At 43.6% G+C, this 144,179-nt stretch overlaps 6 protein-coding genes across 13 annotated transcripts in view; all 6 read left to right on the top strand.

Annotated features, from left to right (window-relative positions):
- The window catches only part of LOC106563116 (breakpoint cluster region protein), a 135,035-nt gene extending 127,861 nt beyond the window's left edge, over positions 1 to 7,174 (top strand). Inside the window, exons 19-23 of the mRNA XM_045689934.2 lie at positions 420 to 559; positions 1,243 to 1,377; positions 1,489 to 1,594; positions 1,773 to 1,935; positions 2,040 to 7,174. Of these exons, the coding sequence (XP_045545890.2) occupies positions 420 to 559; positions 1,243 to 1,377; positions 1,489 to 1,594; positions 1,773 to 1,935; positions 2,040 to 2,129 (634 nt within the window). The 3' untranslated portion in view covers positions 2,130 to 7,174. The remainder of the gene's footprint in view (positions 1 to 419; positions 560 to 1,242; positions 1,378 to 1,488; positions 1,595 to 1,772; positions 1,936 to 2,039) is intronic.
- Positions 7,175 to 7,673: 499 nt separating this feature from the next.
- LOC106563144 (cytospin-A) lies at positions 7,674 to 38,130 on the top strand. Of its 2 annotated transcripts, none has more exons than XM_045689936.2 (15): positions 7,674 to 7,854; positions 14,015 to 14,207; positions 14,330 to 14,492; positions 14,607 to 16,309; positions 16,465 to 16,672; positions 18,409 to 18,482; positions 18,694 to 18,863; positions 18,946 to 19,231; positions 25,004 to 25,082; positions 28,204 to 28,293; positions 28,457 to 28,574; positions 29,246 to 29,348; positions 31,005 to 31,121; positions 31,361 to 31,420; positions 32,116 to 38,130. In XM_045689936.2, the coding sequence occupies exons 2-15, from the start codon at positions 14,052 to 14,054 to the stop codon at positions 32,203 to 32,205; spliced, it is 3,417 nt and encodes a 1,138-aa protein (XP_045545892.1). In that variant the 5' UTR covers positions 7,674 to 7,854; positions 14,015 to 14,051; the 3' UTR covers positions 32,206 to 38,130. The 2 variants fall into 2 exon arrangements, with proteins under 2 accessions (XP_045545892.1, XP_045545891.1); XM_045689935.2 differs by having other exon boundaries at positions 28,201 to 28,293.
- A 6,796-nt stretch (positions 38,131 to 44,926) lies between these two features.
- Positions 44,927 to 57,173, top strand: LOC106563117 (adenosine receptor A2b). Its single transcript, XM_014128343.3, is given in 5 exon segments — positions 44,927 to 45,165; positions 51,601 to 52,146; positions 52,148 to 52,261; positions 52,263 to 52,420; positions 55,446 to 57,173. Coding segments are annotated over 4 exon segments (1,413 nt in total). The 5' UTR covers positions 44,927 to 45,165; positions 51,601 to 52,080; the 3' UTR covers positions 56,521 to 57,173.
- Positions 57,174 to 65,047: 7,874 nt separating this feature from the next.
- LOC106563120 (small nuclear ribonucleoprotein Sm D3) lies at positions 65,048 to 70,441 on the top strand. The gene is made up of 4 exons (XM_014128352.3): positions 65,048 to 65,171; positions 69,560 to 69,698; positions 69,837 to 70,029; positions 70,168 to 70,441. Exons 2-4 carry the CDS (start codon positions 69,573 to 69,575, stop codon positions 70,233 to 70,235), a joined length of 387 nt encoding a protein of 128 aa, XP_013983827.1. The 5' UTR covers positions 65,048 to 65,171; positions 69,560 to 69,572; the 3' UTR covers positions 70,236 to 70,441.
- An 823-nt stretch (positions 70,442 to 71,264) lies between these two features.
- Positions 71,265 to 93,614, top strand: LOC106563118 (calcium/calmodulin-dependent protein kinase kinase 2). 3 transcript variants are annotated; one of them, XM_014128344.3, is made up of 18 exons: positions 71,266 to 71,519; positions 72,381 to 72,472; positions 77,711 to 78,297; positions 79,749 to 79,796; positions 80,414 to 80,467; positions 81,305 to 81,356; positions 82,513 to 82,646; positions 82,960 to 82,996; positions 83,241 to 83,262; positions 83,383 to 83,474; positions 84,647 to 84,846; positions 84,983 to 85,036; positions 85,173 to 85,246; positions 85,330 to 85,417; positions 85,509 to 85,640; positions 86,221 to 86,333; positions 86,770 to 86,823; positions 91,377 to 93,614. In XM_014128344.3, the coding sequence occupies exons 3-18, from the start codon at positions 77,779 to 77,781 to the stop codon at positions 91,447 to 91,449; spliced, it is 1,746 nt and encodes a 581-aa protein (XP_013983819.2). In that variant the 5' UTR covers positions 71,266 to 71,519; positions 72,381 to 72,472; positions 77,711 to 77,778; the 3' UTR covers positions 91,450 to 93,614. The 3 variants fall into 3 exon arrangements, with proteins under 3 accessions (XP_013983820.2, XP_013983819.2, XP_013983822.2); XM_014128345.3 differs by lacking the exon at positions 72,381 to 72,472 and having other exon boundaries at positions 71,265 to 71,519; XM_014128347.3 differs by lacking the exon at positions 86,770 to 86,823 and having other exon boundaries at positions 71,278 to 71,519.
- Positions 93,615 to 93,720: 106 nt separating this feature from the next.
- Positions 93,721 to 127,178, top strand: LOC106563119 (dual specificity testis-specific protein kinase 2). 5 transcript variants are annotated; one of them, XM_014128349.3, is made up of 10 exons: positions 93,721 to 94,486; positions 94,939 to 95,063; positions 114,075 to 114,271; positions 119,284 to 119,405; positions 121,120 to 121,168; positions 121,490 to 121,639; positions 124,269 to 124,445; positions 124,592 to 124,675; positions 125,580 to 125,666; positions 126,392 to 127,178. In XM_014128349.3, exons 1-10 carry the CDS (start codon positions 94,365 to 94,367, stop codon positions 126,491 to 126,493), a joined length of 1,215 nt encoding a protein of 404 aa, XP_013983824.1. In that variant the 5' UTR covers positions 93,721 to 94,364; the 3' UTR covers positions 126,494 to 127,178. The 5 variants fall into 5 exon arrangements, with proteins under 5 accessions (XP_013983824.1, XP_013983823.1, XP_013983825.1 ...); XM_014128348.3 differs by having other exon boundaries at positions 124,269 to 124,475; XM_045689942.2 differs by having other exon boundaries at positions 94,387 to 94,521; positions 124,269 to 124,475.
- The last annotated feature ends 17,001 nt before the right edge of the window (positions 127,179 to 144,179 follow it).

The raw sequence follows: 144,179 nt of genomic DNA, 5'->3' as shown, positions 1-144,179 counted from the left end.
GTGTTATTTCATTGTTTTTATGTCTTCACTATTATTCTACAATGTAGAAAATAGTCCAAATAAATAAAAACCCTGGAATGAGTAGGTGTGTCCAAACTTTTGACTGGTGCTGTATGTTGTTATTGTTTTAATAACTGCACACACATTTTTGGATACTAACACAGTTAAAGATGCAATTTGTGTGCAACCTATGCATCCAACAGAAAAACTCTTTGTGTGTGTGTGTGTGTGTGTGTGTGTGTGTGTGTGTGTGTGTGTGTGTGTGTGTGTGTGTGTGTGTGTGTGTGTGTGTGTGTGTGTGTGTGTGTGTGTGTGTGTGTGTGTGTGTGTGTGTGTGTGTGTGTGTGGGTGTGTCATTGTGTATGTATCCCCATGCCCTCTGGTATGCCATTCCTTAATTGTGTGTTTCCCCATGCCAGACGGGAGCACTCCAAGGTTCCCTACATCGTCAGACAGTGTCTGGAGGAGATTGAGCGGAGGGGGATGGAGGAAGTGGGCATCTACCGGGTCTCAGGGGTGGCTACAGACATCCAGGCCCTGAAGGCTGCCTTCGACACCAGTGAGTACCAACACCTTTCTTTCCCCTGACGCTCCCTCTCAGTGGAGCCCTGGATGTGAGAATAGGCTACAGTATAGCATACAGCATACTCTCTGTGGACGTTCTGTAGCTTGGTGGAACCAACCTTGATACGTGAAGCGAGATAGAACAATGAATGTAGCCATAAGTCTGGTTCCAGACTAGCCTCTCTGTGCACTCCCTTGTAAATTAAAGTCTGTTGGACTGACTACTATACAATCCATGTGTCCTACCCTGCTGTTTCCCCTAGGTGAACTTCTGATTATGCTGCTCCGTTTTTGGGAATCATGGGTACATTTTCTGGTTTTGCAACAACAACAAAAAAGACTAAAAGAGTTTGTGCTTAACCCCGTTTTCTTTCTTCATTTAGGCTTACTAATTCCCATGTGTGGGTGTGCTAGTGTGAGCATTTTGTGCGCGTGAGCTTGTGTGTCGGTGCATTTGCGTGAGTACGTATGTGTGTGGTGATTTCTCTGATTACGACGTATACAGCTTGCTTTGGGGAGCATGCTGTGTCCTCGGCCAGTGTCTATCTGCCAACGAACTGAGGTGCCGTGTGATTTTAGTGAATGGCAGAAAAGACAGCGGCTATCCGTCTCCCGCTCCGCTGTTGCCATGGCTACACGTTCTGTCTGTCTTCCTGAGCTCTGCCGTCTTGCCCACAGACAACAAAGACGTGTCTGTGATGATGAGTGAGATGGATGTGAACGCCATCGCCGGGACTCTGAAGCTGTACTTCAGAGAGCTGCCAGAACCCCTCTTCACCGATGACCTGTACCCCAACTTCGCAGGAGGCATTGGTTAGTCACGTGCCTTTGACCGGGCCAACAGCCACTTCTACCATTATCATATTATCATGGTATAACTCAGCACTCAGGTTAATGTGTGAATGTCGGTCTCTCTTTCTGCAGCCCTGTCTGACAGCGTTGCCAAAGAGAGCTGCATGCTGAATCTACTGTTGTCGCTGCCAGAACCCAACCTGGTTACATTCCTCTTCCTGCTGGATCACTTGAAGAGGTACACACAGACAGACACACAGACAGACACACAGACATAGAGCTACACTTAGACAAACACAGGCATTTAGAGACATGCCGATCCCAAGCAAACAAGCAGATGCTAAACTCCTTATTTGTTTGAGTAACAGAGGGATTGTTATGTCCTTTCACGTGGTGTGTCTCTCCCCGCTCCCCAGGGTGGCTGACAAGGAGAGCATCAACAAGATGTCCCTCCACAACCTGGCCACAGTGTTTGGCCCCACCCTGCTGCGGCCTGCAGAGAAGGACAGCAAGATCCCCACCAATCCCACGCAGCCTATCAGCATGGGAGACAGCTGGTCCCTGGAGGTCATGTCACAGGTAGGTGATATAGTCTCTCTCTCTCGCTCTCTCTCTCTCTCCCTCTCTCCGTCTCCCTCTTCTTTGGTATTATCGTCCCTCTCACTGTCGGTCTGTCCCCTCAGGTCCAGGTGTTGCTGTACTTCCTCCAGCTGGAGACCATCCCTACGCCGGACAGTAAGCGTCAGAGCATCCTCTTCTCCACCGAAGTGTAGAGGGTTCCACAGGGAGAGAGAGGGTGAGATAGAGACTCAAACCGAGTCTACAGTACAGTATGTCCATTTGGGAAGGCTACTGAGAGTGAGAATGGCCCTAGCTGGACTGGACTGCAGCAGGAGATTTCTTCGCCGCTGATTCTGGCCATATCCTGCAGAGGGCGCCACCACCCCCTCCGAGAACAAGCGGTCGACACCAATCCTCCTGTTGTACCGCACATCGGATGATGATAATGCATTATTACATCACACCCAATAGCCAGTGTGACTCTCTGTGCCTCTCTGACGCAACATATTCTCCTCTGTCTCTTCGCTCTCATGTCGAAGCTCCACAGCTTGTGTACGGTGTCTGGAATGAATGCCACTGCTGGACATGCCTGCTGTAAGCACCAATTAATTAAACACTTCAATTTGATACTGATAAGCATGTAGGGGAAAAGGGTGTCCCGGGTTATTTCATTTGTTTTGGTATCGCTCCTGCTTGGTAAGCAGAGAAAGAGCTATTGTGTAACTTCTGACAGATTCTGTGATTTCTCATCACACTTTTGGGCTTCTCCACTTTAAGTTATTGTTGTGGAAGGTCATTCTCAGTTCTTCTCGATTTAGTTTGAAGACTTATACAGGCAAAGCAGAAATTCAATGTTTTTATTGTTTTCGTCGTGTACTGTATGCCTCTTCAGAAATGGCCAGATTGTGATGGACATCACATACACAGTATATTTGTTTTGGACAATTATGAAGGTAAGAGCCTGCACGGCGTTTTGTTTAGCCATCTCAAACGTTGAGTTATTTCTTAATCTACTGCAGAAGAGATTCAATCCGTATGTTTTACACATGATACATTAGGACCACAATGCTTAATAGGGCTATGTTGAAAAGGAAACATCTGGGTTCTCTGAAGAGGTTCTGATAGGAACATCCAGAGCTGCCAGGATCACCACACAGTTGTCCCAGGAATCCAAAACTCACACACACACAGATAGTGTATACAAGGTAAACAAGCCTTGGACAAACACAGAGAGACTGCAAGAAAGGGAACAGTTGACAGAAACAGATGATCTTTCTATAGATTATAATAGGACTGCCAACAGTTTGGACCATAAAGCAATTCTATCTAGTTGTGTTGTTTGTGTCTCAAGTAGTCCTTATTTTAAATATCCAGGAAGCAATATATTTTCTAACATAGGATTTTGTCTGCGTTCATATCGTTGGTCTGGAGATGTCATAGGAGATCTAGCAAAAAAGAATCTGTTGTTTGGCATTTTTTTTTAAACACAATTGTATTTACAGATACATTATTTACATAATCGTAAAGCTGTAATTTTTGTATTTGACTTATTTTAACAGTGTAATAATCATTGATATGAGCATAATTTATTTTGGGGGTGGGGGGTAGATACGACATCTGTTTCTTCTGATTTGATGAAAAAAGTGGTACAGGTTTCAGCCTTGAGTCCTGGGGTGATGGGAGATCATATCCTGCCTATGTAATCAGGATGTAGCCTTGTTGTGGGAATAACTGCAGTTTTGTCCAGCCTATTGTTAGCCATTTTTCCATCATGAAGGTAACACTCCCTCTATGATTTTGAATGCTGCTGTGGAAATGTCACAGCCTCTCTTCGTCCGTTGGGTAACCTTCCCAAGGAGTGTCCCAGTCCACCACCACCGACCCTGAAATCTCGCTGTGTTACTGAAGTAGTAAACAAAACAATACATTTAGTAGTATACAGTACATACAATAACGTGTTTCCTCTCGTCAACTGTCTCTGTGGTCTTGTAAAAGTAATTCTCATGTAAATGAAGGTATTTCGCCTATTTCAAATTGGTTGTTTTGATTTGCAGGCGCTCTACATTTTGGTCTAAAGTGGACCATTCTGTTGCTTTTATGAAAGAATACTTGTTTATCCTCTTTTCAATGAAGGTGACCTATCCTATTTTCACCAATATTTTTGTGGGTGTTTGGACAGCTGTCTTAAACCGTCCCGTCCCCCATGGTCTGCCTGCTAGTAACCCACAAAAGGGAAAAGAAAATGCTCTTACAATATTTTGTTCAGAAAGAAAAAAGAGAAGATTATATTAGTATGGTTTTAATTTCAGTACCTTGATTTAACATGCAGGCATGTTTGACTACATTTATTGTCTTCACTGTGTTGTCATCTATAGTGAGTTCCGAAAGTTTTGGGACAGCGACACATTTGTTTTTGTTATGGATCTGTACTCCAGCACTTTAGATTTGAAATGATACAATGAGCATGAGGTTAAAGTACAGACTGTCAGCATTGATTTGAGGGTATTTTTATCCATATAAGGTGAACCTTATAGAAATGATTGCACTGTTTGTATATAGTCCACCCATTTTAGGGGACAAAAATATTGGGACAAATTCACTTATGTGTATTAAAGTAGTCAAAAGTTAAGTATATATTTAGTTCCATATTCATTGCACACAAACTACATCAAGCGTGTGACTCAAAACGTGTTGGATCCATTTGCTGTTTGCTTTGGTTGTTTCAGATTATTTTGTGACCAATAGAAATTAATGGTAAATAATGTATTGTGTCATTTTGGAGTCACTTTTATTGTAAATAAGAATAGAATATGTTTCTAAACACTTCTACATTAATGTGGATGCTACCATGATTACGGATAGTTCTGAATTAAAAGCATCCACATTAATTTAGAAGTGTTTAGAAACATATTCTATTCTTATTTACAATAAAGGTGACTCCAAAATGACACAATACACAATACATTATATACCATTCATTTCTACAAAATGTCCTGTAATTACTAAACGGTTCAGCCGATATGGATGAAAATATCCTCAAATTAAAGCTGACAGTCTGCACTTTAACTTCATAGTAATTGTATCATTACAAATCCAAAGTGCTGGATTACAGAGCCAAAACAACAACAAAAATTGCCACTGTCCCAATACTTTGAGCTCACTGTACTTGTTGTTGTCATTTTGGGCCGCAGGATGTGTTTTGGTTCTGATAAAGAAGCTTAAAATAGGTTATAATGTTTCATGCTGGCTGACAAATTGTTAACAAGAAACGTGTTTAGTTTACTAACTCAGAGACTGTACTACTCTCTACGCTACCGAGATTTCATGAAGGACTCCTACATTTTGACGTTAGCGGAGACATTTCTGGCAGTTTTGACTGTAGTCAGTACAGTAGGTAGTGTAAAATCTGCCATTTGTGAGTGTGTGGTTGTGTATGCAAGAATTCATGCCCACACATGCGTGCGTGAGTGAATGAATTTATGGGATAATTATTTACTGTATAAAAAAGGGAATTAAGACATGTTTCAAATCCTGACTTAACCATATGTTAACATATCAAGTAACTCAGTTCCGGTTAATAGCCATAGTCATCATTTTTAACAACACATTTCTGGCCTAATGTATCCTCACATATCCCACACACGTGTAACTACATGGAGGAAGCCATTAGCTACGAGAGAGAAAGGCAGTGCATTGACCGTTCATTTGGATCGCTTTGATCTACATAATTAGTGCTGAATGTGCACTGTTCTGCTCCATTGTGCCTCCACGCTATAGCTTTTATTCAGGATGTATGCCGTGGGTTTCAATATGTCATTGGAATTGCTGTTAGGAGACTTACTGGGTGCTTTAGTCTCCCTTGCCTTTTGAGAAAACCGATATGTCATTCTGGCACATATTTTGAGACCAATACATGACCGTAGAGTTTGGTATCTCCATTCATGGTACTAGCCTGTGTTGGAGATCTCGTCTGAATATTATGATACCAAACTGAGTCCAATTCATTTTTGGAATAAATACGATACTGACAATAGACAAATGCTTAGTCAATAACCCTCACTCTGCCTTAGCTCTGTCTACAATAACAAAATATCTCATTTTCAGCTTTTCTGTTCCAGTTCTGTGTAAAATGAAGTCTACTGTATTTACAGAGTCATCTGATGGAAATGATATTAGTAGTAACTAAGTGGTATCTATACTTGTAGGAGGACACTTTCAAAAATCACTGTCAGTTATATGACTTATGTCTAGATCATATCGCTCAAGGCTCTATGCTGTGTATCGTTCATTTGTAAGATGTCCTTTGTTTGTTTTCCAATAACAGCCAAACAGTCTGTAACCACCTGTTGTCCTAACTGTTGCTACTGTATGTGTATGTATGTATGTATGTATCAACATGTCACTAATCCAGAACATAACCTACTTTGGATGGGCTTGCACTTTCAGTTACTTTTGTTTTTAACTCCAGACTGCCCACTGTGATGCGTTAGGACATTTTCTGTTTGTAGAAAACCTTTGCAAAGAAAAGATGAAGGTTCTTTGAGTGTCTATGGGTTAGTTGTCTCTCTAACCTCGTCTTATGGTTGTACAATACATACTGCATCATGCTAGAGACAGTGCTTACATTGGATTCTTAGGTTTATTTATTGTGGTGTTCATCAAAGTGTGGCCAATACATTTAGGATGAAACAGTTGAACAACTGGGCTTCAACTGAAAGAGAACTTGGTTATTGATTGTCAGTGTGATACATCATTTTCTTCATAGGGCTAGTCGCTTCCCTTCTTTCATGAAAAAGTAATATATGGCAACATAAGATACATTGTTATTCTAAATATGTGGAATGGATTTTAAAGTCTAAAAATATGGAATATATTACTCTATGTATGACTTTAGCATTTCAGTGTATGCATACTGTATGTAGAATGAGTATTATTTCAGTACTTGTAAGGTGACATGAGCCTGGCAATAGTTTATCATAATTCATGTATTACTCTTTCTTCTTGGGAATATGTTAGATTTATTCCATGTTTTCTAGTTAACTGTATGCTAAAATGGGACTTGCTGGCCATCCACTGAAACAATTGACATTTTTCTCTTTTTCAAATTAGATTTATTTTCTTCTGGTAAACATACGTTTTGTTTTGGAGCTGTAAAAGGGATACTGTATTCTGAGGACAATACATGTTTGGAAGGCATTTGCAGCCTCTGTTTGTACAAAAAAAATGCTAAATAAAATCTCCAGTATCTATGTAAAAATGTGTCAATGCCTTATATCTTCAAGACCTAACTGTTGATCCATATGACTAGATTTGAAAGATTGTAGACATATTACCAGTGTCACCACATCACAGATTCACTACATGTCAGTATTTTATAAAATGATAAATGTTTCTCAACATCAGCAGCAGAGAAAGCCTGTATTTAGATAATATATGGCTCTGGCTGGCACCCACTTTGTATAATTTCAGCGACCAACCAAAAAGGACAGGGAGGAATCTGTCAGGCGACATCTCACAATTAGAAGCCGTAATCAGTCTACTACGGTGCTCTAGGGACCAGGGTTTATTCATTACGGTCCCTAGGAAGAGTAACGTTAGCTGCTGCTTCTGCAAAAGCGAATGGGGATCCAAATAAACAAAACAGTGTACAGTTTTAAGAACCAAACGGAAGCAAACAGAGCTAATGGAAGGAAGCGAGGCGGGACCTACCTTCATTTGTCCAATAGAAACTCTCGTTTGCGTCTTCAGTTTGAAGTAAACGCCTTCGTTTGACAACACAATCCGCGTAATGATTACCTCGGTGCTGTGTCGGCGTCCTGTCAAAGAGAAGAGAAAGAGGCTAGGGTGGGACGCCGGGGATGGAGTGCATGAAATTACCAATATTTGGACATTGTAACTTCAAACCGATTATCGCTGGTGTGAACGAACGAATTCCAGGTAAAATGGGTTGGACGTTTTTTAATTTTTTATTCTAATGTAGCTAGGTTATTAGCTAGCTAGTTAACTTAATCGAGCCAGCAGCGTCTCTGATAATTAGCTAGCTACAATGTAACAGTATCGAAACGATACACCACAAGTATCTAGCTAACTAACGTTAATTAACTAACTAACCTAATAGAAAACAAATTACCTTTTGTCTTTGCTCTCTTTGATTTCGTCAACTAGCTAACGTTAGCTAAGTCAGCTAGTTAACTAACGTTGCTTGAGGAGCTAACGTTAGCTGTCATAATTTCCAGTTGGGACGCTTAACAAATTACTCAGTGTTTTATAGCTATAACGTCGTTGGCTCTGTCAGCTCCAGTAGTTTCGAATGGCATAACGTTATAATGACAGATGTTTTTTTGTTTTCTTTATTCAGTTGTATTTTATGACAACTTCATCTCAGTTTTACCCAATATATCTTGTCCGTGAGTGCACTGCCAGTGACTTGTGTGTTGCGGTCCATTATACGCCAACCAACCTTCGTTTTTGCCTTAAGTAACGTAACCATATGTCTAATGTAACCATACTAAACATAATATATCATACTCATTTGTGACCGACCGCCTCGATTCGGTGTTATTTTGCAAAATTTGACTTTATTTTTTTATCTATTTTTTACATTGGATAAAAGTAGACTCCGAACTAGAAGATGCTGAATCATACACAGCAGTTGAGGAACAATGGGGAAAATAATTTTGCTTTGAAAGTTGATAAACTTGTAACCCCACTTTTGATGAAATGGCCCAGCACACCTACTGGAGAGCTCTTCTTTGTCCACACCCATTCAGCATCATTCACACCCTCTTAAACCTTAGTCCCACCTATCTCTTTAAGGATACACATGAGGCCATGTGCTAAACAGAGTGAGTAGTTTAGTAAACAACCAAATATTTCAAGACTAAAAGTAGTAGCCTAGAATAAGGATAAAGTAAAAAATACACTTTATCTAGTCCTTGGTGTATATCCTAATCTGATGTTGGTGCAGGTCATGTTGTTCTTCACATTACTGTTACTGTAAACACACACTATATCAAATAAGATGTTTATTTGTCACATGCACAGGAAACAGAAGGTGTAAACAGTACAGTGAAATGGTTACTTGCATATTTCCATAGTAACAATATCAAAAACAGAAAGTGTCCAGATAAATATTTTAATTATTAGATGCATACCTGACACACTTATCTAAATTAATAGGTCATGTGGACGAAATGCTATAACCATCTAGCTAAGTGGACGGGTCACTATTGTCTAGACATGTACACATGTTCATGAAATACAATAGATAGCTGTAATCACCCCCAGACACACCTGGCTAATTTGATGGGTCATGTAATCATCTGACAAAGTGGAGTCTTTTGTTTAGACATGTAGCTAGCTAGCTAAGCAATGAACTGGTGTCATCCAAACTCCTCCTACTATCAATACAAACATTGTCATAGCTGTAGTATGAATCTGCAGGTAGCTAAAGAGCTAACCAACTAGGTTCATTGTCAGCTAGCTAACATTAGGCTGTAACTAGCAATACAAATTAATTTCTGACTCAAATAATATCACTGCACAGATCATGCACGTAATGTTTGCTAACAAGCTAACATTCGCTAACTAGCGAACAGTATGCATTAAACTTGAAAAGAAAATGACTTTTTGACAAAATTAGAAATGTATATTATCTGAAAATGTAGCTAGACTCCTACCCGAATACATGGATGGCAGACTGGAACCATTTGTTTTGTTTGTAGCTACATGTTTGGCCAGTGTTGTCAAGTCACTCCGGTTCACACTGACCGTGGTGTGTGCAGAAAGTTTTTCCAACTGATCTGTCGATAGTGCCTGCTAAATTCAGGGCATCAATGTTGTTGAGAAAGGTAGCAAAACTTTTTTTGTAGTTCTCAATGGCTAACGTTGTATATTTCAAAAACAGTGCAGTAGATAGGACTATTAACACATACTGAGCAGCTCTCGCTATAGACAGAAGCATCCTACATGGTAGACCAATCCAAACTCATCTCCCGGCAGGTCCAGCCCATCCATTATCTCAGCCAATCATGGCTAGCGGGAAAGTTCCTGTCTTTTTCCATGGCTAAACCAACTAGGCTCATAATTGAACAACTTTATTTGTATTTATGGATGGAGTACAAGTTTGTTATTAAAGCACATGCAAGTTCACATGTTCAAGAAGGCATTTCTGCCAAAAACAAATGCTATTTGATTAAAAAAATACATGTTTACACGCAAATGCCTCTCCTGTGAAGTAATGACGTGCGCCATATGCCTAGTTTCCTGAAACGTGTCACATATTTACATTTACAATGTTACGTCTAGTCTGAGTCCAGGCTGGCCAGGCAGCACTCTTATAGGGCATGGTTTTAGGAGCAAGATGAGGAATTTGAGGCTAGTCTCTCTATTGCCTATCTAATGTATGATTTTATTCTCTCTCAGTTTATACATTGAAAGAGTGCAGCTTAAATATATTGTGGAGGAGCAAATGTAGGCCTATTCTCTATATAAGCATGGACAGTGAATCATGTTCTGGGTTTTGTGACAGCATTCCTTATGCATTCCTCTTCTGTGATGCTCAACTCGGGTGTTCTTGATATGATAGGGTACCTGTCAGGAGCCGTCTGGTGCTGTAAATAATGGTGCAGATGGCCTCTTAGAAGACGGCAGTGTTTTGAAAACATGGCACATATTGATTTGAGGTTCATTTGTGGGATTCAGCAGTGTTACCAGCAGTTGTTACTGTCCTGTGTGAGAGTCCCGAGTCGTACTCAAACAATGCTCACTTTAGTCTAACTGGTAGTCATCAACCAACATGATTGTACCATTCAGCTGATCTCCAATTTCCTTCCTGCTCCACAGATCAACAATTTCCCCCCATACAACCCTTTGTCCTCTACACCTCTATATCTACTCTCTAGTTATCAGCATTGTTTCCTGGTGATTGTGTCGAAAGTCTGTCCGTTCTCCAGCCTCAGCAGCACCAATCTATATAGGCCTAGTACAAACCATACTATGCATAGTCCTTGCTCACTTCCTCCAGTATCTATCTGGTCTGATTTAGTATTGTCTTTAATTAGGTCAATAGGAAATTACAGTAGTCACTTTAACCATACCTACATGTACAAATGACCTCGACTAACCTGTACTCCCGAACATTGACTCGGTACCAGTACTGTATATAGCCTCATTGTTATGTCATTTTATTGTTACTTTATTTTTTACTTTAGTTTATTTTGTAAATATTTCCTTATTTCTTGGAACTGCATTGCTTGTAAGTAAGCATTTCACGGTAAGGTCTACACCTGTTGTATTCGGCGCATGTGACAAATACAATTTGAGTTGAGTAAGCCATGCTCAGTGGGGTTCCAAAGACTCAAGACTAAGCTCAGCTGACTTTTACCCAGTCAGTGGCTGGCTCACTCAAGGTTAGACTCTATCATTAGACTGGCTCGCCCTTGGCCTGTCCACTGATTGCATTAGCATCAAATTAGATTTTAATCATAGGCAACTGATTTGAGTTGTAGGCTAAGAGTGCATTATGAAAGCTTTAAATTATAGGCTATTTCAGATCGGTCACATTTTTATGTTTCTCCTTTAAATAGCTTCGCCCATTTTTTATTTTTTTTTAACATGTGGACTTGAAACAACAGAAATACATCTGCTGACTGACTGCCCTACCATTTGAAATTCCGTGTGTGTGTGTGTGTGTGTGTGTGTGTGTGTGGGTGTGTGTGTGTGTGTGTGTGTGTGTGTGTGTGTGTGTGTGTGTGTGTGTGTGTGTGTGTGTGTGTGTGAGAGAGACTAAATGAGGGAGTATATCCTATTCTCACACACCGCTGAGTTAAGAGTTGGTGGAAAACCTCTAGCTGCTAGTGGCTATTACCATGTCGTCCCATCCCCCTCTCCTCTTGAAGTCCAGAATTCCAGCTAGGTTATGTTAGGATTTCGTAGTCTGCTATTGTCCGGTCCATGTTCAGGGAAGAATGTCTACCCTGACCCCCTGGTACTAATATCATAAAGCTCACCATGGCCAGACTATGTTTATTTACTGTATTTTAGGCTAGGCCTATGTATTTGTTATTCATTTTATTTATTTTTTAAATGGCAAAATTCTTCTGGTAGTGGTTGTAAATAATTGAGCATAATGCTTCACTCTACAGAAGGATCTAGATTAGGTCATTTGTTCACCACTGCCACTCATTCTGTGTCTGACTGGTGTTGTTGGGTAAGTAAGCCTTTCTAGAAACTGTCTGACTCAGGGTGGTGTTGACATCTACTAGCCTCTTGTTTCAACATGATGCGCTATAAGGATTTTCCCTGTTACTGGATGCCCCATCACAGCCAGTGATCCATGTTGGTGGGCTGCTGTCTCAGGTGTGTCTCCAGACGTCCTTGTTTTGTCTGTCCGGTGTGTCTCCAGACGTCCGGTGTGTCTCCAGACGTCCTTGTTTTGTCTGTCCGGTGTGTCTCCAGACGTCCTTGTTTTGTCTGTCCGGTGTGTCTCCAGACGTCCGGTGTGTCTCCAGTCTGTCCGGTGTGTCTCCAGACGTCCGGTGTGTCTCCAGACGTCCGGTGTGTCTCCAGACGTCCGGTGTGTCTCCAGACGTCCGGTGTGTCTCCAGACGTCCTTGTTTTGTCTGTCCGGTGTGTCTCCAGACGTCCGGTGTGTCTCCAGACGTCCGGTGTGTCTCCAGACGTCCGGTGTGTCTCCAGACGTCCGGTGTGTCTCCAGTCTGTCCGGTGTGTCTCCAGACGTCCGGTGTGTCTCCAGACGTCCGGTGTGTCTCCAGACTGTCCGGTGTGTCTCCAGACGTCCGGTGTGTCTCCAGACGTCCGGTGTGTCTCCAGACGTCCTTGTTTTGTCTGTCCGGTGTGTCTCCAGACGTCCGGTGTGTCTCCAGACGTCCTTGTTTTGTCTGTCCGGTGTGTCTCCAGACGTCCTTGTTTTGTCTGTCCGGTGTGTCTCCAGACGTCCGGTGTGTCTCCAGACGTCCTTGTTTTGTCTGTCCGGTGTGTCTCCAGACGTCCGGTGTGTCTCCAGACGTCCGGTGTGTCTCCAGACGTCCTTGTTTTGTCTGCAGTACAAACGGGTCAAGTTCAAAGACAAGGGGGCTGGGGAGAGGAAATGTTTAGTAGTGTTCATAATGGTCAAGATTTATCTTGTTATATAAATCGACTGACCTGTGAATGGGGGACTTAGACTTCATCAGGCAGGCAGTATGTGATTCATTCTAGGTGATGGTGAGTAGCCTGTTCAATTTGAATAATCAGTCTTCAAGAAGAAGAGGGTCGCCATCTCAGACGTAGGTCAACATGTAGTAGAATACTTGCAAAGGCCAGCTACTGTACTGAAAGTGAAATGTTATGACTAAAGTGAGTGATTTTTCTCATTGTCTGGGCACCGTTATAGGCCTGCACACACAAGCTCCTCATGCCTTTTTAAGGCAAGGCCCAGTCGGCCTGCCCAGACCACAGTTACTGCTGCCGCAGTTCAACCGCCTCATGATGATGTGATGAGAGAGGCAGCTAGCTACACGCTTGAGACGTCCAATCACACGCTTTGCTTTGTGTGCTTTCAAACCTGCATCCAATGACCGTTCTCACCATGTGGTCTGTGTTTGTGTCTGAGAAGGAGGTAGTGCTGGCTGGCGTTTGAACATAAATAGACCGCAGCACGGGAGAATTGTAGTCATTTATTCTCTACTCCAGATTAGACAGCAACTCCTTAGCTAATACCTAGCCTCTAGATCACAGACCATGACTTCTCCCAAGAAAACTACTACCACAGGCATCAGGTAATTTACTGGATTTTTAAAAGGCAATCTAGGCTAATTGAGTGTTCTTGCAATAGATTTAAAACTAAGGATTTACAAACTAGTATTTAGAGGGGCTGCATCCTGTAACACTTGTAGTTTTTAGGCTAAGCGTTTGTCAGTCTTGTTCTTTAGTATTTATATTAGCTGTAAGAGGTTGTTGACTGAGGTTAATTATGGTGCAAAAATATGACATCGTTTTTCCTCTGAGAAACAAGAAACCCTCTGATACATGCATGTTACCACATCGTCCTGTTATTAACTCATCCTGCATGCTTGTGTGTTTTTGTTCCACACAGACTGCGCTGTAAATGTCCGAGAAACCGAGAGCCAAGTATGAGGAAAGCAACCAGGCCAGTGGCAGGCGTCTCCAAAGCCACAGTCACCAAGGCCCAGACCGTTGAGAAAGTCAAGCCTGAGGGCGCCACCACCACCATGGGCACAGCCGGCAAGAATACAGCCAAGACCTCTGCCACCGCGCCACTATCTAAGGTACAAATGCAGAAGGCAAAAGTGAGCACTGGCTTCATACTGCAACGACAACCATGGAAGCCCCTTTTATCTTTATAGGTCCAATAGCTGGTATGATAACTGTCATGTTTCTCTTTGGCCAGGCGAAGAGCAATGATGACCTGCCATCAGTAACAACAGTAGGCAGTGGAGCCTCTGCTGGGAGCAGCACTATTCCCAAGACGAAGAAGACTAGCTCTGCCCACTCTTCAAACTCCTCCACTACAGGTACCAGCAACCCAGAGGGCAAGACAAAGACCAACTCAGGTACATCATCAACACATAGAGCTACTTAGACTATGCTCTGTTTGTGATTAGCTCTGACCCATATAAAAATGCCAACTACTTGACCTTCAAAATGTACTGTATTGTACTCCTCAGGCAAGCGTGGGACCTCCTCCATGGTGAAGGAGCTTGGTTCATCCCGGGAGGGCCTGCGGGAACGCTCCAGAACTTGCACCACCAGCAGGAAGCTCTCCGGACCCTCCGATGCCTTGTCACCGCCCAAGAGAGTCCGCTGCCGGACTGTGACTGAGTCTGAGTCCCGAATGAGCAAGTCCAAGTCGAACGGGCAGCTCAGCAACAAGACGGTCCTGGAGTGCAGGGTGAAGGACCTGCTGGGCCTGGCCAAGAGCAAAGACGTGGAGATCCTCCACCTGCGCACAGAGCTCCGGGGCATCCGTGTCCAGCTAGGCCTGCCCGAGGAGGAGGAAGAGGGTGGGGGGAGCAGAGCCAGAGAAGAAGGCGAGGGAGAGGAGACTGCTGAGGCTAAGCCTCCACAGGACCAGGAGAAGGAAGCCCCTACTCCGCTCATCTCTGCAGATGTGGAATCCACTCTGCTCTTGCTACAGGACCAGAACCAGGGGATCCGCGGAGAGCTGAACATGCTGAAGAGTGAGAACCGCATGCTGAAGGACCGGCTCAACGCCCTGGGTTTCTCCCTGGAGCAGAGGCTGGACAGCCCTCTAAAGACCCTGCAAGCCCACTGCTTTAACTCAGAACTTCCCCCAGCCCGCGATGGCAGTGATGGAGATGGAGGGTGCCCACGGGCCTCTTTTTTACAGGAGGTCTCCCCACACTGCTCTGCCCGCGGCTCTACTGAAGACCTTCTTGACCCCCGGCGAGCCATTTCCCCTGAGGCGGCTGACAGCGAATGCAGCGAAGCCTACCAGCCAATCACCTCCAGCGATGATGCCCTGGATGCCCCCTCAGGTTCTGCCTCTGCCTGTGGCTCCTCCTCCGAGTCAGAGGGCGGGCCACCGAGTCACGGCGAGTGCTCCCGTAGAGGAAGCAGTGGCAACACCAGCGAGGTGTCGGTGGCCTGTCTAACGGAGCGTATTCATCAGATGGAGGAGAACCAGCACTGCACCTCTGAGGAGCTCCAGGCCACACTACAGGAGTTGGCTGACCTGCAGCAGATCACCCAGGAACTAAGCACAGAGAACGAGCGACTGGGTGAGGAGCGGACCATCCTGGTGGATTCCCTGTGCCAGCAGGGCGACCGGCTGGAGCTTTACTGCCGGCAGATGGACTACTTCCGGGGCCTGCTGGACGAGCACCGTGTGGCGTACGCCCCGGCCGACGAGGAGGACACTAAGAGCGGCCGCTACCTGGAACTGGAGCGCCGCTACGTGGACCTGACACAGGGTGCCCACTTCGAGAGGGAGCAGCTTCTGGGGGTGCAGCAGCACCTGAGCGGGGCGCTGAAAATGGCCGAGCAGGACAACGCCGAGGCCCAGGGCCTCATCTCAGCGCTGAAGGAGCGGGTGCACATGGCAGAGCGGCAGGCTGACATGGAGCGCAGGGAAAGAGCGATGGCGGCCGCAGAGCTGGAGGCCATGAGGGAGGCGGCTGGGGGGGAGCAGGCGGAGCTGGCTCGGTGCAGATTCCAGCTGGAGCAGGAGAGGCAGAGGGTGGCTGAGCTCTACTCCATCCACAACGCCGGGGACAAGACGGACATCCGCCACCTGCTAGAGAGCGAGAGGAGGGACAAGGAGAGGGCAGAGGCCGAGTCTGTTCAGCTGCAGGAGGACCTGGACCACACCCACAACGAGGCCGCCAAGCTACAGGACGACATCCGCAAGGTCACACATTCTCATAGTTAAAATGCTTTCCATTCAGATTCTCCATCAGTCCGGGATATTTTTTGAGTGTTAGTATTTCTCCCAGTTCATATCTTTGTATGTTTATGACACGTGTGCTCACACATACATCTATGTGTCTCCCATTCTCCCGTCAGCTGGAGGAGGACTTCCGTGCGTTCCGTGGCGAGGTGCAGAAGCAGTTGGCTGAGCAGAAGCGGGCCCTGGCCCAGCAGTGTTCTGAGCTGGAGGAGAGGGACACAGAGGTCTCGGACATGAAGGAGACCATCTTTGAGCTGGAGGACGAGGTGGAGCAACACCGAGCCCTCAAACTCCACGACAACCTCATGATCACAGACCTGGAGAGTGAGTGGTGGATGGATGCTAGGTTACATCCCCAAATGGCACCCTACCCTATTCCGTTTGTAGTGCACTACTTTTGACCAAGGCCAACAGGGTTCTGGTCAAAATTTGTGAACAATTTAGGGAATAGGGTGCTATTTGGGATGTGGTAGCTCTCAGGTAAATGGACTAGGGGGAAACCTGATGTGTGACCACAAGGTGGGGACGTGGGACCATTATAACACAGCCAAGTAAGCCAGTTTATCCCATCTCCATTCATTTAACCTCTCTAGGATAGGTGGCACCAAATCGTCCCACCTACGTAACAGCCAGTGTAATCCCGTGGCGCGTTATTCAAAAACCTTAGAAATGCAAAAACTTCCATTTTTCAAACATATGACTATTTTACAGCATTTTAAAGACAAGACTCTCATTAATCTAACCACACTGTCCGATTTCAAAAAGGCTTTACAACGAAAGCAAAACATTAGATTATGTCAGCAGAGTACCCAGCCAGAAATAATCAGACACCCATTTTTCAAGCTAGCATATAATGTCACATAAACCCAAACCACAGCTAAATGCAGCACTAACCTTTGATCTTCATCAGATGACAACCCTAGGACATTATGTTATACAATACATGCATGTTTTGTTCAATCAAGTTCATATTTATATCAAAAACCAGCTTTTTCCATTAGCATGTGACTAGCATGTGACTAGCATTCCCACCGAACACTGCCAGTGAATTTACTAAATTACTCACGATAAACGTTCACAAAAAGTATAACAATTATTTTAAGAATTATAGATACAGAACTCCTCTATGCACTCGATATGTCCGATTTTTAAAATAGCTTTTCGGTGAAAGCACATTTTGCAATATTCTCAGTAGATAGCCCGGCATCACAGGGCTAGCTATTTAGACACCCAGCAAGTTTAGCACTCAGAAAAGTCACATTTACTATAAGAAAAATGTTATTACCTTTGCTGTCTTCGTCAGAATGCACTCCCAGGACTTCTACTTCAATAACAAATGTTGGTTTGGTTCAAAATAATCCATAGTTATATCCAAACAGCGGCGTTTTGTTCGTGCGTTCAAGACACTATCCGAAAGGGTAAATAAGGGTGACGAGCATGGCGCAATTCGTGACAAAAAAATTCTAAATATTCCATTACCGTACTTCGAAGCATGTGAACCGCTGTTTAAAATCCATTTTTATGCCATTTTTCTCGTAAAAAGGCGATAATATTCCGACCGGGAATCTGCATTTAGGTAAACAGAGGAAAGAAAATAAAGCATTTGGTCGACTCGGGCACGCGCCTAAGCCCACAGTACTCTGAGCGGCCACTTGCCAAACGAGATAATGTGTTTCAGCCAGAGCCTGCCTCGATATCCTTCAGCTTTTTCCCGGGCTCTGAGAGCCTATGGGAGCCGTAGGAAGTGTCACGTTATTGCAAAGATCCTAAATCTTCAATAAAAAGAGCCCAGATGAAACACAACTTGTCAGACAGGCCACTTCCTGCATGGAATCTTCTCAGGTTTTGGCCTGCCATATGAGTTCTGTTATACTCACAGACACCATTCAAACAGTTTTAGAAACTTTAGGGTGTTTTCTATCCAAAGCCAATTATTATATGCATATTCTAGTTACTGGGCAGGAGTAGTAACCAGATTAAATCGGTTTTAAATAAGTTTTTTTATCCAGCCGTGTCAATACTGCCCCCTAGCCCTAACAGGTTAATCATTTTTCTTTCAGACTCCGTAAAAAAACTACAGGACCAAAAACATGACATGGAGCGTGAGATCAAGATTCTGCATCGAAAGCTACGGGTAATTTGGGGAAGCGGGAGTTAAATGTTGCTCTGGTATGGAACATAACATGAAGATATTTAACACAGTTGTAATAAACATGGGTGTGAAGGCCCTTAGTGTTAGCCCATGGCTGCATCACTACTCCCTATATAGTGCACTACTTTTGACCAGGGCCCATAGTGACCCATGTGATGTGTGTCCATTTCTGTGTTCACACCTCCCCTTGCAGGAGGAGTCTATAGAGTGGCGTCAGTTCCAGGCCGACCTTCAGACGGCGGTGGTCATCGCCAACGACATCAAGTCCGAGGCTCAGGAGGAGATCGGGGACCTGCGGCGCCGCCTACTGGACACACAGGAGAAGAACGAGAAGATGAGCAAAGAGCTGGAGGAGCTCAAGAAGTATGTGGTCTTTGTTGTTGCGTGTGTGTGTTCCAATCTCCCTGTGTCAAAGATATTGACCATCTGTTATCTGTCTCTGTAGGCAGGATGAAGAGAGGGGCAGAGTGTATAACTACATGAATGCTGTTGAGAGGGACCTAGCTGCCCTGAGGCAGGGCATGGGTCTCAGCCGACTCTCCTCTACCTCCTCTGAGCCCTCTCCAACCGTTAAGACCCTCATCAAAAACTTTGACAACGCCTCCACTGCAGGCCCTGTCCCAACCTCCCCCACAGCAGCCGTGCCAGCAGTTACCACGATGGTTGCCCGTACACCCCTCAGCCCCAGTCCTCTGAAAACCCCACCTGCTGCTGCTATCTCTCCCATACAGGTAAGAAAAACACCCGATGGTAGACCAGTAGCCCATAAACAGCATTCTGAACCAGGTCACCAGGCAGCACAGGTCACCTCTGAGAAGGAGGAAGCTGTAGGTCTCTAACCCCATCCTGATTGGTTTGTTAGATGTCAGCCCCTCTATCGTTCCTTTCATGTGGTTCCCCTGCCTCAGCCCTGTCTTTGTAGAACTACTGAGAATTCCAGACCTATGCAAGACCTGATGGGACTTCCTGAAGGTTTCTACCCTAATAGTCAAGATGTCCTCTTCAAGTTAACTTGGGATTTATGCTCTGAATAGGTGACACATGACCTTTATGTGACAAAACAGGTTGTTTGTGTGTCAAGTCGGGTTGGATGGAGAATGAGGAAGGGTGATTCTTGAACATTAACATTTTAACTTCTAATGGGTTCAGTTTAATGTCTTGGCCAACCTTTGGTTAGAACAGGCCCAGAGGCATTTTAACCATCACAAGACCAGTCAGTGAATTAAGGCAGGCTTTCAGTGCTACCACTGCAGCATGTTGTTTGAGTTAAGCTCCTGTGTTGGTTGCCAGTGCCAGCTATGTTAGCCTTGCTCATTCTAAGGCCCTGAGTGTCAAGTCCAGTCTAAGTCTGACTTTATGGGGAATAGAGCATCTGAAAGCTCTAGATATCATTGGCACCATAGATCTGTCTCCACAGAAATAGAGCCGCGTGTCTTGAGTTAGGCATACTCCTTTTACAGGCTAAGTTTGTTGCACAGCGAGAGACAGCTCCTCATAGCTGGTTGATGAATGGAATTAAAGAAGTGTTCCTATAAGCCCATGTTGCGCAACATTTCTATAGGCTATGCATTTGCGTGAGAACAGTTTTGATGGCCTCTATTAAAAAGAGGATTCCATCAGCTTAGGCTAGGCCTACTATATTTGTTTCTCAACTTTCCTAATATTAAGCACATTGCTTTGCTTTATGACAGGGTAACCTACCTGGCTGGCATGAAAATGAACAAAATATATATATATATATATTTTTTTTTTAATATATATATATATATTTTATATATATATATATATATATATATATATATATATTATATATATATCACACATACACTACGTGGACATAGATTTATGAATTAACAGGTGTATAAAATCGAGCATACAGCCATGCAATCTCAATAGACAAACATTGGCAGTAGAATGGCCCGTATTGAAGGGCTCAGTGACATTCAACGTGGCACCATCATAGATTGCCACCTTTCCAACAAGTCAGTTGGTCCAATTTCTGCCCTGCTAGAGCTGCCCCTGTCAACTGCAAGTGCTGATATTATGAAGTGGAAACGTCTAGGAGCAATAACGGCTCAGCCACGAAGTGGTAGGCTACACCAGCTCACAGAACGGGACTGCTGAAGCGTGTAGCGCATAACAACTGTCTGTCTTCGGTTGCAACACTCACCACCAAGATCCAAACTGCCTCTGGATGCAATGTCAGTGCAAGAACTGTTTGTCGGGAGTTTCATGAAATGGCCGAGCAGCCGCACACAAGCCTAAAATCACCATGCGTAATGCAAAGTGTCGGCTGGAGTGGTGTAAAGCTCGCCACCATTGGACTTTGGAGCTGTGGAAATGTGTTCTCTGGAGTGATGAATCATACTTCACCATCTGTCAGTCCGATGGCTGAATCTAGATTTGGTGGATGCCAGGAGAACGCTACCTGCCTGAATGCATAGTGCCGACTGTAAAGTTTGGTGCAGGAGGAATAATGGTCTGGGGCTGTTTTTCATGGTTTGGGCTAGGCTCCTTAGTTCCAGTGAAGGGAAATCTTAACGCTGCAGCATACACTGACATTCTAGACGATTCTTTGCCTCCAACTTTGTGGCAACAGTTTTGGAAAGGCCCTTTCCTGTTTCAGCATAACAATGGCCCAGTGCACAAAGCAAGGTTCATACAGAAATGGTTTGTCGATCGGTCTGGAAGAACTTGACTGGCCTGCAAAGAGCCCTGACCTCAACCCCAGGAAAAGTAGCTGCTGCTTTTACAACAGGCAACGGGGATCGTAATAAAATACCAAATACCCATCGAGCACCTTTGGAATGAATTGGAAAGCCGACTGTGAATGAGCCAGGCCTAATTGACCAACATCAGTGCCCGACCTCACTAATGCTTTTGTGGCTGAATGGAAGCAAGTCCCTGCAGCAATGTTCCAACATCTAGTGGAAAGCCTTCCCAAAAGAGTGGAGGCTGTTATAGCAGCAAAGGGGGGACCAACTCCATATTCATGCCCATGATTTTGGAATGAGATGTTTGACGAGCAGGTGTCCACATACCTTTGGCCATGTAGTGTATGTGAAGACAAGATTAAATTGAGAATTGTCTGATGGGTGAGAATATAATCACTTGTGAATAATGCCCAGAGTGTACAATCAGGCAAGAAACAGCGCATGCATTTTTTTGCGACCTTTTTTTAATCCTAGTTTCATGCATCATGTGGCATATATGTTTTGCTAAGGTTTGTATCGCAACTGAAGTGGCCAAATAACTCCAAACATTGCCTATAGGCCTAGGACCCCTGAAACATGGTTGGAGAGCCCATTGACTAAAGAGCCTAGTTAAGTGTTTATTTTTGTGGGCCGTTCTAAAATATTCTAAATGAGAGACTGATGAAGTGTGTGCAGCCTGCGCAAGAAACAGAGCAGAGTGCTTGCTTTGAGAGTAGTCTCATGTAACCTTAGAATGTGTTAGAGATCAAAACATATAGCCTAACGTTTGTATCACAACTGAAGTTGCATGAATAACTCAATGAATCATATAGGAGGACATGTTTCTTTTGTTAACCACTCAACACAGAATACCCGCATATGCGCACTTCCTCGGAAATCGTTTGGGGAGAAATATCCTTTCTATTTTATTCAGCTATGTTCAATTGTATTATTACTATAAAATAATGCACAGGAATTATAAGCAAATCTTACCTGCTTAAGTGAACTAGTGTAGCCCACTGACATATGGCATAGCCAGGTTAAGACCTAACATAAGGACGACTCTGAATATGCTATTCTGTTCTTTCTGAAATAGAAACATCAATGTTTCTTTAGACCTGCCTAAAATAATGGATTTATTTTGATTGTGTAGGCTATATTATACTGAACAAAAATATAAATGCAACATGAAACAATTTCAACAATCTTACTGAGTTACAGTTCATATAATGTAATGTAATGTAAATGTAATATAAGGAAATCAGTCAATTGAAATAAATTCATTAGGCATTAATCTATGGATTTCACATGACAGGCCCACTCACTGGGGAGCCAGGCCCAGCCAATCAGAATGAGTTTTTCCCCACAAAAGGGCTTTGTTACAGACAGAAATACTCCTCAGTTTCATCAGGCTCCCGAGTGGCGCAGCGGTCTAAGGCACTGCATCTGCAGTCCCAGGCTCCATCATATCCGGCCATGATTGGGAGTCCCGTAGGGCGGTGCACAATTGGCCCAGCATCGTCTGGGTTTGTCCGGGGTAGGCTGTCATTGTAAATAAGAATTTGTTCTTAACTGACTTGCCTAGTTAAATAAAGGTTACACATCAGCTGTCCTGTGGTATCGTCTAAGACCAGCCACCTGGTGAAGAAGCCGGATGTGGAGTTCCTGGGCTGGCGTGGTTACACATGGTCTGCCGATTGGAAGTACTGCCAAATTCTCTAAAACGACATTGAAGGCGGCTTATGGTAGAGAAATTAACATTAAATTCTCTGGCAGTCAGCATGCCAATTGCACGCTCCCTAAAAACTTCAGACATCTGTGGCATTGTGTTGTGTGACACAATGGGGTTTGTTAATTTATTGTCCCCTGCACAAGGTGCACCTGTGTAAGGATCATGCTGTTTAATGAGCTTCTTGATATGATTCTTGGCATAGGAGAAATGTTCACTAACAGGGATGTAAACACATTTGTGGGATCTTTTATTTCAGCTCATGAAACATGGGACCAACACTTGCTACGTTTATATTTTTGTTCAGTATAAATAGATTTATTATACTTTTTAAAAATGTAGATGTTCCAAAGGTCCACAGCAGTGGCTTGTCGGCTATGTGTGGTAGCCGGAGATGCTAAACATGTTTATGTTAATTGGCAGTCAATTACCCGGAAGTTATTTGCATGACAATCACCGGCTGTCATGACCCCCTCAGCCCTAGGAACAGTTGCTCTTTCCATGACATAGACTGACCAGGTGAAAGCTATGATCCCTTATTGATGTCACTTGTTAAGTCCACTTCAGTCAGTGTAGATGAAGGGGAGGAGACAGTTAAAGAAGGATTTTTATGCCTTGATGTATATGTGTGCCATTCAGATGGTGAATGGGCAAGACAAAAGATTTGTACCTTTTTGGATGGGGTATGGAAGTAGGTGACAGGCGCACCAGCTTGAGTGTGTCAAGAACTGCAACGCTGCTGAGTTTTACACGCTCAACAGTTTCCCGTGTGTATCAAGAATGATCCACCACCCAAAGGACATCCAGCCAACTTGACACCATTGTGGCAACATGGGCCAGCATCTTTGTGGAATGCTTTCGACACCTTGTAGAGTCCATGCCTTGATGAATTGAGGCTGTTCTGAGGGCAAAAGGGGGTGAAGCTCAATGTTAGGAAGGTGTTCCTAATGTTTTGTACACTCTGTGTATATTACACAGATATCCAAACTGCACGTTTGTGGAGTTCTTAGTAACTCATAGGAAAAATCTTAATAGACTCATGTCCCTCAGAATTATTTTCAGAAGTTATGTTAAAAATAATGAATGTTGATGTATTTAAGGTCAAACTTGGTAGTTATTAGGCTGATGTCTCCTTTTCTATATTTGTGTCGTGTTTCATCGTTGGTTTGATTATTTGTGCCAAGTCAGTAATTGCAGGCCTCCTGGAATAGAACGAGCAGTGTAGTGAGTCAGAGAGGACAAAGCAGTGCAGGGGGGTCAAACATCTGGCCCGCGGGTAGTTTTGGGTAATAAACCCTATAGTTTCTTGACTGTCCAGCTCGCTAATAATCACTGAAGTGAAAGCTAGACAGAGGGCATCGGAAATTCCAAAAACGATGGATAGAGGACTTTTTTTTTTTGTGTGCAAATTTTGACGGTGAGGAAATCTAACCTATTTTCAGTCCTGCCATCCGGACCTCGTTGAAGACCCAATGCGGCCCCCGGGGCAAAATGAGTTTAATGCCCCTGAAATAGAGGAAACGGGCTCAAGACACTGAAAGTGTAAGCACTCTGTGACCCACATCCTCTTCCACTACACCATGAGTTATCCTAGCCTAGTCCCATCTGTTTAGCCTTTGTCTTGCCAACTCCGTCTCTGTCATTGCAAAGCCAACAATGTTTGGCGTGACGAGGAGTTGGCATGACAGCACAAACAACATGGATGGCACTCAGGCTAGCGTTATTGCTCTGTGGCTCAAACTCAGCACCAACATCATTACATAATGATGGTACTCTTCACCTTAATTAACAAACCCCAAAGTTTACTGATCAATTAATTTATAATTAGTAGGTTTTGTTGACTTTTATTTAATTTTTTTTACACTTTGGTGTGGTTTTCATATAAGCCCGTGGGCTTTCAACAACTGCACTCTTTTTAAAAATTGTATTTTAATAATATTTTTTTTTAATCACTTTGGTGCGACTAAAATATTAGGAAGTTCATTACTTTGAGTAGTTTAGCTCTGCTGTCCTCATTAATGAAGTATATTGCTGTAAATGCTAGTGTGTGTGTGTCTAATTCTCCTCTGTTGCTGTGTTAGAGGCACACTGTGTCGACCCCCAAACCCCTGTCCTCCATGGTGGATAAAAGGTCCAGCTACACAGACCTCAATATGCCAGGTGGGTACAACAGTCTTCATTCATATTAACTATATTCTGTTGGACAACCGTTTATGACTCCAATTAGTCGACTGGTCGATTGTTTGGTCAGTAGGCTGTTGGTCGAGCAAGATTTATTTTTTTGTCGAGCAGTAGCAAATATATAGTACCCGTCAAAAGTTTGTTCACCTACTAATTTCAAGGGTTTTTCTTTATTTTTACTATTTTCTACATTGTAGAGTAACAGTGAAGACATCAAAACTATGAAATAACACTCATGGAATCATGTGGTAACCAAAAAAGTGTTAAACAAATCAAAATATGTTTGCGATTCTTCAAAGTAGCCACCCTTTGCCTTTTCCAACAGTCTTGAAGAAGTTCCTACATAGGCTGAGCACTTGTTGGCTGCTTTTCCTTCACTCTGCGGTCCAACTCATTCCAAACCATCTCAATTGGGATGAGGTTGGGTGATTGTGGAGGCCAGGTCATCTGATGCAGCAGTACCTCACTCTCCTTGGTCAAATACCCCTTACACAGCCTGGAGGTGTGTTGGGTCATTGTCCTGTTGAAAAACAAATGATAGTCCCACTCAGCGCAAACCAGATGGGATGGCGTATCACTGCAGAATGCTTTGGTAGCAATGCTGGTTAAGTGTGCCTTGAATTCTAAATAAGTCAGACAGTGTCACCAGCAACGCAGCCCCACATCACACCCCCTCCTCCATGCTTCACAGTGGGAACCACACATGCGGAGATCGTCTGTTCACCTACTCTGCGTCTCACAAAGACACGGCGGTTGGAACCAAAAATCTCAAATTTACCCTCATCAGACCAAAGGACAGATTTCCACCGGTCTAATGTCCATTGCTTGTGTTTCTTGGCCCAAGCAAGTCTCTTCTTATTATTGGTGTCCTTTAGTAGTGGTTTCTTTACAGTAATTCGACCATGAAGGCCTGATTCACTCTCTCGTCTCAACAGTTGATGTTGAGATGTGTCTGTTACTTGAACTCTGTGAAGCATTTATTTGGGCTGCAATCTGAGGCTGGTAACTCTAATAAACGTATCCTCTGCAGCAGAGGTAACTCTGGGTCTTCCTTTCCTGTGGTGGTCCTCATGAGAGCCAGTTTCATCCTAGCGCTTGATGGTTTTTGCGACTGCACTTGAAGAAACTTTCAAAGTTCTTGAAATGTTCCGTATTGACTGGCCTTCAGGTCTTAAAGTAATGATGGACTGTCGTTTCTCTTTGCTTATTTGAACTGTTCTTGCCATAATATGGACTTGGTCTTTTACCAAATAGGGCTATATTCTGTATACCACCCCTACCTTGTCACAACAAAACTGATTGGCTCAAACGCATTAAGAAGGAAAGAAATTACACAAATTAACTTTTAACAAGGCGCACCTGTTAATTGAAATGCATTCTAGGTGATTACCTCATGAATCTGGTTGAGAGAATTCCAAGAGTGTGCAAAGCTGTCTACATGATTCCATGTGTGTTATTTCATAGTTTTGATGTCTTCACTATTATTCTACAATGTAGAAAATAGTCAAAATAAAGAAAAACCCTTGAATGAATAGGTGTGTCAACTTTTGAAAATGTCTACCTGAATAGCCTACAGCACAAATAGCCTACAGCTGTGTCTGTCCCAAGCTCACTGGTGCAGGAAACTCTGAGGGCACATAATATTTTATACAATGTTGCAAGATTGCTGGAATCAGCTTCAGGGCCTGACCCAAGTTAATAGTTGATACAATGTTTTAAGTTGGTTGCAGACAGGCCATGCATAGCCAATGTGATTTGTAGGATGTTTATTTTTATCAGGATATTTTCTACCTGTGGCTGCAATGTTTTTATTTGTTGGCTTTATGTAGGCATGTTTTACATAGTTGGCAATAAAAGTTACTTTTTAGGTTTATCATTTTAATATAGATTTGGATAGAATTCTAATCAACCACATGACAATGATATTGCAATTTGAAGAGTTATTATAAATGGAACTGTTCCATGAAAATGTTCATATGAAAACCATAACTGGCACAGAGATCAGAAGAAATGGTAAGATAAATTGGCATTCCATATGAGAAAGGTTGCCGACTCCTCTAGCCTATTTCCGGCAACTTCAGGAGAGTAACGGCAGAATCTCCGAAAGCCAGCATGTGCGTTTTTAATTGTTTCTTCTGGTTATCTTTATCTCTGGCTCTCTTGAATCATTTGTGTTCTATTTCATCAAACAGTGTGCTTAAAGCATCAGACAAGCTCAATGCATATAGTTGATTTCATTAAAACACAGGGTATTTTTAATAAAAGATTCTAATTGTCATATTTTGACTAATTCGATTGGTCGAAAGAACATACGACTACGATTTCGGGCAATCACATGACATTAGTCATTTTAGTAGATGCTCTTCTCCACTTAGTCAGGGCATTCAACTAGTTTAGTAGGTTTCCTCACTGCGCCATGACATCTCAGACGAAGAACCCCGCAAGACAAGACTGCCGTCTAGGAGGTCCATGTATCGCTTGGACAGTGGTGGTTGTAACGGTAGGGCAGTGTGTAGCAGAATGGTAGGGGATTGGATAACTCCAACCCACCAGGACTGTGAGATTGACCTCAATCATGAGTGCCAGGTGTAATAATGGAAGAAGCCCCCCCCCCCCCATCAGACCCAGACCCTTTAATTTTAAAATGAGGTTCATATAGCAGGCAGCCCTCAGTGGGGAGGCCACAGGCCCAGACAACAGGGCTTGGTGAAAATGGCATCCTATTCCCTGTATAGTGCACCACTTTAATGACCAGAGCCCTATAGGCCCTGGTCAAAAGTAGTGCATTTAATAGGGTGCCATTTGTGCTGCGGACCAGGAGAAATGGGAGTGTGCCACGGTGGATTTAGCCCCCCGTTCACACGCTAATTTAGAGCCACCGTTGCTAGCTCAGCTCACACTGTTTTTCCACGAAGCCTGGCACAAAAGCAGCCCACTGCTTTTGTATTTCGGGAAAAAGTCTGCTTGCATTAACAGGTATTAATGAAGGTTTTAACTTGGGCTCTGTCGTTAGCTTATTTTACTGGTAGGGCTCTTAGTTCCCCTATGGGTTCATTTAGAGTAATAGGGACTGGTGTGTGTTCTCCATCCCCAACAGCAGATCACCTGTTCCGGGCCTCCTCTGGGACCCGCACCCCCTCTGCCCTTCAGAGGGTCCCCAACATGGACTCCTCCTCCAAGTCCCTCTCAGGTGTGTGTTTACGCCACCATATGTACCTGTGTCAGGCTGTAACATAAATCTGTGCCTGTGTGCTCCAAGTGACCTGATTGCGGCTTGATAGTTAAAGTAATGTGATTGTGGTACTGATGACACTGTGGTAAGCTACTACTAAAACAGTGACCTGTGTCCCCAGTGTCTCGCAGGAGCAGTGAGGAGCTGAAGAGAGACATGTCTTCCTTAGAGAACACCTCCTCCCCCGCAGCCTCCTCCCCCACCGCCTCAGTCCCTCCCTCCACAAGGGGGCGCTTACGGTATGCACCCTCTCTCTCCATCTGTGTGCGTCAGTATCTGTGTGGCGTGCGCGGCACTATCTGTTTGTGCGTCTGTGTCCCATGTCCCCATGGCTGAACAAATAAGTAGATGAGCAAAGTGACAGACTGATTGTCCAGTCTAACAGAGGGACGCAGGGGGCGAACTGGAAATGCCAGGTCATTTGGGAGGCGTTGACTGGAAATCTAATTGACTGTAACCTGATAACCATATATTGACCGCTGACAACACACACTGCTCTGAATGGCTGAGGGGCTCGACTGAAAGGACACATTTCGTTCCTGAGCTCCATCTCTGTATTCCCCTCGCACTCTCTCTTGTCCCTCTCTCTGAGTCATTCAATCTCATGGAAGGATTCTATTGTTCACCATCTTGACATGCTAGTTGGTGAATGCAGGGGTCTGGGAGAGTATAGTTACATAGGCTGAAAGACTGATAACACGTTGCATTTTTTAGTTTTTCAATGTCCCCCCGACGTGTTGTAGATCATCTTCTGAAAGAGACACGACGAGACTGTTTCCTGGACACACAAAATTAGGCTCAATGGAGAATCTCCATAGAAAATGTATTTTAGTCTGTCTGTAAAACGCCCCTTTGTGTAGGATCCTTCTTTCTGTCAGTGTGCTCTTTCATTCCTTCTGTGTGTCCATAGGGAGGGGAGAAAAGACGCCCTGTCTGCACTGGCCAGGGAGTACGGGGGATCCAAGAGGAACGCCCTGCTCAAGTGGTGCCAGAAGAAGACTGAAGGATACCAGGTACCAGGACAATGCTTTGGTTTCTCAACCGGTTTAGATGCAGGAAAGAATATAAGATCATTACCGTTACTCTGTTTTGATCAATAGGGCCATTGCCTTATGCGCTTTCTCCAATAGCTGCAAACACAGGCGGTAAACGCTGTGTTTCCTTCCTGTTCGTTTCCAATCAGAGCCCCTTCCTACTCCTTCCAGGCTTTTAAGATGTTTACCCACCAGGAAGCATTAAGGACTGCCCTGTGTAGTTACCATGGTAGCAGTTAGGCTTTACCCTCTCCAGGAAGTGTGCCAGACTTCACCGACGTCCCGGCCCTTCCTCTGCCCTCTCCCGTTCGCTGAATCTCTGCACGGCATGGGCTGGGGCACGTTGGCACAAATGGGCATTTTGTGCTACAACAGAGACTATAAACCTCTCTTTTTTTAGGGGGGGGGGGGGGCCCTATGGAGTTGCCCACGAGTTCTTAGCTGTTCAGTCTGGGAAATGGAACGACAAGGCCTTTGCTACAATGCTAAATAGCCTCTTTAGTTTGTTTTCTATTGGTCCCCTGGATCCCTTCTAAATCGTACATTTTCTCTCCACAAACAGTCTTCTCTCTTGTTCTCTTTTTTTATATACGGTATATAGGCCTATGTGGCATTGTTTTCATGAGGCCCATAGTTAATGTGCTCATTACCTGTGCTCTGTTGCTGCTCGGAGTGCTTTGTGCCAGTTGACTCACTCACTGCCATGCTCACTGTAAACACACTGCTACCAGCCAAGCCTGTCCTACCGTAGCTCAGCCCTGTTTTTCCACAGATTATACTTTAATGATCTCTGCTGGGATCCTCCTGTCGCTTGAACTCTGATGCATCGTTGATTCATATCCTCCTCTGGTAACGCACGGGGATGCATAGAGAATGCATTCCTTAAACATGCCTAATTTTTATGTTCCTTGTTTCTAAGTATGTCAGCGTTTTTAACAGTCCTTTCTCAATAGTAGTCCGGTTTTTGTGTGGGGAAGGTTTCCGAGGAAAAGACGAGTTGGCAAAGCTATGCAACCAGTGTGACTCACCATAGTTAGTGACTAGAGTGCCTTTGTCTGCAGCATGTGTAGTCCTGGTTAACACCAGTGAGACGGGTGTTGTGATCCCGGAGAGCCAGTGAATTGGGGTCCCACAGAGAGCAGTGACACCTCTTGGCAGAGTAAGCAGGCACCCCCTTCCTCTTCCATGCTCCACACTGCGGTGTCCCTTGTGTAATGGTGCCCTGGTATCTGTGCCATTTTCTTCTCCCCATGTCCCTTGACACGCAACATCTCTGATGACTGACACAGGTTCCCTGTGACCCTTAGAAGACATGTGAGGGCTGCCTTGCTGTAGGCAAGGCCTGCGTCCCAAATGGCACCCTATTCCCTATATCGTGCACTACTTTTGACCAGGGCTCATTGGGCAAGCAGAAGGGGGTGGCGAAGGTTGAAGTCAAACTCTCTCGCTCGAGTGCAAGGCAGTGTGAAGTGTAACTAGTGTGCTAAAACATGTTCCTTCTTCCACTTCCCTTGAAAGACCACAGCTTGCGTAATCTACGGTTGTTGCGGTGGTTTGGGATGACATGGTCAAACATAAGGATAGCCTATGGCTGGGGTTTTGTTGATCCCTTACTGTTATGCTCCTTCTCTGCAGAACATCGACATCACCAACTTCAGCAGTAGCTGGAATGACGGGCTGGCCTTCTGTGCTGTTCTCCACACCTACCTGCCTGCCCACATCCCCTACCTGGAGCTCTCCAGCCAGGACAAGGTGAGAGAGGCTCCCACTGTCAACTAAGGCAGTCATGGTGGAGTCCCTGGACACAGATTAAGTCTAATCGTGGACTTAGAAGCATTTTCATTGGAGATTCTCCATTGAGCTTGCTTTATAGTCCATAGCTAGGCTTAAGCTGTGTCCAGGAAGCCGCCCCTACAAGTGTTTGGAAATTTGTGTCATGTACGCACTTTGTTGTTCGTTCATCAAAAACGTTTATTTTCTCTTTCTTTCAGAAGCAGAATTTCACACTGGCTTTCCAGGCCGCGGAAAGTGTCGGGATCAAGTCCACGTTGGTAGGTGTCCGAGCTAAAAGGAACCCAAGACGGCTCCACCATTTGAACGAAAGGATATTTGACTACCACTAAAAGCGTAGCAGGAAATTAGTGAGATGCTTTATTTGAGGAGGGTGAGGGAGACATTCCATGTAACTCCCTCCCCTTTGTAAGGCTTGACTGGGCAACAGAAAGATGGGGCTGATATATAGTTGCACCTACAGCAGCAATGCACACCAACGTCACATAGTTTGGCCGGCTGTAGCCTGTGAGGCCTTAAAAGAAGTGTTCATGTCAATAGCGAGCAGCTCCAGTTTATTTAGGAGCGGTGTCACACCAAGGCCAGTTGACTTCATCTTAACAAGAGACAGGCTGGGTTGCCTCTGTGGGTGATCCTCTGTTTTCCCCAATACACACGCCAGAGAGACGACAGAGGGAGGAGATTTGCTATTAAAACAACAGAGACATGCTCTCTGTGTTGACAATTATATGACCATTTAGATATTAAGTAGAGGCAGGAACACCTCTCAATCTTTCTCTGGTGGAAAGTTTTGTGACTTCTTACTCTTAGGCCAAACGAGGGGTGCTTGCTTATTCCTCACCATCTCTTACTCAGAGAATATTCTGCACGTACAATTTGCAGCGAAATAAACTATGCAGTGTGTTACGCATTTGTATTGCAACCCATATTATCTCTCTCTGACTCACTCTCTCAGGACATTGGAGAGATGGTGTACACAGAGAGGCCTGACTGGCAGAGTGTGATGACCTACGTCACGGCCATCTACAAGTACTTTGAGACGTGACCCATCTTCAAGCCTGAACACCTCGCTGCCCCGCACACCCCAGACTACATTTCCAGCCAAGGCTGTCATCGCAACACTGGACAACCTTAGAGCAACATCAGCTAATGCTACCTGCAAGGACTTCTGGGACCCTGAGTTCTACATTTTAAGCGCTATCGCTTCACTCCATCCAATATTTTCCATGTGTACACTGCAATGTTCTACAAACTCTTGGCTTGGGACGCTCATGTGGCTTCTCAGTTAGACTGAAACCCTCGAAGACTATGCTATGGATAGACCGAGGCCCTGGGTATTGGACAATGTGTTGACCATCTGTCGCTCAACTTTCCTTGGATCAGTGACTTCCTGTATACTCAAGTCTTTTGACCTCTTGACCCCAGCCCTATGTGAACTCTGCGCTGTCAGCAGTAGCCTATAATAACGCCATGATCACCTCCAACACTACACTGCAAGTTAGGTAGTACATGTTTAGCGAGCTGAAAAATAATGTGGGTATGGATTTGGAATACTGCAGAGAACAGGACTGCGTTTTAAAAATTGCTTTGCCCAGTTTGTCCGAGCAATGACTTTAATGGTAAGTGTGCCTTACCTGATAGAGGGTCCAGCTTAACTGCAACGGTAGGTGTTGTGTACTGTTTTAGCCCGATGCTTTGCTGTGATGTACATTATCTCTTTGGAATATATATAAGTTTGGCAGATGAAGATATCTTGAACTTCACAATAGTCAGTGCCATGTTAGTCTCTTGTTTGTCATAATTGGCCAATACAATAAGCATTGACCATTAGTAACAGAAGTCAATCGCATTGAAGTCTTTTACACAATTTTACATTTTTTTTATTTTTCTCAGTCTAGCAGTCTGTTGTGTCCAAACTCTGCGAAACTGATGGTTGGCCATCATGGCCAGTCTCTGGGTGTATAGTGAGGTCAGTTGCCCTGTAGCACACCAATCCATAAATAGGCTGAACAACACAGGGAGCTAACCTGATAAGCTAACAGTTTTGTCATTACGGTAAAGGCACCGCTTACTGTTCCACAAATCCTCACTGGTTTCAAAGCACAACAACGGGAGGGGAGGCTCTTTACGCAAATGGAATGTGTTTAAACCTTCATCAATGCCATAAAAAAAAACACTTTGAAGGTTTCAAAGGGTGATTCCTCATGAAACCAGGACAAAAAAAATAGACTATGATTTTGGGGATTTTCATGACATGTAATCCATAGAATGGTCCTTTGGAGGAATAATTGTTGACATACAGTGCCTTCGGAAAGTATTAAGACCCCTTGACTTTTTCCACATTTTGTTAGGTTACAGCCTTATTCTAAAATTGATTTAAATAGTTATATTTTCTACACACAATACTCCATAATTACAAAGCAAAAACTGGTTTTGTAGAAATTTTTGCTAATTTATTAAATAAAAACGGATCGCATTTATATAAGTATTCAGACCCTTTACTCAGTACTTTGTTGAAGCACGTTTGGCAGCAATTACAGCCTTGAGTCTTCTTGGGTATGACGCTACAAGCGTGGCACACCTGTATTTGGGGAGTTTCTCCCATTCTTCTCTGCAGATCCTCTCAAGCTCTGTCAGGTTGGATAGGGAGCATCGCTGCACAGCTATTTTCAGGTCTGTCCAGAGATGTTAGATCGGGTTCAAGTTTGGGCTCTGGCTGGGTCATCCAATGACATTGAGACTTGTCCCAAAGCCACTCCTGCGTTGTCTTGGCTGTGTACTTACGGTCGTTGTCTTGTTGCATGGTGAACCTTCGCCGCAGTCTGAGGTCCTGAGCACTCTGGAGCAGGTTTTCATCAAGGATCTCTGTACTTTGCTCCGTTCATCTTTGCCTCTATCCTGACTAGTCTCCCAGTCCCTGCCGTGGAAAAACATCCCCACAGCATGATAGAGATGGTGCCAGGTTTCCTCCAGATGTGACCCTTGGCATTCAGGCCAAAGAGTTCAATCTTGGTTTCATCAGACCATAGAATCTTGTTTCCTTTTAGATGCCTTTTGGCAAACTCCAAGTGGGCTGTCATGTGCTTTTTACTGAGGAGTGGCTTCCGTCTGGCCACTATATCATAAAGGCTCCCATCTTCACAGAGGAGCTCTGTCAGAGTGACCATTGGGTTCTTGGTCACCTCCCTGACCAAGGCCCTTCTTCCCCGATTGCTCAGTTTAGCTCTAGGATGAGGCTTGTTGGTTCCAAACTTATTCAATTTAAGAATGATGGAGGCCACTGTGTTCTTGGGGTCCTTAAATGCTGCAGAAATGTTTTTGTAACTTTCCCTAGATTTGTACCTCGACGACAATCCTCTCTCGGAGCTCTACGGACAATTCCCTCGACCTCATGGCTTGGTGTTTGCTCTGACATGCACTGTCAACTGTGGGACCTAATATATACAGGTGTGTGCCTTTCCAAATCACATCCAATCAATTTAATTTACCACAGGTGGACTCCAATCAAGTTGTAGAAACATGTCAAGGATGATCAATGGAAACAGGATGCAGCTGAGCTTAATTTCGAGTCTCATAGCAAAGGGTCTGAATACTTATGTAAAAGAAGGTATTTCTGTTTTAGTTTTTTTGATAAATTAGCAAAAATGTCAACTTGTTTTTGCTTTGTCATTATGGGGTATTGTGTGTAGATTTCTGAGGATATTGTTTTATGTTATCCATTTTATAAAGGCTGTAACGTAACAATGTTGAAGTCAAGGGGTCTGAATACTTTCCGAAGGCACTGTATGTGTCATTTTATCTAAAAGCATAATTGAGAAATCATTAATCAAAGTTGGCCTATTTCTGACATTTTGGCCTTACCCAGGCCTCCTTCAAGACTCCATGATGTTTTATCGGTACAAAGCAAACATTTGTGTCATATGAAGCTTTACCGCTTGCTCTGTAATATGAGTGAAAATATAACAAATGTGATTTGCCTATTATATGGGCATATCAAAGTTCCAGAGTGGGATCGCTGCTACTTTTACAGTTGCAGGATGTTCAATGATACAAGTAAAATGAGGGCTGTGATTGGTTACATTGCCTACTATGCCAATTTCTCTGTATAAAATGGGTCATTACATTTTTATATTTGTTTTATATTCATTAAATTAAGAAAATTATTGAAATCAACACACATTTCAGAGCAAGCGGTATTTTTTTTTTACCTTTTATTTAACTAGGCAAGTCAGTTAAGAACAAATTCTTATTTATAATGCCGGCCTAACCCGGACGACACTGGGCCAATTGTGCGCCACCCTATGGGACTCCCAACCACGGCCGGTTATGATACATTGGTAAAGCTTCATATGACACACATTTTTGCTTTGTGTCACCTACATATGAAACATTATGGAGTCTTAAGAGGCCTGCCTGGGTAAGGCTAAAATGCCAACTTTGATAAATGATTTCTCGATTATACTTTAAGAATACATTTCATGAAAATCCCCAAAATATCACGATAGCTTTTTGTCCTGGTTTCGTGAGGAATTACCCCAAAGACATTTGGTATCCTATACAGTAAAGCACTTTCCTCCAGCACAGTGAAATCAAATTAGCTAAGTATGTTGCCATGCATGGGGAAGGCGTAAAATCTTAAATTGTTTTGAGGTTGGAAAGTATACAACTGTGTGTTTGTTTGTAGTTTACATACACCTTAGCATTTAAACTAACTTTTTCACAATTCCTGACACTTAATCCTAGTAACAATTCCCTGTTTTAGGTCAGTTAGGATCACCACTTTATTTTAAGAATGTAAGATGCCAGAATAATAGTAGAGTGATTTATTTCAGCTTCTATTTCTTTCATCACATTCCCAGTGGGTCAGAAGTTTACATACACTCAATTAGTATTTGGTAGCATTGCCTTTAAATTGTTTAACTTGGATCAAATTTTTCGGGTAGCCTTCCACAAGCTTCCCACAATAAGTTGGGTGAATTTTGTCCCATTCCTCCTGACAGAGCTGGTGTAACTGAGTCAGGTTTGTAGGCCTCCTTGCTCACACACACTTTTTCAGTTCTGCTCACAAATTTTCTATGGGATTGAGGTCAGGGCTTTGTGATGGCCACTCCAATACCTTGACTTTGTTGTCCTTAAGCCATTTTGCCACAACTTTGGAAGTATGCTTGGGGTCATTGTCCATTTGGAAGACCCATTTGCGACCAAGCTTTAACTTCCTGACTGATGTCAAGCAATGATGTCAAATTTTCCACCCTCATGATGCCATCTATTTTGTGAAGTGCACCAGTCTCTCCTGCAGAAAAGCACCCCCACAACATGATGCTGCCACCCCCGTGCTTCATGGTTGGGATAGTGTTCTTCGGCTTGCAAGCATCCCCCCTTTTCCTCCAAACATATCAATGGTCAGTATGGCCAAATAGTTATATTTTTGTTTCATCAGACCAGAGGACATTTCTCCAAAAAGTACAATCTTTGTCCCCATGTGCAGTTGCAAACCGTAGTCTGGCTTTTTTATGACAGTTTTGGAGCAGTGGCTTCTTCCTTGCTGAGCGGCCTTTTAGGTTATGTCGATATAGGACTTGTTTTACTGTGGATATAGATACTTTTGTACCCGTTTCCTCCAGCATCTTCACGAGGTCCTTTTTGCTGCTGTTCTGGGATTGATTTGCACTTTCCGCACCAAAGTATGTTCATCTCTAGGAGACAGAACGCGTCTCCTTCCTGAGCGGTATGACGGCTGTGTGGTCCCATGGTGTTTATAATTGCGTACTATTGTTTGTGCAGATGAACGTGGTACCTTCAGGCGTTTGGAAATTGCTCCCAAGGATGAACCAGACTTGTGGAGGTCTACAATTCTTTTTCTGAGGTCTTGCCTGATTTCTTTTGATTTTCCCATGATGTCAAGCAAAGAGGCACTGAGTTTGAAGGTATGCCTTGAAATACATCCACAGGTACACCTCCAATTGACTCAGGCTAATTGACATCATTTATCAGAAGCTTCTAAAGCCATGACATTTTCTAGAATTTTCCAACCTGTTTAAAGGCACAGTCAACTTAGTGTATGTAAACTTCTGACCCTCTGGAATTGTGATACATTGAATTATAAGTGAAATAACCGACTTGCCAAAACTATAGTTTGTTAACAAGAAATTTTTGGAGTGGTTGAAACACTTAGTTTGGAGTCATTAAAACTCATTTATGTAAACTTATGACTTCAACTGTATGTGTGTATGAGAACTTATGAGTGGTGTTTATGGTACATTGCAAAAGTCTCCTTATCTTAAAATTCTATGTGAATAACTCACAACATTATGTTGTTGCTCATAAAGTCGTCTGATAAGGTTGCCTGACATGCCTCTGCTAAGATGAGCTACACTCATTGAATAGGTACTGGTCATTGCCAGGATTTTATATATTAGTTACCAGTCAAAAGTTTGGACACACCTACTCATTCAAGGGTTTTTCATTGTTGTACTATTTTCTACATTGTAGAATAATAGTGGTCAAATATCCCTTACATAGCCTGGAGATGTGTTGGGTCATTGTCCTGTTGAAAAGTGAATTATAGTCCTACTAAGCGCAAACCAGATAGATGAGAAGGCGTATCGCTGCAGAATGTTGTGGTAGCTATGCTGGTTAAGTTTTCCTTGAATCTAAAAAAAAAAATCACTGACAGGGTCACACCTCCTCCATGCCTCAAAGGCATACCTGTTAATTGAAATGCATTCCAGCTGACTACCTCATGAAGCTGGTTGAGAGAATGCCAAGAGTCTAAAAAGCTGTCATCAAGGCAAAGGGTGGCAACTTTGAAGAATCTCAAATATAAAATGTTTTTATTTGTTTAACATTTTTGTTTGTTAGTACATGATTCCATATGTGTTATTTCATAGTTTATGTCTTCACTATCATTCTACAATGTATAAGAGTACAAATAAAGAAAAACCCTTGAATGAGGTGTGTCCAAACCGTTGACTGGTAGTGTGTGTATTTGTGTCCAAATTTTCCACGGGTAAACTGGTTTCTTCTCTTTTTGAATTTTCCTATAAATAAACTGCACCTCTGTTCACATTGTCATAGTCAAATAAAGTAAGATATTTGATATCTTCATGGTTGAAATGTTGCCCATCTGATGTCAGTGAAATAGATCAACACTGTTGTTCAGGGTTTTCCCAGTGGCTACATTTCCATTAACTTGTAAAGTATTATTTTGTTGACATTTAGAAAGCTTGCATTGAAAATACTGCGGTGTGTTTCCTATGAACTATTTTGTCGCTAAAAAAACAGCTGGATGTAATGACATCACACACAAACCTGGTGTCGAATAAAAAAGTGATTGAAGTGTTTCTATTATCCATTTAGGCAAATTGTGCGTTAATAAGTTGCTGACAGCCTGTATGCCCTCCCACCTATCTGTTTCATGTCTCAGGTAGCCCGCATGGATAGAATGCACAGTCCGTGCTATGGTGAAACTTGTGCTCCTGTAGCCTATATCTGAAATAATTGGATGGCGAAACTTGCATCCAGCCAACCAGAAAAGCAAGGCGATTAAGACAATCCTTGTGCTGCAAAGAAACATTTAGATGTAAATGTTTTAGATGTAAAACTTGATTTAGCAAGCAGTAGGTATTTAGAATTAGATTTGGAGTGGAGCTTTATAATAACGTGATGACCACGTGCCCCGCGTACCTTCAAATTTATTCCGCAATCATTTTATTTATTTTTTAAAGTTTCCATCATTTTTCGCGATGAAGAAAGTTAGACAAAACAAAAAATCCACCTATGCCGAACGGATACAAAATGTGTCGATTTTTAGAACATTTCTCCTATATCTGCCGTTTCTATTTGTTTGTTGTTGCGACATTGCTTTTATCGAATAAACCTTACATTTACATTTTACATTTACAAACCTTGATCAATGAAAACCGGCCTAATGACGTCTGATGCCTCACACTGACCACTGTGGTCATGTTGTGGTTGGGTTGGTTTCTACAGTTCCTGGCTTGCTCATTTTCATGTGTTATCTGAAGAAATGGACTGGCTAAAAAGAGCAATCGGCTACGTGACAAAGGTCACTGATGTCTCGCTGAAATAGAAATTAGATTAAAAGTAAGGTGAGCATAGCCAGAGCATGGTATGTACTGTGTGGGGAACACTTTATAAAGTAAAGAGTTGTTGAATTTATCAGTCCGTCATAGCTGACAGTCGACAGGATGCCAATGTCGTCTTATTTCCTTCCCCCACTCCTTTTATAGCGCCACTCTCTTCAGTCAATGATGGGACCTGGGCTCGTTGATGTTTGAACCATAGAGATAGATAGAGGGCTAGTACCTAAAAGCCTGTTTTATCATGGGCGGCGACATTGACGACTTTTTACTATGTTTTATTTGTCAACTGGGTGGGACTTCCTATAGGTTAAGGAAGTATCACACAATTCCATCCAGGTCACCAGGAGGGCTCAGCCAATTAATTATACTAGTTTGGAAACGTTCCATAACTGCAGGTCACAGACGCCACAATAGGACAGATACAATAATGTGATGTCTATCTAAGTCTATGGTTTGAGCCTACGGGCACGATGTATTTTTGTTGGCATGTACCAGTAAAATCTCAAACTACTTACAGTATGTATCAGAGGACCATTCAATTAATAGCATTCTGAAGTACAAACTGGGTCGATTTAACAGGTCTTTGAAGTTCTCAATGTAACGTTAACACTACAAGACCGTTTAACTTATTATGACATTACAAAAAGCTTTGTTAAATTTGATGAATGAGGTTGAGAAGTAGATTTAACGAAAAATGTATGTATTAAGTTTTTTATTCACTTGTGTGTGTTTGCAAGCTAATATCTATAAGCAATACAAGTATGACTGCAGTTGAGTACACTGATTAATTTAAATCACATGTTCTTATTATTTTTTACCCGTCTGTAGTGCCATACACCTCATCAGCAAGCTCTTTTATTTCCCCATTTCTACACAACTAACACACAAAGTTACATGGCTTACAGGCTTATTTTTATTTATTTATTCTACTGACTTTCTTAAAAATGTAAGCTATAATTGAATTCTTAGCCCACTTTGCTTCGCTCCACTGCAGAATAGAACATTAGATATGACTCCAAAGGCACCACAGACAGTAGATGGAAACTAAGTGGTTCTGCTGATAAAAGGAAGGTGTCACATCCTCTCCAACATCCCTCAACATGGGTTGATTGTGTGGGCTAGACCCTGAGCTTCTCTCCTCGTCAGCCTCACAAGGAAATGGTTTGTGAATGTGTTGCTGCCTGAAGATTTTTGTCAACACTCTTGTAACATGATTGCGGTCACCATGGTGCACAATTTGACACTTCTTTTATTGTCTGTTTATTTAAATTCCATAGCCGAATAATAGACAAATCAAAGCAGGTTGGCAAATATCCTTTCCGTAGACTAAATTTTGTGACATCAGGTGAGTGATGTTGACTCTCTCCTTTTAAATCCTCATTGGGCCAATGTGAGACACAGGCCCTCCTAAGGTACAATACCGGCCAAAAGTTTTAGAACACCAACTCATTCAAGGGGTTTTCTTTATTTTTACTATTTCCTACATTGTGGAATAATAGTAAGACATCAAAACTATGAAATAACACATATGGGATCATGTAGTAACCAAAAAAGTGTTAAATAAATTGAAATATATTTTATATTTGAGATTCTTCAAATAGCCACCCTTTGCCTTGATGGCTTTGCACACAGAAGCCATGAACAGGCAACATCCGCACTGAGCTAAAGGCTAGAGCTTTCCTTTCAAGGAGCGGGACTCTAACCCGGAAGCTTCTAAGAAATCCCGCTACACCCTCCAACGAACCATCAAACAGGCAAAGCGTCAATACAGGACCAAGATCGAATCCCACTACACTGGCTCTAATGCTTGTCGGATGTGGCAGGGCTTGCAAACTATCACAGATTACAAGGGAAACCCAGCCACGAGCTGTTCAGTGACACAAGCCTATCAGATGAGCTAAATACCTTCTATGCTCGCTTCAAGGCTAGCATCACTGAACCATGAATGAGAGCACCAGCTGTTCTGGATGACTGTGTGGACACACTCTCCATAGCCGATGTGAGACTTCACTGACATATTCAACCTCTCCCTGACCTTCATGTTTCAAGCATACCACTCAGTAGCAGTGCGTGTGTAAAATCACTGGGTAGCCAAGCCAGAAAAAAATGAATATTTTATTACAACCTATGTGTCACAGTATCCACAGAAAATGGTGCCCCTCCTCGGCCGGGCGGCGCTCGGCGGTCGTCGTCGCCGGTCTACTAGCTGCCACCGATCTATGTTTCTGTGTTCGTTGTGTTTTGTCTGTCTAAGTCCGCACCTGTTTTCGTTTCTGTCATTAGTGGGGGGGGGGGGGGGGGGGTATTTAGTTTGTTCCTGTGGGTGTTGTGTGTTGTGCGGGATTATTTTTGATTGTCAGCGGGCAGTGTGGTTGTACTTTGTATGTTGCTCCAGCATTTTATTATTTGGAGTATCGATTTAAGCCGGGCTGCGCCCCGTGCGTATTTTTCGCCTCTTCATCTGGATTACCTGTTTCCCTTTTGGGGTTTTCTGCGATCTCTGTGTTGTTGATACACCTAGCGTGTTGAGTGCCATTAAACTTCGGCCTACTGAACTATCACATCCTGCATTTGACTCTGCTCCTTCCTCCTGCCCTACATACCCGTGACACTATGTGTTGTGATAATTGCGTTGTTTGCTCTATAACCTTTTAGTTTATATGCCTTGCGACTGTGAAATATACGTCTGAGACCGAGACAAAATTCAACCACATCACAAAACCGGAAAACAACCTCTGTCCGGTGAAGTGCACAAAGCATATTGCATGTACAGTAACAAACAGTTACATGACCTATTAAAGTTTCCATAATTTTCAGACTACTAAACAACTATTGATTTAGAACCACAGAGTTACCGTAAGTCGCAAAGAAAACAGGAGCTGCCTCCACTATTCCAGCACCATTTAAACTTCAATATTTCAACATCATCAAATCAGCTATGCTTAGTCTAATACAGTGACAACTAAAAAATACCAAAAATGATTTAGTTCAATCAACGTAAACTAAATATGATGTGGCTGTCTGGTTCTGATTTGTGTGTGTGTGTGCGTCTGTGCGCGTGTGTGAGTGTGTGCATATGTTCATGCAAGTAGAAAAAACATGTTGACTCACCCTACTTATAGAGAATGCCATCCTCCTGTCTTTCATGTTGAAGAAACGGTCTATGACTCTGTCATACAGTACACACTTGTATTTTTTATTGTCCTAGGCTACCTGGCTAAAATGCTTGCTTACTAGCCTAACTTCCACTCATTGTCAACGTTAGCTAGTTAACGTTAGCCTTCTACATCTAGCTACATATTAAACGTTCATTCCCTCAGTCCAGGGGCACAATGTATGAATTTATGGTTGTATCTGAATCGTTGTTGAAACCATTGGCCAGTACAGAGAATGAAGTAAAACCAGAAGTCCAAATCCCTATCTCCATTCATGGCTAATCTAGGAAAGGACCAATTTTAGCTAGCTAGCCACCAGAGGAAAACAACACAACGAGATGCAACAATTTAAGTTGTTTCTGTCAATTACGTATTTCTCTTGATGCGATGTGATAGGAGAGAAGCCAAATCCAAACTGGCTTCCCATAACATTTTCCTTTGGTGCACTCAGTTTAGCTCAACACTGATTGGCTATTCTTTTATACTTTTTTATCAAGGGAGGCAAAATGATAGCTGGCTTCCCTTGCAGTCAATGCTACGGGTGGCAACAATGTCATACTCTTTATGACCAGACAGTATCAGATAGATGGCCTGCACATACAAAGACAGAGGGGCGAAAGACAAATTGTATATATATTGTTTTAAATGTCTTGGTTAATGATTTGGGGAAGCATGGCTTCCCTTGGCATCCATGAATACACGCCACTGAGAACACCATAGCCCCTGTGCCCAAGAACGCCAAGGTAACCTGTCTAAATGACTACATCTGTACCCATGAAGTGCTTTGAAAGTCTGGTCATGGCTCACATCTTCATCCCAAACACCCTGGACCCACTCCGATTTGCATACCGCCCCAACAGATACACAGATGACTGCCCTTTCCCACCTGGACAAAAGGAACACCTACAATGAACACCTGGGGGCTACCCATCCAGGATCCAGTTGCAGAGGGAGGTGTTTAATCCCAGAGTCCTTAGCTTAGTGATGAGCTTGGAGGGCACTATGGTGTCGAACGCTGAGCTGTAGTCAATGAACAGCATTGCATTCAGCTCAGTGTTCAACACTACAGTGCCCTACAAGTTCATCACTAAGGTAAGGACCCTGGGATGAAACACCTCCCTCTGCAACTGGATCCTGGATGGGCCACCCCCAGGTGGTGAGGGTAGGCAACAACACATCCGCCACTCTGACCCTCAACACGGGGGCCCATCAGGGGTACGTGCTTAGTCCCTTCCTGTACTCCCTGTTCACCCCCGACTGCGGGGTCGTGCACGACTCCAATACCATCATTAAGTTTGTAGATGACACGACGGTGGTAGGCCTGATCACCGACAATGATGAGACAGCCTATAGGGAGGAGGTCAGAGACTTGGCAGTGTGGTGCCAGGACAACAACCTCTCCCTCAACATCAGCAAGACTAAGGAGCTGATCGTGGACTACAGGAAACGGAGGGCTGAGCACGCCCCCAACCACATCGACCGGGCTGCAGTGGAGCAGGTCGAGAGCTTCGAGTTCCTCTGTGTCCACACCACAAAGGAATGATCATGGTCCACACACACACCAACACAGCTGTAAAGAGGGCACAACAATACCTCCCTCAGGAGACTGAAAAGATTCAGCATAGGCCCTCAGATCCTCAAAAAGTTCTACAGCTGCACCATTGAGAGGATCTTGACCGGCTGCATCAGCGCTTGTCTTGGCATCTAACCGCAAGGCACTGCAGAGGGTAGTGCGTACTGCCCAGCACATCACAGGGGCTAAGCTCCTTGCCATCCAGGACCTCTATACCAGGCGGTGTCAGAGGAAGGCCCTAGAAATTGTCAAAGACTCCAGCTGCTACCACACCGCAAGCAGTACTGTTGCATCAAGTCTGGAACCAACGTGTATATAGCCAAATTGTGTTTGCTAATTAATTGTGTGTTATTCTTTTTCGAATATTTTTATTTTTTTCTCTCTGCATTGTTGGGAAAGGCCCATAAGTAAACATTTCACTGTTAGTCTACACCTGCTGTTTACAAAGCGTGACAAAAAAAATAGATACATTACATTTACGTCAGAGCAATCTCTAGACCTCAGTGAGCTGGTACCCCCACAACTGTTATAGATTACCCCTGCCACAGTAAAGGGCTAGATTAGTGGTCATATGCCAGGTTTGTACTATTAGATAGATTAGTGGTCATATGCTGCTTGTACAGTAACAATGGATAGATTTGACCATGGTCTAATTTTAGCATCAGATCGGTAGAATTTCTGTGGATTCTGATGTCACTTTGGGGATTGACGTTTATCCCACCCGCAATGCTTTTCATCCACGATAAACTTCAACATGTATCAACGTAATCTGCTCATCATTGAAACTGGTCCAGGTACAGCTATTCTGAAGTAAATGTACAATTATAACAGACCAATAGTTACGTCACACACACATAGCTGAGCTGCCTAAATCCCACCTCCTCTTGACGACCTGTAAGAAAGTAATATATTGCACGTCGTCAGAACGGCGCATTGATCAGAGCATGCAACCGCGTTAACCTGTTCTAGCTTCTGAGTGCATCAAGACCGAAACCTCTCCAACAGGCGGAACATCTATATCATTTACAGCCATATTTTCCTCTAGACAAACTTTCACATTTTGAAGAAGCATGGTTTATGTGAATATTATGAATTCGCTTGTAGCCTATGGAGAGAAGGCTTGAACATATGTTGTACATTTGCGTCGGTGTATGTCTTGACAAGACAAAAAGGCAAGTATTTTTTTTATTTTTTTACTTTCACTGTATGGTTAATCATAAAGGGTAATCGGAATAACTATTGGTCGTAAATGATTCAAATGTCCCAAATCTCAAAGTGGCTCTTAATTTAATTAAGGTTAAATATAATTGTCGAAATTGTGAAATATTCGAGTTTCTTTTTGTGTCCATTTATTTCAGGTTAGACACAATAGTTTTGGTGATTTAATTTACTTGATCCCTCCTCATTAAATTAGTCAACAAAATTGAAACTGAATGGAAATATGGCTACTATAAGCTTCATAACTCAATTACTACCTATAATATACTAACATGATCAACAGACCTACTTCTTGCAGTCTTCCTGGATTGACTGAGCTGAAATTGGAATTGACCACGACTCTGCTATCTATCAATATAGAAATATGTTGATTATGTAAACATATTGAAAAACTTTATCCTGAGAATGAATATCATCTGCATCACCTGGCTATAATGCAGATGCTGATTGGTCGCTTGTTTTGGGCTATGTAGTCTCGACTCTAGACTACAACCTCAAAGACCTATTCCACGACAAGCTCTCAATTACAACAACCATAAATTATCCTCACTGTTACACCAACTATAAATTACCATCACTTTTACACCAACTATAAATTACCATCACTTTTACACCAACCGTAAATTACCCTGGCGTTGTTTGTGTCTGTATTTCAGGACAAAGATGTAGTCAAGCCGTAATTCTCCTTACATCAGCAATTCACATAGTGGTATGGCCAACAGCAACATTCCTGTTATTCGTTTTCACTCACTGTGGTGGTCCTCTCCACAACTGGTCCTTTGATTGACAGGTCTGCAATACAGTCCTTCCAAAGGATGTGCGAAGCTTATCACATCCTTCAAGGCGCACGCACGCACGCACGCACGCACACACACACACACACACACACACACACACACACACACACACACACACACACACACACACACACACACACACACACACACACACACACACACACACACACACACACACACACACATTAATGCCGATTTACACACCATACATTGTACACTGACTCATAGATTACAGTACACCTATGTGCAGTCTTAGAAAAAGGTGCTATGTAGTACCTAAAAGGGTTCGTTGGCTGTCCCCAAAGGAGAACCCTTTGAAGAACCCTTTTTGATTTCAGGTAGAAACCTTTTGGGTTTCAGGTAAAAAAAAATACTTTACACAGAGGGTCCTACATGGAACCCAAAAGGGTTCTACCTGGAAACAAAAAGGGTTCTACCTGGAAACAAAAATGGGTTCTCCTATGGGGACAGCCATAGTGTACAAGCAAACAAACTGAAAAAAAGCTGCCCCATTTGAATTCCTGCACCACCTTTATCATATAACACATTAATGATCCACGTGAAGCCAGTGAAGCCAGGCACGTAGCTTATTCCTGCCTCTGAGGTTAGGTAAGGCCAGTGGTAACCTGATCTTGGAGCATTTCGTATTATCCTGTATGCAAATCTGTGACACTCCATTTAGTATGATATGTTACATTTCGTATGGTATGTATTAATTTGTGGATGTCTATCACCCATTTTGTACCAGTCAAAAGTTTGGAATCATGTAGTAACCAAAAAAGTGTTAAAAAAATGTAAATATATTTTATATTTGAGATTCTTCAAAGTAGCCACCCTTTACCTTGATGACAGCTTTGCACACTCATGGCATTCTCTCAACCAGCTTCACCTGGAATGCTTTCCCAACAGTCTTGAAGAAGTTCCCACTTATGCTGAGCATTTGTTGGCTGTGGTCCAACTCATCCCAAACCATCTCAATTGGGTTGAGGTCGGGTGATTGTGGAGGCCAGGTCATCTGATGCAGCACTCCATCATTCTCATTCTTGGTCAAATAGCCCTTACACAGCCTGGATGTGTGTTGGGTCATTGTCCTGTTAAAAAACAATTGATAGTCCCACTAAGCACAAACCAGATGGGATGGCTTATCGCTGCAGAATGCTGTAGTAGCCATGTTGGTTAAGTGTGCCATGAATTCAAAATAAATCACAGACAGTGTCACCAGCAAAGCACCCCCACACCATCACATCTCCTCCTCCATGCTTCACGGTGGGAACCACACTTCACGGTGGGAACCACACATGCGGAGATCATCCGTTCACCTACTCTACATCTCACCAAAAAGACACAGTGGTTGGAAACAAAAAACTCAAAAGTTGGACTCATCAGACCAAAGGACAGATTTCCACCGGTGTAATGTCCATTGCTCGTGTTTCTTGGCCCAAGCAAGTATCTTCTTCTTATTGGTGTCCTTTAGTAGTAGTTTCTTTGCAGCAATTCGACCAGGCCTGATTCACGCAGTCTCCTCTGAACAGTTGATGTTGAGATGTGTCTGTTTACTTGAACTCTGTGAAGCATTTATTTGTGCTGCAATTTGTGAGGCTGGTAACTCTAATGAACTTATCCTCTGCAGCAGAGGTAAGTCTGGGTCTTCCTTTCCTGTGGCGGTCCTCATGAGAGCCAGTTTCATCCTAGTACTTGATGGTTTTTGCGACTGCACTTGAAGACACTTTAAAAGTTCTTGACATTTTCCGTATTAACTGACCTTCATGTCTTAAAGTAATGATGGACTGTCGTTTCTCTTTTATTTGAGCTGTTCTTGCCATAATATGGACTTGGTCTTTTACCTGTCTTCTATATACCACCCCTACCTTGTCAAAACACAACTGATTGGCTCAAATGCATTAAGAAGGAAAGAAATTCCACAAATTACATTTGAACAAGGCACACCTATTAATTGAAATGCATTCCAGGTGACTACCTCATGAGGCTGAGGGAGAGAATGCCAAGAGTCTGAAAAGCTGTCATCAAGGCATGATTTGCTTAACACTTTTGGTTACTACATGATTCCATATGTGTTAGTTTTTAATGTCTTCACTATTTTTCTGAAATGTAGAAAATTGTAAAAAAAAATATTTAAAAAACCCTTGAATGAGTAGGTGTGTACAAACTTTTGACTGGTACTGTTATCATGTCACCTAAATACACTACTCGACCAAGAGTATGTGGACACCTGCTTGTCGAACATCTCATTCCACAATCATGGGCATTAATATGGAGTTGGTCACCCCTTTGCTGCTATAACAGCCTCCACTTTTCTGAGAAGGCTTTCCACTAGATGTTGGAACACTGCTGTGGGGACTTGGTTTCATTCAGTTACAAGAGCATTAGTGAGGTCGGGCATGGATGTTGGGCGATTAGGCCTGGCTCGCAGTCGGCATTCTAATTCATCCCAAAGGTGTTTGATGGAGTTGAGATCAGGGCTCTGTGCAGGCCAGTTAAGTTCTTCCACACCGATCGCGACAAACCATTTTTGTATGGACCTCGGTTTGTGAACAGGGGCGTTGTCATTCTGAAATAAGAAAGAGCCTTCCCCAAACTGTTGCCACAAAGTTGGAAGCACAGAATCGTCTAGAATGTAATTGTATGCTGTAGCATTAAGATTTCCCTTCACTGGAACTAGGGGGCCTAGCACGAACCATGAAAAACAACACCTGGACCATTATTCCTCCTCCACCAAACTTTACAGTTGGCACTATGCATTGGGGCAGGTAGCATTCTCCTGGCATCCACCAAACCCAGATTTGTCCGTCAGACAGCCAGATGGTAAAGCGTGATTCATCACTGCAGAGAATGTGTTTCCACTGCTCCAGAGTCCAATGGCGGCTTACACCACTCCAGCCGACGCTTTGCATAGCGCATGGTGATCTTAGGCTTGTGTGCGTCTGCTTGGCCATGGAAACCCATTTCATGAAGCTCCTGACGAACAGTTCTTGTGCTGACGTTGCTTCCAGAGGCAGTTTGGAACTCAACGATTTTAATGCGCTACGCACTTCAGCACTCAGCGTCCCGTTCTGTGAGCTTGTGTGGCCTACTACTTTGGAGCTGAACCGTTTTTGCTCCTAGACGTTTCTTTACGATAACTGCTCTTACAGTTGACCGGGGCAGCTCTAGCAGGGCAGACATTTGACAAACTGACTTGTTGGAAAGGTGGCATCCTATGACGGTGCCACGTTAAAAGTCACTGAGCTCTTCAGTAAGGCGTTTCTACTGCCAATGTTTGTCTATGGAGATTGCATGGCTGTATGCTCGATTTATACACCTGTTAGCAATGGGTGTGGCTGAATTAGCCGAATCTACTAACTTGAAGGGGCTTCCACATATTTTTGTATATATAGTGTATGTGGATATTCGTCTGACATGTTGCCTAAATATGTATGGACAAAACATTATGCACACCTGCTCTGACCAGGTGAATCCAAGTGAAATCTATGATCCCTTATCTATGATCCTCAATCAGTGTAGATGAAGAGGAGGGGACAGTTAAGACATGGAGTGTGTATGTGTGCCGTTCAGAGGGTGAATGGGCAAGACAAAATATTTGAACGGGGTATGGTAGTAGGTGCCAGGCGCACCAATTTGTGTCAAGAATTGCAACACTGCTGGGTTTAACCCACGCTCAACAGTTTCCCGTCTGTTTCAAGAATGGTCCTCCACCTAAAGGACATCCAGCCAACTTGACCCTACTGTGGGAAGCATTGGAGTCAACATGGGCCAGCATCCCTGTAGAACGCTTTCAACACCTTGTAGAGTCCATGCCCTGATGAATTGAGACTGTTCTGAAGTCAAAAGGGGGATGCAACTCAATATTAGGAAGGTGTTCCTAATGTTTTGTATACTCAGTGTCTATAGGACATGCACTTTGCCTTCAAACCCCACTAATTGCCCTCAGTACACTTCAGAAGGAAGAGCCCATGTTATGATGTGTCATTGTAGTTGAGAAGACCAGGTTGTGGAAATGTCAGCTTCCATTTATCAGCCTGTCTGTCTGCCCACTAACTTACTCTCGAGGAATTCTATCCCTGACCAGCACCCCTATTACGACCCTTTGCCCCCCTCTCCCTAGATTACACTGTCCTTATACCACTCCAGAGGGGCACAGTGGGTTGCAGGGTGAGGGAGGGGGTGAGGTGTAACAAACGGCCCCTTTGACCCTTGGGGCCAGGATTAAAGAGCATTCGCTCTGATTAAAAGCATGTTTCTTTTTCATATTCGCTCTGCCACGATCTCAGACATGGCTGCCAACACAGAGTTCATTGGGTTCCAGGGGAAGGAGCTGTCAAATCTTTGTCTAGACTTGATAGCCAAGAGGGTTCCCAAGAGGGTTGATAGCCAAGAAGATATTCAAGAGCCAAGAGGGCCTGATAACAACGAGCTACTTACTATAAACAGAAGAAAAGACCAGACCCCTGCATATTATCAGTAAGGGAACAGCAGTGTTTACGCTTTAGAAATGCTTCCTCTCATACCACGTCATGGTTTCCCTCTGTCTACTGTTCTGTCATCATACTGAACATTCAAGTGGTAATATCCATTTGTACAGATCCAGAGGTGTATGTTCGTTCAAAACTGTTCTTTTGAAATATTGTACAATTTTCCTGACCTCAATCATCAAGGTTTGTATAAGGATATTAAAGTGAGGCTGATACACAGTAATAACATGGCACTGTCCTGTGGAACCCACTACACTCAATAGACTAGCCCACATTTAAATCTCTCTTTGTTAAGGGGTTTGTATCTGGCAACAGGAAGGAAAGGGGGATACCTCGTCAGTTGTACAACTGAACGCATTCAACTGAAATGTGTCTTCTGCATTTAACCCAACCCCTCTGAATGAGAGAGGTGCTGGGGGCTGCCTTAATCGACATAGTGAACAGTGGGTTAACAGCCTTGCTCAGGGGCAGAACGACAGATTTTTACCTTGGGGATTCGATCCAGCAACCTTTCCGTTACTGGCCCAACACTCCTACCCGCCAGGCTACCGAATGCAAACAATTGCTTTAGATTTAGAATAACCTGACTGACTATAGTAAATGCTTTGGGAGAAGACGACCACACATTGAATAGAACAAGCACAGCCATGTTAATGATTACTATAGAAACTAGCTGTGTCGCCATAATTGCATTATTGTGACAGGGTCTGATGATGTGTGAGCTTTTTGGGGAGGGAAGCTGTTCTAAAATAAAAATCAGTATTTTGGAAAACAGAGCTGCTGGCTTTGGAAGACAGATTGCTGTTTGTGACCTGGTGTGTGTTGGTTGGACCTGCAGCCTGTTTGTACAGGGGACTTGTGATGAGATTGTTCGTTCTCTCTCTCTCTCTCTCTCTCTCTCTCTCTCTCTCTCTCTCTCTCTCTCTCTCTCTTCTCTCTCTCTCTCTCTCATCTCTCTCTCTCTCTCTCTCTCTCTCTCTCTCTCTCTCTCTCTCTCCTCTCTCTCTCTCTCGTCATCTCTCTCTCTACTCTCTCTCTCTCTCTCTCTCTCTCTCTCCTCTCCTCTCCTCTCTCTCTCCTCCCCCCCCCCCCCCGCCCGCAGGACACTGATCTTCATGTGACAGATGGGTTTGGCCACGGCAACACTCCTCCCCGCCCCCTCCCAGTGTCCAGCCACCGAGGAGGTTGCTGAGGTTAGCAACAGAAAGCACGATTGGACAGAAGAAGTGGAAGAAGAAGAGAAGCAAAAAACCTTCTGTAGAGTGACAGTACATTAGAGTGAATCTCAAATCTCAACTCACTTCTCCATTTGCTGTGTGGTTGGCAGTGGCACCATTTCCTGGGCGTCGGGTGTATAAACAGGAAGTGGTTAGTGGTGGTGGGGCCTGCTAATCCACTGAAGGGACAGTCTCTGGCAGCACTGCAATAGCACCTCACGTGTGTGTGTTGTGTGTGTGAGGCTTGCTGTTGGAGGGGGAGTGTCTGCACGTGTAGCGATGCGTGTAGAGACGAGGAAGCCCCTTCCCTGCTACCCTGACTCAGACTCTGGCTGTGACCTTCAACGTGACCCCAGCCCCACCACATGCTGAACAATGCCTCCCTGGTCTACATCGCCCTGGAGCTGGTCATAGCCTTTCTGGCTGTGACCCGGTAACATGCTGGGCTGCTGGGCCGTGTGCCTCAACAGCACCTTGCAGAGCATCACCAACTACTTCGTGGTGTCCCTGGCGGTGGCAGATATCGCTGTGGGCTTGCTGGCCATTCCCCTTCGCCATCAACCATCAGCACAGCACGGGCTTCTGTGCCAACTTCCACGGCTGCCTGTTCATCGCCTGCTTCGTACTGGTGCTCACCCAGAGCTCCATCTTCAGCCTGCTGGCCATCGCTGTGGACCGCTACATCGCCATCAAGTGCCCCCTCAGGTGATCTTAGCAGGGGAGGAGAGGGAGGGGATTGGAGGGGGTGGGACTGGGCTGAGGAAGGTGGTGACACTCTGCTCCTGTTTTCTTTCTAGAAACCAACAATGAAACATAAACAGGTATCATCGATGTTTAACACAATGTTTTATTTGCAGAACACCAAAGGCAGATCCTCTGTCCTGTTAGATCTTGGCTGTGATCTAAGTGACGCACAACAAAATGCATTTGTGTATCAAAACACATTATAGTGAGGTTATTTGATTAGGGTTCATCTCCCCACCGCAGGGCAGACAGAGGTAAATGTCTCCACAGGCTTCATTGGGTTAGTGTTTGTGTGCTGTTGGAAAGACTAAAAGGACTAAAGGCGTTGATCGTTATCATCCTGGTAAATCAACACCAAGGGAGAGCGGTGAGGGGGCAGGCCCAGGCACCGTATCGATAGAAAGGCCAGTGTTCTCACCTTAAACAGCCCTGGTGAACCTTACCAGAAACGTGCATCAGCTCACGTAGTCTCTCTGTCAGTGTGACGGGGTGAACATAGAGCATCGTCATCCCTCTTCAATCCATAGTCAGTTTCCCCAAAGAATGTAGGAACGTGTTTTAATTTCCTTACAATTCAATGTACATTTATAGTCTTTATAGTCTTGCCTTTAATAGCAAATGGAGATTGTTTATACATAACAATAACTGGAATAAACAATATTTTTGTGGATGTCAAGTAGGGTTAGATGAGTTAATAATTTTGACAATTATTTGTTGTCTTTATTAGTTATGTCTAATGGTCTTTTATAATGTGTTGTATGTGGAACGTCCCATGTGCCTCTTCTATTCTATACTGGTCTGTGACTGTGTAGCCGATTAGGATCTGTCAAACTCAACCCTCAGCCTGAATTGTGTCCATTTGCGCTGCCGGAAGAGCTTGTCAAGTCTTAGCTTTAGCGAGTGAGAGAGCGTTGTTATTTTTCTGTTTTCCAGTTCTCCATCAGGGTGTGATGACAGGTAGATAATGCTATCTGCTCAACACCAGTCATTAGCAACATTAACTGCAACAAATTGCTTGCAATAAAAATCGAGATAGCTAGTTTATTAGGGCGCTATATAATGTTTGCTTAATAAGGCACTCAAGCTTGCTTAAGGGGCAAATATGTAACTTTGAACATTTGTTAAGGGTTATTTGCTGCCATTCTAATAACATTTGAAACAAAACAAAACAACAACTTATTTTAAATAGGCTATGTCACAATTACCGTACACCATCATTTTCCCCTGTGGGCATATAATACTAAAACAACGCAGACTATGGAAGTTTTTACGCACATCCCAAACGGGACCTGCATGGCTAAAATAATGTGGGCCTGCCTACAATGCAGAGATAAAAAGGGAATCTCAGCTCACTGTTTTACTCCTCTCAAACTTGATATTTTAATACATCTTTGGGGATTAAGATGTATTTCCAATCGGTCTCAGGAGCCAAACCCTTTATCGGCAGTATTGACTACTTCGCGATTGCATTGGGAATTTAAACTAAATACAAAGTATACATTCATCAAAGGCACATTGGTCTACTCTTGTTCCACGCGAATATGGACAGTGCGTCGTGGCTGGATAGGCTGTGTTTCCGCTCTCAAAATTCATGGCATAACCAACTGCGTTACCTCTAAAAACAGTTTTTGTTTGATCTTAAATATCCCTAACAGCGCTGCCTGAAATTAGAACTTTGGATCATGTTTTTAAGGACACACCTCAAATATTTCCAACCAGCCCATCTAAACTGAAGACAGATAAATTCCCGAACCTGGCGTTAGGTCTAGAAAATGCCAGAGCGCCAGTTTTTACATTACGAATTTGCAAGCTAACGTACTTTTGACACTAGCGCCGCCTTAACCGCCAGCCGAAAATAGAACCCTTAAAAAGTAACCTACCCAACCCTGTTTCCATCAGGCTACAATCAAACAACTCAACCTGCAAACAACTTGGCAACAACCAAGTAGTTCAACTTGCAAATCCCTTTTCTTTATGAGAGTGAAATATTAAGACACGCATTAATGCTTCATAGTACACATGTGTGGGTAATCAAAGCCACTGTTTGGCCACAGTCGCAATTGCAATTTTGATTCTCCCGTGGGAAGGCATTGCTTTCATGGAAAAGTCCTAAAGCAGGTGTTTATTGCAAAAGGGCCCAGCCAGTATGTGTGTGTATGTGTGTGTGTGTGTGTGTGTGTGTGTGTGTGTGGATATGAATGAGCTTTCATTGGAGCCAGAGCTTTGGTGCCAATGACCATAGATCCAAGGGGCTTAATAAACTTGCCGCCGCCCTGGTCCAGAGAGGTCTCAGTCAAAGAGGCCTAAATCCCCCCTGGACCCCCAAACCCACCCCCATAACCACAAACAACAGGGTCATGTGCCTGTGGTGCTGTCCTCTGACTTCCACCCTGGTGTACATTATGAACTCCGGTTTAGACATGACCAATGGAAGAATACAGACAGCAAAACTTGTTAATATAGCCTGGTACCTTGTTCATGACGGCAACACTGATTTCCATTTGTCTAATGTCTGATGCAGAAACAAAGCAAAGCCAAGAAGGGTTACATCAGACTATAGATAAGCTTTTGTGCAATGTTCCCTAAATCACAATACAGGTAGGAAATGATTTCTTAAATCTAAATGTAGTACGTGACCTGATATCCACTGCTCCATGTCCTAGTATGGCAGGACTGGTCGAGTATCCCAAACAATGGACTCATTTTCCAAGAGCTTACTACTATATATGCAAATACTAGTATGTTCTCGGGATAAAGGCTTTTTACCCTCTGAAGCCTGTCCCATATGTTCTCTAAGCTCTCTGATTACAGGAAGTAAAAGTCATTGGTTGGGTCCAGGAAAGGTGAACTTGCTTTCTTATTGAGTGTTACTGGGAATGTCTGGACTTGAATAAAGGAGCCCTCTCATCCTGGGAGCATTTCTGTGTCATGTAACAATATAAAATGCCTATATGAATTCCTCTCATGTTTTCATGTGATCCTCTAGGTATAACAGTCTTGTGACGTCCGGGAGGGCAAAGGGCATCATCGCAGTGTGCTGGGTTCTCTCTGTGGGCATCGGCCTCACACCCATGCTGGGCTGGAACAGGGGTGTCAACGGCACCAACAGCAGCTCGTGCCCCGAAGGCATGACAGAGTGCCTGTTCGAGGGTGTGGTCACCCTGGAATACATGGTCTACTTCAACTTCTTCGGTTGTGTGCTGGTGCCCCTGCTGGCCATGCTGGTCATCTACGCCCGCATCTTCATGGCGGCGCGGCACCAGCTGAGACTGATGGACCTGAAGCTGGCTCACATGCACGCCCCTGGGGCATGCTCATCGTCCACATCGTCCCGCTCCACCCTGCAGAAGGAGGTCCACGCAGCCAAGTCTCTGGCCATCATTGTGGGGCTGTTCGCCCTCTGCTGGTTGCCCCTTCACATCATCAACTGCTTCAACCTATTCTGCCAGGACTGTGGGCGCCCGCACGTCTGGGTGATGAACATCGCCATCATCCTGTCCCACGCCAACTCCGTGGTTAACCCCTTCATCTATGCATACCGCATCCGGGAGTTCCGCCACACCTTCCGCAGGATCCTGCGCAAGCACATCCTGGGGCACCGGGAGGGGCATGGAGCTGGGGGAGGGGGTGGCAGAGGGCTGGGTAGCAGCAGCAGTATCACACGTGCCTCTACTCGCATCAGCATGGTGGACAGCTCATGTGGCACCATGGGGAACAATTATTCCCTGGAACCCAGCCCCAAACTTAGCCCCGCTCGGACCCCCATAGAGATCCATAGAGCTGGGAAAGAAGCTTACTCTGACTCCTGCCAATGGTCACCACCACAGTCAGACCCTGCACCAATCAGCTCCATTGAAAACGGACACAACAAAGGTGATGTCCCGGTCTCTCCCAGGCAGCAGCAATGCATCATGGGATGTGCGGACCAAAGTGGGGTTGAGACTACAAAAGAGTTGATGGAGGTGAAGGACAGTGGGAACATATCCTTTGTGCACGTCAGGCCTCTGTCCCCCACACTAACCAGCCCTAACCACTCAGTAGAACTCACTGAGGTGTCATGACATAGTTATCCCCATGATGGACAAGTTACTGATACCCCAACGTACATCATCAACTAGGAGGGGGAGAAGTGAGGGACCAGGTCAAAAGCATGTTCCCTTCATCTGTAAAATAAATTCTACCGAAATATTGGAAGTGGTTGCACTGACTGGAAATATATTTTCTTTCTTTATGGGGGAGACTTCTTAGCCTGAAAGGGCAACAACAAACTGGTATTAAATCACGTCTAGCAATTGAGCTTTTTTCTTTCTTCAAATGATTGTATCTGTTGTTCTTGTTTACTTATCACATAGCTGTTATTGGTGGACACATTTTGTACACGTTTCCTCTGAGGCTTTTTACTGTAGTCTAATAGTCTTTCAGAATTGAACATGTATGACGATATAAATGAATGGTCTGATCTACTGAGCACCTGTCATATGCTGACAGATTATGACCGAAACCATATTGACCCTGGAAACTGTCCAGTACGGTATGACTCAATATTTGGTATTGCTGGCCAACCACTACTGAGTTAATGCAACTACTGTATGTCAGTGTGAGACTTCGGGAATGTATTCTCTCTCTCTCTTGCAATGCATTATTCCTCCAATTGTGTCATATCATGTTTTCAAATGCTTGTCAGATTATTAAAAGACCAAAATAAGCTATGTTATCACTGTGTATGTGTTTTTTTTAAGTGAGTCCTGTTGAGGAGAGTGCATTATACAGCAAGTCACATATCGCTAGAAAAGGGTTCCAAAAGGGTTCTTCGCCTGTCCCCATAGAACTCTTTTTAGTTCCAGGTAGAACCCTATTTGATTCCAGGTAGAAATCTTTTGGGTTCCATGTAAAACCCTCTGTGGAAAGGGTTCTACATAAACCCAAAAGGGTTCTACCTGGAACCAAAAAAGGGTTCTTCAAAGGGTTATCCTATGGGGACAGCTGGTAGAACTCTTTTAGGTTCTAGATAGCACCTTTTTTTCTAAGATTGTAGAAATCTAGTAGTTTCTATAGAAAGCTATGACACTGCATCTGATTGGACAGTAAATCGCAGCATCCTATGATTGCACGCTCACTGCTGAAGTGAAAACAAATTACATTACCCTTAAGGGGAAAATGTATTGTTCCATGTAGCCTCCATATATAGCCTCTGTAACAATGAGTCTTGCTTATCTTACAGCCAAATATACTCTGTGTATATCTACTGAACGTATGAGGATGTCAAATCGATAACCTGGTCAAAAGCACCAGTCACCCGATACAAATCTATTGAGTAACAAGATAATAGTAATCATTTTACTTCAGAGCCAGAATCCCCTACAAGCATTGCCAACAAGGCAAAGCACACTGTTATCTCACTGTTCAAATAAAAGTGGACACATCTTTAACCTCCCCCCCACACACACACACACACACACACACACACACACACACACACACACACACACACACACACACACACACACACACACACACACACACACACACACACACACACACACACACACACACACACACACACACACACACACACACACACCACACACACACACACACACACACACACACACACGCTCACCAACTGGTGTGACTGTGTTTACAGAGTACTTGCTGACGCCAGTCACTGGGCCTAATGCAATGGAAATAAAATAAAGGTGCATTTGATGTCTTTTATTGTGCCATTACACCTTCCTTTTCCTCATTAAAACGCTCCTCCACTGTGGGAAAGACCTACATTAAGCAGTGTTTGCTCCCCAGCGCAATCGAGTGATGTGGAGGAAGAGTTCTCTCCATAAGTGCTACCAGCTTAGTTTAAAAAAAATATGCATTGCATTTATTGAGCATCTATCATAACATTATGTAGTGAATGAAAATGGAAGGTGGACATTAGCAAATGGCTCTTAAAAATGCTTTGTGTTGTGTTACTATGATAAACACGAGATAAAGGAAATCTGAAAATGAGCTCTATAACTTACAATGATTTCGGTAACCATCATAAAATCTCTAATTAATCACTGTGGTATGTTTTTGCCTTCTGAATGACATAATCAATCATAGTGAAAGCTTGGTAAAAAGAAAGGTTTCAGGTGGAGGCCTTGGCGCCATGGTGTCCTGCAAGAAAACAATGGCTCATTCAAGTGGGTTACGTTTACAGCGAGTCATATAGTAAATGTAACACACAGACAGCCTGGCAATAGTATACAACATTTGTCTGGTGGGTGCCATCATAGATTATACACATAATTAGCCTACCTGATCATCACTATGGTTATTGGTTTGTAAACATGCCATTACAAGCCCTTACATGTGTCTCTGCAGCATTCTCGCCACACATGCGGTCACATACTGCAAATAGGAAAGAGGGGACACGTGATGGGGGTCACCTTAGGGTCATGATAGGGGCTGCACCAAATGATTGATGTAGTATAATAATTGGTTATGCTTATGCTGTATTAATAGAAGGGGAAGGACTATAAGACCCTATCCACACTACATTTATAGGGTCCTGGACCACAGATTAGCAACATATGTATTATAAAGTTTAATACTGTCCCACAGTTCTTTTCTAGTCTCTGCCTCTTATAGAAACGGTCTGAGCAGATGTGTGAGCCATTGCGGTCAAAACTTGGTGTCTGTGAGAAATCGCCTCAAGGCTAAAAGAGATACATAGACACAGACCCCTCCCAGGGAGTAAATAGATAAGAGACAAGTCAGACATACCACTGTAAGCCATACGTGAATGGAAAATGACTGCTGAGCCCTTGTTTCACTGTATATGCATGGGCTTGGTCTCATGAGTAGAAGGTGTTGATGTAGGCAGTTACATCACTAGGGGTTGACTGCAAGTATATTAAAGCAACTTAAAGCAACTTTGACAAAATAATAATAATAAAAAAATAATAATAAAAATATATATATATATATATATATATATATATATATATATATATATATATATATATATATAAAGAAAAAAAGAATAAATAAATAATAAATAAATCAACTTTGACCTTTTTTATTTTGCAGAAATTACTCTGAAACATATGTGCTGTGTTTCCGTTGTCAACTTCTGTCTGCAATTGCATTAATAAAGGTTTGATTGATTTACTTAAAGAAGATATTGTCTGACTGCTGATTTCACCAATAAGCCAATGCTTGACAAGGAACAAGGAACCTACCCCGACATGCCCTCAGATTAATGTCTCTAGGTTATTGGCACAAACTAAATACAGTGGGGGAAAAAAGTATTTAGTCAGCCACCAATTGTGCAAGTTCCCCCACTTAAAAAGATGAGAGAGGCCTGTAATTTTCATCATAGGTACATGTCAGCTATGACAGACAAAATGAGAAAAAAAATCCAGAAAATCACATTGTAGGATTTTTTATGAATTTATTTGCAAATTATGGTGGAAAATAAGTATTTGGTCACCTACAAACAAGCAAGATTTCTGGCTCTCACAGACCTGTAACTTCTTCTTTATTAAGAGGCTCCTCTGTCCTCCACTTGTTACCTGTAGAAATGGCACCTGTTTGAACTTGTTATCAGTATAAAAGACACCTGTCCACAACCTCAAACAGTCACACTCCAAACTCCACTATGGCCAAGACCAAAGAGCTGTCAAAGGACACCAGAAACAAAATTGTAGACCTGCACCAGGCTGGGAAGACTGCATCTGCAATAGGTAAGCAGCTTGGTTTGAAGAAATCAACTGTGGGAGCAATTATTAGGAAATGGAAGACATACAAGACCACTGATAATCTCCCTCGATCTGGGGCTCCACGCAAGATCTCACCCCGTGGGGTCAAAATTATCACAAGAACGGTGAGCAAAAATCCCAGAACCACACGGGGGGACCTAGTGAATGACCTGCAGAGAGCTGGGACCAAAGTAACAAAGCCTACCATGAGTAACACACTACGCCGCCAGGGACTCAAATCCTGCAGTGCCAGACGTGTCCCCCTGCTTAAGCCAGTACATGTCCAGGCCCATCTGAAGTTTGCTAGAGAGCATTTGGATGATCCAGAAGAGGATTGGGAGAATGTCATATGGTCAGATGAAACCAAAATATAACTTTTTGGTAAAAACTCAACTCGTCGTGTTTGGAGGACAAAGAATGCTGAGTTGCATCCAAAGAACACCATACCTACTGTGAAGCATGGGGGTGGAAACATCATGCTTTGTGGCTGTTTTTCTGCAAAGGGACCAGGACGACTGATCCGTGTAAAGAAAAGAATGAATGCGGCCATGTATCGTGAGATTTTGAGTGAAAACCTCCTTCCATCAGCAAGGGCATTGACGATGAAACATGGCTGGGTCTTGCAGCATGACAATGATCCCAAACACACCGCCCGGGCAACAAAGGAGTGGCTTCGTAAGAAGCACATTTCAAGGTCCTGGAGTGGCCTAGCCAGTCTCCAGATCTCAACCCCATAGACAATCTTTGGATGGAGTTGAAAGTCAGTGTTGCCCAGCGACAGCCCCAAAACATCACTGCTCTAGAGGAGATCTGCATGGCGGAATGGGCCAAAATACCAGCAACAGTGTGTGAAAACCTTGTGAAGACTTACAGAAAACGTTTGACCTGTGTCATTGCCAACAAAGGGTATATAACAAAGTATTGAGATAGACTTTTGTTATTGACCAAATACTTATTTTCCACCATCATTTGCAAATAAATTCATTAAAAATCCTACAATGTGATTTTCTGGATTTTTTTTCTCATTTTGTCTGTCATCGTTGAAGTGTACATATGATGAAAATTACAGGCCTCTCTCATCTTTTTAAGTGGAAGAACTTGCACAATTGGTGGCTGACTAAATACTTTTTTCCCCCACTGTAAGTGTGCATTTAAGGTAACAGCTGGACGGAGAGATGTGTAGATCAGGGTCCCTGACAGGTTTATTTGAAGCTTGAATTGGGTTTTGGTCTGAAGCTGAGAGCAGGGCCGGTCCCATGCATAGGCGACATACAGTGCCTTCGGGAAAAGTATTCAGACCTCTTGGCTTTTTCCACATTTTGTTAGGTTACAGCCTTATTCTAAAATGTATTAAATTGTTTTTTTTCCCGTCATCAATCTACACACAATTCCCCATAATGACAAAGCAAAAACTGTTTTTTATAAATTTGTGCAAATTTATAAAATATAATAAAACAGAAATATCACATTTACTTAAGTATTCAGACCCTTTACTCAGTACTTTGTTGAAGCACCTTTGGCAGCGATTACAGCCTCGAGTCTTCTTGGGTATGACTCTACAAGCTTGGCACATCTGTATTTTGGGAGTTTCTCACGTTCTTTTCAGCAGATCCTCTCAAGCTCTGTCAGGCTGGATGGGGAGCGTTGCTGCATGGCTATTTTCAGATCTCTCCAGAGATGTTCGATCGGGTTCAAGTCTGGGCTCTGGCTGGGCCACTCAAGGACATTCAGAGACTTGTCCCAAAGCCACTCCTGTGTTATCTTGGCTGTGTGCTTAGGGTCGTTGTCCTGTTGGAAGATGAATCTTCGCCCCAGTCTGAGGTCCTGGAGCAGGTTTTCATCAAGGATCTCTGTACTTTGCTCTGTTCATCTTTCCCTTTATCTTGACTAGTCTCCCAGTCCCTGCCGCTGACAAAAACCCCCACAGCATGTTGCTGCCACCACCATGCTTCACTGTAGAGATGGTGCCAGGTTTCCTACAGACGTGACGCTTGGCATTCAGGCCAAAGAGTTCAATCTTGGTTTCATCAGACCAGGGAATCTTGTTTCAATCAATTGAATGTACCACAGGTGGACCAATCAAGTTGTAGAAACATCTCAAGGATGATCAATGGAAACAGGATGCACCTGAGCTGAATTTCGAGTCTCATAGCAAAGGGTCTGAATACCTATGTATATAAGATATTTCAGTTTTTTGTAAAAATTTCTAAAAACTTGTTTTCACTTTGTCATTATGGGGTATTGTGTGTAGATTGATGAGGAAATTGTTTTATTTAATCCATTTTAGAAAAAGGCTGTAATGTAACAAAATCAAGGTCAGTAAGCTGTCACTTTTTAAACATTTTCATTTAACCGTTATTTAACTAGGCAAGTCAGTTAAGAATTTATGTTTATTTACAATGACGGCCAACCGGGGAACACTGAACTGCCTTGTTCAGGGGCAGCACGACAGATTTTTACCTTGTCAGCTCGGAGATTTGATCCAGCAACCTTTCGGTTACTGGCCCAACGCTCTAACCACTAGGCTACCTGTCGCCCCTTAGGGGCCCCAACCCCCAAAAATGAATTTGTATTATTATTATTATTAATACGCCCTAACAATGAGTATACAGTATTAGTTCTCCATGTCCGACAAGAAGTATTGAGCTGCGGCTTGGAATATTCTATGTAATGTATTCTTAGTGAATTTTGTTTTTTACAACTGTTCAGAGAAATTAGTCATTGAAGTTCTTAGGTTGATATCGAATCCTACATCCTGATGTTACCAGGTTCTGACCACTAGATGGTGCTGTGCTATTAAAATATTTTTTTTTAAAGAATCCCCCCCTCAATTTTAAAGGGATAGTTCACCCAAATTACAAAATTACATATTGGTTTCCTTACCCTGTAAACAGTTAATGGACAAGGTATGACAACAACTCATACTTTGGTTTTGTTTACTTGGCCACTGTTTCAAATGCTAACTTTTTAGGAAGTCAATGGTACCTATATTAGCATTTTGCGGTTAATATCTAAATCACCTATAAGTAACATCATTGAGTTACACAATCAATTTTTAGATACTTTAGGATGATTTCGACATGAAGCGTGAAATTGCTAACAGGTACTATTGACTTGCATTGGATTTGAAACAGTGGACAACACTGTTGTGGATTGCTGTCATACCTTGTCCATAAACTGGAAACCAATATCTCTTTAAAAAACAAAATAACCTGGAACAGCACCATCTTGTGGCCAGAACCTGGTAATATCAGGATGTAGGATGGGACATAAATCTAACAACTTCAATGACTAATTTCTCTGAGCAGTGAAAAAAAAAACATCAAAACAATTCACTGATAAAACATTACATACAGTAGGATGAAGAAACAATACTCAGAGCCGCAGCGCCATACTACTTGTCAGACATAGAGAACTGAAACTAGTTCTGAAAGTAACACTCACAAGCCAAAAGTGGTCGACGGAAACTTCTAACTACATCACATATGTGCATATATGTGCACCACATCATTGCTCTCTAGCACTGTTCTGTCCACTGAGCCATTGGGCCCGCCTGGCAACCTCATTGGATAATGCTGGGCAGGCCTCTTTCTAGCTGTCATTCAAACGCAAAGGGCTGAATCTCATTGGCTAGAACTCGAATTGCTAGGGGGCTGGCCCATGTGTTGGGAAATGTAGTAAAATTGCACAGCACAGCCTCAAGAAAACTGTGGCTTCAAACTAGGTATTTCATGGTTAATTGAGGTAAAATAGTAATTCTGCTCATAGATTATGCATGTGTGAACTACACATTGACACATCCAGCCCAAATACTTTTAGTTGCCAAATTAACGGAGCATGTCTTTAAGTATATTTGAGCAGTTACATTTACTTTTGATACTTATGTATATTTAAAAGCAAATACTTTTAGATTTTTACTCAAGTAGCATTTTACTGGGTGTCTTATAACAATTGGGTACTTTTTCCACTACTAGATTCAACAGTGGTGTACAATCCTGTAGTACACCAATACTGACAAAAGGGAGGAGCATTGAGAGGGTGCATTGCTTAGAATGAATTACAGTTGCCTACATTACTTCATCCAGTGGCAGCCAGGGTCATGGCAATGTTTATCACACCAGCTGTGAAACTGACCAAACACTCTGAGGCGCTTTGAAGGAAGCACGAAACAAATGTTGTAGTTGTCATTGTCAATTAGCCTGAGAAACAGGAGAAATTAGCAAAAGTGGAAGTCGACTTAAGTATCAAAAGTAAAAGTAAAAGTATAAATAATTTAAAATGTCTTATATTAAGCAAACCAGACAGCCTGATTTTCTAGTTTTTTAATTTACTGATAGCAAGGGGCACGCTCCAACACTAAGATATTATTTACAAACAAAACATGTGCTTAGTGAGTCCGCCAGATCAGAGGCAGCAGGGATGATCAGGGATGTTCTCTTATTAAGTGTGTGAGACCATTTTCCTGTCCTGCTAAGCATTCAAAATGTAAGAAGTACTTTTAGGTGTCAGGGAAAATTCTTTAGGAATGCAGGGAAGTAAAAGTAATCAAAAATATAAACAGTAAAGTAAAGTACAGATACCGCAAAAAACGACTTAAGTAGTACTTTCAAGTATTTTTACTTAAGAACTTTACATCACTGACTGAAAATGATAAAAAAAATGGATTTCACATTGTACGTATATTTAATTTGTTTAAACACGTTAATCTAAACACGTTAATTTATTTTTTACAGTAGGACCATCTGTATTGAAAGAAGTGGGGTATGTCGAGAAAGACAACAAGTCCCATGAGGCATCACTTCATGTTTTAACCGGAAGCACTTTTTTCTTCTTCCTTTCTCAAGTTGCATTCTGGGTAGTCGGAAAACGCACAAAGTATTCTCGCTGTTCGTTCATTCATTCGTTGCACGTTGGGTAAGCTTGAAATACAGAATACGAAAATCAAGAAAGAACAACTTCGTTCACTTTGAAAGGTAAACAAACTACCAATGTTGAATGTTTGCTGTAGTTAATGTAGGTAGTTAGTTACCTGTTGTGTTAGTTGCTAGATTGCTTTTACTATCAGCGAGGTCGACACCCACCCTTGCCAGCATGCTAGACCCACAGATTAGTATTTTTATTTATTTAGCTAGGCAAGTCAGTTAATAAGAACACATTTTTATTTTACAATTTTGGCCTACCCCGGCTAAACACTCCACTAATCCGGACGACACTGGGCTAATTGTGCCGCCCTATGGGACTCGTCATCACGGCCGGTTGTGATACAGCCCGGGCTCGAACCAGGGACTGTAGTGACTCTTCTAGCACTGAGACGCAGTGCCTTAGACCTTTGCGCCGCTCGGGAGCCTATAGTTAACTATGTTTGGCTGTTTTTAAAGTCCTATTTTTATTTACCTGGCTCAGAAATTAACTATCAACATTGGTACAAAAACTCCCTTATATTTTCAGTAGAATTGAAAAGGTGTGTTACTTTGTTTACAATGTAGTCCAAAACATAAGGCCATGTTCAGATTAAGTGTTAAATAGTCACATGTGCAGGTGTGATTGCAGGGTCTAGTGAAAATCGTAGGCTTCGAGCTCCAACATGTAGGACTAAATAACTAGGCCTACAGAGAATTGAATACCATTGCCACAGTAATTGTAAGCCAGGCCAGGTGACAATACAATTGCAAAGAACCGCCACAGGTAGGAGGAAACCAGGAAGGAACCACTCAAGAGGGAGTACATCCTCTGGTTGGCCAATTACAAGTTCAGTGCATCTCATTTTACCAATAGTCCAAGGCTGAATCGGGCAAAGCATGCCATTGCCAACAATGGAGACCGATCTTGAACTGGGTCAGCAAGGTGAGTGCATGAACTGAAGACCACACATCGTAGGGGTCGGTTTTCCAGATCCCGAAGGACTCTGGCTCAGCACAACCAGGGGTAAGGCTGAGCAGATCAAGTACTTTATATACAGTTGAAGTTGGAAGTTTCTTGTTAACAAACTATAGTTTTGGCAAGTCGGTTAGGACATTTTATTTATTTCACCTTTATTTAACCAGGTAGGCTAGTTGAGGACAAGTTCTCATTTGCAACTGCGACCTGGACAAGATAAAGCATAGCAGTTCGACACATACAACACAGAGTTACACATGGAATAAACAAAACATACAGTAGAACAAAAGAAAACAAAATGCCTATATACACTGAGTGCAAATGAGGTAAGTTAAGGCAATAAATAGGCCATGGTGGCGAAGTAATTACAATATAGCCATTAAACACTGGAATGGTAGATGTGCAGAAGATGAATGTGCAAGTAGAGATACTGGGGTGCAAAGGAGGAAGAGATAAATAAATACAGTATGGGGATGAGGTAGATAGATGGGCTGTTTACAGATGGGCTATGTACAGGTGCAGTGATCTGTGAGCTGCTCTGACAGCTGGTGCTTAAAGCTAGTGAGGGAGATATGAGTCTCCAGCTTCAGATTTTTGCAGTTCATTCCAGTCATTGGCAGCAGAGAACTGGAAGGAAAGACGACCAAAGGATGAATTGGCTTTGGGGGTGACCAGTGAGATATACCTGCTGGAGCGCGTGCTATGAGTGGGTGCTGCTATGGTGACCAGTGAGCTGAGATAAGGCGGGGCTTTACCTAACATAGACTTGTAGATGACCTGTAGCCTGTGGGTTTGGCAACGAGGATGAAGCGAGGGCCAACCAACGAGAGCGTACAGGTCGCAATGGTGGGTAGTGTATGGGGCTTTGGTGACAAAACAGATGGCACTGTGATAGACTGCATCCAGTTTGTTGAGTAGAGTGTTGGAGGCTATTTTATAGATGACATCACCAAAGTCGAGGATTGGTAGGATGGTCAGTTTTACGAGGGTATGTTTGGCAGCATGAGTGAAGGATGCTTTGTTGTGATATAGGAAGCCAATTCTAGATTTAATTTTGGATTGGAGATGCTTAATGTGAGTCTGGAAGGAGAGTTTACAGTCTAACCAGACACCCAGGTATTTGTAATTGTCCACGTATTCTAAGTCAGAGCCGTCCAGAGTAGTGATGCTGGACGGGCGGGCAGGTGCGGGCAGTGATCGATAGAATAGCATGCATTTAGTTGTACTTGCGTTTAAGAGCAGTTGGAGGCCACGGAAGGAGAGTTGTATGGCATTGAAGCTCGTCTGGAGGTTAGTTAACAGTGTCCAAAGAGGGGCCAGAAGTATACAGAATGGTGTTGTCTGCGTAGAGGTGGATCAGAGAATCACCAGCAGCAAGAGCAACATCATTGATGTATACAGAGAAGAGAGTCGGCCCGAGAATTGAACCCTGTGGCACACCCATAGAGACTGCCAGAGTTCCGGACAACAGGCCCTCCGATTTGACACACTGAACTCTATCAGAGAAGTAGTTGGTAAACCAGGCGAGGCAATCATTTGAGAAACCAAGGCTGTCGAGTCTGCCAATAAGAATGTGGTGATTGACAGAGTCGAAAGCCTCGGCCAGGTCCATGAATACGGCTGCACAGTGATGGCGGTTATGTCTTTTAGAACCTTGAGCGTGGCTGAGGTGCACCCATGACCAGCTCTGAAACCAGATTGCATAGTGGAGAAGGTACGGTGGGATTCGAAATGGTCGGTAATCTGTTTAACTTGGCTTTCAAAGACCTTAGAAAGACAGGGTAGGATAGATATAGGTCTGTAGCAGTTTGGGTCTAGAGTGTCACCCCCTTTGGAGAGGGGGATGACGTGGCAGCTTTCCAATCTTTGGGAATCTCAGACAATACGAAAGAGGTTGAACAGGCTAGTAACAGGGGTTACAACAATTTCGGCAGATAATTTTAGAGAGGGTCCAGATTGTCTAGCCCGGCTGATTTGTATGGGTCCAGATTTTGCAGCTCTTACAGAATATCAGCTATCTGTGTTTGGGTGAAGGAGAAATGGTGGGGGCTTTTGCTGTGGAGGGTGCCGGGCAGTTGACCGGGGTAGGGGTAGCCAGGTGGAAAGCATGGCCAGCCGTGGAGAAATGCTTATTGAAATTCTCAATTACTTGTGCATGACACAAGTCATTTTTTCAACAATTGTTTACAGACAGATTATTTCACTTATAATTCACTGTATCACAATTCCAGTGGGTCAGAAGTTTACTTACACTAAGTTGACTGTGCCTTTAAACAGCTTGGAAATTTCCAGAAAATTATGTCATGGCTTTAGGAGCTTCTCAGAAGAAAATAAATTGTAGACCTCCACAAGTCTGGTTCGTCCTTGGGAGCAATTTCCAAACGCTTGAAGGTACCACGTTCATCTGTACAAACAATAGTACGCAAGTATAAACACCGTGGGATCACGCAGCCGTCATACCGCTCAGGAAGGAGACGCGTTCTGTCTCCCTAGAGATGAACGTACTTTGGTGCGAAAAGTGCAAATCAATCCCAGAACAGTAAAGGACCTTGTGAAGATGCTGGAGGAAACGGGTACAAAAGTATCTATATCCACAGTAAAACGAGTCCTATATCCTGAAAGGCCGCTCAGCAAGGAAGCCCACTGCTCCAAAACCACCATTTAAAAAAAGCCAGACTACGGTTTGCAAATGCACATGGGGACAAAGATCGTACTTTTTGGAGAAATGTCCTCTTGTCTGATGAAACAAAATAGAACTGTTTGGCCATGATGACCATTGTTATGTTTGGAGGAAATGGGGGAGGCTTGCAAGCCGAAGAACACCATCCCAACCGTGAAGCACGGGGGTGGCAGCATCATGTTGTGGGGGTGCTTTGCTGTAGGAGGGTTTGGTGCACTTCACAAAATAGAACATTTTTGGGTAGAACTGAAAAAGCTTGTGCAAGCAAGGAGGCCTACAAACCTGACTCAGTTACACCAGCTCTCAGGAGGAATGGGCCAAAATTCACCCAACTTATTGTGGGAAGCTTGTGGAAGGCTACCCAAAAGTTTGACCCAAGTTAAACAATTTAAAGGCAATGCTACCAAACACTCAATTAGTATATGTAAACTTCTGACCCACTGGGAATGTGATGAAAGAAATAAAAGTTGAAATAAATAATTCTCTTTACTATTATTCTGACATTTCACATTCGTAAAATAAAGTGGTGATCCTAACTGACCTAAGACAAGGAATTTTTACTATGATTAAATGTCAGGAATTGTGAAACTGAGTTTAAATGTATTTGGCTAAGGTGTATGTAAACTTCCGACTTCAACTGTATTATATGTGTATATACGTGTGTATACATGTATGGTAGGCTAGTCTAATCCTTTCCATTTTACTCAAACCAAATGCTGTCTCTTTTTTATACCTTTTGTTTTGTGATGGGTGCCAATTGTTTTCTGCAGACAATGAGTCTATACCTTGTCTCTGTTTCTACAGGACCCTTGCAAATATGTCCATTGGCGTGCCCATCAAAGTTCTGCATGAAGCCGAGGGCCACATTGTGACCTGTGAGACCAACACTGGTGAAGTCTACAGGGGCAAGCTCATTGAGGCTGAGGACAACATGAACTGCCAGGTAGGTCTTCTGATTGCCTTTAGCATTCAGACAAATGATCTTGTTTTAGGGGATATTTGTGAGCTCATCGGTATAGGTAGGGATGTGTTTGTCCCTTTTTTTTGAGTTGTGTATTAAGTGTATATAGCTTCCTTTCAGATGTCCAATATCACTGTGACGCATCGGGATGGCCGTGTAGCCCAGTTGGAACAGGTCTATATCCGGGGCAGCAAGATTCGCTTCCTGATCCTACCGGACATGTTAAAAAACGCCCCCATGTTAAAGAGCATGAAAAACAAGAACCAGGGATCTGGAGCAGGAAGGGGGAAGGCAGCCATTCTCAAAGCTCAGGGTGAGTGCTGCTGCTTCTACATGCACCTATGGAGAATGAGAGGCAATTTCTCATTTGCGCTCAACTAAGGATTTAAAATAAAAATGCAATTAACTGGTAACTTCTGCATCTTTGACAAATTGTCTTTTTTTTCTGCAGTGGCTGCAAGAGGACGGGGTCGTGGTGGAGGGATGGGAAGAGGAACCATTTTCCAGAAAAGGCGGTAGTATCTGTGTTGGTTAATTTAAAATGATCGCATTGTACAGTTTTTTTTTCTTTTTTTTTTTTCTTTACAGAATTGGGTACTCTACTTGATCTAAATCTTTTGCTAGCCTTTTTAATATTTTTTTTTCAAGACCTGTGTTTTGACATGGTATGTTTTATTTTTTTTATTTTGTGAAATAAATTGTTCCCATGTCAATTTGTATTTGAATTGCCTTTGGTCTCAATCTAATTCTTATCATGTGTTTTGTAAACAGGTGTAGACTAACAGTGAAATGCTTATTTACTGGCCCTTTCCAACAATACTGAGAAATGTCAAATTAATAGAGAAATAATAACATGAGGAATAAATACACAATGAGTAACTTGACTATATACGTGGGGTGCCAGTACTGAGTTGCTGTGCAGGGGTACAAGGTAATTAAGTACATATAGGTAGGGATGAAGTAACTAACAGGATTGCTAATAAATAGTAGCAGCAGTGTATGTGAAGGGTCAATTCAGATAGTCCGGTTAACTAATTAGCAGTCATGGGGCGGTAGAAGCTGTTTAGGGTCCTGTTGGTTCCAGGCTTGCTGTGCGGTACCAGAGTGAACACTGTGATTTTGGGGGGCTGGAGTCTGACAATTTTTAGGTCCTTCCTCTGACACCGCCTGGTATAGAGCTCCTGGATGTACTACCCTCTATTGTCTTGTGGTTGGATGCCAAGCAGTTGCCATACCAAGCGGGGATGCAGCCAGTCAAGATGCTCTCAATGGTGCTGTAGAACATTCTGAAGGGGCAGCGGCTTTGTCATGCCTTCACGACTGTGTGGACTCTTGAGTGATTGTGATGTGCAATGCAACTACTTTTTGGCCATTATTTTACCTGGTTTTCTTGGTCGTGAAATATCGTTTTTGCACCACATGGTGGAGACAGAATGAATCAAGGCTACATTATGCTACTATGCCAAGAAAGGCCAATGCCATGCAAACTTAGTGTTTTAGCTATGCTTCCGACAATTAGGGCCGAATATCTATTTTTCCTTTTGTGAATATTCAGGGAGGGATAAATAAAACGTAACTGTCAGAGCGTCCAGCATATGGTCCACAACCTACAGCGTTTCACCCGCTGGCCACACGGTGTCTGCCCAGCTGGATTGGTTCTTCAGAGAATGCTCGCCACCTATCACGATGCGTCGTTCACTTTCTTCATGTAGCTAGATATTTCACCAGCAACATCAACGCTGTTTCATACAGTCAGGTGGCTACCATACGGAACGCCCTTAGTTCATAATTGCACATGAAAAGGTAAGTTTTACATCAACGATTAGATGGTAACGTTATTTCTACCGTGCGTCACGTTTGTGGCCGAGAGATTGTTTTTACAAAGCGTGAGCGTTGCACCCACTAATCTTCGTTTAGGTTTGCAATCTAGCTAGCGATACATATTTTATGCTGTAGCTTGCTAGTTTAATGTAAACTGTTATGAATGTGAACCTTCCAGGGCGCTTTTGATGTTCCGAGTGTGTATGCTTTTGCGATATTCATCGCCCTTGTCTCGCGCCCAGGACATTCTCTATCCGGCCATGAACATTTTAACCTGCAAACTGGATTTACTTTATCTAAGAAATGTCATGGAATTAACCTTTAGTTTGCGTCTACTGATTGTTTTGATGTGCTAAATGACGTGCCCCCGCCCGTCACGCGGCTGGGGTCCTATATGTTTTGTGTATGTACAGGCCATCGGAAACATCTGGTTACCGACGATAATAATTGTGGCTTTGCAGAATAACATTGACATTGATGCAAATTACTATCCTATTCAATTGAGGACTGACCATATCGATAAGTCATGGCAGCTACGGTCAAATCATCATGATACCGAACTTTCCACGTGCACGCTTGCAGCATCTCTGTTTGGTCAAATGTATACCAAATGGGCCTAATAATCGGCACCTTCAGTCCCATTGAGGCCTCTGCATCAATAGTACAGTACAGCAGCTGTAGTCTGCTTGAGAGAGGAGACTCGTTTTGCCATTCACAGGCTCATCTGGTCTCGGACTATCTACAGATCAGTGACAGGGTTGATCTCTAATGATGCTTAGAATACTCCTCTGCTCCAGATGCCATTGTGTTGTTTACCTCAGAGCAGCATCTGTTTGTTTCCAGGGCTGGAAACAAGCTGCTTCTTCAGCGATCCACCATAGTGAGGGATCACAGAAGTTGAACGGCTTTAGCCTCAGATCTCTAGGAGCAAGGCAGTAAGTTGTCTGTCTTTGCCTGCCATGGACTCCATTATAGCTGCCTTGACAAAAAGTGACAATGTGTAAATAAGTGATCTTGCTACTTGTGTGTGTGTGTGTGTGTGTGTGTGTGAATTTCTCAATCACTGACTGTGTGCATTAGCATCTCAAGCAAGTGGAAATAGATGCCGAGAAACAGGTCAAGACCCATCTGAGATCAAAGTAGGTCACGGGTAGTGCCCTCAGATTCTATTATAGGTTCAGACACTGGGTTAGGCAGGCTAGCTAGGCCTACATCTTGGGTCACTTCTCACCAAGTTTCTCTTCTCTCCTCAAGCTAAATCAGGCTTTTGTGGGAACAGTGTGGGTACATTAAAAGAGAGAGGTTCCCAAAACACTAAATATGCTCAGTTGTGATTAGGGTTGCAAAGGGTGGGAAATGTTCCATAGGAAGTTGAGCCCTGGAACCTTTCTTAAATTCATCAGAAGTTAGCTTATAACAGTGAACCTTTTTTGAGGGATAACCTTAAGGCAATTCTAGGTCTTGTGGCATATTTTGGTTAAACTATCCCCAATTCAATGGAATTGCAACCCTCTGCATGCACAGTACATTCTTCCATCACATGTACAGCTGATTCTCAAGATCTTGCACACTAATGAGATGCTATTGAGCCCACACTACTACACTGTCTGAGCAGGGGACTACATGCTTTCTGGTAAGTTTTGATTACAATACTGGATGGGGTCAATATATTTTATATGACGTACATTCTTTTTTGTTAACGAGTAAATAGTAGCCTTCAACAACGTGTGTTTAAATCATTTCTAACTTGTTAACAGTCTCTGCTAGTTAGTTTTTGCTACCATGTGGGTTTTAGCTTGCTTGAGCCTGCTGTTTCCATACATGTTTCATTTTTAAATATTTATCTTAATCTAACTGCTTAACTATTTATCTGTACATGGAATTGTATATATTATTTTTTTTACTCTTTTCTTTTGTAATCTTTACATGAAAATGCTACAGGCACTATCTGATGTGTGGAGACATTTCACTGCAGCTGATGTAGAAGGAAAAGCTGTGTACATTTGCAAATACTGTGCCAAATCATATGTGAAGAATGCAACAAAGATAAAGAATCATCTGGCCAAGTGCATAAAGTTCCCTCAGCGCTCACAACAAGCAACCTCTGACAAAAGTCCCTCTACTTCTATTCGAGGTGAAAATGTTGAATCAGACACCTTATCGATAGCAACAGCTCATGGTCCTCCTGGAATCAGAAGTTTTTTTGACTCAATGGAGGAACGCAGTCAGAGAAATGCTGATGAATGTCTTGCTCGAGCTGTGTATGCAACTGGTTCACCTCTGATGCTCACAGGTAATGTTTATTGGAAGAGATTTCTTATTGTTCTTCACCCAGCATACACCCCTCCAACCAGACATGGTTGATCTACTCATTTGCTGGATGCAGAGTTCAACAGAGTTCAAGTGCAGGTCAAGCAAATCATAGAGAAAGCAGACTGTATTGCAATCGTCTCTGATGGGTGGTCGAATGTTCGTGGGAAAGGAATAATTAACTACATCTCCACCCCTCAACCAGTATTCTACAGGAGCACAGACACAAGGGACAACAGACACACAGGTCTCTACATTGCAGATGAGCTGAAGGCAGTCATCAATGTCCTTGGCCCACAGAAGGTATTTGCACTGGTGACAGACAATGCTGCGAACATGAAGGCTGCTTGGTCTAAAGTGGAAGAGTCCTGCCCTCACATCACACTCATTGGCTGTGCTGCTCATGCATTGAATCTGCTCCTCAATGATGTTGTGGCACTGAAAACAATGGATACACTCTACAAGAGAGCCAAGGAAATGGTTAGGTATGTGAAGGCTCATCAAGTTATAGCAGCAATCTACCTCACCAAGCAAAGTGAGAAGAATGAGATCACCACATTGAAGCTGCCCAGCAACACCCGTTGGGGTGGTGTTGTCATCATGTTTGACAGTCTCCTGGAGGGGAAGGAGTCTCTCCAAGAAATGGCCATATCACAGTCTGCCGATATGGACAGCCCCATCAAGAGGATCCTCCTGGATGATGTACTTTGGGAGAGAGTGGTAAGCAGCCTGAAACTCCTGAAACCTATAGCAGTAGCCATTGCACTGATTGAGGGAGACAATGCCATCCTGTCTGATGTTCAGACTCTGCTTGCAGATGTAAGAGAAGAAATCCGTACTACCCTGCCACTTCACTGTTGCTCCAACCAGAGGAAATTGCAGTTCTGAAATACATCAAAAAGCATGAAGACTTCTGCCTGAAGCCCATACACGCCGCAGTGTATGTTGGACCCCAAGTATGCTGGCAAGAGCATCCTGTCTGGAGATCAACAAGGCCTATGGTGTCATCACTACTGTGTCTCGCCACCTTGGCCTGGATGAGGGCAAGGTTCTTGGCAGTCTGGCAAAGTACAATTCCAAGCAAGGGCTTTGGGATGGAGATGCAATATGGCAGTCGTGCCAACATATCTCATCAGCCACCTGGTAGAAGGGACTTTGTGGATCTGAGGCTCTTTCCCCTGTTGCCTCCATCATCCTCCAAATCCCACCAACATCAGCCGCCTCAGAGCGCAACTGGTCCTTGTTTGGGAACACACACACCAAAGCACGCAACAGGATGACCAATATAAGAGTTGAAAAATTGGTGGCAATCCGGGCAAATTTGAGCCTCTTTGAGCCAGACAACGAGCCATCCTCAACAAGGTTGGAAAGTGACAGTGAAGATGAGGCCTCAGAGTCTGATGTTCAAGAGGTGGACATTGAGGAGGTCCAGGGAGAAGACATGGAAGCCTGAGAGGAAGACAGTCTAGAAACTAAAGCTTTGGTTATCATTTTACAGATGTATGTTGAAACCGTTTTTGAGAGATGTGATGGATCATTGGGGATCATTCAATATTCCCTTTCTTTTGTTGTTAAGTGAAATCATCCCATGTGAAGAGTCAACTCATTTAATTAAAGTTCAATTCGTGACTAAATCGTTTTTTTAAAATTTCTATTGGAAGGATTTAATCATTTGAAATGATGTCTACTTATAAGGTAAAAGGTTTATGTTTCTGTCTCCATATGATATGGTAAATATATCCAATGCGAAAAACATCTACATTTAAATGGTATTAATATTCATTTTAATATAATCCCATTAATTCCCACGGAAAGTTTCCACCTCTGAATATTCCCTAAAATGTGCAGCCCTTGTTGTGATGCCATTTATATGATGTTAGGTTGCACAGGACATTCTTATAATGTTGACAGAACACCTGGTCTAAGTTCTTTAAATTAACTTATGGTAGTTGTCTGGGATGTTGCAAGAATATTCTTGTGATATTCACATAGGTTGCACAGGACAAATAAGTCACAGTTTAGTTTAGTCAACATGGGAGGGTACAGTGCTCTGCTCTGAAAATAATGATGGGGCACTTTGTTGTTTATTCTCTGTTGAAACTGGCCCCTGTTTGATAGTGTTATTGTGTTGTTACTTGGTAACGAATGACAGAGGAAGATTCCCAAGGGTTCCACGTCATGTTCTGGAAATGTCTCTCTTCTTCAAAAGATAAACACACAAGAATCACTGCTCCAGCCTGTTTTCCCCTGGCAACACTGGGGCCACTAACTTTTTCAGTTGTTGGCACCGGCCCATGATTAAACATTTTGTTGCTGCGTCACGCAATATAAAAAACAATAATCACCTTATAAAGTTACTCACAGTGAAATAAGCAGTTGAAACAATAACAAAGTGTTCTCTCCGCCACTGTTTCGGTCGGTAAAAAGCTGAGGGAAGAGGCTGGAGAAGTTGGGGTCAATTTCAATTCAGGAAGTACACTGAAATTCACATTTTCTTCAATGTTTTTTAATTGGAATTGGGGTTTGGTTTACTTTCTGAATTGACCCGGAATTGAAATGGAATTGAACCCAACCCTAGTGTTTAGTAGGAGATGTAATGAGGTAGGGGTCATTGGTGAGGTACAGCAGGTACCAACAGGGAGAAAGGCTACACAGAGCCTCTACATAGGCTTCGACAACACAAGCCACGAGCACCCACTCCAAACTGAGTGGGAGACGTGATTGAGGGGACAGGGAGGGGGTGGATAGAAGTGGTGTGAGGCAGAGCAGGAGAGACACAGAAGACAGAGATTATACAGAGGCAGCTATAGGGAGTTGTATCAATAGAGAAAATGTGAAAGCCAGAGTTCAGGAGAGAGCATAAGCAATTCACTCCCAGAAGACTGGTGGTAAAGAAAGAGGGAGGGAGGGATGTATAGAAGAGATAGACAGTGTGGAGGCAAGGGGGGGGGGGAGAGTAGAGTCAAGGCCACCTGGATGGGGCGTCTCTTCCCACACACCTTCTCCTTGTTGTGAACTTGGCTGGGGGATGAGTATATTTTTTCCTGTCTGCTTTGATTTCACAGTCTATGTACGCACACACTGAGCTCCAATCCCCTCAGCACCATGTCAGGAATCAACCTGCCGAGAGAAACCGCTCCGTCTTTACCACCCTTGACTGGCAGAGTCAACATCAGAACAGATAATGGACCCAGATTGGGTTGTGAACAGGGGGGTGTACTTGAGGTAGAGGTAAACAACCATGTTTGGCTAGAATAGATAACCTAACCCCCTATAGAGACTTTGGGAGTCCAACCATTCTGAGAAGTTGTTACTGATTCCTGCCCTGTTTGAAGTTGTTAGCACATGGAGAAGCAGTATGCTAGTAACGTTGCCTAGCCTAAGTTCAAACAGCTGTAGGTTGATTTGGTTCTGAACAATGTTTATGAAGTTTACTTTGTGTTTGCGTCATCTTGTTAGGATTTGTTTGTTGGCACCGCAACTCATTTTCAGTTGAAAGAGCTAAGATAATGTTGCAGGTTGGAATTCCAAGTGTGTCTGGCTCATCTTACATTTACATTTGAGTTACATTTAGCAGGCGCTCTTATCCAGAGCAACATACAGTTTTGCTATTTTGCCAATGAGCAAGGTCAGGACCAAGGCTCTATGTCTGTCTACAGACCTGTGTTGTAAATGATAATTAAAATGTCTGTGTCTGTCTACAGACCTGTGTTGTAAATGATAACTAAAATGTCTGTGTCTGTCTACAGACCTGTGTTGTAAATGATAACTAAAATGTCTGACCTTTAGGCTTTTTCATTGTTAATTAAGTCCTCAGTGTTGGAAAGTGAAATATCATTTTTATTTTGTGTTTTTGCTTCTAGTGCTCTGCTCTCCTGATGTAGACCACTGATGGAGCAGCGACATACAGGCTCTGGGAACAGTCGTTGTCATGTTTCCATGTGTTTCCTCCTGGCCCTCTGCTGAGCCCCCGTCGCCCTGCGGCCATGCCTCCCTGCCCACACACACTCACACACAGCCCCTGCCTGACCTACTGTGCAGCTGCCCCGCCCCGAAGATGAACCCCCGCCCCGTGCCAGACTACATGGAGTCCCTCATCGTGGTGACCGAGTACGAGCCCAAGGGGGGTGATGAGGTGGAGGACATGGAGTGCTCCGAGACCCCTGAGCCCGGCGCGCCCCCCTTCAGAACCCACTCCTGCGACCTGCTGTCCCACTCTGTGGGCAGCCCCGAGGCCCTGTCCCCTGAGCCCCAGGGGCACAGGGGAAGACTAAATCTGTCAGACCGGAAGCTGTCCCTGCAGGAGCGCTCCCAGACGGCGTCGTCCCCCAACGGGCGCTACATCTACCCCTCGCTGCCCTACTCGCCCATCACCTCGCCCCACTCCTCCCCCCGGCTGCCCCGTAGACCCACCGTGGAGTCTCACCGCGTCTCCATCACTGACCTACAGGTAGGCAACGCCGCCACAGCCCTTCTGCCTTTTAACCCCCCCCGACGGTCTTTGGAATAAAACACCATTTTGTGTTAGCCAAACTCTATGAACACACATCAGCTGAACTTGTGCATTTGTCTCCAGTGGTAAATGAAGCAGCATACTGGTATAAAGGTTGAGCATATGTGAAGGTAAGGTCTATGGTGTTAGTAGATGCCAGCTCACTCCCCAGTAGATCTCAGAAGCGTAGTCCAGTAGGCTCCCTGTAGAGATGGGCTGTGTCCCAAATGGCACCCTATTCCCTGCATAGTGCACTACTTTTGACCCGAGCCCTATGGGCCCTGCTATTTGGGATGCAGACATGGGCTGCATTCCACACACTTAAAAGGCACACCCTCCTCTACTAACCCTCACCTTATGGTCCTTGGGGGAATCCCTGCGTCCATCTTTGCCATCGGTCCAAACAATTAGCCAAGCAAGAAAAGTTGGCAACGAAAGCCCCTCAGCCCTCGTTTGTGTTAGAGTGTACATTTCTTTTCACTCCGGGGCCTGAAACGCCCCAAAATTCAATTTGCCATGATTGTACATCCGCTAAGAAAAGTCATTCAACACGTAAAACCAACATCAATATGGAGAAGTCAACATACAAGTGGAAGTAAAAACAAATGTAAATAAGTTAGAAATTGTGCTACTAATGCACATGACGGCACAAACACGTCTCGTAAAAGCTTTTGGAAACGTTAGCTAGCGCATACAACTTTCCCTGACGTCACACTTATACGTTGTCATTTTCGATTTACCTGATATCGTCGGCTGGCTAGTATTCGATGCCTGTGGATGTGTTTGTTGTCTTCTAGCCACGATATGAAATTCAATCATAATTGACTGTAGCGCATACAAAGCACACACAGTAGCTACCGGGGGTTCCACGATGACTGAAAAACACAACCGTTGGACGAGTGAAGAATTTCCTGGGCAAGGGCGGTCCATTTAAAATGAATTCATTCCTCCCTCGCACTGCAAGTGTCAACTCATCATATGTCATGATACGTCATCAGAAGTGTCCACTTAATCTGAGGGCTGAGGGGAGAAGGTGTGTCTTTTACACGTTTGGAATGCAGCCATGATCTCTCTGCTTGCTAGGCTGTTTCCCTGCTCCCTGAACACCCCTAGACTTTACAGGATAAAAAACTAGCAGATTCCATTACTCATGTATGGTACAGGCTTATATATTTTTTTAATGTTTAGTCATGCTGACTTCTGGTAGTTTGTTTTCCAAGTTGAAACAAAAAGGAAGGTTTTGTTAGTGAACACATTGCTTTTACATGGATTGTTGGTTCTCCTAATTCGACACCTCGTGTGGTTCTGGCAGACCAAGAAAAATGCATTAGTCACGCAAAGACGTCAGCTTCTCTCTCTCTCGTCTCTCTGTCTCTCTCTCTCTCTCGCTCTGTCTCTCTCTCTCAAAGGACTGCGTGCAGCTCAACCAGTACAAGCTGAAAGATGAAATCGGAAAGGTACTTTCGTGGCTCCTCAAAGCACTTCACCATTTCTCTATCTATGGCTTACTGTGCGTGTTTAAAAAGTCGGGAGGATCATTAAGGACACGGTTGCCGTCATTCTCACTTCTCCCTGCCAGCCTTGTCCTCATTTCAAATTCCCTAAAATCCCTGGCCTAGGGAGAGTTAGAGGAGGATGAGAGGCTGTTATAAATAGCCCTAGTCCCCTCTCCTCTCCTTGGGCAGAGTGGGTCTGTTCTGTGTGAAGCAGTAGACAATGGGAGCCTCAGGATGGGTGAAGTTGGAGAGAGTTCTGCCTGCTGTCTGTGTGCATGTACGTGTGTGTGTGTGTGTGTGTGTGTGTGGGGTGTGTGTGTGTGTGTGGTGGAAGGGGGGTGGGTAGATTTACATTTTACTGTACTTGATTTGAAGCAGCTGGTTCTCATTGAGAGTACTCGGCCCACACATTTCCGGTGGGTCAGCTTGGGAGAGCTATTGTGTGTGTGTGTGTGTGGGTGGGTGTTTGTGTGTGTGTGTGTGTGTTCTTTTGAGTGTGTACTGTAGGTTTTTATTTGTGTGGATGATTGACAGCTACTGAATGTCACACTGCCTGTGCTCTCCTGTTCTCTGACAAGGGCTCCTATGGTGTTGTCAAGCTGGCCTACAATGAAGACAACAACACTTATTACGTGAGTCCTGCTGGCCATCTTACACAAACAAACACACACACACACACACACACACACACACACACACACACACACACACACACACACACACACACACAGTGGCGATTTTAGCATGTACAGTTGAAGTCAGAAGTTTACATACATCTTAGCCAAATACATTTAAACTCAGTTTTTCACAATTCCTAACATTTAATACTAGTAAATATTCCCTGTCTTAGGTCAGTGAGGATCACCACTTTATTTTAAGAATGTGAAATGTCAGAATAATATTTGAGATAATGATTTATTTCAGCTTTTATTTCTTTCATCACATTCCCAGTGGGTCAGAAGTTTACATACACTCAATTAGTATTTGGTAGCATTGCCTTTAAATTGTTTAACTTGGGTCAAACGTTTCGGGTAGCCTTCCACACGCTTCCCACAATAAGTTGGGTGAATTTTGGCCCATTCCTCCTGAGCTTGTGTAACTGAGTCAGATTTGTAGGCCTCCTTGCTCGCACACGCCTTTTCAGTTCTGCCCCTCCTGCAGCAAAGCACCCCCACAACATGATGCTGCCACCCCGTGCTTCACGGTTGAGATGTTGTTCTTCGGCTTGTAAGCCTCCCCCTTTTTCCTCCAAACATAACGATGGTCATTATGGCCAAGCAGTTCTATTTTTGCTCCAGCCATTACCACAAGCCCGTCCTCCCCAATTAAGGTGCCACCAACCTCCTGCGATGTGCACAGGTTTGTAGCATGTAACTACAATCCCCTTTACTGTACATCTCTCCATACTTTGATGTCAGACCTCTCTCTCTCTCTGCTCCCTCTCTCTCCTCCTCCCTCTCTCCCTCCAGGCGATGAAAGTGCTGTCCAAGAAGAGGCTGATGAGGCAGGCAGGTTTCCCACGTAAGTACTGAGCCTGAGGCATATGGTCAACCCAGCAGGGAGTAGATAGACTATTCTAGGACAGTACAGTGAGACTTTGCTGCTGTAGACCAGTGGTCACCAACCTTTTTCTGAGTCAAGATGCAAGCCAAGATCTACCGCTCAGATAAAAAAAAACATGTGCCTATTGAAAACAGTTTTGTGGCGATGAGGTTTGTAGTAGGCTACATCACCGCGTGTTGGCTATGCTTGAATTACCCTGCCAATGTTCTTCTCAAACCATTTTGAAATTATATTAAAAAAAATGTAGATATATGATCATGATAATGCACAGCTGAGTGAGCAATATAATTGGCTTTTTATTTCATTTTACTGGACTGATGGTCAGTCTGAGGGGAGGGAGCAGCGGTGAGGCTGCCTCTCACCCGACTCCCCGTCCCTCCTCTCTCCCTCCCTCCACTGAGAATATATCCCTCCACTGAGAATAATATTACTCAATATAAAAAAGTTGACAAGCCGCTAATAATAACAATGCAAACTTATGGGAACACTTTGCTGTACTCGTTCATACGGCTGCAGTGCTGGTTGCAGCGTGAGTGGAAGTAGGGAGAATGCACATTTTATGGCTCATAAAAGTTTTGAACAAAGTGTTGACAGTGCTGAATAATGACTTAAACATGAACTTACTCATCAGTGCTTTGCTGTATTCGTTGACTCTCTCCAGTCATGGTTTTGAAGTCTCTCAGTGTCAACTTTGCTGTGTGTTCGAAGTTTCTTTTTACAGTCTATGGCTCGAGGGAACTGTGCAAACACAGTGATCTGAGCTATCTGATTGGCCAGCTGTAGGCCTGTAGGTGCACTTGATTTGCTCTCTGGGCCTGCCGGGTAGGCGGAGTTCTACGTTCAGACACATGAAATGGTTCAAAATGGGAACACTTTGCCTTTCCGGTGCTAGGACTGCTGAATCAAGTGCACCTACCATCAACAGCGCCAAAAAATAAATAGGAACGCAAGGCTTTATTGTTGTTGTTTTTCTTACAGAAATGTTTGGTGATCGACTAGGAATGCCTTGGAGATCGACTAGTCGATCGCGATCGCCGGTGGTGACCGCTGCTGTACACTAACAAGGCCACTACACTTTCTCCCCTCCCTCCCCTCTCCCCCCTCCTTCCTGTAGGGAGACCACCCCCCCGCGGAGCCAAAGCAGTCCCCGAAGGCCCCCCTCAGCCAAAAGGACCACTGGAACGGGTCTACCAGGAGATTGCCATCCTAAAAAAGCTGGACCATCCCAATGTAGTGAAGCTGGTGGAGGTGAGGCTCTACAGTCTGGATGGTGTTTGTCCTCTTTAACTCAAGCTGTTGTGTATTGCCAATGCATAATACATTTGTAACACACTGTGTCACTGTTTTGAGTTCAGTGTTATTTTCATGAAACAGGAACCTCCCTGCTTCAATTGTTTTGTCAAAACTGTTATACAATATTATTGTGAGTGCTCGTTGGCATCGTGGCACTGTCAGTGATTGCAAGTGGATTTGCGTTTACAACAGACTGCTAGTGTTGTAGTGTGCCGTCGGTCTAGTATGTGTGCTCCTCTAAACCTGCGCCCCTCTCTTCTCCTGCCAGGTTCTTGACGACCCTGGTGAGGACCATCTGTACATGGGTAAGATTGGCCTGATTCTCCGCTTGGCAACGCATACACACACCCACCAATAGATATCCTTCAGTTCACGTTACACAGTCACTGTTCAACATCGTTACGACTGATCGTTATGAGGTGTGAGATACACACGTCCCACTCACTTCCTAATCAGACCCACTCACAGATGTGATCATTTTAATCGTGATAATTAACTAGCTAAAGCGTTGATGATGTAGTACCGACGGCCTCTCTGTTCTGTTTACAGTGTTCGAGCTGGTCAAAAAGGGGTGAGTCGATCCTCTTGTTACTGTAATCAGTATACGCTGGAGTGAGCTCAATCTCGTTAAGCACTGACGCTCAATTTACTGCTCTCTCGCTGTGTCTGTGTGTGTGTCGCTCGTTCACAGGGCTGTGATGGAGGAGTTGCCCACGGACAAGCCGCTGAATGAGGACCAGGCTCGGTTCTACTTCCAAGACCTGGTCAGGGGGATTGAGTTCTGTGAGTGGATTCTCTTCTCTAATCACAATACTGTCTGTGCTCTCCCTCTCTTTGCTGCTGCACACCGGTAGCTTGCCTGTGTTCCCTATAAATGCTGCTGTGAATGAATAAAGATTTGCACCCACACCCTGGCTGCAAAGCCGAAACATCTGTGTACGCGATCCCTGATGCAGTGAAAATAATACAAATGAAGCAAGCTTCTTGCGACCTCTTTTTGAGTGTGGACCCATCACACCTTTTTTGCTTGTCTGAAATGACGGGTTTTACGCACCCACCAAACATTTGGGAGAGCACAATGGTCTTCTTCTGATTAGCTACTCTTCCGCTCTTCAGCCACTCACTGCCTCCTTTCCCCAATGCACATAATCACAATGACTTTCAGTGGCATTATTGCACTCAAGCACAGGGTGCATCCTAAGTGGCACCCTATTTCCTACATGGGGCTCTGGTCAAAGTAGTGCACTATATAGGGCATAGGGTGCCATTCGGGACACACCCAGGCTCACCACAAGCTCTGTCTTCTACCGGAGCAGTACAAACGGAGAGATGGAGGGAGAGAGATGCACTGTAAGGATACTACAAGCAGCACTCAAACCTCTCTTCCTCTCCCACATACAACTACTCAGACACGCCCCCCCCCTTCACTTTAACACAAAGAATCCTCATTTCCCTGTATCTTCAGGAGGTGTTATACAGAGGTGTGTTTGTAGCAGATTGAGATGGCACCGGAACAACTCACCCACAGCTTAAAATGGTGCCACTGAATCAGATCCTTTTCAGTGGCGCAAATGCTTAGTAGGTTGTCAAATCAAACTTGATTTGCCACATGCGCCGAATACAACAAGTGTAGACTTTACCGTGAAATGCTTACTTACAAGCCCTTAACCAACAGTGCAGTTCAAGAAGAAGAAAATATTTACCAAGTAGGCTAAAATAAAAAGTCATAATCAAAAGTAGCACAGTAAGAACAACAAGCAGGCGGTCATGTGTTTGCGGGCAGAGGGTCACTAGTTGGAGCCGTGCTATGGACAGGGACTGTGAAGGAAGCCATACCGTTTAGCAGCACAGTGGCGCTGGTTACAGAAGGAGAAATGAAAAGTAGTAAAATGTATGCCTCGTTACCGTGAGAACGTCTGCTAAATGACTAATAACACTGTGCTGTTGTTGTCCAGTGCATTACCAGAGGATCATCCACCGGGACATCAAGCCCTCTAACCTCCTGGTCGGGGAGGACGGTCACATTAAGATCGCTGACTTCGGGGTCAGTAACCAGTTCGAGGGGGCCGACGCCCTCCTGACCAGCACGGTAGGCACGCCCGCCTTCCTCGCCCCCGAGACCCTCTCCGAGACCAGGAAGAACTTCTCCGGCAAGGTGAATGAGCTTCTCTCACCCCCTGGAAGGCTCTTTGGGAATGAAATATGATCTATTTCCTCTCTGAAATTCCTTAAGGGCAGCTGTTATGAGGAAATTATGTGGGTTTTTAAGTGAATTCTGTTTCTTCTTCTAGGCATTGGATGTTTGGGCCATGGGAGTGACGCTGTACTGTTTCGTGTTCGGAGTGGTAAACCTCTCCTCCTACCGTGCTCTATATGTTATTACAATCCACAGCTGCATAATGCAATAGTTCAGCCTTATGACCGATACGGAACATGTTTCACCTGACGCGTTTCTCATTTGAATGTGACTCCTGTCGACAGTGTCCCTTTATGGATGAACGCATCATCAGTCTTCATCAGAAGATCAAGACTCAGCCAGTGGAGGTGCCAGAGCAGTGAGTTCTCCATTCAACTCTATTGGGAGGGATACGATCCATGGTTAATGAAGGACCCCTAACGCTTGTTGTGACCCCTACAGTTCAGACTTATCTGACGATCTGAAAGATCTGCTACTGAAGATGCTTGACAAGAATCCAGAAACCAGGATATCAGTACCGCAGATTAAGGTCGGGCTTCTTAGTGATTTGTGTGTGTGTGTGTTTGTAATGCATTTAGTGTGTGTGGCTGCATCACGTTGGGCCTCTCTGCTCCCTCCAGGTGCACCCGTGGGTGACGCGGCAAGGAGCGGAGCCCCTCCCTCTGGAGGATGATAACTGCTGCATGCTGATCGAGGTGACCGAGGAGGAGGTGGAGAACTCTGTCAAACACATCCCCAGCCTGGCCACTGTGGTGAGTGGTGGGAGGAGGACACACACAGGCCACGCTGCACTGCCTTCATAGCTAGAATCTGTAGTTGATACTTCCGTTTTTTTGGACTTATTAATGAATGATATATGCCCATTTGATTCTTGAAGAATGTAACTTAGAAATGCCTCATGAGCTTAGTTCAACTGTCGTACCCCATCAGAACCCAGAATATAAGCTTGTTTTGCTCCAATGTTTGTAAGCATCGTAAATGTAAACGAACACTGCACAGCCTCAAAACATGGTTAAAACTATCATTTTGATATCCATATATCTGTTTATGAATTAAAGAGGGGTTATATTTCTCCAGGCCTGTCCCTCAGCTTTTTACCAAAACAGGGGCTTTGATTGTTTCATCGACAATTACTGTTGTACAGCGGGGTAGTTACACTGGTTACAAAGAAGTTCTAAAGTAATTACACCACAAGGGCAACTTGATAGGAAGTGTTGTAACTAATAAAAGACTGTTTGACCAGAAAAAGTGAATGAATGAATCTGCTCATAGCCACTCTGCTCTGTGACTGGTGTCATTCCAGCCCATTCAAATGTCTCTCTGTCTCTGTAGATCCTGGTGAGGACCATGCTGAGGAAGCGCTCCTTTGGGAACCCCTTTGACTGGGGCCGTCAGAGAACCGAAGACCGAGGCACCGGTCTGTCTGCACCAGGACACATGCTCACGTAAGTCCCCCTCGCTTAGGCCTTTTACGCTGCTCTCTAGTCAGTGGATGAAACATATTTTCTAAGCAGCGAGGGTTGCAAAATATCTGTATTTTTCTCAGGTTTTCCCAAAATCCTGGATGTAGGATTCTGGATTTTCTACTTATTTCTGGAACATTTCTAGAAAACCTGGCAATTTTAAGAAAGTTTCCAGAAATGTGCATCCCTAAAATCACTTAATAATGTAATGTAGCTTCATATTGCAATAGAAAAGCTCAGTGTTGGGGGTTCTTTTGTACATGGCTAACTATTCTTTTCTTGCAAAATTGATTCTTAATTGTCATTAAATGATAGTAGGATGTCACGTAGGTGGTGATAAGATTTACTTGTGATATACTTGTCTGTGCTTGCTGTAGCAACCTCTTAATCTGTCCCCCCCCTCCCTCCTGCCCGCCAGCAAAGGGAGAGCGGGCAATGTGAGATACTGCTACATTCATAGTAACCAAAGAAGGTAAAGGACAATGGGCCTGCCACTGCCTTGCCTGCCTATCTATCTCAGTACTATTCAAGTGGTATGAAACTCACAAGTCCATAGGCATGAGTGGTGTTCGTCGTCAAGTTCTCCTGTGTAGCAGATCAACATGCAGTTAAGGGAATAATTATAGCCAATACACAGGGGTACTTGAAACTAGAGGTCGACCGATTATGATTTTTCAACGCCGATACCGATTATTGGAGGACCCCGGAAAAGCCGATACCGGTTAATCGGCCGATTTATAATTAAAAAAAATAAAAAACATGTATTTGTATTAATGACAATTACAACAATACTGAATGAACACTTTTTTTAAAACTTAATATATCAATCAAATCAATTTAGCCTCAAATAAATAATGAAACATGTTCCATTTGGTTTAAATAATGCAAAAACAATGTTTTGGAGAAGAAAGTAAAAGTGCAATATGTGCCATGTAAAAAAGCTAACGTTTAAGTTCCTTGCTCAGAACATGAGAACATATGAAAGCTGGTGGTTCCTTTTAACATGAGTCTTCAATATTCCCAGGTAAGAAGTTTTAGGTTGAGGTTATTGTAGGAATTATAGGACTATTTCTCTCTATACCATTTGTATTTCACATACCTTTGACTATTGGATGTTCTTGCCAGTGTAACAGTATAGCTTCCGTCCCTCTCCTCGCCCCTTCCTGGGCTCGAACCAGGAACACATCGACAACAGCCACCCTCGAAGCATCATTACCCATCGCTCCACAAAAGCCGCGGCCCTTGCAGAGCAAGGGGAACAACTACTCCAAGTCTCAGAGCGAGTGACGTTTGAAACGCTATTAGCGCGCACCCCGCTAACTAGCTAGCCATTTCACATCGGTTACACCAGCCTAATCTTGGGAGTTGATAGGCTTGAAGTCATAAACAGCACAATGCTTGAAGCATTGCGAAGAGCTGCTGGCAAACGCACGAAAGTGCTGTTTGAATGAATGCTTACGAGCCTGCTGCTGCCTACCACCGCTCAGTCAGACTGCTCTATCAAATATCAAATCATAGACTTAATTATAACATAATAACATACAGAAATACGAGCCTTAGATCATTAATATGGTCAAATCCGGAAACTATCATTTCGAAAATAGAACATTTATTCTTTCAGTGAAATACGGAACCGTTCCGTATTTTATCTAACGGGTGGCATCCATAAGTCTAAATATTCCTGTTACATTGCACAACCTTCAATGTTATGTCATAATTACGTAAAATTCTGGCAAATTAGTTCGCAACGAGCCAGGCGGCCCAAACTGTTGCATATACCGACTCTGCGTGCAATGAACGCAAGAGAAGTGACACAATTTCCCTAGTTTAATATTGCCTGTTAACATGAATTTCTTTTAACTAAATATGCAGGTTTAAAAATATATACTTCTGTGTATTGATTTTAAGAAAGGCATTGATGTTTATGGTTAGGTACATTCGTGCAACGATTGTGCTTTTTTCGCAAATGCGCTTTTGTTAAATCATCCCCCGTTTGGTGAAGTTGGCTGTCTTTGTTAGGAAGAAATAGTCTTCACAGTTCGCAACGAGCCAGGCGGCCCAAACTGCTGCATATACCCTGACTCTGTTGCACAGAACGCAAGAGAAGTGACACAATTTCCCTAGTTAAAAGAAATTCATGTTAGCAGGCAATATTAACTAAATATGCAGGTTTAAAAATATATACTTGTGTATTGATTTTAAGAAAGGCGTTGATGTTTATGGTTAGGTACACATTGGTGCAACAACAGTGCTTTTTTCGCGAATGCGCTTCTTAACCTCCCTGGGCAAGGTGGGACGCTGGAAGGTGAACCTCCATCCCAGTCTTAAATCTCTGGAAGACTGAAACAGGTTTCCCTCAAGAATTTCCCTGTATTTATCGCCATCCTTCAATTCTGACCACTTTCCCAGTCCCTGTCGATGGAAAAACATCCCCACAGCATGATGCTGCCACCACCATGCTTCACTGTGGGGATGGTGTTCTCGTGGTGATGCGAGGTGTTGGGTTTGTGACAGACATAGCGTTTTCCTTGATGGCCAAAAAGCTCAATTTTAGTCTCATCTGACCAGAGTACCTTCTTCCATATGTTTGGCGAGTCTCCCACATGCCTTTTGGCGAACACCAAACAGCAGAGATACTCCAATCTCTGCTGTGGAGCTTTGCAGCTCCTTCAGGGTTATCTTTGGTCTCTTTGTTGCCTCTCTGATTAACCTCCCTAGTCAACAGCCAGTGGAATCGCGTGGCGCGAAATACAAATACCTCAAAAATGCTATAACTTCAATTTCTCAAACATATGACTATTTTACACCATTTTAAAGACAAGACTCTCGTTAATCTAACCACATTGTCCGATTTCAAAAAGGCTTTACAGTGAAAGCAAAACATTAGATTATGTCAGGAGAGTACCCTGCCAAAAATAATCACACAGCCATTTTCAAAGCAAGTATATATGTCACAAAAACCAAAACCACAGCTAAATGCAGCACTAACCTTTGATGATCTTCATCAGATGACACTCCTAGGACATTATGTTATACAATATATGCATGTTTTGTTCAATCAAGTCAATATTTATATAAAAAAACAGCTTTTTACATTAGCATGTGATGTTCAGAACTAGCATACCCACCGAAAACTTCCGGTGAATTTACTAAATTACTCACGATTAACGTTCACAAAATACATAACAATTATTTTAAGAATTATAGATACAGAACTCCTTTATGCAATTGCGGTGTCAGATTTTAAAATAGCTTTTCGGCGAAAGCACATTTTGCAATATTCTGAGTACATAGCCCGGCCATCACGGCTAGCTAATTTGACACCCACCAAGTTTGGCCCTCACCAAACTCAGATTTACTATAAGAAAAATTGGATTACCTTTGCTGTTCTTCGTCAGAATGCACTCCCAGGACTTCTACTTCAACAACAAATGTTGTTTTGGTTCCAAATAATCCATAGTTATATCCAAATACCGCCATTTTGTTCATGCGTTCAGGTAACTATCCGAAGGGTGACGCGCGAGCGCATTTCGTGACAAAGAAATTCAAAATATTCCATTACCGTACTTCGAAGCATGTCAAACGCTGTTTAAAATCAATTTTTATGCGATTTTTCTCGTAAAATAGCGATAATATTCCAACCGGGCGACGTTGTATTCATTCAAAGGCTGAAAGAACAAAATGGAGAATTCTCATGAACGCGCATCTCCAGTGTCACTGTCCCCAGCCTGACCAGTAACAAACAGAGCTGTGGACTTCGACCAGAGACTGCAGACATCTCATTCCACTTTCTGGCGCCTTCTGAGAGCCAATGGAAGCCTTAGAAAATGTCACGTTACAGCAGAGATGCAGTATTTTCGATAGAGATGCAACAGAAGGAAAACAAATTGTCAGACAGGGCACTTCCTGTATGGAATCTTCTCAGGTTTTGGCCTGCCATATGAGTTCTGTTATACTCACAGACGCCATTCAAACAGTTTTAGAAACTTTAGAGTGTTTTCTATCAAAATCGACTAATTATATGCATATTCCGGTTCTGGGCAAGAGTAGTAACCAGTTTAAATCGGGTATGTTTTTTTTATCCGGCCGTGCAAATACTGCCCCCTAGCCCCAACAGGTTAAATCACCCGGTTGGCAAAGTAGGCTATGCTTCAATGATAAATTAACATGCACCGCATCGATTATATGCAACGCAGGACAAGCTAGATAAACTAGTAATATCATCAACCATGTGTAGTTAACTAGTGATTATGTTAAGATAGATTTTTTTATAAGATACGTTTAATGCTAGCTAGCAGCTTACCTTGGCTCCTTGCTGCACTCGCATAACAGGTAGTCAGCCTGCCACGCAGTCTCCTCGTGGAGTGCAATGTAATCGGCCATGATCGGTGTCCAAAAATGCCAATTACCGATTGTTATGAAAATTTGAAATCAGCCCTAATTAATCGGCCATTCCGATTAATCGGTCGACCTCTACTTGAAACCATGTCTGGGAACCTCTTGCTGATCCCCAACTGGGGTGACATGGTGTTCCCTTACGACCAAGTGCAATCTAAGGTGTTTCTGGCCAAGTGTGAACTGTACAGCAATGTGCAGAGCAGAAACCGGCAAGTCAGCATAATTAGAATGAATCAATCTCATCCTTGGCCAAGCACTTATAGAACTGCAGCCTAAACACTTTTCCTGTGAAAACCCTGATTTTAAATTTGGCCGAATATCTGTATTTAAAAAATGGGTCACTGATTCCTCCGCATGCAGCATCACAATACCCTCCTCCCTCCCAAGGACGTACCAGTGAACTACTTTGATGTTTTTTTTTATCTCTGACCTGAATGTTCAACTAACAGCTTGCTAAGTTCCCTCTCTGTGCAATCTCTCCAGTTATGTCGCTAACAAGCGAATGGTTCCGCTGAGTTTCCCAGCTAAACTGAGGTTAACTAGCTGTATCTCTACAGTGATAGAATTGACACAGCTACTTAGCACTGATGGCTGTATTGAATTCTGCTCCTCCGGTTTGTTTCCTAGGAAACAAGAGAGCGGGGAGGGCATGAGAAGTATGGACCTGCCCTTGGTGGGCGAAGATGAGGCTCTTTCCTGATGCGGTGTGGTTTCTCAGCGCGAGGGTGGAGGCATGCTAGCGAATTATGTTGGTTGAAGCCACTAATGTCTTTTGCGGAGGTGGACAGGACTGTTCTAGGGATGTGACGGGGGCCTGAACACCCTTTTGGTGAAAGCTCCCTCCTGACTGTCACTCACTAACACCCATCTGTAATGCATGCTCATGTTTCTAGTCATAGCATGCTCTGTCTCAGGCTTCTGATATAAAGGTCTGTATTAGCCTAGGTACATGTGTTTCTCCAGCCTCTCCTCCGTTTGAAAAGGCTCTGATGTTTACTGCAGGGGTATGGGGGACGGGAGAGTGTGTTTGGGGACACATATTAGTAGAGCAAGTTACTTGACTATGATTGTCTGGACCACTCATCATTAATTTGGACAGTTTTGTAACGATAAACAGGAGAGGTTTATTGAAACGAAAGATAGAGAAAAAGAAGCTTTGCTACGTTCATAGTATGCATGTGAGTTTGTTTCCTTCCCAATACACCCATTGTATACGCTACATAAGTTGCACGTTCATAGAATTAGTTATTGATGCATAATCTCTTTCTTTGATTCATTCAGTCCTCACTAATGGTTTGTTGTACAATGTCTCCCAGTTACTACAACTGGTAAAGAGCTTTTTAAAAACGACGTGTTTTCTAACGTGTTTACTTCTCAAACGTGCAGCGGGTCAAGGGGATGATACAATGTTGAAGCTCAAGTCAAAATAATGTGTTTGTGGCATGTTTGTTTCTTTAAGCTTTTTACATGGTAATAGATTGACGGGTGTGGTTTTTAAACATCTCATTTTCAGGACACCAAAAAGAAAATCAATTGTGTATTTTGTAAACGAATAGCAAACACCTTTAAAACAAGTGATTATTTCTATTGCAATGTCATTGTGAAATTATATGAATTATTTTCTCTTACAAATTCATTTCACTCCCAGGCATATAGTGTGGCTGCAGACCTCTTGTACAAATCTATGCATGGCATATCTGTTATGGAAATGTTGGAATTCATTTGACATAGATAAAGTTGTCATCAGATATGGTAAGATACAAACGTGCTAGTAGAAATCAGACATTGCCACTGGGTTGCAACTCTTTCCATGTCTAAGCGGTCGAATGATCTCCCTAGTTGTCTTGTGGCATGTTTTTTTTTTTAAATGTTTACCTCTTGCCTTTTTTTGCACGTTGTTAGACAGTGTTTGTGTATGGATAGCTACAGTCACTGGACATGTTTGGTTCCATAGTATATCATTGAAACGACATTAATTCAACAATTAATGCTTCCAACATACAGATTTTTTTCAGCACCAACGTGTTGAATATATGACAAAGGTACACATTTTTTGGGGGGGGGGTGAACATTTCTTGCATGTCACTGCTGTATGTTAAAAACAATCTGAATTGTATGTTGTGTGTTTTTTAAGACTTATTACTTACTATGCATACGAAATGTCACTCTGTGGTGCAACGCTCGACCCTGTCATTGGTCTGTCATGTATACTGTGTTGTTAGATGGTACAGTATCTAATTGAGGTCTCTGTATACAGTAGCTGACCGCTTACTATGGCAGTACCTGTTTGGAGATCTCACCATCTTGTGTAAAATGTTCAGGAATAATATTACGGAATATTAAAATGAAGGAGAAGATACTGACTATGACCTCAGTCCAGATCAGAAGCGGCGGTTCGAGCGCTGGGCCTGTAACCGAAAGGTTGCTAGTTTGAATCCCTGAGCCGACGAGGGAAGAACATTTAAATTACAACTTATTTTATCACTCCACATCAAAGTGCTCCCCTCCCCTTCATTATATCAAAGAAGAGGTTGGGTTTGACTACAGGGCTGAATTAAATGCAACCCACAGAATTCTGTATTTGTATTTATACATATATTTAATCTTCGCTTTTTGTTTCAGTCTTTGCCCAATATTATTGAAAGGGCTAGGATTACCTTTACTGTCCATATCACACAATGTACTGTAGAATAATGCCATCCATTGTAGTGAGAGCTTTGGTGCCTCTACCCAAATGCATGCCAACATACTATTAAAAATACCATTGAATTGTCATAGCATAACAGAGCTTCTCACAAAACAAGAGCTCATAATGATTGAATCTATATTATCCAGTTCATTATGAGTAAATGACAGTTAACTTTCTGCAATGTGTCCTGTCTCTGTCACATTTATTGTTGGGTATTTTGCTGTAGGGTATTGTTGAAGCAGTTGGTTCACACGTTTTCAGGCCATCATAGGTAATGGCCATCATAGGTAATGGCCATACTGTATGAACATCAATTTATGTTACTCAAAATGACCACCAGAGTGCATCCTGTGCCATTTCATGATACAATATGGACTCTGCATATTCACTGCCTCGGTCAAAAATACATGCCTATAGCTGAAATAATACTTATAAGCCTAATAGGTGAAGGTATTATAAGAGTTGTATTCAACAAGTTTGCTTGCAGCTGGTTTATATCTATGGTGAATTAGTTTAATATGTGGAATAGGGATGTTATTTAATAAATAAAGAATGGTTCAGTTATTGCCGGGTTAACATTTTGGGAGGTCATCTAGACTTGCTTTACAGAACACAGAAGTGAAAAGGTTATGAGAACAAACGGTTCTTTAGAATACCAAAGTTTCCCATTGCGGCAGCAGTGGCAGCTGTCTGTGGTGTGGGAGGGAGGGAAAGCCACTACTGGGCAACGCTGTCATTGGTCTCACTTTTTAACGAGTGACCGGTTGAAGGGCAGTGTGTCATGTAATTGCAGGGAGGCAACAGATAAGGCATGCATTTAATCTGATTTCATCAACCTGCTTGGGTTTTGTTTCTGCACAACAACTGAAACCGACGGTGACTGATTGGGATTGAGGCATTGTTTACTCTGTTTGTGAGACACTCGCATGAACGCGCTAAACGTGTTGCAGAACTGGCGCAACCTCTATGGGAAATATCAATTTTCATCTACGACGCAGCCAGGGAAGTTCATTGAAGAAAACGCTGAAATATACAACAGTTTGCCGCAGTAAGTAGTAAGGTGTCTACACCTTCGATTGATAGGTGAGGTTTAGAATGATATCATATCTCAATAAAATTATAAATGTTACGTAATATAAATCAGCTGTTAATTGCATCATTGACACATTTATTAAGCCTACCATCCTAAAATAGAATACATTTTTATGGCAAGTAATGCGTAGTTTACTAGTTTGAAACATAAAGATACCCGTAACGTGATCATGCACGAATAAGCGCTGAAACATGCAACAGGTGCTCTCTTATAGGTCCCTATGTCATCCAGATTACACAAGTAGCCCACTGAAAGTGCAATAATAGTTTTATCACCAATAGTGGAATGTTTCATGTGTATCTTGTGGTATGTCAGTGACACTTGTTTGCATGTTTAATCACCTTTAGTTGCGTTGTCCCTGTCTGTTCGCTTTGTGTTCATAATGTATGTGGTCTGGTCTCTCTCAGCTGCTGGACAAAGGCACTCACTTCTGCTGCTCTTGCTTGTGTCTACACACACTGTGGGCCTGACTGTGCACCCCTCCTGTCCACCCCTCACAAGATGCATATGAATAGCTTAGTGAACCGATGGAGTAAGTAGTACACTCTTTTAGTCCATCCATATGCTTGCAACAGCTTACTTACTACTTACTGACTTACTTTCTTTTCTTCCTTTGCCCTCAATTCCTCCAGATTCCTGCCCTTGAAAGAAAATAATTGGAGAAAAGCTCTTGTTGAAAGTGATTGCGTTGCTTAAATCCTGTATCTGTGCACCCCAGAGTTTAACAATGTTATATTATCCATCAGCAATGCAGGTGCTTCCCATTTTTCAAGGGCTTAGACTACTGAAATATGGCTTGCCTAATGATGTAAACTAAACTTAGATTGTGCCAAGCCAGTCACAGTGATAAAGTAGATCTAAACTTGTGTTGAAATCAGTTCATTTTCTTGAGCTGAAAGAAAAAGGTTGTACAGTAATAAATATGATGTAATTACGGTAATAACCGGATAATAACATGATTGGTCAATTATTTCACCTTGACTGACTGCTGATTTTGCAATACCAATTTGAATCACCTTGGAGTTCTGAGTGTCAGGTGAGCAGTGCGGTAATCTCCCTCAATATTTTTCTTTGTTTTGTTATTTATTGTTGGGCGAGATACAGGTACACTATCCGTTTCAAATTATATGTTTATAAAACCTGTAGGCTTCCCCTCAAAAAAAGAAAAAAGAACATCAAAGACTTATTTTGCGGCAGTGCTGCCTGCCAGCAGTAATCATCTCTAATTGATTGAGAGATTCAATAAGCTATACTCAGTAAGTAACATACTGTGAATGAATTGTATAACTTTGCCCCAGAAGCATTTAACATCATATGGAGGAATGTGCTTCCCTGATTTAGGGGACACAGTGAACAGTGGGGAGTGAACAGTTGGGAGTTGGGGATCAATCTCATCGTAAAAAGTTTCCTTGGTGTTAAATACAGTCTGTGAACAAACTTAAGTTAATATTTCGGATTACGGAATGCCAAGGTCATATATTTCCATATTCTGTTCCCGTTAACAGGGTTGTTCAGATTCTGTTACATCTGTGGACCATACTTTTGTAATGGCTAGCTCAGAATAAGAGCTTTCCAAAAGTTGTTCATATATTATAGTCATACAGTGCCTTCGGGAAGTATTCAGATCCTTTACTCAGTACTTTGTTGAAGCACCTTAGGCAGCGATTACAACCTCGAGTCTTCCTGGGTATGACGCTACAAGCTTGGCACACCTGTATTTGGGGAGTTTGTCCCATTCTTCTCTGCAGATCCTCTCAAGCTCTATCAGGTTGGTTGGGAAGCGTTGCTGCACAGCTATTTTCAGGTCTCTCCAGAGATGTTCGATCGGGTTCAAGTCCAAGCTCTGGCTGGGCCACTGAAGGACATTCAGAGACTTGTCCCGAAGCCTTTCCTGCGTTGTCTTGGCTGTGTGCTTAGGGTCGTGGTCCTGTTGGAAGATGAACCTTCGCCCCAGTCTGAGGTCCTGAGCGCTCTGGAGCAGGTTTTCATCAAGGATCTCGCTATACTTTGCCGCTGAAAAACATCCCCACAGCATGATGCTGCCACCACCATGCTTCACCATAGAAATGGTGCCAGGTTTCCTCCAGACGTGACGCTTGGCATTCAGGCCAAAGAGTTTCATCAGACCAGAAAATCTTGTTTCTCATGGTCTGAGAATCTTTAGGTGCCTTTTGGCAATCTCCAAGCAGGCTGTCATGTGCTTTTTACTGAGGAGTGGTTTCCATCTGGTCACTTTACCATAAAGGCCTGATTGGTGGAGTGCTGCAGAGATGGTAGTGCTTCTGGATGGTTGTCCCATCTCCACAGAAGAACTCTAGAGCTCTGTCAAAGTGATTGTCAGGTTCTTGGTCACCTCCCTGACCAAGAACCTTCTCCCCCGATTGCTCAGTTTGGCCGGGTGGCCAGCTCTAGGAAGAGTTTTAGGGATTCCAAACTTCTTCCATTTAAGAATGATTGAGGCCACTGTGTTCTTGGGGACCTTCAATGCTGCAGAATTTTTTTCGTACCCTTCCGCAGATCTGTGCCTCGACACATTCCTGTCTCGGCACTCTAGGGATAATTCCTTCGTCCTCATAGCTTGGTTTTTACTCTGACATGCACTGTCAACTGTGGGACATAATATAGACAGCTGTGTGCCTTTCCAAATCATGTCCCATCAATTGAATTTAACATAGGTGGACTCCAATGAAGTTGTAGAAACATCTCAATGGAAACAGGATGCACCTGAGCTCAATTTCGAGTCTCATAGCAAAGGGTCTGAATACTTATGTAAATAAGGAATTTCTGTTTTTTTAATACATTTGCAAACATTTCAAAAATCCTGTTTTCACTTTGTCATTATGCGGTATTGTGTGTAGATTAGGGTTGCTGTCCCCAATTCAGTGGAATTGCAACCCTCTGCATGCACAGTGCATTCTATCACATGTTCAGCTGATTCTCAAGATCTTGCACACTAATGAGATGATATTGAGCCCACACTTCTACACTGTCTGAGCCAAGGACAACATGCTTTCTGGTAAGTTTTGATTACAATACTGGGTGGGATGAATATATTTTATATGACATACATGATTTTTGTTAACTAGTAAATAGTAGCCTACAGCAAAGTGTGTTTAAATAATTTCTAACTTGTTAATCATTTTTGCGAGTTAGTTTTTGCTACCATGTGGGTTTTAGCTTGCTTGAGCCTGCTAACTGAGGAGTGTTAATTCACCTGTTTCCATATATGTTTCATTTTAAAACATTTATCTTACAAAGGAGCTGTTTAATCTAACTGCTTAACTATTTATCTGTACATGGAATTGTATTATTCTTTTTTTTACTCCTTTTTCCCCTTATTTTTACAGAAAAATGCCACGGGCACTATCTGATGTGTGGAGACATTTCACTGCAGCTAATGTAGAAGGAAACACAGTGTACATTTGCAAATACTGTGCCAAATCACATGTGAAGAATGCAACAAGGATGCAGAATCATCTGGCCAAGTGCATAACGTTCCCTCAGTGCTCACAACAAGCAACCTCTGACAAAAGTCCCTCTACTTCTATTCGAGGTGAAAATGATGTATCAGACACCTTATCGATAGCAACAGCTCATGGTCCTCCTGGAATCAGATGTTTTTTTGACTCAATGGAGGAACGTAGTCAGAGAAATGCTTATGAATGTCTTGCTCGAGCTGTGTATGCAACTGGTTCACCTGTGATGCTCACAGGTAATGTGTATTGGGAGAGATTTCTGAATGTTCTTCACCCAGCATACACCCCTCCAACCAGACATGATTTATCTACTAATTTGCTGTATGCAGAGTTCAAGTGAAGGTCAAGCAAATCATAGAGAAAGCAGACTGTATTGCAATCATCTCTGACAGGTGGCCGAATGTTCGTGGGCCAGGAATAATTCACTACATCATCTCCACCCCTCAACCAGTATTCTACAAGAGCACAGATACAAGGGACAACAGACACACCGGTCTCTACATTGCAGATGAGCTGAAGGCAGTCATCAATGACCTTGGACCACAGAAGGCATTTGCACTGGTGACAGACAATGCTGCGAACATGAAGGCTGCTTGGTCTAAAGTGGAAGAGTCCTGCTCTCACATCACACCCATTGGCTGTGCTGTTAATGCATTGAATCTGCTCCTCAAGGACATCATGGCACTGGAAACAATGGATACACTCCACAAGAGAGCCAAGGAAATTGTTAGGTATGTGAAGGGTCATCAAGTTATAACCGCAATCTACCTGACCAAGCAAAGTGAGAAGAATAAGAGCACCACATTGAAGCTGCCCAGCAACACCTGTTGGGGTGGTGTTGTCATCATGTTTGACAGTCTCCTGGAGGTGAAGGAGTCTCTCCAAGAAATGGCCATATCACAGTCTGCCGATATGGACAGCACCATCAAAAGGCTCCTCCTGGATGATGTATTTTGGGAGAGAGTGGTAAGCATCCTGAAACTCCTGAAACCTATAGCAGCAGCCATTGTATGGATTGAGGGAGACAATGCAATCCTGTCTGATGTTCAGACTCTGCTTGCAGATGTAAGAGAAGAAATCCGTACTACCCTGCACTTCACTGTTGCTCCAAGCAGAGGAAACTGCAATTCTGAAATACATCAAAAAGCATGAAGACTTCTGCCTGAAGCCCATACACGCCACATCATACATGTTGGTCCCCAAGTATGCTGGCAAGAGCATCCTGTCTGGTACAGAGATCAACTTGGCCTGTGATGTCATCACTACCGTGTCTCGCCTCCTTGGCCTGGATGAGGGCAAGGTTCTTGGCAGTCTGGCAAAGTACACTTCCAAGCAAGGGCTTTGGGATGGAGATGCAATATGGCAGTCGTGCCAACATATCTTATAAGCCACCTGGTGGAAGGGACTTTGTGGAGCTGAGGCTCTTTCCCCTGTTGCCTCCATCATCCTCCAAATCCCACCAACATCAGCCACCTCAGAGTGCAACTGGTCCTTGTTTGGGAACACGCACGCAACAGGATGACCAATATAAGGCTTGACAATTGGTGGCCATCCGGGCAAATTTGAGGCTTTTTGAGCCTGACAACGAGCCATCCTCAACAAGGTTGGAAAGTGACAGTGAGGTTGAGGCCTCAGAGTCTGATGTTCAAGAGGTGGACATTGAGGAGGTCCAGGGAGAAGACATGGAAGCTTGAGAGGAAGACAACCAAAGCTTTAGTTTCTAGACTATCATTTTACAGATGTATGTTGAAACCGTTTTTGGGAGATGCGATGGATCATTGGGGATCATTCAATATTCCCTTTCTTTTGTTGTTCAGTGAAATCATCCCATGTGAAGAGTCAACTCATTTAATTCAAGTTCAATTCATAACTATTTTTTTTTCTTTTGGAAGGATTTAGTCATTTGCAATTATGTCTACTTATGATAAGGTAAAATGTTTGTTTCTGTCTGCATATGATATGGTAAATACATCCAATGAAAAACCATCTTAATTTAAATGGTATTAATATTAATTAGCATATATTTCTGTTAATTCCCATATATTCCAGTTAATTCCCACGGAAAGTTTCCACCTCTGCTGTTCACAGAACAGTGCAAACTGACTCTAACCAGAATAGAAAGAGTAGGAGGCCCCAGTGCACAACTGAGCAAGAGGACAAGTTCATTAGAGTGTGTAGTTTGAGAAACAGAAGCCTCACAAGTCCTCAACCGGCAGCTTCATTAAATAGTACCCGCAAAACACCAGTCTCAACGTCAACAGTGAAGAAGCGACTCCAGGATGCTGGCCTTCTAGGCAGAGTTGCAATGAAAAATCCATATCTCAGACTGGCCAATAAAAAGAAAAGATTAAGATGGGAAAAAGAACACAGACACTGGAAAGAGAAGCTCTACCTAGAAGGCCAGCATCCCGGAGTCACCTCTTCACTGTTGACATTGAGACTGGTGTTTTGTGGGTAGTGTTTAAACCGCGCTATGGATTTTATCCCAAAAGCCAGAATGGGGAGATTTGGGAAGCATTGAAGTACAGATATTCAGCCGTAGCAATATATTAATTTTGACAAAATATATTTGTCTGGTTAAAGCAACTGAGATATTAGTCCATCAAATGAGGTCGAATTGAATTGAGTGTTCTGTTACGTTTCTGGCAATGGTTTTATCTAAGGAAGGAAATGTCTATTCCCTAATATTTAAAATGGGCAACTATTGGGATTCCATAAGTAGAGATGCCATAGGGCAGATTTGGTCAGATTTATTTTATAACTTGAGCAAAAGTAGGATGGGATCACCTTGCTTGATACTTCTAGTTATTCTGAACGGAACAAAGCATGTATTGCCTTTTTATTGCTATGGCTGAGGGATTGGCATATAGTATTTTAATCATATTAATTCAATTAATAAGTCCCATATGTTCCAAAACCAACCAAAGATATGACCATTCTAGTCAATCAAAAGCTTTTTCTGCGTCGAGAGAGAGAACTGCCCAAGGAGCTTTGGTTTCTGATGAAGCATGTAAGATATGTAATAGATGACGGAGGTTATCTGAGGATAATCGTTTTTTAACAAACCCTCTTTACTCCAGATGTACCAATCTGTGTTTATCAAAGATAGGGGGCATCCTTACCTTTTTATTTTTTATAATAGCAAAATTAGTGCTCTATTTACATCCCTTCCAATTGAACCTTTGTGAACAGCTGTGTTTATGATTTAAAGTAACGGTGGACCTAATTGGTTCCAAAATGTTAAATAGACCATCACAACCAGGTAATTTGCCTTTATTCATGCTATCCAATGCCCTTTTGATTTCATGGAGAGAGACGTGGGCTTCCAGCAAGGCGGCTTCCTCAGTTGAGAGAAGAGGAGTTCATATATCTTTTAAAAAAGACGACTCAATCTTTGTTAGATTACTTTTTAGATATTACTGCATGGTCGGAACTAGAAGCACAAACATTTCGCAACACTCGCATTAACATCTACTAACCATGTGTATGTGACCAATAAAATTTGATTTGATTTGATCGGGCTTGGTGTGGATTTACAATCAGAGGTGTACAATTCTTTATTAAAATGGGGAGAATCTTTGGTTAATACATTTTGGTTCTGATAGTAATTCACCTGATTCAAATTCAATAGTTGCTATATCAGCTAATTGATTATTACTGCGTAGCTTGTTGGCCAGTAAACAACTGGGACGGTTACCATGGAAGTAAAGGTTGAGTCTAACTCGATGGATGGCACATTCTTCTCTCTGTATTATCAATAGATTTAGTTATCTCGTGACTTTGAAAAGAGTAGTTGCTACCTGGTTTGAAAAAAGTGTTTGTTGAGAACACTCTTAACATCGTTAAATCTTTTCCAATTCTGATATCTTCTTTAATTGTGATTTTATTCATGGCGTCCCAAAGAATCCGAGGATCATCGACAGAATTTTTGTTAATAATTTTGAATTCATTCAATTCAGTTCAAATTGTTCACAGAGAGTAGGATCTCTTGTAGTAAGGAAAAGCATCATCTTATGGCTCTTTTAGTAGATTCTGAAATGTGTATCTGGCAGTAATAATCATTATGATCAGATAGATTCATGCTGTATGTCAAATTTCTATTTTCTTGATGAAAGGAAATAGAGGAGTAGATAATAGTACAAAATCGATTTGGGAGAATGTTTTGTGCCTGTTTGAATAGAAAGTGTGCTCTCTTGCTTTACGGTTATGAGCTCGCTAGGCATCAATGGAATCAGAGAGTTGGAGAGCCTTGGTTGCCTGTGGCTTGTAGTTGGTCTTATTAGATTTGTCCAGGAGCAGGGCAAGAACAGAAACTGTGCCACAGCCCGCCCGAACGAGGACAGAGGAGGACAAGTCATAAACCAGGGCCTTCAGTACAGGAAGCTCTGTAAAAGGGGTGGGCTACAGTTGATTCAGTGCTTGATATACAGGTAAGACAGAAAATTAACTTTACATTATTATAGTTCACATACTGTATTTTTGTATTGATATTTACACTGACTGGATGCACATCCAGTATACCTGAAGATTTAATAAAATATCAGCACACTTGATAGAAATATTGTATGGATGAAATTATTTGCATCAGCCTTTGTAAGAGGTACGCAAGGTAGCCTACGGGTCTACAGTGAGGGAAAAAAGTATTTGATCCCCTGCTGAATTTGTACGTTTGCCCACTGACAAAGAAATTATCAGTCTATAATTTTAATGGTAGGTTTATTTGAACAGTGAGAGGCAGAATAACAACAAAAAAATCCAGAAAAAAGCATGTCAAAAATGTTAGAAAATGATTTGCATTTTAAATAAATATTTGACCCCTCTGCAAAACATGACTTAGTACTTGGTGGCAAAACCCTTGTTGGCAATCACAGAGGTCAGACGTTTCTTGTAGTTGGCCACCAGGTTTGCACACATCTCAGGAGGGATTTTGTCCAACTGCTCTTTGCAGATCTTCTCCAAATCAGTAAGGTTTCGAGGCTGACGTTTGGCAACTCGAAACTTCAGCTCCCTCCACAGATTTTCTATGGGATTAAGGTCTGGCGATTGGCTAGGCCACTCCAGGACCTTAATGTGCTTCTTCTTGAGCCACTCCTTTGTTGCCTTGTCCGTGTGTTTTGGGTCATTGTCATGCTGGAATACCCATCCACGATCCATTTTCAATGCCCTGGCTGAGAGAAGGAGGTTCTCACCCAAGATTTGACGGTACATGGCCCCGTCCATCGTCCCTTTGATGCGGTGAAGTTGTCCTGTCCCCTTAGCAGAAAAACACCCCCAAAGCATAATGTTTCCACCTCCATGTTTGACGGTGGGGATGGTGTTCTTGGGGTCATAGGCAGCATTCCTCCTCCTCCAAACACTACAAGTTGAGTTGATGCCAAAGAGCTCCATTTTGGTCTCATCTGACCACAACACTTTCACCCAGTTGTCCTCTGAATCATTCAGATGTTCATCGGCAAACTTCAGACGGGCATGTATATGTGCTTTCTTGAGCAGGGGGACCTTCACGGCGTAGTGTGTTACCAATTGTTTTCTTGGTGACTATGGTCCCAGCTGCCTTGAAATCATTGACAAGATCCTCCCGTGTAGTTCTGGGCTGATTCCTCACCGTTCTCATGATCATTGCAACTCCACGAGGTGAGATCTTGCATGGAGCCTCAGGCCATGGGAGATTGACAGTTCTTTTGTGTTTCTTCCATTTGCGAATAATCGCACCAACTGTTGTCACCTTCTCACCAAGCTGCTTGGCGATGGTCTTGTAGCCCATTCCAGCCTTGTGTAGGTCTACAATCTTGTCCCTGACATCCTTGGAGAGCTCTTTGGTCTTGGCCATGGTGGAGAGTTTGGAATCTGATTGATTGATTGATTGCTTCTGTGGACAGGTGTCTTTTATACAGGTAACAAACTGAGATTAGGAGCACTCCCTTTAAGAGTGTGCTCCTAATCTCAGCTCGTTACCTATATAAAAGACACCTGGGAGCCAGAAATCTTTCTGATTGAGAGGGGGTCAAATACTTATTTCCCTCATTAAAATGAAAATCAATTTATAACATTTTTGACATGTGTTTTTCAGGATTTTTTTGTTGTTATTCTGTCTCTCACAGTTCAAATAAACCTACCATTAAAATTATAGACTGATCATTTCTTTGTCAGTGGGCAAATGTACAAAATCAGCAGGGGATCAAATACTTTTTTCCCTCACTGTATCCATGGTGCATTAGACAAAGACAATATGACTGTCAAACACATCCGTGTTAATTTGTCTCTGAGCCTGGGGAACAGCACAGTCTCTTCTCATGGCGTTTCCATGAAAAGATCAGATCTGTCACCCAGTGTCCTTTCTGCAGGTACAAAGCATTCATCAGATCTAGAAGTCATTCTCACTCACTTAGAGAAGGAATGAGAAATGCTCTTAAGAATGTTCTCTCCCGCTACGAGTGATGTACATTTTGTCTGTGCTTTCTGTTTGCCATGTACCGTCCTTGGTTAAATTTATATTATTGCTCTGTGGTGTTTCACTACTGGGACATTTTTGTGGTAGCAGTCGATTGTTCAGTTGGAGCAAAGTAGCTGAATGAATGTGCGTAGGTCATCTGTGGGGGTTTGTCCATGGACAAGGAGGTCGATTCATTAGGGGCTTAGCCACACGAGTTAGCCTTTCTCTGTGTGCCACAACGCTGGCACGCAATTGCTGGCTGAACCCTGCCACGTGGTGACCAGCTCTTTTTTAAAATGACTTTTACCCCTTTTTTTCTCCCGAATTTCGTGATATTCAATTGGTAGTTACAGCCTTGTCCGATCGCTGCAACTCCCGTACGGACTTGGGAGAGGCGAAGGTCGAGAGCCATGCGTCCTCCGAAACACGTCCCGGCTAAGCCGCACTGCTTGCTTAACCTGGAAGCCAGCCGCACCAATGTGTCGGAGGAAACACCGTACAGCTGGCGACCGTAGTCAGCGAGCAAACCCTCCCCCAACCCGGACGACGCTGGGCCAATTGTGCGACGCCTGGGTCTCCCAGTCGCGGCCGGCTAAGACAAAGCCTGGGATTGAACCAGAGTCTGTAGTGACACCTCTAGCACTGTGATGCTGTGCCTTCTGACATCCTGGATTGTTTTAGATGACACACAGGCAAGGTAGATCCTTCCTACAGCCCCGTTTTCTCTCCTGGCCAAGGTTAATCCTTCATAAAAAGTAACTTGCATGACTGGCCACACTTTTACTTGAAACGTATCTACTTAAAAAGCCTGCTTACAAAATTGAAATGAAACAACCTGAATCCCACACGAAGCTGCTGCTTTGTACATAGTTCTGGTCAGGTAAAATATTAATCCCAAATAAACTGTTTTCATGGGTATTGTTTGTTTAGTTGGTGTAGAACCCAGTAATATCCTATCCATTGCATTGTATAGTAGGTGCCCCCCGCTGCTTCTAGCCAGAGTCTCTGTGGGCTCTCTGATGGTGTGCCAGGGTAACAGTGGTACTGTAGAGAGTTCACCACCAGTAGCAGACTGTGCTCCAGCAGTAGCTAGGTTGGAAGGGAGCTGTCCTGGGCAGGTCTGTGGAATGTGTCAGAGCTGTGAGGATTAGCTGAGCCTTTGAACATCAGGTTGTTCTGTACTCAGGCGCCTGGCCTGGTAGCCTGGTACTGAACCATTCTCACCCATTCCATCTATTCATTCCCTTCAATAAATGCTGGGCCTAGATTGTAATTTGTCTTTGGTTGGTCAAGTGTTTCTCAGAAAGCTGATCCAGTAATAATGCTATCAGGCTTCAGTCACTGACGTCTGATTGATACTCCGTAAGTCTGACTTTGATTACCACCAGCACTTGACAAGATAATGTGACCTGGAGAATGACAATGGAGCAAAACGTGTACAGCACATGTGATTAAAGGAATACAATCTGTCGATATTCAGTTGAAGTCAGAAGTTTACATACACCTTAGCCAAATACATTTAAACTCAGTTTTTCACAATTCCTGACATTTAATCCTAGTAAAAATTCCCTGTCTTAGGTCAGTTAGGATCACCACTTTTTTTTTAAGAATGTGAAATGTCAGAATAATAGTAGAGAGAATTATTTATTTCAGATTTGATTTTTTTCATCACATTCCCCGTGGATCATACGTTTACATACACTCAATTAGTATTTGGTAGCATTGCCTTTAAATTGTTTAACTTGGGTCAAACGTTTCAGGTAGCCTTCCACAAGCTTCCCACAATAAGTTGGGTGAATTTTGGCCCAATCCTCCTGAGCTGGTGTAACTGAGTCAGGTTTGTAGGCCTCCTTGCTCGCACAAGCTTTTTCAGTTCTGCCCACAAATTTTATATAGGATTGAGGTCAGGGCTTTGTGATGGCCACTCCAATACCTTGACTTTGTTGTCCTTAAGCCATTTTGCCACAACTTTGGAAGTATGCTTGGGGTTATTGTCCATTTGGAAGATCCATTTGCGATCAAACTAACATCCTGACTGATGTCTTGAGATGTTGCTTCAATATATCCACATAATTTTCCTACCTCACTATGCCATCTATTTTGTGAAGTGCACCAGTCCTTCCTGCAGCAAAGCACCCCCACAACATGATGCTGCCACCCCCGTGCTTCACGGTTGGGATGGTATTCTTCGGCTTGCAAGCCTCCCCCTTTTTCCTCCAAACATAACAATGGTCATTATGGCCAAACAGTTCTATTTTTGTTTCATCAGACCAGAGGACATTTCTCCAAAAAGTACAATCTTTGTCCCCATGTGCAGTTGCAAACCGTTGTCTGGCTTTTTTATGGCGGTTTTGGAGCAGTGGCTTCTTCCTTGCTGAGCGGCCTTTCAGGATATGTCAATATAGGACTCGTTTTACTGTGGATATAGATCCTTTTGTACCTGTTTCCTCCAGCATCTTCACAAGGTCCTTTGTTGTTCTGGGATTGATTTGCACTTTTCGCACCAAAGTATGTTCATCTGGGACCACGGCTGCGTGTGATGTCAAATAGCCTATCAGAAGCTTCTAAAGCCATGACATCATTTTCTGGAATTTTCCAAGCTGTTTAAAGGTACAGTCACCTTAGTGTATGTAAACTTCTGACCCACTGGATTTGTGATACAGTGATTTATAAGTGAAGTAATCTGTCTGTAAACAATTGTTGGTAACATTACTTGTGTCATGCACAAAGTAGATGTCCTAACCGACTTGCCAGAACTATAGTTTGTTAACAAGAAATGTATGGAGTGGTTGAAAAATGAGTTTTAATAACTCCAACCTAAGTGTATGTAAACTTCCGACTTCAACTGTTGGTCTCTCATGACAAATATAATGATCACGGCATTAGGAGCTTAGAGCACCCTACCCAAGATGCCTAGCCATTCAGCATGAAGATATCTACAGTCCCACACCCTGAATAACTTCCTGATGGAGTCAGTGTTTTGTATGTTTTACATGATGAATCTTCAACTCTGCCTGGGTGGTTTCCTTACATAGTCTTTTCCAGCAGTTTAACACACACACACACACACACACACACCCCCTTATTTTGTATTTTTTTATTTTTTTTAGTCATTTAGCAGTCGCTCTTATCCAGAGCGACTTACAGTAGTGAATGCATACATTTCATACATTTTTTTTCTGTGCTGGCCCCCCGTGGGAATCGAACCCACAACCCTGGCGTTGCAAACACCATGCTCTACCAACTGAGCTACAGGGATTTTTTTGTCCTAGCATTTTTTTGTCCTAGCACACACACACACACACACACACACAGAGAGAGAGCCCGCCGCACACCTTATGTAAGCAGCAGGTCGTGACTCCGGGAGCTAAACCGTCTAGGTTGACAGGAAGTAACCTGAGAGTGTTGTGTCACAGGGGCCAGGGCCAGAGAGGGAGGGAGCAGAGAGCCATGTCAGAGGGGACGGGGCCAGAAAGTGAGGGAGCAGAGAGCCAGCAGCAGCTCTAGAGTTCCACTAGACTGAATTATTTACCCAGCACAGCAAAGCCCAACCAGGTCAGGACACGATGCTTCTTTCCATCAACACAATTCCAAACCCTGCCAGCTCTCCATGCAGCCTCATGACACAGGAGCATAAATTAATTATTATCCACGCGTGGGAGGCCTATTTGGAAAAGCTCTATTCCGTCACTTTTCAACCTGATCTCAATTGTTGCATCGCCTATAAGGATCTTAGACTAACTGTATTGCATATGAGAGTGATATCAACTTGCAAATTGCGTATTAAATAACGCATTGAGTCTGAGCCAGCCTGTGCTGCTGGTCAGTGTAATGTTGTTGTTGTTGATCAGGTTTCTTTGTATATATTGTTATGCTCATCACATCACCCACACAAGGCCTTGTTCTTTTTGACTCCCCCGTCTTTGGCCCTCTCATGAAATCAGGGCTGAGTGGCTCTTTGATTGTTTAGTGGTGGGTGGCCCTCCACATGTCCAACAACGCTTAACCCAGTTTGCATCGTGATTGCCTCTCTCTCTCTCTCTCCCCATCTATCACTCACTGTCTTTCCATACTTATACAGGGTACATACCGTACTCCCATTAGCGCAACCACATTCTCTTTTCAGTAGCTCGTATACTCAGACATGTCGTACTCACACATTCATTTCTCCTTGGGAATTACACAGGCAGACAAAGACTGGCACAGAGTCTGCTTAATGCTCCAGAGGACCACTCAGTGCAAACCCCTGCAAGAGTCCGAATAAACCCTCACACAGGGGCGCAACTTTGGTTTTAGAAGTGGGGGACACACACATATATATATATACGGAAAGAGTGTGCAAAGCTGTCATCAAGGTAAATGGTGGCTACTTTGAAGAATCTCAAATATAAAATATATTTTGGTTACTACATGATTCCGTATGTGTTATTTCATAGTTTTGATGTCTTCACTATTATTCTACAATGTAAAAAATAAAGAAAAACCCTTGAATGAGTAGGTGTGTCCAAACTTTTGATTGGTACTATGTATTTATTTTTATCCAGTCGGATAAACACTCCAAACAGCCTATACTACCGCTCGGAGACGTCCGCATGGTCCTAAAGCACACCGCTGCCTCTTTTTGTATCACATTCCAATTATAAACTGGGGGGGACAAAAATGCGACTTCAGAATGACATGTCCCCCCCCCCCCGTCCCCAGTGAAAGTTGCGCCCCTGCCCTCACACATACACGGTATAGTGTTCAGGCAGGAAGTTTAGCTCACACAAACTCAGCTAGTTCTCATGAATCTACACATGCGCACGCACTCACACATACACGCGTGCATGAGCACACAGACATGCGCATACACACACACATGAGGAAGGCCTTTCTGCCCACTCTCCTGCACGCTTTGAGAGTTTTAGTGGGAGAGAATGTGAGGAGGAAGCGCAGAACAGTTTCAGTCCTATAAGAGAAGAAATGTGCTACGGTAAGGGACCTGCCAAGCAGGTTTCTGTGTCTGTGTGTCATGTACAATAGGTGATAGCTCATGGAAGCAGAAAGTTAATATTTCACCAGGTAATTGCCTGTTTGTGTTGATATGACACTGTACTACACTGTACTGTTTGTGTTGATATGACACTGTACTGTACACCATGGTTGTTAGAAATAAATATATTACAAAGCAAAAGATGGGTGCAGAAAGGAAACATTAGCCTATCAATGAAAGATTATTGGATATGACTAGATATTGACTGTGTGCAGTGAAATATGCATGATGCACATATCCCATAGTGCTGAAAGGCTGATGCTGGAATGAAGGAAATAAAAGGGACACTGTATGCAGATAGGAGCAGAAGCAATCGTTTCACAGTTGACATGAGACAGGAAGTCTGGGGTAAAGGATTTCAGATCTATCTCTCTATGTAAAACCCTTAACCCCTTTATCCCTTCTGGGACCTAAATGGGCTGATTATGATTCCCATATTAGGGCTACAGCCCTTATGTAAGTTATCTAACATGTCCTCCTTCCAAGCCCGGTCTGCATGTCTGTACACAACATTACGCCTTGTTTAGCTCAGTCGCTGAGTGAGAGGAGGTTATTCCACTCCTCACAGTTTTTGTCTGTTATAACATTGTCAATCATCTGTCTATAGTGATGTGCTTTGTGCCACTGTGGGGGGGGGGGGGATGTGTCAGGATGCCCGGGGTTGCAGATATAGCCAGGGGGTAGACTGATGGACTCATTGGACTGATGGCTGTGCTGACTGCAGAGTGGAGTGTGGATGCTAGGACTGCCCATGGGAGTTTGGACTGATGGACTGATGGCTGTGCAGTGGAGTGTGGATGCTAGGACTGCCCATGGGAGTTTGGACTGATGGCTGTGCAGTGGAGTGTGGATGCTAGGACTGCCCATGGGAGTTTGGACTGATGGACTGATGGCTGTGCAGTGGAGTGTGGATGCTAGGACTGCCCATGGGAGTTTGGATTGAGCCTTTGCTGTAAAAGGATGGTTAAAGAGAAAGAAAGCCATTACTGGCAAGCCCCCACGTCATATATGGCTAAGGATTGAGCCGTGATGGCTTTTTAATGTTGGGATGACGTTACAAGCTCTCATCCACACTGACGTATTCATCTGTTGTTGATGAAATAATATCTGTCTTGTACACAATGGGCCTGCGGCACGTAACACACACACACATAAATGTGCACCGACTCTTTGTGCTCTCGCTTTTCCAATCTCTCTCTCATCCATTCAACAAGTCATGACTCATTTCTCAAGACAAATGTTTTCTTGATTTTAAGGTAGAATCCTTAATCGAGAGTCAACAAAGAACAATCAACAAGGACAGTCAACAAGTGATTGTGGTTTACTAGGAGCCACAAATATGTTACTTTTAATAGTCAACTTTATTTGCATGTTAGAGGAAGGTGATGCAGGTTGTGTGAGGTGTTTTGACCCAGTTTGGGAAAGACACTGTCAAAGTCTACGGAAATAACATCTCCAAACCCCTATCCATCCCAACACATATAGTGCCTTCAGAAAGTATTCACACCCTTTCACTATTTCCACATTTTGTTGTGTTACAGCCTGACTTTAACATACTTTACATTTAGAATGTGTCACTGGCCTACACATAATACCCCATAATGTCAAAATGGTATTATGTTTTTAGAAATGTTTACAAATTCATAAAAAATTATGAAATGTCTTGAGTCAGTAAGTATTCAACCCCTTTGTTATGGCAAGCCTAAATAAGTTGAGGAGAAAAAATGTGTTTAACAAGTCATATAATAAGTTGCATGGACTCTGTGTGCATTAATAGTGTTTAACATGATTTTTGAATGATTACCTCATCTCTGTACCCCACACATACAATTATCTGTAAGGTCCCTCAGTCGAGCAGTGGATTTCACACACAGATTCAACCACAAAGACCAGGGAGGTTTTCCAATGCCTCGCAAAGAAGGGCACCTATTGGTAGATGGTTAAATACACTGGGGAGCCAGGCCCAGCCAATCAGAATGAGTTTATCCCCACAAAAGGGCTTTATTACAGACAGAAATACTCTTCAGTTTATGGTAGAGCAATGAACATTCAATTCTCTAGCAATACCTCTAGTGGACATTCCTGCAGTCAGCATGCCAATTGCACGCTCCCTCAAAACTTGAGACATCTATGGCACTGTGTTGGTGACAAAACTGCACATTTTAGAGTGGCCTTTTATTGTCCCCAGCACAAGGTGCACCTGTGCAGTGATCATGCTGTTTAATCAGCTTCTTGATATGCCACACCTGTCAGGCAGATGGATTATCTTGATAAAGAATAAAATGCTTATTAACAGGGATGTAAACACATTTCTGAACAAAATCTGATGAGAGATATATAATATGTTTGTGCATATGGAATTTTGGGGGGTCTTTTATTTAGACTCATGAAACATGGGACCAGCACTTTACATGTTGCGTTTACATTTGTGGTTGTTACATCAAGATAATTTCATCATCATCATCAGAAGTATGTATATGTTGAAATTGCATAGAAACTTCTACTTAGAAATTCTACTTTTTCATCCTGAACTGTATTCAATATACAGTATATTGGGTGGCTGAAATGATGTTGAATGTTATATTTGATTAGACAATACATTGATAATGTTGAAACAACATTGATTCAACCAGAGTGTGCCCAGAGGGCCATGACTGTATTATTGTGGATTATGACATTCCTTGGAGTACTGAACTCTTGGCCTTACTTTGTTTGTAAGACTCTCTGACCTTTCAGATGAAGTCCCTGTCTCAGAGGCCTTGTCTTGCCAGTGGCCTGTGTTTACACATGGCAGGAAGGTGTAATACAGGGGCATGTATGTGACCTGCACCTTAATTGGGGAGGACGTGCTCGTGGTACTGGCTGGTGCGCTATTAGTGGAATGGTATCAGACACATGGTTTCCATGTGTTTGATGCCATGCCATTTGCTCCGTTCCAGCCATTATTAAGAGCCGTCCTCCCCTCAGCAGCCTCCACTGGTGACCTGTGTGTAGCCTGGTAGTTGGTCAGAGTTCACTGGCTTTCTCATCTCCACTCAGGGCACACGGCCACGGTTGCCTAACTGGTAATTTGCCGTAGCGTCTTTCCGCAAAGATACCATCGTCATTCCATTTTCTTACCCAACCGTGATATTCCAACTGGGGCTCGACCAATTTCTGTCTCTTTTATCGCGTCGGATATGTTGGAAAATAGTGAGATTGGAGAAAAAATAAGTCCTCTCAAGGCCCTCGGGAAGAAAATAGAAAGCGTGTTCTGTTTTTTTCTGCGGATAAAGAGGGACCTTGGGATGACGGGACAAATCTGTCACTTCACTTTAGGGAACTTGGCAGTCTGGGAAGTCATGTTTAACTCAGTCTGTCACATCAAGGCTGAACTATCTGCCTCAAGGGTGAATTCCCCACCCAATCCACTCCATGTCAAAGTGACAACATCAGATGTTGCCAGAAACCGAATAGAGATCACTGCAGCCATATTGTGGCCACTTGTCACTTGTGATTGAAGACTTTTCATTAAAGACGTTCCAGCTCTTGCGCTAAACTGACCCTAGAGGATTTGTAAACACTTAAGAATCTAGTTTCTCATGGCCTCTTCCTGGTTAATGGTTGCCTTGGCCTAGATGGTGACATTGCCATAACAAACAATGTTCTACACATAAAACTGATTTGATTACATCTATGTCACCATGTGTACTTTCCCACTAAAGTATTGTCACGCCTACCTTATCTGATCATCGCGCTGAAAATATTTAGCGTAACCATTTTCAACTCTGCACCATTGCAGAAGCTATGAGAAGCTTGTCTGATTAAATTCCTGTGAACAAGCCTCTCTCAGTGAGGAGACAACAAGTAGGAGGTTGTTTGGCCTTGAACAGGGGTCACATACAGTAACCAAGGCTTTAGCCTTGTGTTTTCTGTCTTGGAGCTGAAAGCACCAATGACATATGCTGTTGTGATGGTGTCATAGACCTCTACTTACGTATGTGTTTGTAGTTTTAAGGTTATACACCGCAAAAGCAAAGAATAATCAATCTAAAAACCGCGATTGTGCGTCTCCAACTGGGTGTTAAACCTGACCTAACCACAGTTAGGTCAGCCAATAGTAGATTACCTTGACAAATTACGTCTGAAATTAGATTTCTCACAGAAGTACCATATTGACTTACAACTTGTAATCTAACTGCCAAGTATATCAGTCTTGAAGATACAAGTCAAAGATTACTGGTGTTCTTAGATGGAAATTGCAAAGTTATTTGGAATTAATTCTAATGCATTCAAAATATTTTCTGTGCAAATTATGTTTTCGTCTCAGAATGTCTTTCATCTCACCAAACAGTTCTCCCTTTCCTCTGAATCTGTTTCATTTGCATTTTAAATTAGTATATTTATCTTTCAAATCACTCCCACTTTACTTAAAGATGAAAACTATTTTCTTTTTCAGAAGCTTTTTTTCTCATGTTTACTAGTTTTGAATGTTTGCCTCCAAAATTTCTAAATTGGGTTGAAGGAGAGCATAGCGATATTTCTAGTGCCTCTGATGTCTTTAACACTGGGATATGGATAGTGAGTGAGACTGTCTGACCCTGTGACCCTGTGCCTCACCAGACGAGCTGTCTAGGATGAGGTGTGAGGTGGAGGTGACCCCTGAACCCAGCAGCCCCACACTGCTCGGAGAGGCAGCAGACACCTACTGCCAGGTGGACAGATGGCAAAAGCTACGCACCGCCGTCCGCAAGCTGGAATTCTGGGAAGACTTCAGTGCTGAGCTGATTGGGAGTGGCTTCTTCTCCAAGGTGTACAAGGTACGAACTGTTCCATTTGAAAACGGCTGGATTTTTTTTTATTCTGTGTACGATTGTGTGCGTGAAAGATAGAGCAAAAAAGAATTGACCTTCCACACACCCTCTAATTACAGTCTATGATTTACTTCCCATTAATTACCATGTTTGTTCCAGTTACGATTACCTCATTAAATCAGCATATTTCAAAAGTGGCATCAAGCTTTATATGGCACACATCCAGATAAGTGTACTACAACATATTTAACAGAATACATACTGTACATACAATACAGTCCCATACAAAGAGCAACCTACATTTTGTCTCCTGCCAACTCCGGTGTCAAAACTGACAGCATTATGCCTTGGCTGATCCCTTAAACACCCCTCAGAGCATCAGACACAACATGCCGAAGTAATTACACTGCAAACATGTTCTTCTCTGCGTTCATATTCCCACGAGACAAAGGAACACAGTTTAAGTTCCCTTAATACTGTCTAGGTGTGAGGTGCTGTCTGTAGAGTCAAATGAACAACATTTCAATTTTCATGACTGAACACTGGCAGCGTCTTCAACAGTCCTAGTCCTTTTCCTTTGAGGCCATGTCAGGTCACAATTGTAGCAGGGCCACCGTGGCTTTCCTGCTATTATTAGCATGTTTGTCTTGAGCTGGAACTCCCAGATGCTCAGATAAGGATCAGAGATAATGGCGCCGGAGGAGATGGCTGCCGTTTTACGGTCTCCTAACCAATTGTGCTATTGTGTGTGTTTTTTCTCGTGTTATTTGTAACTTATTTTGTACATAATGTTTCTGCCACTATCTCTTATGACCGAAAAGAGCTTCTAGATATCAGAACAGTGAGTACTCACCCCATACTGGACAAAGATTTTGTCTTTAATGAGTCGGACGCAAGGGATTTACTTCAGACACAGGACAAGGCCCAAATCCCCATCATTCGCATGAAGAAGAGACGGAGATATAGGGGTCGTAGGTCGGGGTGCCTTGTAAGAATCAGTGGGTAACCCGTCTCTACCATCAGTCCTATTAGCCAACATGCAATCATTGCATAATAATCTGGATGAGCAAGGCCCTCCTACCAACGGGACATTAAAAACTGTACTACTGTATCTTACGTTTCACGAGTCGTGGCTGAACGACGACATGGAAAACATACAGTGAGGGGGAAAAAGTATTTGATCCCCTGCTGATTTTGTACATTTGCCCACTGACAAAGAAATGATCGGTCTATAATTTTAATGGTAGGTTTATTTGAACTGTGAGAGACAGAATAACAACAACAAAAAATCCAGAAAAATGCATGTCAAAAATGTTATAAATTGATTTGCATTTTAATGAGGGAAATAAGTATTTGACCCCCTCTCAATCAGAAAGACTTCTGGCTCCCAGGTGTCTTTTATACAGGTAACGAGCTGAGATTAGGAGCACACTCTTAAAGGGAGTGCTCCTAATCTCAGCTTGTTACCTGTATAAAAGACACCTGTCCACAGAAGCAATCAATCACTCAATCAGATTCCAAACTCTCCACCATGGCCAAGACCAAAGTGCTCTCCAAGGATGTCAGGGACAAGATTGTAGACCTACACAAGGCTGGAATGGGCTACAAGACCATCGCCAAGCAGCTTGGTGAGAAGGTGACAACAGTTGGTGCGATTATTCGCAAATGGAAGAAACACAAAATAACTGTCAATCTCCCATGGCCTGAGGCTCCATGCAAGATCTCACCTCGTGGAGATGCAATGATCATGAGAACGGTGAGGAATCAGCCCAGCACTACACGGGAAGATTTTGTCAATGATTTCAAGGCAGCTGGGACCATAGTCACCAAGAACACAATTGGTAACACACTACGCCGTGAAGGACTGAAATCCTGCAGCGCCCGCGAGGTCCCCCTGCTCAAGAAAGCACATATACATGCCAGTCTGAAGTTTGTCAATGAACATCTGAATGATTCAGAGGACAACTGAGTGAAAGTGTTGTGGTCAGATGAGACCAAAATGGAGCCCTTTGGCATCAACTCAACTCGCCGTGTTTGGAGGAGGAGGAATGCTGCCTATGACCCCAGGAGGAATGCTGCCTATGACCTGCCTAACACCATCCCCACCGTCAAACATGGAGGTGGAAACATTATGCTTTGGGGGTGTTTTTCTGCTAAGGGGACAGGACAACTTCACCGCAATACAGGGACAATGGACGGGGCCATGTACCGTCAAATCTTGGGTGAGAACCTCCTTCCCTCAGCCAGGGCATTGAAAATGGGTCGTGGATGGGTATTCCAGCATGACAATGACCCAAAACACACGGCCAAGGCAACAAAGGAGTGGCTCAAGAAGAAGCACATTAAGGTCCTGGAGTGGCCTAGCCAGTCTCCAGACCTTAATCCCATAGAAAATCTGTGGAGGGAGCTGAAGGTTCGAGTTGCCAAACGTCAGCCTCGAAACCTTAATGACTTGGAGAAGATCTGGAAAGAGGAGTGGGACAAAATCCCTCCTGAGATGTGTGCAAACCTGGCGGCCAACTACAAGAAACGTCTGACCTCTGTGATTGCCCACAAGGGTTTTGCCACCAAGTACTAAGTCATGTTTTGCAGAGGGGTCAAATACTTATTTCCCTCATTAAAATGCAAATAATTTTATAACATTTTTGACATGCGTTTTTCTGGATTTTTTCGTTGTTATTCTGTCTCTCACTGTTCAAATAAACCTACCATTAAACTTCTAGACTGATAATTTCTTTGTCAGTGGGCAAACGTACAAAATCAGTAGGGGATCAAATACTTTTTTCCCTCACTGTACAGCCGGCTGGGTTTTCCGTGCATCGGCAAGATAGAACAGTGGGGTGGTGGTCTGTGTCTATTTGTCAATAACAGCTGTTGCACAAAATGTCATATTAATTTAGTCTCTAGCTTTTGCTCGCCTGAGGTAGAATTTCTCATGATAAGCTGTAGACACACTGTATACCAAGAGAGTTTTCATCTATATTTTTCATAGCTGTCTAGTTACCACCACAAACTGTTTCTGGCACAAAGACCGCACTCAATGAGCTGTATAAAGCCATAAGGAAAAAAAAATGCTCATCCAGAGGCAGCGCTCCTAGTAGCCCGGGACTTTAATGCAGGGAAACTTACATTTCTACCAGCATGTTACATGTGCAAACAGAGGGAAAAAAACTCTCGACCACCTTTACGCCACACACAGAGACACGTACAAAGCACTCCCCTGCCCTCCATTTGGTAAATCTAACCATAACTCTATCCTCTCGATTCCTGCTTACAAGCTAAAACTAAAGCAGGAAGTACCAGTGACTCGCTCAATACAGAAGTGGTCAGATGATACAGATGCTAAGCTACAGGACTGTGTTGCTAGCACAGACTGGAATATGTTCTGGGATTCTTCCGATGTCATTGAGGAGTACACCACATCAGTCACTGGCTTCGTCAATAAGTCCATCGATGACGTCGTCCCCACAGTGACCGTACGTACATACAGTACCCCAACCAGAAGCCATGGATTACAGGCAACATCCGCACTGAGCTAAAGGGTAGAGCTGATGCTTTCAAGGAGCAGGACTCTAACACGGACGCGTATAATAAATCCCGCTATGCCCTCCAACGAACAATCAAACAAGCAAAGCGTCAATACAGGACTAAGATTGAATCCTACTGCACCAGCTCCGACACTCATCGGATGTGGCAGGGCTTGCAAACTATTACGGACGACAAAGGGAAGCACAGCCATGAATTGCCCAGTGACACGAGCCTACCAGACGAGCTAAATTACTTCTATGCGCGCTTCAAGGCAAACAACACTGAGCATGCATGAGAGCACCAGCTATTCGGGATGACTGTGTGATCACGCTCTCCGTAGCCAATGTGAGTAAGACCGTTAAACAGGTCAACATTCACAAGGCCACAGGACCAGACGGATTACCAGGACGTGTACTCTGAGCATGCGCTGACCAACTGGCAAGTGTCTTCACTGACATTTTCAACATGTCCCTGACCGAGTCTGTAATACCAACATGTTTCAAGCAGACCCTGTGCCCAAGAACACCTAGGTAACCTGCCTAAATGACTACCGACCCGTAGCACTCACGTCTAAAGTCATGAAGTGCTTTGAAAGGCTGGTCATGGCTCACATCAACACCATTATCCCAGAAACCCTAGACCCACATCAATTTGCATACCGCCCCAACAGATCCACAGATGATGCAATCTCTGTTGCACTCCACACTGCCCTTTCTCATCTGGACAAAAGGAACACCTATATGAGAATGCTATTCATTGACTACAGCTCAGCATTCAACACCATAGTGCCCTTAAAGCTCATCACTAAGCTAAGGACCCTAGGACTGAACACCTCCCTCTGCAACTGGATCCTGGACCTCCTGACGGGCTGCCCCCAGGTAAGGGTAAGGGTAGATAACAACACATCTGCCACGCCGATCCTCAACACAGGGGCCCCTCAGGGGTGCGTGCTCAGTCCACTCCTGTCCACACCTATATACAAGACGGTGTCAGAGGAACGCCCTAAAAATTGTCAAAGACTCCAGCCACCCTAGTCATCGACTGTTCTCTCTGCTACCGCACAGCAAGCGGTACCGGAGCGCCAAGTCTAGGTCCAAAAGGCTTCTTAAAACCTCTTAAGGATCCACTCCTTTTTTTTCATTTGGGATGCAGACAGAGGACGCTACTGTGGAGGACGCTACTGTGGAGGCAACATGGTGTACCACTGAACCAGTGTTGCCTTCAGAGAGACAATAGGATGCAGTAAACTTTAATCACCTCAGGAAGTTAAGGCTGTTGCTTAAGTCGTTCTATTTTTAGGGTTAGCTTTTGTGTTGGTATACAATAATCGATTCACTGTCTGTTTTGCTCGTTCGCTCCAGTTCATAGAGATCCAGCCTCGTTTACAACTTGTACAAATGCAGAATAGTGAGATCGCGCCAACTGTTGTCAATCAAACCTGAGCATGGACGGCTCTGTAAAAATACAGTATATCGCCCTCTGTTGTCTAGGTGTCACACTGTACCACAAGAAAAGTGATGGTGGTCAAGATCTATAAGAACGACGTGGACCAGGACAGCATCGTACGAGAGATCAGTCTACTGCGGAAGCTCTCACACCCCAACATTGTCAGGTCAGTCCCCTGTCCAACATACACTGCTCAAAAAAATAAAGGGAACACTTAAACAACACAATGTAACTCCAAGTCAATCACACTTCTGTGAAATCAAACTGTCCACTTAGGAAGCAACACTGATTGACAATAAATTGCACATGCTGTTGTGCAAATGGAATAGACAACAGGTGGAAATTATAGGCAATTAGCAAGACACCCCCAATAAAGGAGTGGTTCTGCAGGTGGTGACCAAAGACCACTTCTCAGTTCCTATGCTTCCTGGCTGATGTTTTGGTCACTTTTGAATGCTGGCGGTGCTTTCACTCTAGTGGTAGCATGAGACGGAGTCTACAAACCACACAAGTGGCTCAGGTAGTGCAGCTCATCCAGGATGGCACATCAATGCGAGCTGTGGCAAGAAGGTTTGCTGTGTCTGTCAGCGTAGTGTCCAGAGCATGGAGGCGCTACCAGGAGACAGGCCAGGACATCAGGAGACGTGGAGGAGGCCGTAGGAGGGCAACAACCCAGCAGCAGGACCGCTACCTCCGCTTTTGTGCAAGGAGGAGCAGGAGGAGCACTGCCAGAGCCCTATAAAATGACCTCCAGCAGGCCACAAATGTGCATGTGTCTGCTCAAACGGTCAGAAACAGACTCCATGAGGGTGGTATGAGGGCCCGACGTCCACAGGTGGGGGTTGTGCTTACAGCCCAACACCGTGCAGGACGTTTGGCATTTGCCAGAGAACACCAAGATTGGCAAATTCGCCACTGGCGCCCTGTGCTCTTCACAGATGAAAGCAGGTTCACACTGAGCACATGTGACAGACGTGACAGAGTCTGGAGACGCCGTGGAGAACGTTCTGCTGCCTACATCATCCTCCGGCATGACCGGTTTGGCGGTGGGTCAGTCATGGTGTGGGGTGGCATTTCTTTGGGGGGCCGCACAGCCCTCCATGTGCTCGCCAGAGGTAGCCTGACTGCCATTAGGTACCGAGATGAGATCCTCAGACCCCTTGTGAGACCATATGCTGGTGCGGTTGGTCCTGGGTTCCTCCCAATGCAAGACAATGCTAGACCTCATGTGGCTGGAGTGTGTCAGCAGTTCCTGCAAGAGGAAGGCATTGATGCTATGAACTGGCCCACCCGTTCCCCAGACCTGAATCCAATTGAGCACATTTGGGACATCATGTCTCGCTCCATCCACCAACGCCACGTTGCACCACAGACTGTCCAGGAGTTGGCGGATGCTTTAGTCCAGGTCTGGGAGGAGATCCCTCAGGAGACCGTCCGCCACCTCATCAGGAGCATGCCCAGGCGTTGTAGGGAGGTCATACAGGCACGTGGAGGCCACACACACTACTGAGCCTCATTTTTACTTGTTTTAAGGACATTACATCAAAGTTGGATCAGCCTGTAGTGTGGTTTTTCCACTTTAATTTTGAGTGTGACTCCAAATCCAGACCTCCATGGGTTGATAAATTGGATTTCCATTGATTATTTTTGTGTGATTTTGTTGTCAGCACATTCAACTATGTAAAGAAAAAAGTATTTAATAAGATTATTTCATTCATTCAGATCTAGGATGTGTTATTTTAGTGTTCCCTTTATTTTTTTGAGCAGTGTATATGACAAATGCCTGTTTTTAGAGGAAGATGTGTAGTTGTTGCAAAAACAGCTTAACATTGTGACACTAATGCTAACTATTATTATTATCCGTTGCTGATTCTTCCTAGGTATCTTGGAATCTGCTTGCGGGAGGATAAGCTGTATCCGATACTGGAGGTAAGATTGTCAGTTTGTTTGTGATCGTGTTGATAATCACAGATAGCAGATGTTTTCCTCTCAGTACATGTGTGCATTTCACCATAGTAGCAGTGTTGGAAGGGAAGAGACTGGTGTGCCTATGTAAAACTCATAGAAACCCGATCTATATGGTATAGCACATAGAAACACATAAGGGATCTCAACGGCACATTCCCTCCTCTGTATTTGAGCACCTGGCTGTAGTCACGGTTGTTGGAGGGAATAGATTGCCGTGTATGTGTATAACCCATGGATCTAGGATATCTATGGTTCTTACACAGCCTCCCTCTGTGCTGTCAGTATGTGAGTGGGGGCTGTCTGGAGGACCTCTTGGCCCAGGAGGACGTGTCTCTGTGTTGGAGGGAGAAGGTGGACCTGGCCTGTGACATCAGCAGAGGCATGACCTACCTGCACTACAAGAACATCTACCACAGAGACCTCAACTCCAAGGTACACACACACACACACACACACCACGGTCGGGCTCGGGTCACGTCTGGACAGATAACTAATGTCACGACTTCCGCTGAAGTCGGTCCCTCTCCTTGTTCGGGCGGCGTTCGGCGGTCGACGTCACCGGCCTTCTAGCCATCGCCGATCCACCTTTCATTTTCCATTGGTTTTGTCTTGTCTTCCTCACACCTGGTTCCAATTCCATCAATTACATGTTGTGTATTTAACCCTCTGTTCCCCCCATGTCCTTGTCTGGAATTGTTTCTTGTAGTGCTTGTGCACGTTATGTTGGTGGATACCGGGTTTTGTTTGACCCATTCATTGATTGTTCTGTTTACGGTGGTTTTTATGTTTATTAAACGACACCGTTGTAAATCAGTTTTCGCTGTCCTGCGCCTGACTTCTCTGCCGCCAGTACGCACCACGTTACAACTACGGTGGTGCCAGTCCAAAGTACCTTACTAATGCAATCTGGGCTCCAAATAAAAAAAAGCACGGCACTTTCATTTGACGTCATTTTTTTCCCATGTATCAGACGTGAGTTGGATGTTGATTGAAGGTATCAAGGACAAGTAAAGTAAATGTTTCTGATTATTTCTTGATCTGTAAATCACATAACTGGGGTCAGCCGACTATTTTCTCAAGCACGTAGCTGTGGAGCCGCCTAAGACATCCAATATATCTGCCCTCTACACAAACCCTCCTAATAGGGACCTCACCTAATGCCGATTTGACCTCCACCAGCTTTCTCAGAACTGAACCTTTCACTGTTTCACTGTGTACAATACAAATGCCAAGCTCCAGGGTTTAAATTATTCATCGCCAGTTTTAGTTCCTCTGGACAACTATGTGAAAGGATAAGAATAAGCCTTTTCTCAAAGGCTGCATCGCAAATGGCAACTATTCCTACTTCATTAGGCAGTACCATAAGGGATGCTGCCAGACAGGCCCAACTCCTGCACATGTACATTATACAGTAAGTCAGTCAGTAAGCTTTGTCCAAGCCAAAACAGCCCAAAGGGCAGGGGCCTGTCTCCTGTTTCTGTAGCGTGAGGCGCCATGATGTACAAGTACACCCCCTGGACAGGACTCTAGTCTATAGTACTAGTAAGAAGGGGCTAAGGTTGGGTGTATTCCACCTCCTAGATAATCCTGTATGTGAACGAGATGAAAGGGGGGTTGTTTATATACAAACCACGCACACACACGCACGTCTCCGTTTCTCATCATCTGTCCAGCACAGTCCAAACTCCTCTCTTTGGTGGTAAAACACATCAGTGATGAGATTACGATGGGCTGTTTGGTTGTGATCCTTCCCGTTGCTGTGTCATTACAGGCCCATGGTGTGTCAGGAAACGCCCTGCATGCTCTAACTAGCACCAGCCAAGACTCTCCACCAGCACCAAGGACAGAGGTTACGGAGAACTCTATACTCTGTTTTATATAACACAGATACTGATCTTCTCTGTCTAGCCACTGACCCATAGGTCTACATACGGATCCTGTCTAAATCACTGTCACAGACTTATTGGTCGAAAATTACTGTTCCGCTCTGTCGTCACTAGTATCGGGACAACAAAATGTCCACCTCGGCCCCCCAGGTCACCTCTGAATAATTGACTGTTCAGAGAGGATGGCTGGTGAAGGGACGTTTCAGACCAGATTATGAGGCAGCCTGCTAAACCAGCTGGTTTCATATGGGTACTGTTTAATGCAGGAGCCATAGGCAGATCAGTAATGTTAAGTGTGTTTTGACAGTTGTATCCAATATTATGACTGTGTTCTGTTCTCCATCCCTGTGCCTCTTTTCACATTTGAGAATCTTGTGGTTTGATCTCCAGTAAGTACAGTGATAAGTCATACCTGTCAGCACTCCAACACTGAATAAAGAGGTGTTTCGTATCATGTAGAAATACACAGACTTTCTATGGAATTAGGTTGCTACCTCCAGGCTGAAATGCAAAGAGACGTTTATTGAATGGATGATGTTTATGTTGCCTTGTCGTGTGGATGTAGAAGTGTCACACTGACCTCTTGTGGTTAACATGTTGCACTGCAGTGTGACGACTGTATGACTTCAATGACTGTGTTTCCTGTGAACACCAGCTCTATGAATATCTACTGTACATTTCAAGCTGCAATATGTAACGTTTTGGGCGACCTGACAAAATTCACGTAGAAATGTGAGTTATTGATCTGTCATTCTCATTGAAAGCAAGTCTAAGAGGCTTCTGTTCAATGTTCAATGTTCTGTTCAATGTGCTCTATTTTTATGCTTCCCATTTTTGTGTCTTTTTTACTTTTGGTTTTGTACACCAGTGTCAAACAGCTGAACATACAATATTTTTGGTTATGGAAAATATATTTCACAGCGATTTAGATGGTACAATGATTCTCTACACTATACTGATTGTTTTGTCACAGAAACTGAAATTAACTAGAAAATGGTGGAGCGATTCTGCATAGTGCAGTATACATTTTTATGTCAACTTTATAGTCAATTTAAATATATTTAATAGATTTGATAGTAGTGACCAGTCATGGGAGTAATATTTTGAACGTGTGTGTGTGTGTGTGTGTGTGTGTAGAACTGTCGTCTAACGTTGTCTGAACATTGTGTGTTCAGAACTGTCTGATCCGGGAGACGTATCGGGGCAGGGAGGCGGTGGTGACAGACTTTGGTCTGGCCAGAGAGGTGATGGTGGAACTGCCGGTCAACGACCCCGAGAGGAAGATGTCTCTGGTGGGATCTGCCTTCTGGATGGCCCCTGAGATGCTCCGAGGGGAACCCTACGACCGCAAGGTCGGTAGCCTACACACTCTCTGCATCCCAGTTTAGTGCACTACTTTTTACTGTCTATTTAACGTTCATTTAACACATGTAGTAATTCATAACAATGTAATAATGGAAGTAGGACTTGAGTAAACAAGATAACTGCTTTTCTCCAGGTGGACGTCTTCTCCTTTGGGATCATGCTGTGTGAGATTCTGGGTCGGATCCCAGCAGATCCTGAGATCCTTCCCAGAACACGGGTGAACACAAAACACACGCAGACACTGGCGCACGCACGCACGCACGCGCACAAACACACACAAACACACACACACACACACACACACACACACACACACACACACACACACACACACACACACACACACACACACACACACACACACACACACACACACACACACACACACACACACACACACACACACACACACTTCCTAAACCTCTAAACCCAACCTGTACCCTTACCTTAACATTAACCCAAAAAACCTAACCTTAAACCTAACCTTAGTTCTAAAACCCTAAAACTAACCCTAAACCTAATTCTAACATTCATTCCAACCTTAACCCCCCTAGAAATAGCATTTGACATTGTGGGGACCAACAAAATGTCCCCGGTTTGTCAAATTTTGGTTTGTTTACTATTCCTGTGGTCCCCACAAGTATAGTTAAACACGTCCACACACACACACACACACACGTCTAGTGACTTGATAGCACTGTTAGTTGCTAGGCCATTAGTGACAGTGACATTGTCCCTGTCTGTCGTCCCTGGGGTGATCAAGACAAGGTCAGAGACACCGGGAGCAGAGAGAGACTTTTAATGTGCTCATTGAGGTTTCACTTAAATTTGTTTTGTTTTGTGACATTTGTCATTGGAAGTGGGAGGACCGCAGGGTCAGTTAGTCACCCTACTATCCTATCCATACAGTACTTGTTCTGCAAATTCGTCACTAGTCCCTGGTTATCAAAAGTGGGGTGAACAGTAGCCTACAGCAAAAGTCTCCTTGTTTGCCATGACATTGGTTATCTGATCTAGCTCTCTGACCTGTAACTACTTAGTGATAATCTATGGCCCCATACACACACATGTTGTACAAATGGTGTACAATGCATTTGACTTTGTGTTTGTTCTCCCTGCAGGACTATGGTCTAGACATGGAGGCCTTCAGTAAGATGGTGCAGGGTTGTCCACGACGCATCCTGGAGCTGTCAGCCAACTGCTGTCTGGTCAGTGGGGACGGGACGGGACGGGACGACGGGACAGAGAGAGAGAGAGAGAGAGAGAGAGAGAGAGAGAGAGAGAGAGAGAGAGAGAGAGAGAGAGAGAGAGAGAGAGAGAGAGAGAGAGAGAGAGAGAGAGAGAGAGAGAGAGAGAGAGAGAGAGAGAGAGAGAGAGAGAGAGAGAGAGAGAGAGAGAGAGAGAGAGAGAGAGAGAGAGAGAGAGAGAGAGAGAGAGAGAGAGAGAGAGAGAGAGAGAGAGAGAGAGAGAGAGAGAGAGAGAGAGAGAGAGAGAGAGAGAGAGAGAGAGAGAGAGAGAGAGAGAGAGAGAGAGAGAGAGAGAGAGAGAGAGAGAGAGAGAGAGAGAGAGAGAGAGAGAGAGAGAGACCCCTGTATGAAATTGAGAGATTTAGGATTAATTTCAAACACGTTGTATGACCGACCAACACATTGTGTTTATTTAGGTGTGCCTTTTAAAAGTCATTTCAGTTTGAGCCAACATCCACAGCGTTTATCATGAATGCGATCTCCGTGAGCGTCTGGAAAATTCCATTTAAAAGGCGCACTGTCTGTGTTTCAGTGCGTAGAGTTAGAATGCACTTTGACGGCATTTGAACATGCTTTGAATGATCCAGGTAATAGAATCCGCCTCAATAACAAGAGTGTGAGAAAGACTTGCATGTGCGATCTACTGCAGAAGCTAACACTTGTTGTCCTCTTGTCCTGTGGTTCAGATGGATGCGTTTCGGAGACCCTCCTTCTCAGAGTTGCTGGACGAGTTAGAGGACATCGCTGAGAGCCTGGAACCCCCCGACCCAGACCTGACCACGGGGTGAGGGTGTGGGGTCACCGTGTACCCCCAAACCCCTCCAGGAGCATGTGGACTACAGCAGGCAGCCACTCCAAAGTCTTATACAGCAGAGGAACTTTATACTCCAGGACCAATCTACAGTAACACATGCAGGGCTCACAATGCAGCTCTCCCTGCTGACTCTGTGTGACTCTCTGAAACAGAACCGGATGACCGAAAGTTCAATAGGATGGCGGAATTGTGCCATTGTGTGGGTGAGGACCAAACTACACTCTTTCTTTCTCTCATTCCCTCTCTCATCCTTTCTGGTTTGTAATGTCGCATATTTTCTGTTGATGAACAGAGTTGGCAGGTGTTAGGTAAGGGTTAGTGTTCAGTGGTGTTCAGTACTAGGGTTAAGTAGGCAGAGGAAGGAGCACTATCCCTCGCTCTCAGGATGTGAATGAAGTAATACTAAACTCAATGAAACACTAAACCTCAGCAAGACTTTAGCTGCAGTTGTGTATCAGTTTATATGTAATGCCTTTTTGTCTTGTCATGCTTGTACAATAACGATTTTGCTTCACCCTTTTTGTGGGGATACATTTTGTTTACCATATCAAATCCATACAGTACTCTGTTTATATTTTGTGTTTTTAGTTGCTATGGGAAACTAGGATCTTGCTTACTTAAAGAATATTTAAAACATTGTAATAAAATGCATGAATTGACTTGTGTATTTACTTGAACTGGACTTTCCATGGGTGAAAAAAAGATGGACACAATTTTGCTCGTTAGCCTCATCAGCTTAAAGTCTTTAGATGGTGTCTGGCTAAAACCAATCTGTTGAATAATTCAAAACAATATGTGGTTATTCACTCAGAAAATGGGCTTGGAGATCTTTCTTCATTCTGAAATTCTCATATTTCCTTTTTACTGCAACAGGGGAATCTAAAGGTGATTCCTCTATTGCTTACTCCAGACTATTGATACAGTGCCTTTGGGAAGTATTCAGACCCCTTGACTATTTCCACATTTTGTACGTTACAGCCGTATTCTAAAATGGATTAAATAAAACATTTTCCTCATCAATCTACACACAATACCCCATAATGACAAAGTGAACACAGGTTTTTATAAATGTTATTACCTTATTTACATAAGTATTCAGACTCTTTGCTATGAGACTGGAAATTGAGCTCAGGTGCATCCTGTTTCCATTGATCATCCTGGAGATGTTTCTACAACTTGATTAGAGTCCTCCTGTAAATTGAATTGATTAAACATTATTTGGAAAAGTACACACCTGTCTATTTAAGTGCATGTCAGAGCAAAAACCAAGCCATAAGGTTGAAGGAATTGTCCGTAGAGCTCCGAGACAGGATTGTGTCGAGGCACAGATCTGGGGAAGGGTACCAGAACATTTCTGCAGCATTGAAGGTCCCCAAGAACACAGTGGCCTCCATCATTCTTAAATGGAAGAAGTTTGGAACCACCAAGACTCTTCCTAGAGCTGGTCGCCCGGCCAAACTGAGCAATCGGGGGAAAAGGGCCTTGGTCATTGAGGTGACCAAGAACCTGATGGTCACTGTGACAGAGTTCCTCTTTGGAGAGGAACTCTCCAGAAGGACAACCATCTCTGCAGCACTCCACCAATTAGGCCTTTGTGGTAGAGTGGCCAGACGGAAGCCACTCCTCAGTAAAAGCCACATGACAGCCCATTTGGATTTTGCCAAAAGGCACCTAAAAACTCTCAAACCATGAGAAACAAGATTATCTGGTCTGATGAAAGCAAGATTGAACTCTTTGGCCTGAATGCCAAGCATCACGTCTGGAGGAAACATGGCACCATCCCTACGGTGAAGCATAGTGTTGGCAGCATCATGCTGTGGGAATGTTTTTCAGTGGCAGGGACTGGGAGACTGGTCAGGAGAGAGGCAAAGATGAATGGAGCAAAGGTTCACCTTCCAACAGGACAATGACCCTCAGCACACAGCCAAGACAACGCAGGAGTGGCTTCGGCACAAGTCTCTGAATGTCCTTGAGTGGCCCAGCCAGAGCCCGGACTTGAACCTGATCAAACAACCCAGGAGAGACCTGAAAATAGCTGTGCAGCGACACCCCATCCTACCTGACAGAGCTTGAGAGGATCTGCAGAGAATGCAAGAAACTCCCCAGATACAGGTGCTGTGCCAAGCTTGTAGCGTCATATCCAAGAAGGACTCGAGGCTGTAATCGCTGCCAAAGGTGCTTCAACAAAGTACTGAGTAAAGGGGTCTGAATACTTATGTCATATTTCAGTTTTTTGTTTGCTTTGTCATTATGGGGTATTGTGTGTAGATTGATGAGGGGGGAAAAAACAATTGAATCAATTTTAGAATAAGGCTGTAATGTAACAAATTGGAAAAAGTCAAGGGGTCTGAATACTTTCCAAAGGCGCTGTATGTCACGCCATGGCTGCCTGATTCCCTTGTTGTTGTGGAAGCAATACAAATGGAAAAAGCTCTTTAAAATTAAGGAGGCTATTTCCTACGGAAGTCCAGAGAGGGCAAATGAATTAAAGCAATCATTTTGGCGAGATCACAAGATCATTTTCTCGTGATCGCGACGTAACAAAAGTTGTTTTATCACGAGATAACCTCTATAAAGAGGAGTGGACATATTGACAATAGATTGACGGTATGGCTGAAGCAGCAGAGCCAACGGTGGATCAGTGCCTCCGTTTTTATTTTGATCAGGCATTAACTCAGGCAAAAATGGCATTATGTCTGTCAGCTATAGATGGCTTCCAGTTTTGGCTCCAATACAATACAATTTTAAAGACAAAAAAATGTGGTTGCCCATCCATTTTAAATGTGAATTCTCAGTGCAGGAAAAGTTAACATTGAGGTCTGTGGTTGCAGACTACCAATGAAAGTTTACCAAAGTTTACCAAAGTTTACCAGACTACCAATCTCTTGAATCTCTTTAATAGTTTTAACAGGGAGGTTAGCCTGTCAATAGCAGCAAAAACACAGTCACATACAACAATTAAAAAGTAGTACATACAAATAAAAATAGAAGAACAGGTAAAGTGAATCACTTGTGGTTTCTAAATACTCCAACACTTCATGTAGGCTACAGTCCATTTGTCATTTCAGCCAAAAATGGTGGTCAAAATGTGATGCTGAAGGACAGCTCCGCAATTCATTTAGTTGTAAAATCATCTCATTGACTAGACACATACTAACACATGCAGTTTGTTTGGAATTTGTAATTCCTCAGTTTGCCATTGTTTGCCTTTAATTGCTGGAGCCTTGATTAGAAGGCCCCGGCCTGTACAGTAGTAGCACATGGCTACTTTCAACAGATATGCTCTAATATATATTTGTAGAGTCTTACTGCAACTGGTTAACTATGACACTGCTGTTAAATGATTATTAATATGTCGACTCCTAGAGAGTTTCTCTCGTGATCTCGGCTAAACAACTTTTGTTGTCGTGATCATGAGATAAGTCGTGATCTCTACATAACGAGCTCATTTTTTATTCATTCGTATGTCCTCTCTGGACTTCCGTAATTTCCTGAGGGTTAACAGCATAATGGTTTAAAAATGTTTACTCTTTGTCCAACAGAAGGGTTTACGTTTTGACCGTGATTTGTGCCAATCAATGGGACATCGTCAAAGGCAAGAAAAACGGCAAGAAAATCACTTGCATTTGAAAGACCTATTTTCTCCACCTCTAAATGAACTTGACAGCACTCGGCTCTCCTGCTCTGAGAGAGATAGCTAATCCCCTGCAATTCTATGGCTACTGATCTAGTGCTTGAAAAACGCGAAAGGACACCATGGACCGGCTGGGTACAGTTGGGGCGACAAGCCGCTCTTCGGATAATTGATGAACACAGATCAAAAATCTATTTGGGGCTGAGGAGCACAGCGGGAGGAGGGTAATAATTCACTCGAGGTAGGCTAATCATTTACAATGTGTGTGTAATACTGGGAAAAGGACGTGGAGTGATCGGAACAAGGCTCAGCCTCGCTGCATTGGGGTGTTAGAGAGCGGGGGTGAAACAGGAGGTTAGGATGATGAAGTTGGGTGAAACTCAAACTGTGGAAAACAGCATTAGTTAGCATTCCAAGCAAGTAAACACTCCCCCTGTGTGAAAGAGGAAAATTATGTGAAGTGCAAATGAGAAAAAGCCAGGGAAGCAAAACAACTCTATGATGTACAGATCCACTCTTCAGAGATTTCTCATTATGAATGGTAAGAAGAGCAGCAAAACAAAACAAAGAGCTGGAACCAGGGACAGACTGGGACCAGAAATCAGCCCTGGCATTTCTAACACACGGGCCCATTTTCTTCCTTGAGGCCCACATTATTAGCCAAATCATTATAATTCGGGGAGATTGGCAGAGTCAGGGTGGAGACCTGAGCCAACTCCTCGTGCTTACCGTGGGGAGAGTATGACTGGTCAGGCACCGTGTTATGCGGTGAAGCGCACGGTGTCTCCAGTGCGCAGCCACAGCCCGGTGCGCTCTGTGAAAGCTCCCCGCAGTTGCCGTGCTAGAGTGGGCATTCAGCCAGGAAGGATTGAGCCGGCTCAGCGTTCCTGGTCTCCGGTGCGTCTCTTCGGCCCAGGTTATCCTGCGCCAGCTCTACACACGGTACCCCCAGTTCGCCAGCACAACCCAGTGCGGCTTGTTCCAGCTCCCCACACTTGCTGGGCTATGGGGGGATCCAGCCAGGACGAGTTGTGCCAGCACTGTGCTCTAGACCTCCGGTGCGCCTCCACGGTCCAGTGTGTCCTGCGCTGGCTCTACGCACTATGCCTTCAGTGCGCCTTCATAGCCCAGTGCGTCCCGTGCCAGCTCTCCACACTCACCGAGCTAAAATGGGCATCCAGACAGGGCGGGTTGTGCCAGCCCCATGCTCCAGACCTCCAGTTCGTCTTCCCAGTCTGGTGAGACCTGTTCCGGCTCCACGTAAGAAGCCTCCAGTGATGATCCATGGTCCGAAGCCTCCAGTGATGATCCATGGCACGAAGCCTCCAGTGATGATCCATGGCCCGGAGCCTGTAGTGATGATCCATGGCACGAAGCCTCCAGTGATAATCCATGGCCTGGAGCCTCCAGTGATAATCCATGGCAAGAAGCCTGTAGGGATGATCCATGGCCCGGAGCCTGTAGGGATGATCCATGGCACGAAGCCTCCAGTGATAATCCATGGCCCAGAGCCTCCAGTGATGATCCATGGCACAAAGCCTCCAGTGATGATCCATGGTGCGGAGCCTGCAGTGATGATCCATGGCACGGAGCCTGCAGCTGCGGTCGGCAGTCCAGAACCTCCAGCGGGGGTTCCCAGTTCAGAGCCTCCGGCGATGATCCACGGTCCGGTTCCTCCTCCGACGATCCACGGTCCGGTGATACAAAAGCGGAGGGATCAGCTGGCGGAGCGGGGGCCACCAAGATTAGATGCCCACCCGGACCCTCCCCTATAGGTTCAGGTTTGCGGCCGGGAGTCCGCACCTTTGGGGGGGGGGGGGGGTACTGTCACGCCCTGACCTTAGAGAGCCGTGTTTTTTCTCTATTTGGTTAGGTCAGGGTGTGGGGTGGGCATTCTATGCATTCTATTTCTTTGTTTTGGCCGAGTATGGTTTCCAATCAGAGGCAGCTGTCTATCGGTGTCTCTGATTGGGAATCATACATCGGCAGCCTTTTTCCCACCTGTGTTTGTGGGTAGTTGTTTTCTGTTTTGTATTTTCTACCTGACGGAACTGTTGGCTTTTCGTTTTGTTATTTTTGTTTGAGTGTTTCTTTGTTTAATAAATCATGAGCACTTACCACGCTGCGCTTTGGTCCACTCCTTCCGCTGAAAGTCGTTACACAGGCCCACTGGGCTAAAGAGATCCATCTTTAACCCAGTGGGTCTGTCTATATTGGGGTTGTTGCACCGAATTATAATGATTTGGCTAATAATGTGGCCCTCAAGGAAGAAAATGGGCCAGTTTAAGGGCCTTGACAAAAAAAATGGGCCCGTGTGTTAGAAATGAAAGGGCTAATTTCTGGTCCCAGTCTGTCCTTGGTTCCAGCTCTTTGTTTTGTTTTGCTGCTCTGCTTACCATTCATAATGAGAAATCTCTGAAGAGTGGATTTGTACATCATACTGCCCAAACTGTCCTTTGACCAGTCCGTTTCCAGCAGAAACATAGGTGGAATTGATATTTGCAACCATAACCTACCAAACATTAGTAGGAAGTGATGAAAAAGGGAAAGGGAAGAGAAAGGGGGATACCTAGTCAGTTGTACAACTGAATGCATTCAACTGAAATGTGTCTTCCGCATTTAACCCAACCCCTCTGAATCAGAGAGGTGCGGAAGGCTGCCTTAATCGACATCCACGTCTTCGGTGCCCGGGGAACTGTGGGTTATCTGCCTTGCTCAGGGGCAGAACGACAGATTTTTACCTAAACCAAGGCATATTAAAGTGAACCATTCCAGTTCTGTTATAAACAATGACCAAGATGGCTGATCAAATCCCAAGGGGCAAACATATCAAAGCGTAAAAAGTCTTTGATCAACTTGGACCAGATTTACACTACAGCACTCATTTCATCACAAAGCTTTGTTTACCAGGCAGCACTGCACACAGTCAATTCAGATCAAAGGCTGTTTTAGGTGTTGTGGTATAGCTAAGCCAACGGGGGGCACCTGGGGGAACGGGGTGTGTGGGGGGGGGGGGGGGACCAAACCCCCATGTCAGCAGACGGGAAGGGCTGATTGCGAGGGGATGGTGAACCTTCGCTCCTGATCCACATTTAATTGTTTACCGGAGAGAATAAAGGGAGTGAGGGAAAAACACAAACAAACAAAGGATAAAGGTCAGCAGTTTTAGAATTGCACTGGTTCCTGTCTTGTTCCTCCGCTTCTCTTGTTTCTCCCTGCCCTTCCCTGGTCTCCTCATTTGGAGAGATGCCCTCTAAAGAGAAGGAGGGAGCTGACGAAGCAGGTGAGGGAGGGAGGAAAAGATAGAGGGATGTAAGGAGAAGAGGATTTTTTGGGAATTAGAGGAGGGATCTGTTGTAGTACAAGAAGCTAGGTTACCGCAGTCTGTATAAAATATTAAGAGAAAGTCTGGTGGTACTTTAGCATTACTGTCGGGTGAAGAGATATCCATTTCCTGAATATGTTTTGTGTAAGGAGTCTGGGGACATCGGAGATGCTACAGGGAATTTAGGCCATGTAAAATTGATTCCAATCTCCCAAAGTACTTCACAAGGAAAATAACCCTCAGTTAGAACTTGTTTGAAAAATTAATAGTGTGGTTCTATGAAATTCACACGCACGCATGCACGCACACACGCACACACACACACACCTTTTAATCTCTATGCAGAATCTTCAAATCACAAGGCACCGCACCTCGCAGCATCAGAGAAATGTTCAAAACGTATGCCCTGGGAGTGGAAAAGTAACAAATTAATTCTGTAAATTCAGAGTTCCACACTCCTGACTCTGATTTTGAGATGCTAACATAAACATGGAAGCCCCTTTTCAGCACTTCCATCAGCTGAGCATCGAGGAGAGAGAAAAGAGAGAGAGAGACGAGCAGTGAGGGGTTCTAGCAGAGACAGACTGTACTGTAGTCAGCTCTCCTTAGACAGGCGTCTCGTCTCACGTGTTTAGCCCATGAGCCCAACAAGCTCACTGCTTCTCTCACTAACTACCTGTTATCCCACTTACTAGCCCTCCCCCTCCCTCCTGCACATTACTGCTCTGGGTAAACACAGTGTACAAATCATTAGGAACACCTTCGTAATATTGAGTTGCACCCTGCTTTGCCCTCAGAACAGCTTCAGTATATCCAGTCATTTAGGAAAGCTAAGGCTATCTTTTTCAAACAGAAATGTGCGTCCTGTAGCACTAATTACAAAAAGTTTTGGGACACTGTAAAGTCAATGGAGAATAAGAGCACCTCCTCCCAGCTGCCCACTGCACTGAGCATAGGAAACACTGTCACCACGATAAATCTACAATAATCTATCATTTAATCAATAAGCATTTTTCTACGGCTGGCCGTGCTTTCCACCTGGCTACCCCTACCCCGGCCAGCATCTCAGCACCCCCTGCAGAAACCTAAACAATATCATAAACGCCGTCGATAAAAGACAGTACTGTGCATCCGTCTTCATCGACCTGACCAAGGCTTTCGACTCTGTCAATCACCGCATTCTTATCGGCAGACTCAATAGCCTTGGCTTCTCAAATGACTGCCTCGCCTGGTTTACCAACTACTTCTCAGATAGCGTTCAGTGAGTCAAATCAGATGGGCCTGTTGTACAGACCTCTGGCAGTCTCTATGGGTGTGCCACAGGGTTCAATTCACGGGCCGACTCTTTTCTCTGTATACATCAATGATGTCGCTCTTGCTGCTGGTGATTCTCTGATCCACCTCTACGCAGACGACACCATTCTGTATACATCTGGCCCTTCTTTGGACACTGTGCTAACAAACCTCCAAACAAGCTTCAACGCCATACAACAGTCCTTCTGTGGCCTCCAACTGCTTTAAATGCTAGTAAAATTAAGTGCATGCTCTTCAACCGATTGCTGCCCGCACCTGCCCGCCCGACTAGCATCACTACTATGGACGGTTCTGACCTAGAATATGTGGACAACTACAAATACCTAGGTGTCTGGTTAGACTGTAAGCTCTCCTTCCAGACTCATATCAAACATCTCCAATCCAAAATTAAATCTAGAATCGGCTTCCTATTTCGCAACAAAGCCTCCTTCACCCATGCTGCCAAACATACCCTCGTAAAACTGACTATCCTGCCAATCCTCGACTTCGGCGATGTCATTTACAAAATAGCCTCCAACACTCTACTCAACAAACTGGATGCAGTCTATCACAGTGCCATCCGTTTTGTCACCAAAGCCCCATATACGACCCACCACTGCAACCTGTATGCTCTCGTTGGATGGGCCTCACTACATATCCGTCGCCAAACCCACTGGCTCCAGGTCATCTATAAGTCTTTGCTAGGTAAAGCCCTGCCTTATCTCAGCTCACTGGTCACCATAGCAACGCCCACCCGTAGCACGCGCTCCAGCAGGTATATCTCACTCGTCACCCCCAAAGCCAACACCTCCTTTCCTTCCAGTTCTCTGCTGCCAATGACTGGAACGAATTGCAAAAATCACTGAAGCTGGAGTCTTATATCTCCCTCTCTAACTTTAAGCATCAGCTGTCAGAGCAGCTTACCGATCACTGTACCTGTACACAGCCAATCTGTAAATAGCACACCCAACTACCTCATCCCCATATTATTACTTACCCTCTTGCTCTTTTGCACCCCAGTATCTCTACCTGCACATCATCATCTGCACATCTATCACTCCAGTATTAATGCTAAATTGTAATTATTTTGCCTCTATGGCCTATTTATTGCCTACCTTCCTACTCTTCTACATTTGCACGAACAGTACATAGATTTTTCTTTTATATTGTGCTATTGATTGTACATTTGTTTATGTGTAACTCTGTGTTGTTGTTTTTGTCGCACTGCTTTGCTTTATCTTGGCCAGGTCGCAGTTGTAAAGGAGAACTTGTTCTCAACTGGCCTACCTGGTTAAATTAAGGTGAAATAAAATAAAAATAAAAATAACATTTGTCAGGTCATGGACTGTACAAGGTGTTGAAAGCGTTCCACAGGGATGCTGGCCCATGTTGACTCCAATGGTTCCCACAGTTGTGTCAAGTTGGCTGGATATCATTTGGGTGGTGGACCATTCCTGATACACACAGGAAACTGTTGAGTGTGAAAAACCCAGCAGCGTTGTAGTTCTTGACACACTCAAACCGGTGCACCTGGCACCTGCTACCATACCCCGTACAAAGGCACTTAAATATTTTGTCTTGCCCATTCACACTCTGAATGGAACACATACACAATCCATGTCTCAAGGCTTAAAAATCCTTCTTTAACCTGCCCACTCCCCTTCATCTACACTGACTGAAGTGGATTTAACAAGTTACATCAATTAGGGATCATACCGTAGCTTAAACCTGGATTCCCCTGGTCAGTCTGTCATGGAAAGGTGTTCCTACCATTTTGTACACTCTGTGTATATACACAAAAGTCTTTGTTTCACAACTTACGAAACTGAAGTATTTTCTACTGAAACAAACGTATATTCTCCGGAAAGGCCTAACTTTCCATCTCCAGTGTACACTCAATAGTGCATCAACAGTAGGCAGCCGTAGCTCCTCCATCCACAGTGACTGAGACCTTGTGTTGTACACACCACAAGGTAACGGAAGCATTGGGTACATTATTTTGAGCTGATTCATATGTTACAGCTAGCATTTGGCATTGTAAACTGACCTAAAAGAAACAGACAGCTTGCCACTGCAGATGGCTCGTTCCAAATGACTATTTCTGTGTGTTCTGGTTGGTTAATTGCTCTGCCTTATCATTACGCTCAGTCATCTCAATAACACCTGTGAACAGTAGGTGGTACATACACTGGCAGGCACACACGCAGACGCACACACTCACCGGAACACGCTATGCTCTAGACGATTCTCTATTTCTGAGTTCAACCCAGTGAAAAGTCAGGGGGAGAGAGAGAGAGGGAAAGAGAGAGAGAGAGAGAGGGAGGGAGGGAGGGAGGGAGGGAGGGAGGGAGGGAGGGAGGGAGGGAGGGAGGGAGAGAAACCGAGTAAGAGAAGGAGAGAGGATATTAAAAAAGATCAATTCCTCCTTATCTTCACCCAGCAGACACCCTGTCAATAATGGCCTAATGTGACATAATCATTAGGCCTACTGATGAGAATCACAGGTAGCCAACAATAGGTTGTTAAATCAATAAAACGTCACAATAAGGTGCAGAGCGTTCGAATGGAGACCCCCAGCTCCGCTGAAATCAGTGACAACTGCGTGCCGTTTTCAAGGGATTGTTAAATAAATGTTAACTATTTGGTTGTAATATCATCACCTCTCGAAAAGCATAAGTCAGAAATACACATTTCTGATTATACCATGCAAAACAATTGCGCACATTTACAGTCGCTCTATCATCAGAGTTATACAGCAGTCACTGCATGCTGTTCATGACCAGTAAACATCAATTGATCATGTCACTTCAGATACGTGAGGGTAGCCTGACAATATCTCTCAATATTGGCCACCATTAACTGGACATTTGAGTGATATAAAACCAAATGAACTATACCTGAGTGGTTTAGGTTATTTCCCATCCTTTGTGGGCTCTGCCTGTCAAGCAGCAGAAGGGCGCGTTTGCCCACGTACTGTTAGCTGGTAATGTTTACATTGCAAGCTACTGATAGAAACGTTGTATAGTTGAATAAACATACACTCAGCGGCTAGTTTATAAGGTACACCACCTCATTCACAAAAATTGATCGCTCCTATAGACAGTGAGTCACGTGGCCGTGGCTTATTATATAAAGCAGGCAGACAGGCATCGAGGCATTCAGTTACTGTTCGATAGAACGTTAGAATGGACCTAGGCACCGTTGAGCGTGGTATGATCGTTGGTGACAGGCGCGCCGGATCCAGTATCTCAGAAACGGCCAGCCTCCTCGGCTTTTCCAGCACGACAGTGTCTAGCATTTACCGAGAATGGTGCGACAAACAAAAAACATCCAGTCAGCAGCAGTCCTGTGGGCAAAAACAGCTCATTGATGAGAGGTCGAAGGAGAACGGCAAGAATTGTGCAAGCTAACAGCCAGGCCACAAACAGACAAATAACGGTGCAGTACAACAGTGGTGTGCAGAACGACATCTCGGAATGCACAAATCATCTGTCCTTGTCGCGGATGGGAGCAGATGACCAGCAGACGACTACACGTTCCACTCATTTACATTTACATTTTACATTTACGTCATTTAGCAGACGCTCTTATCCAGAGCGACTTACAAATTGGTGCATTCACCTTAAGATATCCAGTGGAACAACCACTTTAGAATAGTACATCTGTATATCTTTTTTTTTTTTTTTGGGGGGGGGGGGGGGAGCACCATTGGGGTGCCAGAGCAGCGAACAGTTTTGACTGGGCTGAGTGGGAACTGTGCTTCCGCAGAGGTAGGGGGGCCAGCATGCCAGAGGTGGATGAACGCAGTGCCCTTGTTTGGGTGTAGGGCCTGATCAGAGCCTGAAGGTACGGAGGTGCCGTTCCCCTCACACTCCTATCAGCTAAAAACAAGAAGAAGCTGCTCCAGTGGGCACGCGATGACCAACATTGGAAAAACATCGCCTGGAACATGACAGTGAATTTAGTTTACTTGAGTATCATGCGCAATCCCCAGACTTCAACCCAATAGATTATCTTTGGGATGAGATGGAAGGGGCTGTTCGCAGCATGCATGTACCGCCGTCCAATCTGCAGCAACGGCTAGATACCATCGCGTCAGCATGGCCCAACATCCCTGTGGGATGTTTCCGACTCCTTGTAGAATGCCCCGAAGAATTCAGGTTGTTCTGAAGGCAAAGGGGTGGGTACTAGATCGGTGTACCTAATAAACTGGCCCGTGAGTGTATAGTGGTACCTAGTTAGCTAACATCCCCTTGTCAACATTGTTTTTAAGTGTCCAATCACGATTGCTGCTGACAGACATAAAGGCTACATTGATTGACATCAAATTGGCTAGCTAGCTAATAACAGATCACGTCAATATGCCCCCGAGCAGTCAAATCGAACGCTCCGCTCCCTATTGGGATGTTTTATTGATAATGACCTATTGCCAGAGAAAACTCTCCTGATTATTTCCATTACTGTCTGATTTACGATATACTTACTTGGTAGTTGGTACATGTACCTATCTGGCATCAACCTGGACGTTTAACAATCAACTAGAATGTGTATGCGGGTCATTCTTGAATAGTGGTGGTAAATGCCCTTGGCACCATGTAAAAACACTTGAAAATTACAAAAACATGACATATAATACATTTTCATGTTTTATTGAGCTGTTATTTAATAACAAAACACGTTAGGCCTTTATATGTTTGTATTTGTACACTTTGTATAAACTACAGAGGGCTAGCAAATTGGGTTGTCCCATTGGTGTTGTGTAGTGACATGGGGATTCAGAGATATTTATCTATTAACTTTAATGCTAGACAGTGAACAAAAGTATTTATGCGTCACAATGCAGTGCATTGTGTACGATTTGGCTGCTGGGGAGCAAGGAAACCCCCAGCTCCGCTAAAACGATTGACAACTACTTGCCGTTTTCAAGGGATTGTTAAATAAATGTTTGAACTATTTTGTTTTAATATCATCACTTCATGAAGAGCATAATCAGAAATACACATTTCCACATTTAGCTCTATCATCAGTTATACAGCAAGTTACTGCATGCTTTTCAATAAACATCAATTGATCATGTCATTTCAGATACGTGAGGGTAGCCTATCCATTTGGCATGAACAGTTGAAGTCGGAAGTTTACATACACATAGGTTGGAGTCATTAAAACTCGTTTTTAAACCACTCCACAAATTTCTTGTAAACAAACTATTGTTTTGGCAAGTCGGATAGGACATCTACTTTGTGCATGACACATGCCATTTTTCCAACAATTGCTTACAGACAGATTATTTCACTTATTATTCACTGTATCACAATTCCAGTGGGTCAGAAGTTTACATACACTAAGTTGACCGTGCCTTCAAACAGCTTGGAAAATTCCAGAAAATGATGTCATGGCTTTAGAAGCTTCTGATAGGCTAATTGACATCATTTGAGTCAATTGTAGGTGTACCTGTGAATGTATTTCAATGCCTACCTTCAAACTCAGTGCCTCTTTGATTGACATCATGGGAAAATCTAAAGAAATCAGCCAAGACCTCAGAAAACAAATTGTAGACCTCCACAAGTCTGGTTCATCCTTGGGAGCGTTTTCCAAATGCCTGAATGTACCATGTTCATCTGTACAAACAATAGTACGCAAATATAAACACCATGCGACCACACAGCCGTCATACCACTCAGGAAGGAGACGCGTTCTGTCTCCTTGAGATTAACATACTTTGGTGCAAAAAGTGCAAATCAATCCCAGAACAACAGCAAAAGACCTTGTGACGATGCTGGAGGAAACAGGTACAAAATTATCTATATCCACAGTAAAAGGAGTCCTATATCGACATAACCTGAAAGGCCGTTCAGCAAGAAAGAAGCCACTGCTCCAAAACCGTCATTTAAAAAAGCCAGACTATGGTTTCCAACTGCACATGAGGACAAAGATCGTACTTTTTGGATAAATGTCCTCTGGTCTGATGAAACAAAAATAGAACTGTTTGGCCATAATTACCATTGTTATGTTTGGAGGAAAAAGAGGGATGTTTGCAAGCCGAAGAACACCATCCCAACCGTGAAGCACGGGGGTGGCAGCATCATGTTGTGGGGGTGCTTTGCTGCAGGAGGGACTGGTCCACATCAAAAATAGATGGCATCATGAGGGTGGAAAAATATGTGGATATATTAAAGCAAGATATCAGTCAGGAAGTTAAAGCTTGGTCGCAAATGGGTCTTCCAAATGCACAATAACTCCAAGCATACTTTCAAAGTTATGGCAAAATGGCCAACAAAGTCAAGGTATTGGAGTGGCCATCACAAAGCCCTGACCTCAATCCTATAGGGAATTTGTGGGCAGAACTGAAAAAGCGTGTGCGAGCAAGGAGGCCTACAAACTTGACTCAGTTACACCAACTCTGTCAAGAGGAATGGGCAAAAATTTACCCAACTTATTGTGGGAAGCTTGTGGAAGCTTGTGGCTACCCGAAACATTTGACCCAAGTTAAACAATTTAAAAGCAATGCTACCAAATACTAATTGAGTGTATGTAAACTTCTGACCCACTGGGAATGTGATGAAAGAAATAAAAGCTGAAATAAATCATTCACTCTACTATTATTCTGACATTTCACATTCTTAAAATAAAGTGGTGATCCTAACTTACCTAAAACAGGGAATATTTACTAGGATTAGATTACTTGTGTGATGCACAAAGTAGATGTCCTAACCGACTTGCCTAAACTATAGTTTGTTAACAAGAAATGTGTGGAGTGGTTGAAAAACGAGTTTTAATGATTCCAACCTAAGTGTATGTAAACTTCCGACTTCAACTGTATATAATGAGCATCGTCAACAGGGGGAACATATTATGTGTACGCTAATAAGCTTTAAGTCATTAAGAAACCATATTAGTTTATTTAGAATGGGAAGATGTACCCAAATACATCTAAATAAAAATAAAACAAGAAAAATTATGTAAATTCTTTCCAAAATGCCATGCCCATGCTGGAGCAACAATCCACAAAGAGATTTATTGCCTCACCACGTTGTTCACTTTCACCAGCTGCTGCCTCAGATCCCCCACCACCTACATGGAGGACAGGAGAGTTTCTGACAGGACGTCACTGGAGCTTATCTTCTGTCCTCGCTCCTCCTGTCTCCTTTTCAGCCCTTTCAACTTTTGAGAGATGGTCTAAGATTCACTTCTGTATGAAGGAACATTCTCCAGTGATTATTTTAGTTTTGTGACAGGGAGATAAATTGAGAATTCGGAGGCGGGTGAGCCCCTATTTGGTGGTGGTGACGGGATTAGAATTAGGGTTGGAGCTATAGTTTGGGTTATGGAGGGTTGTGGTTGAGGCTAGGGTTAAGGTTGAACTGGGATGTGGACATGAAGCTAGGGTTATAGGGTTGTGGTTAAGGCTAGGGTTTGAGTTGAACCAGGATATAGGAATGTATCATAGAGACTGTCAACAGACTGTGGGATGCGACGACTAACGAGGAACTTTGTTCTCGTGCAAAGATTTGGACAAATCATGATTTCGCATCTTTTGGATTTCATAAACTTGCCCATAAATTGCAAAGAAAGGGGGGTGGAGCTCCCGTCCTGCTTACGTTACTAGTTCTAGTATTGTTTATTTCAGAATTTCAGAATTTAGGTCTGGATTCAATCCGTATCGCGAAGATACTCATTACAGCTCAATTTAAATGTAAAGGCAACGTTCCTGCATTCGCTGAGACTTCAATCACGGTAACCGCTGCATACGTCGGCTCAACCGGAAATTACATTTACTTTTTAACAAGGATCTTCCGCAGTACTTCCACGACACGGATTGAATCCAGTCCTTAATCGAACATCTGATGCAATTACGCAATATATTTGTTCTGCGTTTTCCGAGACTACCCTTACCCCAGATGGTAGATGACCAGCGAGGATTCAAATTTAGGGACTATAAATTGTGGATCAGATATCATCTGAGACAGCATCATTCCCTGCAAAAAACTTTTTAGCAAAACATCATCAGACAAGCCCAGAAAATGTTATCTGACCCCTCCCATCTGCTGTTCTTCAGAATTCCAATTTCTCCCCCCAGGCAGGCAGGCATTCTACAGATTTTCGTTTTTGTCTTTACACTGCAACAGACATGAATCCTTGGGATGTGATTATATGACAGACAGAGAGAGAGAAATAGAGAGAAAGAGAGGGAGAGAGAGGGAGAGAGAGAGAGAGAAAGATGGGGGTACAAAGAATTGATCACTCAGGTGGAGGGGTGGACGTGGGATAAACGTGTCTCTGGTACAGAGAGATAAGGGACCTGAAATGAGCAGAAAACCTGAATAAATACTCAATCACTGCATCCGTCCCCTTATCTTTCTGTCTGTAAGCTCCTGAAAAGATAGTCCTCTAAAGTAGGCTTCATACTAGAGCTTGTTTTCGTCCAATGTCAGTCTATCCCTCTTGTTCTATCGTAGCCTAGTTCAGAGGGGGCAAACAGAGTGTAACGTCATAACGCCAATGTTCGTCAAAGGAGTACACATCCTCAGCCCAACAGATGAAATGATACTGCAAGGCACGGTCAGTTTTCTCTGAAAATATCCAACATAAAAGTCATTTTGTTGAAGCAACCCCTCACTCTTCTTCTCCCTTTCATTTATAAAGTTATAGCCTCCTAATCTAAATCAATGCTAGCCTCTGTAGACTCCCATTTCTTTGTGGAGTGTGCAGCCTGCGTAGCGCGTCGTCAGTTCGAAGCAAATCCCTCAAATATGTTAAATTGACCAGTTCACCGACCCTGCTATGGACAAGACACGGGGTCACTGGAAGTTGTCATTTCTCTTAGGAGCGGAGTGTGAGCGGAGTAGGAGATGTCCTTTCAGGATCAAAGAACCCAGCTTCAGCACTCTGAAATATGGCTCTTCAGCACAACGCCGTTAATACTCGCTTTAATGAAATGACAAGACGCGATTGAAAAGAAAAACAGGCACACCGGTCTTAATTTCAACAGAACACTTTACTGGAAAATATGCTTTAACCCATTATGTACAAGGCAATGTCAGTTGTGTACATCGTTTCTCTCAGTAAACTTAATAGCCAACTTTAGTCAAAAAGGCATTTTCTCCCTCCCAATACCATGAGGGTAAAGTACAATGAAAGGCTCACTACAGATATTTGCTTTCGATGTTGGTCATTTGAAATGATTCTTATCACCAGTAGAGATATACACTGTGTATTTTATTGTTGATATCTACATTGATCATAAAATGCATTGAGAGTCAGAGTGCTCCAAAATAAACAAATTATCACATTATCTTAAATGACTTGTAGATTATAATTCAGTTTAGACTACTTGCTATATAATAAAACAGACGTACAAAAGGCTGTGGATTTCTTAATGGAACTAAATATCAATCATGGGGCTTTCCT

The sequence above is a fragment of the Salmo salar genome, chromosome 11 (genome assembly GCF_965601325.2).
Source record: "Salmo salar chromosome 11, fSalSal1, whole genome shotgun sequence".
Classification (NCBI taxonomy): Eukaryota; Metazoa; Chordata; class Actinopteri; order Salmoniformes; family Salmonidae; genus Salmo; species Salmo salar.
This window is presented reverse-complemented; position numbering and strand designations above follow the sequence as displayed.

Coding starts and splice junctions, on each gene's coding strand:
- LOC106563144 (XM_045689935.2), top strand. CDS start 14,052: ATGAGGAAAGCAACCAGGCCAGTGGCAGGCGTCTCCAAAGCCACAGTC. Junction 29,349..31,004: donor AGAAGACTGAAGGATACCAG/GTACCAGGACAA, acceptor CCTTCTCTGCAG/AACATCGACATCACCAACTT. Junction 31,421..32,115: donor TCGGGATCAAGTCCACGTTG/GTAGGTGTCCGA, acceptor TCACTCTCTCAG/GACATTGGAGAGATGGTGTA.
- LOC106563120 (XM_014128352.3), top strand. CDS start 69,573: ATGTCCATTGGCGTGCCCATCAAAGTTCTGCATGAAGCCGAGGGCCAC. Junction 69,699..69,836: donor AGGACAACATGAACTGCCAG/GTAGGTCTTCTG, acceptor GCTTCCTTTCAG/ATGTCCAATATCACTGTGAC. Junction 70,030..70,167: donor AGCCATTCTCAAAGCTCAGG/GTGAGTGCTGCT, acceptor TTTTTTCTGCAG/TGGCTGCAAGAGGACGGGGT.
- LOC106563118 (XM_014128345.3), top strand. CDS start 77,779: ATGTTTCCATGTGTTTCCTCCTGGCCCTCTGCTGAGCCCCCGTCGCCC. Junction 79,797..80,413: donor TGAAAGATGAAATCGGAAAG/GTACTTTCGTGG, acceptor TTCTCTGACAAG/GGCTCCTATGGTGTTGTCAA. Junction 83,263..83,382: donor TTCGAGCTGGTCAAAAAGGG/GTGAGTCGATCC, acceptor GCTCGTTCACAG/GGCTGTGATGGAGGAGTTGC.
- LOC106563119 (XM_014128348.3), top strand. CDS start 94,365: ATGAACGCGCTAAACGTGTTGCAGAACTGGCGCAACCTCTATGGGAAA. Junction 119,406..121,119: donor TCACACCCCAACATTGTCAG/GTCAGTCCCCTG, acceptor GATTCTTCCTAG/GTATCTTGGAATCTGCTTGC. Junction 121,169..121,489: donor AGCTGTATCCGATACTGGAG/GTAAGATTGTCA, acceptor CTGTGCTGTCAG/TATGTGAGTGGGGGCTGTCT.